The 144,179-nt window shown below is 47.5% G+C and overlaps 1 protein-coding gene and 1 pseudogene across 4 annotated transcripts; one reads left to right on the forward strand and one right to left on the reverse strand.

Moving 5' to 3' along the window:
• Positions 1-57,737: 57,737 nt before the first annotated feature.
• Positions 57,738-120,926, reverse strand: STARD8 (StAR related lipid transfer domain containing 8). 4 transcript variants are annotated; one of them, XM_066356359.1, is made up of 14 exons: positions 120,893-120,926; positions 70,399-70,470; positions 68,173-68,254; positions 67,278-67,341; positions 64,494-65,893; positions 63,715-63,888; positions 62,646-62,805; positions 62,163-62,361; positions 61,658-61,868; positions 61,249-61,363; positions 60,764-60,988; positions 59,602-59,819; positions 59,322-59,498; positions 57,738-59,166 (listed from the first exon to the last, which is right to left on the reverse strand). In XM_066356359.1, exons 1-14 carry the CDS (start codon positions 120,915-120,917, stop codon positions 59,049-59,051), a joined length of 3,240 nt encoding a protein of 1,079 aa, XP_066212456.1. In that variant the 5' UTR covers positions 120,918-120,926; the 3' UTR covers positions 57,738-59,048. The 4 variants fall into 4 exon arrangements, with proteins under 4 accessions (XP_066212456.1, XP_066212455.1, XP_066212458.1 ...); XM_066356358.1 differs by lacking the exon at positions 120,893-120,926 and adding an exon at positions 98,981-99,128; XM_066356361.1 differs by lacking the exon at positions 120,893-120,926 and adding an exon at positions 91,596-91,769.
• Positions 120,927-126,152: 5,226 nt separating this feature from the next.
• LOC136386365 (ribosome production factor 1 pseudogene) lies at positions 126,153-131,533 on the forward strand (annotated as a pseudogene).
• Positions 131,534-144,179: the final 12,646 nt, after the last annotated feature.

The following is a 144,179-nucleotide window of genomic DNA, read 5'->3' on the forward strand; positions in this document are numbered from 1 at the left end:
CTAGGGCAGCTTTTGCAGGCCCTGTGAGGGACATAGGAAGCACAAGAGATGAGCAGGGTCCTCTTTGGCTGTGGAAGAGAAGATACCGTGTTGACCCACCCAAGCAACTAAAAGGGACAATATAATAGGCTCAGCAGATTTGGAGGTTGAAACAGGAGGGAAGAGGCCACAATACAGAGATAAAAATGATCTCTTAACTTACTGACCAGTCAAGTAAATAGCATCAACCTACTCCCCTCACACACGCATACACACTCACACACATACGCACATACATGCATGCACAAACACACAGGAATTATGAGTGATGCCCAGATTTGGAGAATGGAGCTTGCATAAGAAATAAATGCTGCCCTGGCCAGTTGGCTCAGTGGTAGAGCATCGGCCTGGCGTGCAGAAGTCCCGGGTTCGATTCCCGGCCAGGGCACACAGGAGAAGCGCCCATCTGCTTCTCCACCCCTCCCCCTCTCCTTCCTCTCTGTCTCTCTCTTCCCTTCCCGCAGCGAGGCTCCATTGGAGCAAAGATGGCCCGGGCGCTGGGGATGGCTCCTTGGTCTCTGCCCCAGGCACTAGAGTGGCTCTGGTCGCAGCAGAGCAACGCCCCGGAGGGGCAGAGCATCGCCCCCTGGTGGGCAGAGCGTTGCCCCTGGTGGGCGTGCCCGGTGGATCCCGGTCGGGCGCATGCGGGAGTCTGTCTGACTGTCTCTCCCCGTTTCCAGCTTCAGAAAAATACAAAAAAAATAATAATAAATAAATGTATCCAACCAGAGGTATTTTGGATCATACAAGAGTTCATTCTTCGTGTTACAATTATGAAAAATAAAGACAACCGAACTTCATATCTATATAGGGTCAGTCTATGGAGAAGGCTAAGTTGGCATCTCTAGTGAGAAAGGTCCAATGAAATCAAGTCAGTCTTGAGTTTAGAAATGTCAAAACCTCAACAAGAAGGTTTAAACTTCAGAATTAAAAGAGCACGTTTCGTTAGTAAAATGTATCAGCTTTGGAGTTAGGCAGGTTCACTACATGCTTGTTGGCAGGGTGGCCTTGGGCAAATAACAGAAACTCTTGAGTTTGTCTCACTTTTCAAATGAGAATAATATTAACACCACTAGGTAAGAATTAAGTAAGATATTAGATATAAAAGTGTCTGGCACACTACAGGCGCCTAGAAAATGCCGGTTTTGTAGCTATCCTTAAGAAAACAAACTTCAGTGGGAAACTGTGGGAACCTTGTTGCAGGTTGTCTCACTTAGGGGTAGTAGCCTATCTTTAGAGAGGAAACATATGTAGGCTTGAACCTAAACTGAATAACCTTTAGGAACCTTCCACCCCTGAGACTCCATGGTCAGCCAGTTAGCAAATATATATGATATGCAAGGCATTCTGGAAAAGACAAAAAGCTATCCCGATCTCTTTAGTCAGGTCTCAGCTCAATTGCCAGCTCCTTAGAGAAACTTCTCCCTCCATACAGACTAAATAGTGCCATTTCCCCCAACTACAGGCTATTGCCCTGTTTTATTTTCTTCAGAACAGTTATCACAGTGTAAAATGACTCTTTTCCTTATATGTTTACTTTCTGGCATGCATGCACACACAAAAAAGTTCAGTGAAATGTGTTGCTTTGATATATAAGAAATGAACATCAAAGAGCTTATGAGACATGTATGGGAGTAGTTAAGGTCTCATGTGTCAAGGTCAGGGCACACTCTCAGCTAGGAGAGAGTTCTAGGAGTTGCTAGGTCTTGAGCGAGGTGTTGAAGGATGAATTGTATTTGAAAAATTGGACATAGCAACAGGATAGGCATTGATGAATGACAGCAGCAACCAAATTCTTGTCGTCTGGACACTACCGTGTTACCAGACCTGGTGGTCTGCTCTGCAATCGCTCAATGAACAAGCCAGAGAAGGCCTTGGCTCTGGAAGGTGCATGCAACTCAACGAGAGGAGTCAGGGCACTTTCAGACATGAATCGATACTATAGAGAGTATAATGCAGAGTAATGTGATGGGAAGAGATGGAGATAGAGGGTATGGGGTTCCTTTAGTGGCGGGCATCAGGGGGCCTTTGAAAAGGCCAAGTCTGAGCTGAGGTCAGAATGATAAAAGAGGCCAGGCACCTGGATTCCAGTCTGCTCTTTTCCACACAAGTTAATTTCATCTACATTCAGCCCTGGCTAACTCTTCTCTTTTTCTGTCATCCTCTGATCTTTCTTTGCTTTTTCTGGTCACTTTTTCTCATTTCATTGTAAATCAGTCTAGCTTTTCAAGGCCTCTTTTAGTTTTTCTTTAGTCATCACCAACTCAATTAACCAAAAGCCCCAAATTAACCAGAAAATCCAAGAGCTTCTTCGAAAGGGGAAGGGAATGGGGACAGACAGGGATTTTTCATGTCTCATTTTCTCCCTGTCACGCTGGTGAAATTGGAATAAAAGAGTAACCTTACAAGAATGCTGTGGAGAGTAGTCTACTACATAGTAGGCACTCAGAATATGTTCATTCTCCTCTCACTCATCTCCCTTAATATATTAAAACATGTGCTCTTTTGGACCAATGTCACCCCATTAAATTTAACTTCTTAATTTAAAAAATGAAGTGTCCAGTGGTAGAGCATCAGCCTGGCGTGCAGAGGTCCCGGGTTCGATTCCTGGCCAGGGCACACAGGAGAAGCGCCCATCTGCTTCTCCACCCCTCCCCCTCTCTTCCTCTCTGTCTCTCTCTTTCCCTCCCGCAGCCGAGGTTCCACTGGAGCAAAGATGGCCTGGGCGCTGGGGATGGCTCCTCGGCCTCTGCCCCAGGCGTTACAGTGGCTCTGGTCGCCACAGAGCAACGCCCTGGAGGGGCAGAGCATCGCCCCCTGGTGGACAGAGCGTCGCCCCCTGGTGGGCGTGCCTGGTGGATCCTAGTCGGGCACATGCGGGAGTCTGTCTGACTATCTCTCCCCGTTTCCGGCTTCAGAAAAATACAGAAAAAAAAAATGAAGCGTCTGTTTTTAATAATACGTATTCATGGAATATATGGAAGGCACTGTTTAGTAGGAGAAAATCATCATGATCACCTTCACACTATACCATAACTTACAGTTAACAACCACTTGTCAAACTTTTGGTGCATTTCTCTGCAAGATTTTTTTCTAGATTTCTTTTTTTTTTTTTTTTTTTTTTTTTGCTTAAACAGCTTTATTGAGATATAATTTAACTACCAAATAGTTCACCATCACCACTTTAAGGTGTCAATATAATGTTTTTTTGTTTGTTTGTTTGTTTTTTGTATTTTTCCGAAGCTGGAAACGGGGAGAGACAGTCAGACAGACTCCCGCATGCGCCAGACCGGGATCCACCCGGCACGCCCACCAGGGAGCAACGCTCTGCCCACCAGGGGGCGATGCTCTGCCCCTCCCGGGCGTCGCCCTGTCGCGACCAGAGCCACTCAAGCACCTGGGGCAGAGGCCAAGGAGCCATCCCCAGCGCCCGGAGCCATCCCCAGCGCCCAGGCCATCTTTGCTCCAATGGAGCCTTGGCTGCGGGAGAGGAAGAGAGAGACAGAGAGGAAGGAGGGGGGGGGGGAGGGGTGGAGAAGCAGATGGGCGCTTCTCCTGTGTGCCCTGGCCGGAAATCAAACCCGGGACCCCTTGCACACCAGGCCGATGCTCTACCACTGAAACAACCGGCCAGGGCCTGTCAATATAATGTTTTTAAAACATAATCCCAAAGATGTGTGAGTACCATAACTATCTAATTTTAGAACCTGTTATCACCCCAAAAAGAAACTTTGTACCAAGTAGTACTCACTCCCATTTGCCCTCACCTTACCTCCAGCCCTAAGTAACCATTGGTCTCCTTTCTGTCTATAGGTTTGCCTATTCTGAAGATTTCATAAAAAATTAAATCATATAATATTTGTCCTTTTGTGTTTGACTTCATTTAGCATGTTTTCAAGATTCATCCATGTTGTAGCATGTATCAGTATTTAATTCCTTCTTATGGCCAAATAATATCTCATTGTATGGATACACCACATTTTGTGTATCCATTCTTCAGTTGATGTATGCTGAGTTATTTCCATTTTTGACATTTTGCATAACTACCAGACTATCAACATTTCTTTCTTCATAGTTATGTTGATGTTATAATATAATCACCTGTGCTCGCTTCCTGAGAATTTATTTGTTTTTCCCTAGTCTCTTACTAAAATTTACTTTTCAAACATCCTTTAAAATGCATTTGATTCAATAAAGCATGAGCTAAGCCTTGGGAATGCAAACATGAATAAAAGCTGGTCACTTCTATCAAGCCCACAATTCAGAAGGGGAAGCAAACACATCAAGGTAGACCCCATGTGATCTGTGATATAACAGAGAGAGGTACAAACTGCTGATAGAGCACAGAGAAAAGAGGCCAACTCTTTCTGTGCAGTGGTAGGGAAGGCTTTTTGAGAGAGGTACATTCACAGAGTGTGGAAAAGATGAGTTTGGGTTCAACAGGGAAAGAAGAGGAGGAAGAGGAGAAGGCCAAGCAGAGGCAAAAAAATGTACAAAAACATGGAAGCATGACAAAAAATGGCACCCAAGATGTCACAGTAAATTGGTGTGGTCAGAGTCTCAGGTACTTTAAGGGAAAGGGCAGTTACAACACTGTAATGAAGGTTGGGGCTGGATTTTAAAGGGCTTTGAATGTCATGTAAAGAATTAATTATTTAACCTGTATCACTGTGATCTTTGAAGGATTTAAGGTCAAGAGTGTACATGGTTAGCATTAGAGAGATTAAAAAGTATTTTTCATTCATCTATATGTCTATACTTATGCAAGTACCATACTGTTTTTATTACTATAGCTCTGTATTAACTTTTGAAATCTTCCACCTTTGAGTATGACATTAGCTGTAGGACTTTTATCAATATTCTTTTATTATGTTGAGGAAGCTCCTTTCTAGTTTTAGTTTGTTGAGATGTTTCTTAATTATTAAAAGAGATTGCATTTTGTGAAATTATTTTTCAGCATCAATTGATATGATCATGTGGGTTTTCTATTCTATTAATATGATGTATAACATTGATTAATTTTTATATGTTGAAAGATCCTTGCATTCCTGTGATAAATCACCTTTAATTTTGGTTTATAATTATTTTAACATGCAGCTGAATTTGGTTTTCTTGAATTTTGTTGAGAATTTTTTTTAATCTATACTTAGAAGTGATATTGATCTGCAGTTTTCTTTTAATGTGATTTATTTGTGTATCTATGGTTAATATTAAGATAATACTGGCCTCATATAATGAGTGAGGAAGTGTTCTCTCACCTTCTTTGGGAAGATTTTAAGAATTGGTGTTAATTTATTTTTAGCCCTTGCTGGTTTGCTCAGTGGATAGAGAGTCAGGCTGGCCTATAGAAATCCCGGGTTTGATTCCCAGTCAAGGCACATAAGAGAAGCAACCATCTGCTTCTCTCCCCTTTCATCTCCCTCTTCTCTCCTTTTCCCCAGTGGCTTAATTTGTTTAAATGTCGACCCCAGGTGCTGAAATTAGCTCAGTTGGTCTGAGCATGTCAGATTTAGATGCTAAAAATAGCTCAGTTGATTGGAGCATCAGCACCAGATAGGGATTGTTGGGTGGATTCCAATTGGGGTGCATGCAGGACTCTGTCTTACTATCTTCTCTCCTCAAAAAAAAAAACCCTCATTTTTAGATGTTTAAAAGAATTAATCAATAAAACCTTGTTATTCTTGTGAGGTTCTTTTTTTTTTTTTTTCCTTAAGTGAGAAGCAGGGAGGCAAACAGACTCCCACATGAGCCCCAATTGGAATCCACTTGGCAAGTATCACTATTGGATGATGCTCTGCCCATCTGGGGCCATTGCTCTGTTGTTTAACAACCAAGCTATTTTAGCACCTGAGGTGAGGCCATGGAGCTATCCTCAGTTCCTGGGGCCAAGTTGCTTCAATCAAATCATGGCTATAGGAAGAGAAGAGAGAGATAGAGAGAGAAGTGAGAGGGGGAGGGGTGGAGAAGCAGATGGTTGCTTCCCCTGTGTGCCCTGACCAGGAATCGAATCTGAGACATTTACGCACCATGACGACACTCTACCACTAAACCAACAAGCCAGGGCAGGGAGGTCCTTGGTTATTGATTTAATCTTTTTTTTAATTTTTATTAATTTTAATGGGGTGACATCAATAAATCAGGGTACATATGTTCAAAGAAAACATGTCCAGGTTATCTTGTCATTCAATTATGTTGCATACCCATCACCCAAAGTCAGATTGTCCTCTGTCACCTTCTATCTGGTTTTATTTGTGCCCCTTCCCCTCTCCCTCCCTTTCCTCCCCCCCCCACCCCCGTAACCACCACACTCTTGTCCATGTCTCTTAGTCTTGTTTTTATGTCCCACCTATGTATGGAAACATGCAGTTCTTAGTTTTTTCTGATTTACTTATTTCACTCCATATAATGTTATCAAGATATAACCATTTTGTTGTAAATGATCAGATGTCATCATTTCTTATGGCTGAGTAGTATTCCATAGTGTATATGTGCCACATCTTCTTTACCCATCATCTATTGAAGGGCTTTTTGGTTGTTTCCATGTCTTGGTCACTGTGAACAATGCTGCAATGAACATGGGGCTACATGCATCTTTACGTATCAATGTTTCTGAGTTTTGGGGGTATATACCCAGTAGAGGGATTGCTGGGTCATATAGTAGTTCTATTTTCAGTTTCTTGAGGAACTGCCATATTTTCTTCCATAATGGTTTTACTACTTTACATTCCCACCAACAGTGAATGAGGGTTCCTTTTTTTCCACAGCTTCTCCAACACTTGCTATTACCTGTCTTATTGATAATAGCTAATCTAACAGGTAAGAGGTGGTATCTTATTGTAGTTTTGATTTGCATTTCTCTAATAACTAATGAAGATGAGCATCTTTTCATATATCTGTTGGTCATTTGTATTTCTTCCTGGGAGAAGTGTCTGTTCAGGTCCTCTTCCCATTTTTTTATTGGATTGTTTGTTTGTTTGTTGTTGAGTTTTATGAGTTCTTTGTATATTTTGGATATTAGGCCCTTATCTGAGCTGTTGTTTGAAAATATCATTTCCCATTTAGTTGTCTGTCTGTTTATTTTGTTTTCAGTTTCTCTGGCTGAGCAAAAACTTCTTAGTCTGATGTAGTCCCATTCATTTATCTTTGCCTTCACTTCCCTTGCCTTTGGAGTCAAATTCATAAAATGCTCTTTAAAACCAGGATCCATGAGTTTAGAACCTATGTTTTCTTCTATGTACTTCATTGTTTCAGGTCTTATATTAGGTCTTTGATTCATTTTGAATTAATTTTAGTACAAGGGGACAAACTGTAGTCGAGTTTCATTCTTTTGCATGTGGCTTTCCAGTTTTCCCAGTACCATTTGTTGAAGAAGCTTTTTTTTCTACATTGTGTGTTGTTGGCCCCTTTATCAAAAATTATTTGACCATATATATGTGGTTTTATTTCTGGATTTCTATTCTGTTCCATTGGACTGAGTGTCTATTTTTCTGCCAATATCATGCTGTTTTGATTGTCGTGGCTCTATAATATAATTTGAAGTCAGGTATTGTAATGCCCCCAGCTTCATTCTTTTTCCTTAGGTTTGATTTGGCTATTTGGGGTTTTTTATAGTTCTATAAATATCTGATGATTTTTTGTTCCATTTCTTTAAAAAAAAAGTCATTGGGCCTGACCTGTGGTGGCGCAGTGGATAAAGCGTCGACCTGGAAATGCTGAGGTCGCCGGATCGAAATCCTGGGCTTGCCTGGTCAAGGCACATATGGGAGTTGATGCTTCCAGCTCCTCCCTCGTCTCTCTCTCTCTAGCTCTCTCTCTCCCTCTCTCTCTCCTCTCTGAAATGAATAAAATAAAATTTTTTTTTTAAAAGTCATTGGAATTTTGATGGGAAATGCATTAAATTTGTATATTGCTTTGGGTAATATGGCCATTTTGATTATATTTATTCTTCCTATCCAAGAACAAGGAATATTTTTTCATTTCATTGTATCTTTTTCAATTTCCTTTAACAATGCATTGTAGTTTTCATTATATAGGTCCTTTACATTCTTTGTTATGTTTATTCCTAGGTATTTTATTTTTTTGTTGTTGCAATCGGGAAGGGGATTATTTTTTTGAGTTTGTTTTCTAATATTTTGTTGTTGGCATATAGAAAGGCTATGGAATTTTGTATATTAATTTTGTATCCTGCGACTTTACTGTATTGGTTTATTGTTTCTAGTAATCTTTTTGTGAGGTCTTTGGGGGTTTTGATGTATAGAATCATATCATCTGCAAAAAGGAAACCGTTACTTCTTCTTTTCTGATATGGATGCCTTTTATTTCTTTACTTTGTCTGATTGCTCGGGCTAGAACTTCTAGCACCACATTAAATAAGAGTGAGAGAGGGGACAACCCTGTCTTGTTCCTGATTTAAGGGGGAAAGTCCTCAGTTTTATGCCATTTAATATGATGTTAGCTGATGGTTTATCACAGGGGTCCCCAAACTATGGCCCGCGGGCCGCATGAGGCCCCCTGAGGCCATTATTCCGGCCCCCCACCGCACTTCCAGAAGGGACACCTCTTTCATTGGTGGTCAGTGAGAGGAGCAAATTGACCATCTCATTAGCCAAAAGCAGGCCCATAGTTCCCATTGAAATACTGGTCAGTTTGTTGATTTAAATTTACTTGTTCTTTATTTTAAATATTGTATTTGTTCCCGTTTTGTTTTTGTACTTTAAAATAAGATATATGCAGTGTGCAAAAGGATTTGTTCATAGTCTTTTTTTATAGTCCGGCCCTCCAACGGTCTGAGGGACAGTGAACTGGCCCCCTGTGTAAAAAGTTTGGGGACTCCTGGTTTATCATATATGGCCTTTATCATGTTGAGATATTTTTCTTCTATATCCATTTTGTTGACTGTCTTAAACATAAAGTTGTGTTGTATTTTATCGAATGCCTTTTCTGCATCTATTGATAAGATCATGTGGTTTTTGTTCTTTCTTTTGTTGATATGGTGTATTACATTAACCGTTTTACATATGTTGAACCATCCTTGAGACTCTGGGATGAATCCACTTGATCATGATGTATTATTTTTTAATATGTTGTTGTATTCGATTTGCTAGTATTTTGTTTAGTATTTGAGCATCTGTATTCATTAGATATTGGTCTGTAGTGTTGTTGGTGTTTTCTGTGTGCCGTCCTTGCCAGGTTTTGGTATGAGGGTTAGGTTGGCCTCATAAAATGTGTTTGGAAGTATTGCTACTTCTTCAATTTTTTGGAAGACTTTGAGTAGAATAGGAACCAAGTCTTCTTTGAATGTTTGATAGAATTCACTAGTATAACCGTCTGGGCCTGGACTTTTATTTTTGGGGAGGTTTTTAATAGTTTTTTTCTATTTCCTCCCTGCTAATTGGTCTGTTTAGGCTTTTAGCTTCTTCATGACTCAGTCTAGGAAGATTGTATTGTTCTAGGAATTTATCCATTTCTTCTAGATTGTTGAATTTGGTGGCATATAGTTTTTCATAGTATTCTACAATAATTCTTTGTATATCTATGATGTCTGTGGTGATTTCTCCTTTCATTTTGGCTTTTGTTTATAGGAGTCCTTTCTCTTTTTTCCTTGGTGAGTCTTGCCAAGGGTTTGTCAATTTTCTTGATCTTTTCAAAAAGCCAGCTCCTTGTTCTATTAATTTTTTTATAGTTTTTCTGTTCTCTATTTCATTTATTTCTGCTCTGATTTTTATTATCTCCTTTCTCGGCTGGTTTTGGGTTGTCTTTGTTCTTCTTTTTCTAGTTCCTTAAGGTGTGAAGTTAAGTGGTTCACTTGGGCTCTCTCTTGTTTGTTCATATATGCCTGAAGTGATATGAACTTCCCTGTTATCACTGCTTTTGCTACATCCCATAGATTCTGATATGTCGTATTGTCATTTTCATTAGTCTGTATATATCTTTTGATCTCTGCACTTATTTCTTGTTTGACCCATTCATTTTTTAAAAGTCTGTTGTTTAGTTTCCACATTTTTGTGGGATTTTTTTCCTCCTTTTTGCAGTTGAATTCTAGTTTCAAGGCTTTATGATCAGAAAATATGGTTGGTACAACTTCGATTTTTCTGAATTTGCTGATGTTGTTTTTGTGGCCCAACATATGGTCAATTCTTGAGAATGATCCATGTACACTGGAGAAAAATGTATACTCAGTCACTTTGGGATGAAATGTCCTGTAGATGTCTATCATATCCAGGTGCTCTAGTGTTTTTTTTTAAGGCCACTATATCTTTGTTGATTCTCTGTTTGGATGACCGATCTAGAGCCGTCAGCGGTGTATTGAGGTCTCCAAGTATGATTGTATTTTTGTCAGTTTTTGTTTTAAGGTCAATAAGTAGCTGTCTTATATATTTTGATACTCTTTGGTTTGGTACATATATATTAAGAATTGTTATGTCTTCTTGATTCAGTGTCCCCTTAGCCATTATGGAATGGCCATTTTTGTCTCTGAGTACTTTTGCTGTCTTGTAGTCAGCATTATCAGATATGAGTAATGCTACACCTGCTTTTTTTTTGGATGTTATTTGCTTGGAGTATTGTTTTCCAGCCTTTCACTTTGAATTTGTTTTTATCCTTGTTACTTAGATGAGTTTCCTGTAGGCAGCATACAGTTAGATTTTCTTTTTTAATCCATTCTGCTACTCTGTGCCTTTTTATTGGTGAGTTTAATTCGTTTACATTTAGTGTAATTATTGACACTTGTGAGTTCTCTATTGCCATTTTATATATTGCTTTCTGTTAGTTTTGTGTCTTGTTTGATCCTTCTCTTTTGTTTTTCTATCTTTTGTTTTTATTTGGTTGTATTCCATACATCTTTCCTCTGTTGCTATCTTTTTTATCTCATGTGCTTCTGTGGTGGTTTTTTCAATGGTGGTTACCTTTAAGTAATGAAAAGGGTTCCTACCCTGTTCATTGTAGTGCACTATTTTGTGAGTACTTTTGTACTCCATCGTCATTTGCTACTGTTAATCTCCATCCTCTCCCCCCCTTCCTTTTTGTTGTTATCACAGTTTAAATTTGGTTTTATTGTGTTCTTCTTGGAGCTTTTACTTGTGGCTTTGTTTTTTGTTTTGTTTTGTTTTGTTTTGTTTTGTTTTTGTTTTTTTTTTTTGTTCTTTGTATCTGATTGGAGAATCCCATTTAGTATTTCCTGGAGTGGGGGTTTTCTGATGATAGATTTCCTCATCTTTTCTGTATCTGTGAATGTTTTTATTTTTCCTTTATATTTGAAGGATAGCCTTGATGGGTATATTATTCTTGGCTGGAAGTTACTCTCTTTCAGAACTTTAAATATTGGGGTCACTCTCTTCTAGCTTATAGAGTTTCTGCTGAGAAATCTGATGATAATCTAATAGGCCTTCCTTAAATGTTGTATTCTTTGTTTCTCTGGCTGCCTTGAGAATTTTTTCTTTGTCGTTGGTTTGTGCCAATTTCATTATGATGTGCCTTGGAGTAGGTTTGTTAGGGTTAAGAAAACATGGTGTTCTGTTTGCTTCTTGAATTTGAGGCTTTAGTTCTTTCCACAGGCTTGGGATTTTCTCATCTATTATTTGTTTGAATATGTTCTCCATTCCATTTTCTCTCTCTTCTCCTTCTGATATATCTATTATTCTTATGTTAGTCTTTTTGATGGAGTCAGACAATTCCTGTAGGGAATTCTCATTCTTTTAAATTTTTGAGTCTCTCTCTTCTTCTCTCTGTTGTGCCTCAAGTTGCTTGTCTTCTATGTCACTAATCCTACCTTCAATCTGGCCTGTTCTATTAGCTAAGCTATTTATCTCGTTTTTCAGTTCATGAATTGAGTTTTTCACCTCCGTTTGATTTGTCTTTATAGTTTCAGTTTCCTTGGTAATATATTCTTTGTGTTCCTTGAGTTTTTTTTGAGCTCCCTAAATTGCCTTTCTGTGTTTTCTTGTATATCTCTGAGTATTTTTAGGATATCTATTTTAAATTCTCTGTCATTTAGCTCCAAGCCTTCCAATATATTAAATTTTTTCTCCATAGATTTTTTTCTCACCTATCTGTGCTACATCTCTGTCTTTTGTATCCATGATATTCTATTTCCTTTTCCTTAATGGCATCTGAGGGTGGTTTTGTTAATAGCACTAATGTGAATTAATAAAGAATAAAAAGTTAAAAAAAGGAAAAAAATTATTATTTCTTTTTTTTCCTCTTTTCCCCTCCTCCTTGAGAAAATACCGTGATAAACTGTGAATTATATTGTGCTAAATGGAACAAAAACTACCTATAATGGAGGGCCTGAGTTGGGGAGAAGTGATAAAGGGGCAAAAAGGAGATAGGGACCCACAAAATGAAAAAAAGGAAAAAATTCGAATCAAGAATAAAATGATTTGCTTGTAAGTGATGGTTGACTGAGAGATATAATCAGAGGGATAAGAGGGAAACAGGAAAAAGGAAAAAAAATACTATTGTATTATGTGGAACAAAAACTAGATAGAATGGAGGACTAGGGTTGGGGGGAATGTAATGAGTTAAAAAGCAAAGTAAAAAGCACCCAAAATGCCACACAAAAAAATTTGAGTCCCAAATAAAATAATTTGTTCATGAATGAGGGTTGAATGAGAGAAAAAGTAAAGGAGAAAAGAAGAAACTAATAGAAAGGGAGAAAAAAGAAAAGAAGAAAAGAGAGAGAGAGAGAGTTAAGGGTTTTGGAGTGTAACCTTCATAGAAAGAAAGGAAGAAGAAAAGAAAAAAATGGAAAATGTAACACTTATGGGTAATGTAGTTCAAGAAGAGAAAAGAATAAGATAGGCACAGAATAAAAGGATCAAGGTGGGAGAAAAAAATAATAAAGACAAGAAGATGAAAGAAACAAAAGAAAGTGGAAAAAGTTATAAACTCTGGATTTTTCTTGATTTTGAGAGGTTAACTTCTTCCTTTTTCTTTCCTCTCCCTCTTCCTGGTCGGTGGCTCTGTACCCCAGGCTCTGCCCCTGTGGTGTGCTTAGGAATTAAAAACAGGATAGATGAAGCTGAGGATAGAATCAGTGAGTTGGAGGAAAAGTTAAATAAAGGCATGGAAGCAGAGCAGAAAAAAGAAAGAAGACTCAAAAAGACTGAGGAAACTCTTACAGAGCTCTGTGACAACATGAAGAGAAATAACATCCACATCATAGGGGTTTCTGAAGAAGAGAAATAACAAGGGATAAAGACTTTGTTCAATCATATCATAGCTAAAAACTTCCCTAAATTAATGCAGGAAAAACTCTCACAAGTTCAAGAAGCACAGAGAACTCCAATAAAGAGAAACCCCAAAAAAGTACACCAAGACAATCATAATTAAAATACCAAAGCTAAGTGATAAAGAGAAAATATTAAAAGCTGCTAGAGAAAAAAAGGCTATCACCTACAAAGGAGCCCCCATAAGGATGTCATCCAACTTCTCAACAGAAACACTTGAGGCCAGAAGGGAGTGGCAAGAAATATTCAAAGTAATGCAGAACAAGAACCTACAACCAAGACTATATACTTTATCCAGCAAGGCTATCATTTAAAATTGAAGGAGAAATAAAAAGCTTCCCAGACAAAAAAAAACCCTCAAGGAATTCATTACAACCAAACAGATGCTGCAGGAAATGTTAAGGGGCCTGTTGTAAACATATAAAAGTGGGAAAAGAATATAGCAAAAGAGGAATACAGCTTTAAAGAATAAAATGCAATAAACAACTATATATCAATAATAACCTTAAATGTAAATGGATTAAATGATCCAATCAAAAGACATAGGGTAGTTGCATGGATAAGAAAACAGAACCCGTACATATGCTGTCTACAAGAGACACATCTTAAAACATCATATGCACATAGACTAAAAGTAAAAGGATAGAAAAAAATATTACATGCAAAAAAAGCTGGGGTAGCAATACTTATATCACACAAAATGGACTTTAAAACATAGACTATAGTAAGAGATAAGGAAGGAAGGCCACTACACATAATGATAAAGGGAGCAATCCAACAGGAAGATATAACCATTATAAATATCTACGCACCTAATATAGGAGCACCCAAATATATAAAGCAAACTTTGATGGATATAAAGGGCAAGATCAACAGCAATACTATAATAGTAGGGGATTTCAATACCCCACTAACATCACTAGATAGATCCTCAAGAAAGAAAATTAACAAAGAAACAGCAGACTTAAAGGACAAACTAGAACAAACTGAATTTAATATATATCTTCAGAACTTTTCACCCGAAAGCAGCAGAATATACATTCTTTTCAAATGCTCGTGGTACATTATCTAGGATAGACCACATGTTATGTCACAAAAGTGGTCTCAACAAATTTAAGAAGATTGAAATTATATCAAGCATTTTGTCTGATCGCAATGGCATGAAACTTAAAATCAACCACAACAGAAAAACTCAAAATTTTTCAAACATATGGAAACTAAATAGCAGGTTGTTAAATAATGAATAAATTAAGAATGAGATCAGCCCTGGCCAGTTGGCTCAGCAGTAGAGCGTCGGCCTGGCGTGCGGGGGACCCGGGTTTGGTTCCCGGCCAGGGCACATAGGAGAAGCGCCCATTTGCTTCTCCACCCCCACCCACTCCTTCCTCTCTGTCTCTCTCTTCCCCTCCCGCAGCCAAGGCTCCATTGGAGCAAAGATGGCCCAGGCGCTGGGGATGGCTCCTTGGCCTCTGCCCCAGGCACTAGAGTGGCTCTGGTCACGGCAGAGCAACTCCCCGGAGGGGCAGAGCATCGCCCCCTGGTGGGTAGAGCTTCGCCCCTGGTGGGCGTGCCGGGTGGATCCCGGTCGGGCGCATGCGGGAGTCTGTCTGACTGTCTCTCCCCGTTTCCTGCTTCAGAAAAATACAAACAAACAAACAAAACAAAAAAAAAGAATGAGATCAAAGAAGAAATTTAAAAAAAATCCTAGAAATGAATGATAATGAGCATACAACAACTCAAAATTTATGGGACACAGCAAAAGCAGTCCTGAGAGGGAGGTTTATAGCACTCAGGCATACTTTAGGAAGCTAGAAAAAGCTCAAATAAACAACTTAACCCTGCATCTAAAAGAACTAGAAAGAGAACAGCAAGTAAAGCCCAGATGTAATAGAAGGAAGGAAATAATAAAGATTAGAGAGGAAATAAATGACATAGAGGCTATAGAAATAATACAGAGGATCAATGAAACCAGGAGCTGGTTCTTTGAAAAGGTAAACAAGATTGATGAACCTTTAAGAAGACTCACCAAGAAAAAAAGAGAGAGGAATCAAATAAATAAAATTAGAAGTGAGAGTGTAGAAATAACAACTGACAAAACAGAAATACAAAATATTGTAAGAAAATACTATGAAGAATTGTATGCCAAAAAACTAGACAACTTAGATAAAATAGACAAATTCCTTAAAACATATAATATTTTAAAAATCAATCTGGAAGAATCAGAAAACCTAAACATACTGATTACAACAAGGAGATTGAAACAGTTATCAAAAAACTCCCAACAAAGAAAAGTCCTGGGCTTGATGGCTTCACAAGTGAATTCTACCAAATATTCAAAGAAGAACTAACTCCTATCCTTCTCAAGCTATTGCAAAGAATTCAAGAGGAAGGAAGACTTTCAAGCTCCTTTTATGAGGCGAGCATAATTCTGATTCCAAAACCAGGCAAAGAGAACACACAGAAAGAAAATTATAGGCCAATATCCCTGATGAATTTAGATGCTAAAATCCTCAGCAAAATATTAGCAAACCAGATCCAGCAATATATGAAAAAAATCATACACCATGATCAAGTGGGAATTATTCTGAGGAGGCAAGGCTGGTACAATATTCGCAAATCAATCAATGTTATTCATCACATAAACAAAAGGAAGGAGAAAAACCACATGATAGTTTCAATAGATGCAGAAAAAGCATTTGATAAAATCCAGCATCCATTCATGATCAAAACTCTCAGCAAAGTGGGAATACAGGGAACATACCTCAACATGATAAAAGCCATCTATGACAAACCCACAGCCAACATCATACTCAATAGGCAAAAATTAAAAGCAATCCCCTTATGATCAGGAACAAGGCAGGGGTGCTCCCTTTCACCACTCTTATTCAACATAGTCCTGGAAGTCCTTGCTACAGCAATCAGACAAGAAGAAGAAATAAAAGGCATACAAATTGGCAAAGAAGTAAAACTATCCTTATTTGCAGATGATACGATATTGTATATAGAAAACCCTAAAGTCTCAGTAAAAAAAACTACTGGACCTGCTAAATGAATTCAGCAACGTGGCAGGATATAAAATTAATACTCAGAAATCAGAGGCATTTTTTAAATTTTTTATTTTATTTATTCATTTTTAGAGAGGAGAGAGAGAGGGAGAGAGACAGAGAAGGAGAGAGAGGAGAGAGAGACAGGGAGAGAGAAGGGGGGAGGAGCTGGAAGCATCAACTCCCCTATGTGCCTTGACCAGGCAAGCCCAGGGTTTCGAACCGACGACCTCAGCATATTCAGGTCAACGCTTTATCCACTGCGCCACCACAGGTCAGGCCAGAGGCATTTTTATACACCAACAATGAACTGTCAGAAACAGAAATTAAGGAAACAACCCCCTTCACCATTGCAACCAAAAATATAAAGTACGTAGGAGTAAATTTAACCAAGGAGATTAAAGGCTTGTACTTGGAAAATTATAAAACATTGAAAAAAGAAATCAACGAAGATACAAACAAGTGGAAGCATATACAGTGCTCATGGTTAGGAAGAATAAACACCATTAAAATGTCTATATTACTCAAAACAATTTATAAAGTCAATGCAATACCAATTAAAATAACAATGACATACTTCAAAGAGATAGAATACATATTCCAAAAATTTATATGGAACCAGAAAAGAACATGAATAGCCTCAGCAATCTTGAAAAGGAAGAATAAAGTGGGAGGTATCACACTTCTCGATATCAAGTTATACTACAAGGCCATTGTACTCAAAACAGCCTGGTACTGGCATAAGAACAGGCATATAGATTAATGGAACAAAACAGAGAACCCAGAAATAAACCCACAGCTTTATGGACAACTGATATTTGACAAAGGATGTAAGAGCATACAGTGGAGTAAAGACAGCCTCTTGACTAAATGGTGTTGGGAAAATTGGATATCTTTCTGCAAAAAAATGAAACTAGACCACCAACTTACACCATTCACAAAAATAAACTCAAAATGTATAAAAGACTTAAATGTAAGCTGTGAAACCATAAGCATTTTAGAAGAAAAGGGAACCCTCCTGCACTGCTGGTGGGAATGCATACTGGTGCATTCACTGTGGAAAACAGTATGAAGATAACTCAAAAAATTAAAAATCAAACTGCCTTTTGACCCAGCCATCCCACTTTTAGGAATATTACCCAAGAATACCATAGCACAGTTTGAAAAGGAGAAATGCACCCCCATGTTTATGGTAGCATTGTTCACAGTAGCAAAGATCTGAAAGTAGTCCAAGTGTCCATCAGTGGACAAGTGGATTAAAAAGCTTTGGTACATATATACTATGGAATACTACTCAGCCATAAGAAATGATGACATTGCATCATTTACAATAACATGGATGGACCTTGATAACATTGTACTGAGTAAAAGAAGTAAATCAGAAAAAACTAAGAACTATATGACTTCATACATAGATGGGACATAAAAACGAGACTAAGAGACATGGACAAGAATGTGATAGTTATCGAGGGGGAGGAGAAGGGGTGGGAGGGAAGTGAGGGGCACAAAGAAAACCAGATAGAAGGTGACAGAAGACAATTTGACTTTGGGTGAGGGGTATGCAACATAATCATTTATGCAATATAAATGTCAAAATAATCTGGAGATGTTTTCTCTGAACATATGTACCCTGATAAAAAAAAAAAAGACCACATACTGTATGATCCCAATTAGATGAAGTATCCATATAATAGGCAAACCCACAGAACAGAAAGTTGATTAGTTGGAGGAGTTGGAGAGAGGGGAAAAGGGAAAATGACTGCTAATATAGGTGTGGGGTTTCATTTTGAGGTGGTGAAATGTTCGGAAGTTGACTGGTAATGACTGCACATATACCTGTACTGAAAACCATTGAGTTGCATACATTAAGTGGATGAATTGCATGTTGTGCGAATTGTATCTCAATAAAGCTGTTCCAAAAAAAAAAAAAAAAAGTTCCACTTAGACCATTAAAAAAAATAGAAGAAGAAGCTGTGATCCACCCAGGCCCTAACGAAGGTTTCATGTACAGAGAAAGTGGAAAGAAGTATGGCACTTGAAGAGACAGAACCTTCAGAGGATCTGGCCTCCTGGAGGCTGGGACTGGATCCTCCGCTACTCTAGAGGCCTTAGCAGCAGGAGTTCAAATGTTCACTCTTAGCCTCTCTTTTCATTCTTCAGATTCAACTTCCAGTGTCAGCTGCTTGATTTTCTCTAGTTCCCAAATCAGAATCTTTTTGGCACAGAAATTCCCGGCAGACCACCTTTAAGGTACCACCAAGTGGACTGTCCTTTGACCAGATAGCCAACTTGACACAACTGGCCATGCCCACCTTTACCCAACTCACAGGATTCAATTACTTTCTCTTCTCTTCCTTGCTCCCACAGCACTCTGAGCCTTTCTCTGTTATAGCCCTGAGCCTATTGGATTCTGGCCAGGAAGTGTGCATTTCTCCTCCAGAAACCTGACCTAATTCTTTTCTGCTTCCCTCAAGGTTTCTGGCACAGCCAGGCACAATAGGCACTAAGTAAAAAATGCATTCAACAATAGTGAAAATACGATTTATCAAGTGTTTACAATGTGACAGGCCCTGAGTCCTTTTCCTGCATTAGCTCATTTAATGCTCACATCCACCCTATAGGGTAAGTTCTATTATTATCCCCATAATGCTAATGTGGAAACTGTGGCTTTAGAGAAGATAAATAACTTTCCCGAGATCACACAGCAGAGCTAGGAATTAAACACAAGCAGCCTGGCTCTCGAGAATTTGCAAGTCACATGAAACCAGAGGACTAGCAGACACAGGATAACTTTGAATCAGAGAGTTTTTCTACAGGCTGCAAAGATGAACTGAAATGGACAAGGTGAAATGTTATAGCCCCAAATGAGATGTGTAACTAACCTCATCCCTCACTCCCAAACCAACTGCAAAAGTCCAGGAATGGGGAAGATGGAGCTTACTTGGCAGCAGCAAATTTGAAAACCCCTTTGAACTTTCCCCTTTTCTCTTATCCCTTTTAGTTTACCATTTGCTAAGAGTGGTTACAGTTGTTTCCAGGATATTTTTCCCAATGATGCTTTCCTCTTCTCACGAACTCTGCCCTGGTCTAAGACATCACCATCCCTTCCTTAGAGCACAGCAAAACCTTCTAGATGACCTTGCCTCCACCCACTTCTTTATCCATACCTAGGGTGATTCTAAAACCCTATTTGGCAACTTCTTCCTCCCTGTTTGCATACTACAGTGTCCGGTGTGATGAAGGCTTCTTAAATGTCCAAGGTCTACCTAAGAGAGCAGATTTCGATCTCTTCCTTGAGCATGGTAAGCAAGTGAGGAGAAATGCTTTCGCCCCCCCACCCCAGTTCCCACATCTTACATGACCTTGGGCACATCTCTGTTTTCAGCTGATGAGGCAGTATCCTTTCCCTCCTTGCCCTGGGTCGCCAGGTGCTCAGTCACCAATTAGGTGAAAGCACCCAGAGGTTCTTCCAAAGGCAGACACGTGGGAATGGTTAGTGGAGCTTGTTTTTTTCTACCTTTCAGAAAAGACTGTACTGGGGTGGCATTCACCGAGGGCTATTATCTTCCTCCTTAAGATTTTTTTTTTTTTTTGTGACAGAGAAAGGGAGAGACAGAGAGAAGGACAGATAGGGATAGACAGACAGGAAGAGAGAGAGATGAGAAGCATCAATTCTCTGCTGCAGCAGCTTAGTTGTTCGTTGATTGCTTTCTCATATGTGCCTTGACCAGGGAGGAAGGGGCTACAGCAGAGCAAGTGACCTCTTGCTCAAGCCAGTGACCTTGGGCTCAAGCTGGTGAGTTTTGCTCAAATCAGATGAGCCTGAGCCCAAGCTGGTGACCTCAGGGTTTCAAACCTGGGTCCTCTGCATCCTAGTCCGATGCTCTATCTACTGCACCACCACCTGGTCAGGCCCTCCTTAAGCTTTAAACATTATCATCTTTAAGTATCCTCTAAAGGAGGTGGGACAAGGGCTTCATATTCCAAATGGGGAAACTAAGGCTCAGTGAGGGAACATGAGCCGCCCAGAGTCAGTGAGGCTGCACATGGAGTCCCAACTTTAACACGTGCACACAGTCCCTGGAGCACGTTGTGGCTACATTAGTGTCAGTGTCCCACTCACACTCATTCCTGCCACCCTGACAGATGCAGGGACCTGAAATAGCATGTACAGTCTGCACTGGGCAATCAGATTTGTCAGTCACACCAGCAAACATTGCCAGTCACAGCTGAAAGGAAGGAAGGTGCGATCTGACTCACTAGACTCCATGAAGCAGCTCTGGACTGAGGGGCGATGCCCTGTTATTATGTGTACATGTCCTGAGGGCAGTACTGGAGTGGGAAATGGCAAGAGATGGGACTGCAGGTGCAATGAATGTACAGGCTCTGGACAATCTCTATGGTGCCAGTTAGGTCACGAGGTTCTTCAATGTAGGCTCTTCACTTGCAGGCCTGGTGGGCAGCTCACTAGTCCTGGGCCCTTGCCCCTTCCTCTACAATGCTCTCGCAGAAAAGACTTTTCACCTCCTGCTGGCCTTTGACCTCCTTACTTATAATTGAAGCATATGACCCTCTAGCTAGCAACTTCTTAGCTTCCTTCCCACCTTGATTTTTCTCCATACATTCATAATCGCCTAATATTCTATAGATTTTACTTATTTCATTTATTGTCTGGCTCCCTTCATTAGTATGTGAGCTCCATGAGGGAAGGGATATTGGTATGTATTTGTCTCAGTGCTGTGCCCCTCAGTGTCTAGAACAGTGCCTGACACATCATGGGTGTTCAATAAATATATATTTATGGAACAAATGTGGTCTCGCAGCCCAAATCATCTTTTGCAGTGTGCACTGGGCAGTGCAGTTACAGAGAGCTGCCTCAACCCCTGGAAGAGCTCAAGCTGGTGTCTTTTCTTCAGGTCTTAATGTCCTGATGCGCAGCCCACTCCACCGACCCCTGCAGCCCAGACAGGCTTTCCCTGATCTCAGCCCACCTAGTTCTTCCTAGCAGAAACTTCACGTGCCTGCCAACACTCTGCTGCACTACCTCAAACTCTTTCTCAGTCCTGCCCGACTTCCTTGACACCCGCATCTCCTGCCTCTTTCCTGGATAGTAATTCACCCCAATAAACATTGGCTTACTGTGCACAAGATACTAGGCTGTTTCCAGGGCATTTATTCAACACATAATTGTTAAGCACCCACAAGATGTTATACAGGAACAACAACAAAAAAAAATCTCTGTCCTCAAGGAGCTCTCACAAAGTGAAGGAGCCTGAAATGTAACCAGATAAACACAAGTGAGTGTGTTCAGTTCTGTGACAAAGCCCAGAGGATGCAGGAGCCAATAAGAGGAACCCTCAACCCAGACTGGCTCCTAGGAGAGATTGTATAGGATGAGACTTGAAGGATGAGAAGGAGTTCTCCAAGTGATTAAGTAAGAAGAAGGATGATTCCCACAGAGGAAGCAGCATGTGCTATAGTTTGGAGATGGGCAGTAGTCATTTGTAAAACAGGACTATTGTCATTGCCACAAGGAGCCAGAGAAGAGGCTGCGGAGGAAGGCATGCACCAGAGCCCACAGGACCTTGGGCCATGGAGAGGGGGTTGGGATTTATCTGAAGGACAGGGGGGAGCCACTGAAGCGCATGTCAGGGTATGTAGCATGGGCTGGAGGGACAAGAGTGAGCTCAGGGAAACAGGGACAGTGTGAATATGGAGGAGGGAACAAACTCAAACTTGAGAGGGTGGGAGGAGAGAAAAACCACTGGACTGGACTTGAGGACTGGTTCGCTAAGAGACCTGGTTCAGGGGAGGGAAACACTGCCATGGAGTGGGACCAGGTTGACTTTGAGGTGCTGGTGGGACATCAAAGGGGAGACTCAGGAGTGCCAACATTTCCCTCAAGTAGCTCAGTCCTTTCCATCTTTAGGTTTGGCCTTCTCTTACCACTTTCACCCTTTACCCTTTCATTGCTCCCAGATCTCTTTGTTCATGCCTCTCTTTCTTCTTTTTTTTTTAAAGATTTTATTTATTCATTATAGAGAGGGAGGAGAGAAAAAGAGAGAGAGAGAGAGAGAGAGAGAGAGAAGGGGGGAGGAGCAGGAAGCATCAACTCCCTTATGTGCCTTGACCAGGCAAGCCCAGGGTTTTGAACAGGCAACCTCAGCGTTTCCAGGTTGACGCTTTATCCACTGCGCCACCACAGGTCAGGCCCTCTACTTCTTTTTGAGGCCATCAGCTTGCATGCCTACATCCTTCCCATGTGCATGCCTCCCTCCTGCCCACTGTTATTTTCTGTTCCATCCCAACTAAATATTTCTAAGTACATTTGAGTAAAAGTACATATTTCTAATTAATACATTATTCTCTTTTTTGTTAATTTCTTCCCCAGAGTGAATTTTAAATTTCAGATGTGCACAGCAACTGTTGACATAGTATCTGATTAGAGGCTTTGGAGCTATTAAATGGAAAGGCCTTTAGAATGTGAGGCCAAGAGAAGTGGAGTGAGTGGTCAAGTACATACAGTAAATTCTTCAGAGCACAAAAAGGGCTGCTTGAGATATTAAGCAAACAGAGAGGGTGGCCACTTGCTGTGAAAATACAAAAGAGGACCTCTGAAACCTCTTCCAAACTCCTTCAACAGAGTTGCTGATCAGTTGACTGGTTTTCCTGCTTTAAGATAAGGGTTGGCTAAGCTGATCTTTGCCCCTCTATGCATTCTCATTGAGGTGAGTATCACCCAGCAAGGCATAGGTAAGCTATTGGGACCAGCCCATGGAAGGAGAATGGAGACAAGTATCTTCTATTCCAACAGTATCCCATTTGAGCAGAGATGTGGGTGCCTTATCGCTCAGTCCAGAGATCATTTGGGGAAATACCCTTGTTCAAACAGTGGCTGCTGATAGCTGGGAGCCCCGTGGAGAGCAATAAATGTTAATTACCCACAGAGACCAGGGTCCTTCCTTTCCAGATCATCCCTAGGGGAAAGAAGACATCACAATTGAACTTGGGAATCCTGTGGAACATCTAACCCACTTGTGGCCTCTCTGAGAAATAGAATCTCTTCCAGGGTTAGTCCAATTGACATAGAATTACCCATAATTATCACTCAGGGGCAGGATACTTGGACTCAAACCTTTCCTCTACTACTTAGTAGCTATGTGATCTAAGGCACATTGCTTAACATCTCTGAGCCCCAGTTGCTAATTCTGTAAAACAGTGGTGATTAGTATCCACCTCATGGTGTTGTGCGATGCTTGAAGAAGAGTGTGAACATGTACAAACTCTACAAACTGTAAGTCACTGAATTCTAATATCTTCTCCATCCTGTGGCCCTAGCTTATAATAGTCCTTTATCTGGAGCACCCATGCCTTCATTCTTTTTTCTCCCTGTAATGTCTAGTTTCTTTTTTTTTTTTTTTAATTATTGAATGTATTGGAGTGACATTGGTTCACAAAAACCTACAGGTTTCAAGTGCACAACTCAACAAACCATTATCTGTCCACTGCATCATGCACCTATCACTCCAAGCAAAGTCTCTTTCGGTCCCATTTCTCCCTCTTTGCCCACCTGCACTTACCCCTATTCCCATTCCTTCTGACTATCACCACACTGTTGTCTGTGTTTATCGCTTTATATATTTACATGTATAATGTTTTTTAGTTTAATCCCTTCACCTTCTTTCATCCAGCTCTTGAACCCCCTCCCCTCTGACATCCCTTCATTCTTCATTTAGATAACTCATTCTCGTCCATTACATCTCATTTATGGGCCTTTTTTCTCATAAAAGATTTCCTTGACACTTCCGTCTATCCCACAAATGTGAATTGGGCTCCTGTTGTTATCTACTCACAAACCTTCTCTGTCTCTGTCTCTGTCTCTCTGTCTCTCTCTCTCTCTCTCTCTCCTTCTCTCTCTTTTCAGAGCATTTATCACACTTTATAATCCAAGATCAATTGGAGAATGATTTCTTTTATGTCTGTCTCTCCCAGTAGACTTTAGTTTCATGAGGTCAGAGGTAATGATTTGTCAATGTTGTATCCCTGATACCTAGCACAATGCCTAACACATAGTAGGCTCAATAAATGTTTGTTAAATAAATACATTTTACTTATTTAAATAAATGGACAGCCTGACCAGGCAGTGGCGCAGTGGATAGAGCATCAGACTGGGATGCAGAGGACCCAGGTTCGAGACCCGAGGTTGCCAGCTTGAGCGCGGGCTCATCTGGCTTGAGCAAAAAGCTCACCAGCTTGGACCCAAGGTTGCTGGCTTGAGCAAGGGGTTACTCATCTGCTGAAGGCCTGCGCTCAAGGCACATATGAGAAAGCAATCAATGAACAATTAAGATGTCACAACAAAAAAACGATGATTGATGCTTCTCATCTCTCTCTGTTCCTGTCTGTCCCTATCTATCTATCTCTCTGACTCTCTCTCTCTCTGTCCCTGTAAAAAAATAAAAAATAAAAATAAATAAAAATAAAGAAAATAAAATGTGTCTTCTAAAAAGAATAAATGGACAAAGTTATGCATGAGTGAATATCTAACTCTAAAATCTTTGCTCTTCCCATTTACACATGCTTCCTTTGGCACTTAACATGGCACCTGGCACATAGGAAAATTCAAAAAAAAAATTATCCTTCTTCTTTTTCCTTCCTTCCCTCACTAGCCCAGTCCCCGGGAAACTCCTGCAGAGATTATATACATCTTCCAGCAAGAACGTCACATACTAAGACTCTAGATGAGTTAGCAGGAGCAAAGAGTACAGCTGGGCTCTGCCGTGCCCAAGGTGGGCCACGCTAGGAGCAGATAACTGCCGCTTGATTCCCAGCATCTCCTACCTCCTCTGGCCCAACTGTAAGTGTGTGCAGATGCCAAGCCTTCAGTGTCCAAGTCCCACCCCTCACCAGCAGCCCACGCTACACTGGGGGTGGGGGCTCAAGTTCATGGAGCCGGTAAGAAGAATGACAAGATATTAAGGACTCTCTCTGAGGCCACTAGCCCCTGGGAAACCTTGCTGCATGGCTGGGGAACTGCACTCCACTATCTCCCTGTGAAAAATCACTGTTGAGTCATCTTCGGAAAACAACTGGGTAGAGTCTACAAATTCTAGCTCTCAAAGCAAGAAAGGTTATGGAAGTCTATCCAGTTCCTCTCTGGGACCACTGCAACTGACACCTGCCACCCTAAACCTCTCTGCAGCACCGCCGGCAAATGGCCTCAAAACCTCTGCTTACACAGTCCCACCCATAAGGGGCTCACTGCTCCCGAAGAAAGAAAAGCCTGAACCTGAACACTCTTAGGTATCATTTGGGTGTTCCCCTCCACTTGACTGTGCTGTCAAAGCTCAGATCCCATCTCAGGGGACTGGTGTCATCCAGAGGAATGGTTTGCCCCTCAATCAGGAAACACGGAGGCCGTGGAGGGCTAGAACCTTTGGTCAGGCTTCCAAAAGTTCTAGGGACCCTGCTTAGCACCCTAGTATGCAGTCTCTGAAATCTCAGATGTTATATGTAGAAAAAGCCAGAGGAGCTACACTGGACATGCCAGCCACAGACACTGGGCTCAGAAATTAGAAAAAGGCAAGTTGGCGAGAGCTGTCAAACCCTGAAACAGCTGCCCAGAAGACTGCCTGGAGGAGGTGGCCAAGTGCATGGAGTCCACACAGAACCAGGAGGCAGGGAACCTGGGTTCTAGTACTAGTTTAGCCACTGACTCTTGCCTTTACAAAGTATATTCTGGTATTTGAGCCTCAATTTCCCCATTTATAACTGTGAAATCACTAGATCCGCCTCAAATGGGTTTATAAAGAGGAGAGCATAAAATGGATGAGGAACCATTTTCAAAATTATAAGTCAGCAGGTAAACCTCAAGTACAGAGGCGGATTTAATGGCAGGCACACTGGGTGCACACCCCGGGCCCCAACTTCTGAAAGTCCCCTCAAAACCTCAACTTGACACTTTTCTCTAATGTTAGGGGCCCAATATTTTCTTCTGTGCCCAAGGCCTCGATCCACCTTAATCCTCCTCTGCTCAAGTATAGTGAGAAACAGTAATAATGCTGACAAGAGTCCCCAGGGTCTCCTGGACAAGGGATATATTTGTTGATTAGAGGAATAGATGGCTTTGTGTAGATGCACATTTCCATATGTGCCCAGACCTGAAGCTTGCAGTGGCTTCAGTGCTGCGTCCAGAGCCTTTTGATCCCAACAGAGTGCTAGTGCTTGCGTAGGTCGGGATTCCTGGGGGGGAGGCCCCTGCTGGCTGTGGCTGAGGGCGAGCCCAGGCACACACACTCGGCTCCCTCAGGCTTGCTAAAGACTCAGATCCTGTGGGAAAAGCCGAGCTCCAGGCAGGCCTCACAGCCAGTTCCGTCTTGCTTTAGCAGCTCTTCTTCCAGCTTGCCTTTGAGGCTGTCTGGGAAACACATTACTCACTATGATTTAAGGCCCTGCCTGGGTTTGGGGGCGAAGGGTCAGATGTGCAAGTGAATGAGAGATCGTGTTATAACCCAAAGAGCACTTGACTGGAAGGCAGAAATTCCCTTCTGTTCCTGGGCTGCCTGTGGCTTGGGGCAGTTTCTTGCCGTCTTCAGGCTCCTCCCTCCAATACTGGAGGCAGTGGGGGGACACATCTAAAGGCTGAGTAGCCTCAGAATGTCTGCAGGCTTTGTGATGGTCTTTCTACCTGGCACAGAACATTTCTGAGAAAGAAGAACTGTTGCTAAGGGGAACCGGGCGTTTTTAACCAACCTCCTGGTAAACCGCAGGAAGTCTGTCTGAGATACACACATTAGAAACCGCCACTGGGGAGCAGCACCTCTGCACAACATACCCTCCCTTTCAGGGGACTGAGGGACACGGAGCTGCCTGCAGACCTGAGTCTCAGGCAGTAGGAGCCAACTGGCCGCATCTGAGGGGGAAGGCAGGGTTCAACTTCTTGCTCTGGGCTCCACTTACACAGGAATTGGGGTTATGTTCATTTCAGAGATGGGGAGACTGAGACAGGTGAAGAAACTTGCCTGCAACCTTTCAGCTACAAGGCAAGGAGACCAGGATATGGACCTAAGTTGTGTGATTCCAGAGCTGTGTGCTTGCTCCTGTACCTCTCACCGCCATGCTCTGGGCATGCTGTATTGAACAGGCTCAAGGATCTCAACAGATGAGTATTTTATCGAGCTTCTCCTCTGTGCCAGGTGCTGCTCTGAACGCTGAATGAGACTGACCCCTGCCCTAATGGGCTTCAAGTCCAGATGTGGAGGCCAGTATACTCCCACTATGCTAAGTCGTCCCAGCACTTCAAAGAAAAGTGAAGCAGGGTCACGTGCTGGGAGGGATGGGCATACTGTTTTTTGTTTGTTTGTTTTTAAAGAAAGGAGAGAGAGAGAGAAAGAGGGGTAGGGAGAAGCAGGAAGTATCAACTCATAGTAGTTGCTTTTTAAACTTTATTTTTTTATTATATTTATTGATTTTTAGAGAGAGAGAGGAGTGAGTGAGAGAGAGAGAGAGAGAGAGAGAGAGAGAGAGAGAGAGAGAGGTGGGAGGAGCAGGAAGCATCAACTCCCATATGTTCCTTGACCAGGCAAGCCCAGGGTTTCGAACTGGCGACCTCAATGTTCCAGGTCGACGCTTTATCCCACTGCGCCACCACAGGTCAGGCTGGGCATACTGTTTTTAACAGGGTGGTCCCAGATGGCTTGATGAAGAGCTGGTATTTGATGCCTTTTCTTTGAGATGTAATTTACACTGAGGACATACCTTGGAGATATTGTGAGCTCCGTTCCAAACCTTTGCAATAAAGCAAATATTGCAATAAAGCGAGTCACACGAATTTTTTAGTTTTCCAGTGCAATATAAGGTGACGAAACAATTCTCCTATTTTCTTCTAGCAGTGTTATGTTTCACCTTTCATATTTATTTCTATTATCTAGCTCCAAAAGTATGTTTGTGTGGTACGAGATAGGAATGAAGAGACATCCCACCCCCACCCTGCCAGATGCACAGCAAATTGTTCTAGCACCACTTATTGAAAAGATCGCCCCTTCCTCCATTGAATCGCATCAAGGGCCTTTGGGTGCGAGCACATTTCTGGGTTGAGCTGATTCCCCCGCATGAATGAAGTAAGGGAGCCAACCCCAGTGCTAAGAGGGGCAGACTATTCTAGGGTCTGGACTATGGTGAGGACTTGCTTCCAGCTAAAATTAAACGAGTCAGCAAAAACTCAGTAATTTTGATATATTTTAGCATACTAGTTTAAAAATCAGAATGACTGCAAGAAATCTTCAGTAAACAATGCAGCCGCATTGTACACCGAGGTAGGCTGGGTGTGGTGCGGCTGATTTTCCTTTTGTCTCGGGCCGCTGCTGCACACAGGCTGCCGGTGGAGCCTGCAGTGAGGGAGGTGCAACCAGAGAAAGCTGCCCAGAGGAGGTGCCACCTGACCTGGCCATGAAGGAAAACAAGGAGCTCTCCAGGCACAGTGGCCCAGGAGTGTGTTGTGGGCAGAGCACAATGGGAGCTGAAAGAGTGTGGAATGGGAGAGAAATTAAGAGGTAATGGGGTGTAGCTTGGGTCCATCCACAGTAGGGAGAGAGGGCGAGAGAGAAGAGGGGTTGGAAGAGGGGTTGGAGAGACATGTTGAGAGCAGACAGCGAAGGGCCTGCAGTTCCAGCCTGTGGCGGATGGAAGGATGGGCTTTGTCTTGAAGGTGAAGAGAAACCATGAGTGCATTTTATTAAGCGGCACTCGATGCAGAGCTTAAGGGGCTGTGCACTGCAGCAGGCTCCTCCCACTCTGGCTGTAGGGTGGCTGGAAGGGGATTATGATCAGAGTGTAGGCTCCATGAGAGGGTGAGGGTGCCAGGGACAGGGGCCCAGAGCTAAGGACCACTAGACTCCCACACTGACCTTTCAATCCTTTGGGAACGCTATATGAGTCACTGGCCACTCCAAACCCCAGACTTTCATAGGCAGGCATGGAGGCTGCCCTCCCCTGCACCTGGCCGGAGACAGCTCAGTGCTCTCTCCACTTCAGCACACCAATTTTCCCAGAGCCTTTTATGTGTTTCTTTCTTTTCTTTTTTTTTTTTTTTTTTTTTTTTTTTGTTAGACTTCATTGAAACATGGGCTTTTAGTTATTTTTTAAAGTATAGAAACCACAAATGCATCCCATTGTTTTCACATTACAGATAAGATGAAACTGAGGCTCAGAGAGAGACGGGACGCATCTGGGTCACACACACTCAGTGACAAAATGGGAGCTGGGGCAAGGCTAACTGAAGCCTAGAGCTCAGGCTTCCCAAAGCCATCTGAGGATCCTCTTCACCATAGCAGGATTCCCTCACCCCAAACCTCTATTCCTCCCTTTCCAATCTATTTAGAGCAATGGTTCTCAACCTTTCTAATGCCGTGACCCCGCAATACAGTTCCTCATGTTGCGGTGACCCCAAACCAAAAAATAATTTTGGTGGCTACTTCATAACTGTAATTTTGCTACAGTTATGATTCAGAATGTAAATACCTGATGTGCATTATGTATTTTCCGATGGCTTTAGGGGATCCCACCGGGGTCGCGACCCACAGGTTGAGAACCGCTGATTTAGAGCATCTGGGATTGGAGAAATAAGGGAAGGATAAGAAAGACAACTGGAGAAGGAAGGGAAAGAAAGAAGAAAGGAGAGAGGGGGAGAAAAGAGGAAGAGGAGGGAATAAAGGAAAAGCTCACTGCACTGTGTTCTGAAAGAAGGGGAATTTGGAGAGAGGGCATTAGAAAACCAGGGTTTCCTGGAAGAATAACATTTCTCTGGGGGGATCTTGACTGGACTAGAGAGTGAAGCAGGGTGAGAATGAGAAAAAAAATCAAACTTAGTCTAAAAGGAATCCAGGCTTCAGTCTGTAATGGTTCAGGGCACTTGAGGATGCCATGCTTGTGGTGCATCAGAGTTGGGAGCCTTGGGCATCTATGGAAAGATAAATCTATGTGTGAATAAATTGGACTTCATCAAAATTGAAATCTTTTGTGCAGCAAAGAACATTACTGAGTAAGTGAAATGACAACTTACAGAAAGGGAGAAACTTTTCTGCAAACCATATATCTGAAAAGGGTTTAGTATTCAGGATAGAACTCTTAAAACTAAATGACAAAAAGTCAAACAACCCAGTTCAAAAATGGGAAAAGAACTCAAAGATGTACAAATGGCCAAACAAGCACATGAAAAGACATTCAACATAATTGATTATTAAGGAGATGTAAATCAAAACCACAATGAAATAAAACTTCACACCCACTAGGATGGCTATAATTTTTTAAACAGGAAGACAAGTATTGATGAGGATGTAGAGAAATAAAAACCCTTGTAAGTTGTTGGTGGGAATACAAAATGGTGTGGCCTCTGTGGCAAAGACTGTGGTGCTTCCTTTAAAACTTAAACAGAGTTCACGTGACTCAGCAATCCCACTCTTAGGAATATACCCTGAAGAATTAAAACAGGTTATAAATTTTCAACTAAATACTTGTTCACAAGTGTTCATAGCAGCACCATTCATAATACAGTAGTTAAAAAATAGGAACAATCCAAATGCCTATCAACGGATGAATGGATAAACAAATTGTGTTTTATCCATACAATGAAATACTATTCAGTCATAAAAAGGAAATTAAGTACTGATATATGCCTTGAAAACATGCTAAGTGAAAGGAAAGAGACACAAAGTCACATATTGTATTCTTGTATATAAAATATTCAGAATCGGCAAATCCATAGACACAGAAAACAGATCAGTGGTTTCCAGGGGCTGGAGGGAGAGGTGAGTGAGGAGTGACTGCTTACTAGGTATGGGGTGTCCTTCTGGGATGATGAAAATATCTTGAACTAGAGAGAGGTAAGAGTTGCTCAACATTGTGAATACACTAAATGCCATTGAATTCTACACTCTAAAATGGTTCGTTGTATGTTATGTGAATTTAACTTCAATAAAAAAAAGTCATAGGTGAGATCACAGCTGCTGCTTATGAACAGTAGAAATGCCACCTGAACCATCAGCTCCTCAGACATCGTATCATGTGGCCTTCTGAAGCATGAGCAACTCATTTCCTATAGACTCAAAGCTTAGCTTGGCAGCCAAGTACAATTGCAAGATACAATAGTGTCCCTTAGTTAATCTATCTGGTTATATCTAATTCAAAGTATGAAAGCTAAGGCATCCCATGCCTTTCTCCTTATTGGAACCCTGATTTGGTGCAACTATCCACCCTCCTCTGCATGGTCATGTGCTTCAAGAGATGAATCTTGGTTGGTCTCAACCAGGTTTCAACCCTTGGCCTGTAACTGGCTTAACACAGTCATGGGACATAGTTCAGGCTAATGAGATGATTGGGAAAGCCTACAGGGGGTCCTTTTGGGAAAAATTTACTTGCTTTATAACAGCTATGTAAGAAGAGATGATCTCTCCCATCTTCTACAGGGTGTCATTGCATTGGAAAGGATATAGAGAGCAATGGTAGCCATCTTGCAACCACACTCAGGATGAAGCCACCATATGAATCAGAGAGGAGCCAAGGAAACGACAGGGAGGTAAGTCCTGAAGTCATCTTGGTACACACCCTCATCACCTGTAAGAAATTGAATAATGGCCACCCACAGCTATCAATCTTAATCCGTAGAAAAAGGAACTTCACAGATGTAATTCAGTTAAGGATTTCAAGACAAGGTGACTACTTGGCTCATCCAGGCGGGCTCCAAATGCAGTGCCATGCAGCCTTTAAGAGGAAGGCACAGGGTGTTTTGAGAGATGCACAGAGGAGAGGGCAATGCAAAGACAGAGACAGAGATTAGAATGATGTGGCTATGAGCCAAGAAATGGCAACAACCATTTAGAAGCCAACAGGAAGTAAGAGAGTAGCATGGAACAATTCACTCCCAAGAGTCAGAAGACAGTGTGGCACTGCCAACACTCTGATTGCAGACTTCTGGCCTCCAGAGAATAAACCTCTGTTGGTTTAAGTAACCCAGTTTATGGCAATTTATTATGGTAGACTAAGAAAAATACACTCTCCTCATGCGCTCTTTGCTTCCCTTGGGCAGATTCTCTGCTGACCTATTCCAGCCTCAGTGGAGGTGGCCCCCATCTGCCTTGTTTCCTGGGCCAAATTCCCTTTGGTCGTTTCCCTCAGCCCCTTGGTTGCAATGGTGAACTGGACTATGCCAGCCAGGGATGAGGAGGAGAATTGTGCTGAATCCTACCTGTTTATGCCCTCAACCCTACTTGGCCACCCACCCCAGGAGCCCCGAGTGAGCCCACTACTTCACGCATGCAAACATGCTTAGCTTCTGGTCTTCCACAGCCTCCCATTAACTTCCTAGCACTTGACCCATGGATCATTTCCTTATTCCCTCCCAGAAGCCTGCTCCTCTATTCTCTCCTGCTCTCTACCCCAAAAGCTGCTTCCCCAGAGATACACCTGATCAAAACCCAAGAACTGTCTCTTTTTACCCATCAGAAAGGACTAGACAAAAGAAAGGGTTCAGGGGCCAGAATGGGATTAGTGGGGGTGGTCTGCTTTTATCATCCAAATTCACCACCTCCTTTCTCTGGATTTCTGGCTCCATATCAAGTCACATGGCAACTTTGGAGTCAGGCAGATCTGGGCTTTAAATCCCACTGCCCTCAATTAGCGGCTGTGTAATCTCAGGCTGGCTCCCTAATCCCTCAATGCTTCAGTTTCTTCATCCAAAAATGGGGATAATGATACTGTAAATGATATTTTATCTGGAGTGGTTTTGATTCTTCTCTGCATTAACAATATTTTCAAGAGGTGGGAATCTTTACCCCAAAACAGAATAGTGAATTTTTTAAGACATGAAACATGTATTTTCTTTTTGTTTAATTTTTATTTATTTATTCATTTCAGAGAGGAGAGAGTGAGAGTGAGAGAGAGAAAGGAGGAGGAGCAAGAAGCATCAACTCCCATATGTGCCTTGACCAGGCAAGCCTAGGGTTTTGAACTTGTGACCTCAGCATTCCAGGTCAACGCTTTATCCACTGCGCCACCACAGGTCAGGCAAAACATGCATTTTCATATGTATAATATTAACTCACTATGAAAACACAAAGAACTTGTCACTGTCACTACTAACTGTGCATTACCAGTGAGAATGTCACTGTGGTATCACCAGGCTTGGATGCCATCCATACCCTTCTCTCCATATTATATGAATTGGGCTACTGTAAACTCAACTGACATTATACTCCATCATGTCATGATGAGCTACAATGCTCAATAAATCATCACTGAATTGCTACGATGGTGTTGTTTCTTATGAAAAAAAATTGATGTTCATTAAAAATATCTTCTTATAACAAGTCTTTGTTATCGAGATGCCTTGTGTGATTAGGTCCCAAATAGGTGACCTCCGACTGAGCTCCCTTCCTCTTTGAATGGTCTTAAGGGATACTAGTGTCTGAGTTCCTATCCATAAAGTCCCCAATCAAGTGCCAGTTCCACTGAGCCTCTTGGCAAGTGTGGACCCTTATACTGAGGAAGAAGGGAGCACTGTGGGGACTATCTATCCCCCACTCCAGCTCTCTTCTTTCTTGTCTCCTCTCCATTGAATAACAGTGGATAGCTCCACTTCCAGAACTAGATTCATGAAGTTAAGCAAGTACAAAGGCAAGTTAAAGAGGACCAGCCATGCAGCAAGTACATCTCAACAGAAAGGGAGCTGGGGGCTCACCTTCACCCTCTCCCCAGGTGTGATGGTGAATTCTATGTGTCAACTTGACCGGGCCATAGTGCACCCAGATATTTGGTCAAACATTATTTTAGGTCATGTGAGCATGTTTTGGGGTGAGATTAACATTCAAATTGGTATACTGAATAGAACAGATCACCCTCCCGAGTGTGAGCGGGCCTCATTCAATCAGTTGAAGGCCTGAATAGAACAAAAAAGTTGCCCCTCCTAGAATAAAAAGGGAAGTCCTGCTTGACTTCTTTGAGCTGGGAAATTGGCCATTTCCAGCCTTCAGACTTGAACTGAAATATTGGCTCTTCTTTAGTCCCAAGATTGCTAGCTTTTTTACTAGAATTTACATGATCAGCTCTTCTAGTTTTGGGCCTTTAGACTCAAACCAGAAGCGCAAATTGGCTCCGCTGAGTCTTCAGCTTGTCGATGCCAGATCTTGGCACTTTTAGCCTCTATAATTGTGTGAGCCAATCCTCTATCTATCTATTTATGTGTCTGTATATCTATGTGTCTGTCTGTTTGTCTGTAAATCTATTTATCCATCTATATATCTCTCTAAATGGTTTTTTTTTTCACTGAAGAATCATGTCTAATACACGAAGTCACCCATTTTCTCTAAGACATAGAGTTCCTTTTACCTTGATTGTCCCAGGATTTAGAATCAGATGACCTAAGTTCAGATCCTGATTTGGCCACTTGTTTTCTATGGTCACTTGGGTAAGTTACTCAGTGCTCATTGTTGACCTCAGTAGGTTGGTCTGTAAAGATGGGAATAATAGTACCTGCCCTGCCATTTTGCTGGGCTGTTCATGCAGCCAGCCATGAGACAGTGGTAGATGCATAATAAACAAAAGTTTCCACCCTCCTCTACCTTTTCTTTATTATTATTATTATTATTATTATTACTACTACTACTACTATTTTAAAATTAGTGAGAGGAGAGGAAGCAAAAACAGACTCTTGCATGTGCCCTGACCAGGATCTACCCAGCAAGCCCACCAGGTGGCGATGTTGTGCCCATCTGGGATGTTGCTCCACTGCACCCGGAGCCATTTCCATCTTTTCATTAAAAGAGAAAAAACTTTTTTTTTTTCTGGCAGAGCAAAAAAAACCTTGAAAAAAGGAGGCACCTGGAGTGCCGGCATCTGGCTCTGCCTCTAGTACTACCTCACTGGGTGGTCTTGGGCCACTGGAGGAATTCAGGAGTGGGGGGGCTCTGGGATGTCGGAGAAACCCGTTACCTGATAATAAAAATCTGCTGATTTTCTGTGGTGACACAACCATCTGGGCATAGCTTGTTCAATGGCTCCAGCAGAATGGTCCTCGAGATGTTCTGTGTTAAAATGTCCTGGTTATGGTCATGCATGGCGACGCAAGACATGTGTCCTTGCAGTGGCACAGAAAACCAAGCCCAGGCACAAAGACACACACATGCCTGCACAGACACACAGGCATGCCTAACACATGTCCTTTTCCCTTCTCATTTACTGGTTGTGTGATCCTGGGTCACTGGGTGTCGAGGTGACCCAGCCTCTGCTGGCACCGGGCTGTGTGGCGGTCACACCCGTCACAGGGCAAGGGCAGAGACACATGGCACTTGTAGCCCTTTGAAACATGGGCACTGGATGAGCGGCTTGTCCGGGAGCCGGTGGGGCTGGCTGGGGCAGCGCTGGAGACCCGGACCTGGGTCCCGCCGTTTCCCACCCTCTGCAGCCCTGATCCCGAGGCTGAGTCCCACGTGTGATCAGACCTGCTACAGGGGTGACAGGACATATGTGGGTGCTGCTCTGAGTGCCCCTTGCAAGGCCCTGAGAATGTCCTTATCTTCAGGCATTTGTCCCTTCAGAGTCAGTGTGGCCTGTGGTGGGAGGAAAGAGGATGTGGAAGGCTCTTGTGTAAAGACTTTTGAGCTCTGACAGGAGAAGGCCCCTCCTCACATAGCCACCCCAGCCCCAGCCCGAATGAGGAGAGAATACAAACCCTCACCCTAAGCCCTGCCAAGTCAATCTGGAAGTCCTGACCTGGGGAGCTGTCTGAAGCAACACCACATCTCAGCTTAGAGAACACTGCATTTCTGTTTCCTTCTTCATTTCAGCCCCTCCTCTGGCCAGACCTCGGCCCTCCCCTCACTCAGGCGGGCTTCCTTTTCCCCTTTACAGGGCTGCAGAGGGTGGGAAACGGCGGGGCCCAGGTCCGGGTGTCCAGCGCTGCCCCAGCCAGCCCCACCAGCTCCCAGACAAACCGCTCATCCAGCGTCCATGTTTCAAAGGGCTACAAGTGCCATGTGTCTCTGCCTTTGCCCCGTGACGGGTGTGACCGCCACACAGCCCGGTGCCAGCAGAGGCTGGGTCACCTCGACACCCAGTGACCCAGGATCACACAACCAGTAAATGAGAAGGGAAAAGGACATGTGTTAGGCATGCCTGTGTGTCTGTGCAGGCATGTGTGTGTCTTTGTGCCTGGGCTTGGTTTTCTGTGCCACTGCAAGGACACATGTCTTGCGTCGCCATGCATGACCATAATCAGGACATTTTAACACAGAACATCTCGAGGACCATTCTGCTGGAGCCATTGAACAAGCTATGCCCAGATGGTTGTGTCACCACAGAAAATCAGCAGATTTTTATTATCAAGTAACAGGCTCCTCTGACATCCCGGAGCCCCCTCACTCCTGAATTCCTCTGCCAGCCCCTGTTAAAGCCGGAGAACCCACAGAGCGAGGTGAAGTGGTGAGACAAGGATGTCCTTTTCAAACAGCGCTTGATAATATCTTTTTTTTTTTTAAGCTGAAAGTTTAATGGTTTAATTTTAGGCCTTGTAAAAATAGCTTTGAGTCAAATTCATCCCTTTAAAGCAATCAGAACAAAGTGTTCCTGCTGTCTAAGTGGATGCATCAAAGCTGCGAGATCAAAACGTCATGTAGCTGTGTGTGTCCGTGTGTGTTTGTGCACAGCTCTGAGCGAGCACATGAGGGTCCCCAGCTCCGTGCTCCCTTCAATGTACATTTGGCTCAGCTCAGGCACCTTGTTTGGTGTACACAGTGTGTGTCCATGTAGGAAAGGTGCCTGTCGGCGTGCCCCACAGAAATAGCCTTTCAGTGTTTTTCCACCCGTGACCTTGACTCCACGCTTAGCCTGGAAGAAGAAGTGAGGTAAGCCCATGGAGAGAAGAGCAGCTATTCGCATCTCCCTTCTCACTCTGCTTTATCGCTGCATCAGTCCAGCTGGCCTTCTCAACACAGGCCCTCTAGTGTGAAGTCATTCCGTGTTTCATACAATGGAAGGGAGCCTGGGGACAGGCCCACCCAAGCCGCAGATCCCACTAGGGAGAAACGGCTTTGAGGACTGTGGGCCTTGTGGGACCATAGTTTTTCAAGGTTTTGGGGTGAAGAGAAACCAGAAACCCAGCTTTAGGGAGTGCCACCACCCTGGTAACCTGGGTAGTCTGGAGGAACCGGGCTGGGAGGGTGGAAGAGGTCTGGGTGCGGAGAGTGTAGACAGACCTAGGGTTGGAATGGGCAAGCTTCAGAGTGCACGGACTGGGCCCAGTTCAAAGATGAAACAGACTCTCATGCCACCCGCCCTCCCTGCTGTGCCTTTTCTGTGAGTGGGACTCAGTTCTCTCGCCTGGACAGTCACAGCCGGATCCTTCCTGTTCTCTGTGCAGCTCTCTTTTCTTCAGTCCACACCTGCACAACGTCAGGAGTGAGCGTTCCAAAAGAGAAGCCCATTGCACCACTCCCAGCCTAAAACCCGCCCCTGGTTCCCTAATGTCTATGGCAGCATTTCCTAAACTGTGTGACAGTGACAGAAGAGGTTCCAAGAGCAAATATTAAGAGACTGCCTCCCTCAACCAAACAAACAAGTGTCCTTATTGCAGAACAGATCAGCATCTGTACCACACAGATGTGTACCTACCCACCCCATCTTTCTCGTAGGAAACACTGATCAGCAAAACCCAGTTTGGGCCCTGGCCAGTTGGCTCAGTGGTAGAGCATCGGCCTGGCGTGCAAGAGTCCCAGGTTCGATTCCCGGCCAGGGCACACATGAGAAGCGCCCATCTGCTTCTCCACTCCTCCCCCTCTCCTTCCTCTCTGTCTCTCTCTTCCCCTCCTGCAGCCAAGGCTCCACTGGAGCAAAGTTGGCCCAGGCGCTGAGGATGGCTCTGTGGCCTCTGCCTCAGGCGCTAGAATGGCTCTGGTTGCAACAGAGCAACGCCTCAGATGGGCAGAACATCACCCCCTAGTGAGCATGCCGGGTGGATCCCGGTCAGGCTCATACAGGAGTCTGTCTGCCTCCCCGTTTCCAGCTTCAGAAAAATAATTAATTAATTAATTAATTAATTTTAAAAAAAACCAGTTTGGGAAGCAATGGCTCAACATGCCATGTGACTCCCTTGGATCTGGTGCCTGCATGCACCTCTAGCCCTCTTCTCTTTATTCATGCTGTTCCCTTAACTGGAATGCCTTTCTTGGTCCTCTCCATTGCCTACCTAATTCCTACTTACCTTTCAAGATTTTCAGATGGTGCCTCTTCCAGGAAGCATATCCTGTCTTCCCCTACCCAGTGCCCATCTCCCACTCTCACACTATATATTGAAACATTTTCTATATATACTGCCCATCTTGGATTTTGAGCTCCCTGTAGGCAGGTTCCAGATCTTACTCAACTCTGAGCCCAGACCTCAGCTCAGAGCTTGCCAGTTCTCAGTGAATGGTGGATAGAGAGATGGGACAGAAAGAATAGCAGAGAAAAAAGGAGTGAATCTACAAAAAGAGGGATATAGCCTGACCAGGTTGTGGCACAGTGGATAGAGCGTCAGCCTGGGACTCTAAGGACCCAGGTTCAAAACCCAAAGGTTAAAAAAAAAGAGAGAGAGAAAAAAAAAACCCAAAGGTTGCTGGTTTGAGTAAAGGCTCATCCAGCTTAAGTGTGGGATCGCCAGCTTGAGTGTGGCGTCATAGACATTACCCCATGGCCGTTGGCTTGAAGACCAAAGTTGTTGACTTGAGCAAAGGGTCACTGGCTAGGCTGGAGCCCCTTCCGCCCCCCGCCCTGTCAAGGCCCATATGAGAAAGCAATCAATGAACAACTAAGGTGCCCCAACTATGAGCTGATGCTTTTCTTCTCTTTCCCTTCTTGTCTGTCTGTCTCTGTCTGTCCTTCTCTTTCTCTCTGTCTGTCTCTCTCACTTAAAAAGAAAAAAGGCCAGATAGAATGAGGAAATATGGATGGAGACTTTTGTGAAGAAACCCCAGAATGCCCCAGGTTCTATGTGTCAAACTGTTGAAACTGAACAGTTATACATTATATATATAATATACTCTATGCAGGTTTAGTAGGAATGACCAATCCCTCCTGGCTTATTGTTCGCCACTGAGGCTGCAGCCCATTCACAACAGCAAGGCTAGCACATTGGGCCAGGCCAGCCTACTAATTCAGCAGTGCTCACTATGGGACCAAGAACTTGGTCTCTGCTCATGGCCTAAAGACCAGGACTGTAAGTGGTGTCTCCAGCAAGTGTACATGCTGACAAGACCATCTCCACTCTCTCCTGCTCCACTGGCAACCTGGGTGCTGATGCGCTGGCTGGCCCGCCTCGAGAAGCTGTTTCTGTAAGGAGGCAATAGAACACTTAAGGCAAAAGGAATCTTTAAGTAAAATAAATATTCCACAAGAGGACTCACCAGAGAAAATGGCCTGTGCCTGCTGTAGCTAACTAGGAACTTACCGCATACTTCTCTCTTAGAGTCACTCTTCAGGGCTTGCTTTTCCACTCAAGCTCGCTCTCCTGGGCCCGTTGGCAGTCACTGCCCGGCAAGCCTCTTGCCCAGACCTTCCCTTGCCCCAGACTCTGCGCTGTCCTTTGTGGCCCTGGTGGTATCCCTCCCTGGCTCTTTCAAGACCTTTCCCTGGAGTGGCTGTGAGTGGCTTTTTTTCTTCTCGGGATGGGAGGAAGATAAAAGGAAGACAAGAAAGGGTTCTAGTGATGAGAAAGGCAGTCTCCTGAGGTCTTCCATGCTTTATACCTTCTTCCCCAAACCCCCCAGGGCCAATGGCCTGTAGCATTGTGCTGGGCTTAAGGCCTTTTGAAGGACTCTGTCTCTCTGTTCTTGGCTTGATGTGTACTCCTTTGTTCTGCTTAGGTATGCATGTCGATGACCCTCAGGAACACCCACAGCTTTCTGCATTTCAGACCCTGGGCGGGGGTAGAATCCCTCCCATTGCAGGACAAGTGGGGTGCCTGCAGTCACATGGGGCACTGACTGACGAACAGCTCTGCTATCCATGAGAATCAACACACCAGAAGGACTGGCACTTGTGCAGTCTTCTCTGCTCTTGCAGGAAGTGAGCTCTGTGGCCCTCGAGCCTGGTATGTGTGTTGTCTGTTCTCAGTGACCTCACATCAAGCACTGGTCTCTTCCCTGATTTGCACCATCTGCCTTTCCACCTGGGCCACACAGCTGACCACCCTGTGAACACCGAACCAGTGAGCCAAATCACACAGCAGCTGCTGAGCCACTCCTTGTGTTTGGACAAACAAGGACAACACCTGGCTGAGGGTCTGGGGCAGGCCCACCCTCAGAAGGAGACTTCACCTCAAGTGTTCACAAACTTCTTGGCCCCATGCAGGGGTGACTCTGTTAAGCTCTCTGGATGCTGTCCATGATGAGAGCACCTAGCAGGGGGAGGAAAGGCAGACTGGAGACCTGCCTGTGGCTGCAGACCCCCTACCTGGGAAGCCCACCTGCTGTCCTCCCTTGTTGAAGTCCATAACCCCACAGGCTGCCGGAGGGCAGTAACCTCACCCAGCCTCTCCTGGGCACCTTGCGGGGCTGTGTTTCTTGTACTTTCTGTAAGGATGTGATCCTGTCCTCCCTTCTCACCACATTTGCTCAGCCAAGGAACAAAGGATCTGGTATTGTGTGTGTGTGTGCGCGCGTGTGTGTGGGGGGGGGAGAGAGAAGGAATAGGAAGATCCACATGAGCATGTGTGTGCGGTTCATGTGTCTGTAAGCATGTGGTTTTATGCACAGGCTTCCCTGCACCCAGGAGAGGGACAGGGGCTTCTTCCCAGAGAACAGGGAGCCCAGAAGGTCCCAAGTCCATCCCCTGGGATTGGTGGGGTGCTGTGGAGGGCAGCTCCTTAGACCATATGTCTACTTCCACTTGGTGGGCTTCAAAGAAGAATTGGGTTAAGAGGTCTTGTTCAAGGTCACATAATTCAGAAGCAATAGAGCTGAGACAAAGCTCCACAGCACCTGATTCTCAGGGCAGTGTGTCTCCTACCACACCAACCAGAAGGAAGACTCTTCACCTCGCCAGCATGTAGCACTCATGAGGCACACAGGAACCGAAGGACAGAACAATACTTTTTTGGGTGTAACCATCATGGCTGTATGTGGTGACTCGTAGGCATTGTGTCTTCCTGGGGTGTCCTGCAGAGTATCAAGCCCCTGGAGGACACTCGGTCCTGTCTATTTACTTGCCCCCTTCCAGGTGCTGCTGAAGGATTCTCTCAGCTACTTGCACACCTCATCTATCAGGACCAGATGCCTAAGCTAATCTGGCTCTGAGGGCCCCTCCTTCAGAGCTCTTGGATCAGAGCTGTGGGGTGCACACTGGTTTCCCGTTAGTCCTTCTTTCCTTCTTTCTTCATCTTCTCACCCTTGAGCTCCTGGCTTCATGGATTTTGGCCCCATCATCCTTGACCAGTGATCCTCAATTGAAGTGGGATGGATTTGGGTTTAAACCAGCATTTATCAATCTTAGCACTATTGACAATTAAGGTAGGGAGATTCTTGAGAGACTTGAAGATGGCAGCGGAGTAGGCAGATGCACAGACTCCCAGCTCACACCACTGAACTGGATTACAAACTAATTTAGGAACAATCAGTGTGAAAAACCAACTCTGGACAATAAGACCAGCTCTCAAAAACCAAGGAGCAAAAAAGAAGCCACAACAAATCTGGTAGGGAGTACCTGAATCTTCCCTGCTTACAGGAACAGAGGGGTGGTGAAGCTCAGAGCCCAAAAGGGCTATCCCTTCTGGTGACCAGGAAATGAGGTGTGTTGAAAGGACTGGCTTGTCTTCCAAAAAGAAAGGGGAGAGAGAGAGAGACAGATGGTGAGGGGCAGAGGAATGCAGAAGACGACCTGAGAAGCTGACTCATCCAGTGCTGTAGGTGGCCTTAGCTGGGGGAGGGGCTGATCCTTCCACAAAACAAAAAACTAAATTGCTTCCAGGTCACAGATCTCCAGACGTCTCTCCAGCTCCAATCAGTGCAACAAGACACAGCTGAAAATAAGAAGTGGGGAGGAGAAGCAGTAACTTAGGTCTCCATGGAGAGCTGAGATACACCTTCCCCTACTGAAGCTGAGAAAACACCGTGCTTCCAGAGAGAGTAACTACAATAGCAGAAGAGACCTTCAGAGTCTCAGGTTATACCCACTGCATTCCTGGATACAGTTTCAAATAAGCCCCCTGCTGAGATCAGTAAACAAGACTATCAACTATTAAGAAAACAAACAAATCAAGACTTCAAAGCAGCCCAAATCCGAAAGTGGAATACAAATAATAGCTGAGGCCAACCCAAAAAGACCTAGAAATAACACAATTGAAAACTGGAGGCAGACAACACCAAGCCTAGACTCAACCAGCTCTACAAACAAAACATCCAAACACACAGACATTATGAGAAGACAGAGAAGTGTAATCCAAATGAAACCACAAGAGAAATCTGCAGGAAATGAACTAAGTGATATGGAAATAACCAAACTTCAGGATACGGAGTTCAAAATAATGATTGTAAGGATGCTTAGGGATCTTAGAACAAAAATGGATAGTCATTACGAAACCTAAATAAAGAAATAGCAAGTATAAAAAAGAATATTGAAATATTAAAAAAGAAACAGTCGGAGATGACAAATACAATATCAGAAATGAAGACCACAATGGAAGGAATTAAAAACAGGATGGGTGAAGCTGAGGATTGAATCAGTGAGTTGAAGGACAAGTTGAATGAAGGCATGAAAGCAGAGAAGAAAAAAGACTCAAAAAGTCTGAAGAAACTCTTACAGAGCTCTGTGACAACAAGAAGAGAAATAACATCCGCATTATAGGGGTTCCTGAAGAAGAAGAGAAAGAACAAGGGATAGAGACTTTGTTCAATCGTATCATAGCTGAAAAATTCCCTAAATTAATGCAGAAGAAACTCTCACAAAATCAAGAAGCATAGAAAACTCCATTAAAGAGAAACCCAAAGAAACCTACACCAAGACACATCATAATTAAAATACCAAAGCTAAGTAATAAAGAGAAAATATTAAAACCTACTAGAGAAAAAAAGGCTATTACCTACAAAGGAGTCCCCATAAGGATGACATCCAACTTCTCAACAGAAACACTTGAGGCCAGAAGGGGATGGCAAGAAATATTAGAAGTAATACAGAACAAGAACCTATAACCAAGACTACTTTATCCAGCAAGGCTATCATTTAAAATTGAAGGAGAAATAAAAAGTTTCCCAGACCAAAAAAAAAAAAAAAAAAAAAACTCAAGGAATTCATTACAACCAAACCAATGCTGCAGGAAATGTAAAGGGGCCTGTTGTAAACAGATCAAAGTGGGAAAAGAATATAGCAAAAGAGAAATACAGCTTTAAAGAATAAAATGGCAATAAGCAACTACATATCAATAATAACCTTGGCCCTGGCCAGTTGGCTCAGTGGTAGAGCGTCGGCCTGGCATGCAGAAGTCCTGGGTTCGATTCCCGGCCAGGGCACACAGGAGAAGCGCACATCTGCTTCTCCACCCCTCCCCCTCTCCTTCCTCTCTGTCTCTCTCTTCCCCTCCCGCAGCTGAGGCTCCATTGGAGCAAAGATGGCCCGGGCACTGGGGATGGCTCCTTGGCCTCTGCCCCAGGTGCTGGAGTGGCTCTGGTCGCAACAGAGTGATGCCCCAGAGGGGCAGAGCATCACCCCCTGGTGGGCGTGCCGGATGGATCCCGGTCGGGCACATGCGGGAGTCTGTCTGACTGTCTCTCCCCGTTTCCAGCTTCAGAAAAAATAAATAAATAAAAATAAAAAAATAAAAAATAATAATAATAACCTTAAATGTAAATGGATTAAATGATCCAATCAAAAGACATAGGGTAGCTGCGTGGATAAGAAAACAGGACCCGTACATATGCTGTCTAAAAGAGACACACCTTAAAACAAAAGATGCACATAGACTGAAGGTAAAAGGATGGAGAAAACCATTTCATGCAAATGCGAATGAAAAAAAAAAGCTGGGGTAGCAATACTTATATCACACAAAATGGACTTTAAAACAAAGAATATAGTAAGAGATAAAGAAGGCCACTACATATGTTAAAAGGAGCAATCCAACAGGAAGATATAACTATTATAAATATCTACGCAGCTAATATAGGAGCACCTAAATATATAAAGCAGACTTTGATGAATATAAAGGGCGAGATTAACAGCAATACTATAATAGTAGGGAATTTCAATACCCCACTAACATCACTAGATAGATCCTCAAGAAAGAAAATTAACAAAGAAACAGAAGACTTAAAGGACACACTAGATCAACTCGATTTAATAGATATCTTCAGAACCTTTCACTCTACAGCAGCAGAATATACATTCTTTTCAAGTGCTCATGGTACCTTCTCTAAAATTGACCACATGTTATGTCACAAAAGTGGTCTCAACAATTTAAGAAGATTGAAATCATATCACTTTCTCTGATCACAATGGCATGAAACTAGAAATCAACTACAACAGAAAAACTCAAAAATTCTCAAACACATGGAAACTAAATAGCAGGTTGTTAAATAACAAATGGATTAAGAATGAGATCAAAGAAGAAATAAAAAAATTTCTAGACGAATGATATTGAGCATACAACAACTTAAAATTTATGGGACACAGCAAAAGCAGTCTGAGAGGGAAGTTCATAGCACTATAGGCACACTTTAAGAAGCTAGAAAAAGCTCAAATAAACAACTTAACTCTGCATCTAAAAGAACTAAAAAAAGAACAGCAAGTAAAGTCCAAATGTGTAGAAGGAAAAAAATAATAAAGTTCAGAGCAGAAATAAATGACATAGAGGCTAAAGAACAATACAGAGGATCAATGAAACTAGGAGCTGGTTCTTTGAGAAGATAAACAAGATCGATGAACCTTTAACTAGACTCACCAAGAAAAATGAGAGAGAACTCAAATAAATAAAATTAGAAATGAGAGTGGAGAAATAACAACTGACACAACAGAAATACAAAATATAATAAGAAAATACTATGAAGAACTGTATGCCAAAAAAACTAGACAACCTAGATGAAATGGAGAAATTCCTTGAAACATACAATCTTCCAAAAAATCAATCTGGAAGAGTCAGAAAACCTAAACAGACTGATTACACCAAATGAGATTGAAACAGTTATTTAAAAAACTCCCAAGCTCCTTTTATGAGGCGAGCATAATTCTGATTCCAAAACCAGGCAAAGACAACACAAAGAAAGAAAATTATAGGCCAATATCCCTGATGAATATAGATGCTAAAATTCTCAACAAAATATTAGCAAACTGGATCCAACAATATATGGAAAAAATCATACACCATGATCAAGTGGGATTTATTCTGGGGAGGCAAGGCTGGTACAATATTTTCAAATCAATCAATGTGATTCATCACATAAACAAAAGGAAGGAGAAAAACCACATGATAATTTCAATAGATGCAGAAAAAGCATTTGATAAAATCCAGCACCCATTCATGACCAAAACTCTCAGTAAAGTGGGAATACAGGGAACATACCTCAACATGATAAAAGCCATCTATGACAAACCCACAGCCAACATCATACTCAATAGGCAAAAATTAAAAGCAATCCCCTTAAGATCAGGAACAAGGCAGGGGTGCCCCCTTTCACCACTCTTATTCAACATAGTCCTGGAAGTCCTAGCCACAGCAATCAAACAACAAAAAAAAATAAAAGGCATTCAAGTTGGAAAAGAAGAAGTAAAACTATCATTATTTGCAGATGATATGATATTGTATATAGAAAACCCTAAAGTCTCAGTCAAAAAACTACTAGAGGCCCTGGCCGGTTGGCTCAGCGGTAGAGCATCGGCCTAGCGTGCGGAGGACCCGGGTTCGATTCCCGGCCAGGGCACACAGGAGAAGCGCCCATTTGCTTCTCCACCCCTCCGCCGCGCCTTCCTCTCTGTCTCTCTCTTCCCCTCCTGCAGCCAAGGCTCCATTGGAGCAAAGATGGCCCGGGCGCTGGGGATGGCTCTGTGGCCTCTGCCTCAGGCGCTAGAGTGGCTCTGGTCGCAAAATGGCGACGCCTAGGATGGGCAGAGCATCGCCCCCTGGTGGGCAGAGCGTCGCCCCTTGGTGGGCGTGCCGGGTGGATCCCGGTCGGGCGCTTGCGGGAGCCTGTCTGACTGTCTCTCCCTGTTTCCAGCTTCAGAAAAAAATGCAAAAACAAACAAACAAACAAACAAAAAAAACTACTAGACCTGATAAATGAATTCAGCAACATGGCAGGATATAAAATTAATACTCAGAAATCAGAGGCATTTTTATACACCAACAATGAATAGTCAGAAAGAGAAATTAAGGAAACAATCCCCTTCACTATTGCAACCAAAAAAATAAAGTACCTAGGAGTAAATTTAACCAAGGAGACTCAAGACTTGTACTTGGAAAATTATAGAACATTGATAAAAGAAATCAAGTAAGATACAAACAAGTGGAAGCATATACCGTGCTCATGGTTAGGAATAATAAACATCATTAAAATGTCGATATTATCCAAAGCAATTTATAAAGTCAATGCAATACCAATTAAAATACCAATGACATACTTTAAAGATACAGATCACATATTCCAAAAATTTATATGGAACCAAAAAAGAACACGAATAGCCACAGCAATCTTAAAAAAGAAGAATAAAGTGGGAGGTATCACACTTCCTGATATCAATTTATACTACAAGGCCATTGTACTCAAAACAGCCTGGTACTGGCATAAGAACAGGCATATAGATCAATGGAACAGAACAGATAACCCAGAAATCAACCCACAGCTCTATGGACAACTGATATTTGAAAAAAGAGGTAAGGCATAAAATGGAATAAAGACAGCCTCTTTAATAAATGGTGTTGGGGGTCCTGGCCCATTGGCTCAGTGGTAGAGCATCAGCCTGGCGTGCAGGAATCCTGGGTTCGATTCCCGGCCAGGGCACACAGGAGAAGCACCCATCTGCTTCTCCATTCCTCCCCCTCTCCTTCCTCTCTGTCTCTCTCTTCCCCTCCCGCAACCAAGGCTTCATTGGAGCAAAGTTGGCCCGGGCACTGAGGATGGCTCTGTGGCCTCTGCCTCAGGCACTAGAATGGCTCTGGTTGCAAAAGAGCAATGCCCCAGATGGGCAGAGCATCGTCCCCGGGTCGGCGTGACGGGTGGATCCTGGTCAGGCGCACGCAGGAGTCTGTCTGATTGACTCTCCATTTCCAATTTCAGAAAAATACAAAATAAAAATAAAAATAAATAAATAAATAAATGGTTTTGGGAAAATTGGACAGCTACCTGCAAAAAAAATGAAACTAGACCACCAACTTACACCATTCACAGAAATAAACTCAAAATGGATAAAAGACTTAAATGCAAGCTGTGAAACCATAAACATTTTAGAAGAAAACATAGGCAGTAAGCTCTCCGACATCTCTCGCAGCAATATATTTGCTGATTTATCTCCACGGGCAAGTGAAATAAAAGACAGGATAAACAAATGGGACTATATCAAGCTATAGAAGCTTTTGCACAGCTAAAGACAATAAGAACAGAATAAAAAGACAAACTACACAATGGGAGAACATATGTGACAATACATCTGATAAGGGGTTAATAACCAAAATTTATAAAGAACTTGTAAATCTTAACACCAGGAAGACAAACAATCCAACCAAAAAATGGGCAAAAGAAATGAATAGACACTTCTCTAAAGAGGACATACAGATGGCCAATAGGCATATGAAAAAATGTTCAACATCACTAATCATTAGAGAAATGCAAATTAAAACCACAATGAGATACCACCTCACACCAGTCAGAATGGTGCTCATCAACAAAACAACGCAGACTAAGTGCTGGTAAGGATGTGGAGAAAAGGGAACCCTCCTGCACTGCTGGTGGGAATGCAGACTGGTGCAGCCACTGTGGAAAACAGTATGGAGATTCCTCAAAAAATTAAAAATCAGCCCTGGCCGGTTGGCTCAGTGGTAGAGCGTCGGCCTGGCATGCAGGAGTCCCGGGTTCAATTCCCGGCCAAGACACACAGGAGAAGCACCCATCTGCTTCTCCACCCCTCCCCCTCTCCTTCCTCTCTGTCTCTCTCTTCTCCTCCAGCAGCCGAGGCTCCATTGGAGCAGAGTTTGCCCAAGCTCTGAGAATGGCTCTGTGGCCTCTGCCTCAGGCGCTAGAATGGCTCTGATTGCGGCAGAGAGACGCCCCAGATGGGCAGAGCATCATCCCCTGGTGGGCATGCCGGGTAGATCCTGGTTGGGCACATGCGGGAGTCTGACTGCCTCCCTGTTTCCAACTTAAGCAAAATACAAAAAATTTAAAAAAAAAAATAAAAAATCGAACTGCCTTTTGACCCAGCTATCCCACTTTTAGGAATATACCCTAAGAATACCATAGAACTGTTCCAAAAGGAGAAATGCACCTCCATGTTTATGGCAGCATTGTTCACAATAGCGAAGATCTGGAAACAGCCCAAGTGTCCGTCAGAGGACGAGTGGATTAAAAAGCTTTGGTACATATATACTATGGAATACTACTCAGCCATAAGAAATGATGACATTGGGTCATTTACAATAACATGGAGGGAACTTGATAACATTATACGGAGTGAAACAAGTAAATCAGAAGAAACTAAGAACTATATGAATCCATACATAGATGGGACATAAAAATGAAACTCAGAGACATGGACAAGAATGTGATGGTAATGGGGTGGGTGGTGGGTGGTGGGGGGTGGGGGGGAGGGGGCAAGGAAGAAGAGAGAGGGGGTGGGGGAAGGGAGGGTCACAAAGAAAACCAGATAGAAGGTGACGGAAGACAATTTGACTTTGGGTGAGGGGTATGCAACATAATGAGATGTCAAAATAATCTGGAGATGTTTTCTCTGAACATATGTACTCTGATTTATCAATGTCACTCCATTAAAATTAATTTTAAAAACTTTTTAAAAAGGTAGGGAGATTCTCTGTCGTGAAACCTGCCCTGTGTTCTGAGCAGCAGGACCTTTAAGCTGGTCTCAAGAGGAGGAACTTAGCCCTACTTTTGCCAGACAATTGAGGTTCTTGCATGTCCTTCCCAAGTTTTTGTTCGATCTCCAGGCCTCCTGGGAGTCATTTTAGACAGTCCCTGGCTCCAAGCAAGATGCTTCCCAATAAGTGGGTGCTTTAGTGATCAACAGGCTGAGGAAGTGCTTTCTAATGACCAACCCCCAATCTTTCCAGCTGCTCCTTAGACTGTGTTCCTCTCTATACTCCATGGACATGGAAACCACTTCTCAAGATTCTATGCGTAAAGAAAAGGCTTAGTCATTCATTGCTCCTTCTCTCACTAGGCTCCATTTTCAGGTCCCTTTGCTTTGCTGAGCTTATCCCACTGGGTCTGATGACCAAACCCAACCTTTCTTGAGTCTTTTGAGTCTGACAGACCAAGCTGCAAATCCAGGCTCACTCCTTTGTTAGCTCTGTGACCTCAGGTAGATTCCCTTCACCTCCCTGGGTTTCAGTTGTTGTCATCTGTAAAATGAGACTATTGACCACAGCATTGTTGTGGAAAGGGAACAATCTAATGCATATAAAGCTCCCAGTGTGTACGCAGTGTGTGGCACATAGTTGGCTCGAACAAATGTTAGCTGCTATGATGCTGATCTCCACCTCAGGGTCTTTTGGAAGCAAACCAGCTGCATTTTTTCGAAGGCAGCACAGAGACAGACTGGTTCCCCAGGCGTGTAAGACCAGAAGAAAGGGGGTTCATGCCTCACTCACCCCCTCACTTCTGGACGCCACCTCACCGAGTAGTCTCCCATCCTAACAACACTGAGTCACACACAGGTCCAATTGGTTCAAAGTTAGCTCCACCACAAACTAGCTTAGTGTAACATTGCCCGAATACCTCTCTTCACTACTCTGAGCTTCAGTTTCTGTACCTCTGAAGTGGAGATAAAAATTCTGCCTTCAAGGTTTTCTGTGTATCTAGTGAGAAAGCAGATGGGCAAGCTGCGTCAACCACGTTGGAGAGGGATGGGCTTTCATCTCTGTGCTTCTTCCCCCTTTCCCTGGGCTCTGGGCACTGCCTCCAGCTTAGTACTCTACCTCCACCCCCACCCCGTCCCACTCTCCCTCCTGTCCTCTGCTTCCCTTTCACTTCAAGTTAGCACAGGCCAGGACATTGCCATTTCCTCTGCCTACACAAGCAGTACTTGTTTATACTGGCACTTTTCTGTGGCCTGGACAACATGTTCTACTCCACAGACAAGCTGGAGACATTGATTCAGCTGTCCCTCCCCCAACCGGTGAACTGGTTTGGAAGCACACTAGCTCTTTCCTCCACCTTCAGAGGGGAGGAGCCAGGGAGCACAGGGTCTCTGCCTCCCAGGCAGAAGCCCTGGGCCATAAATTGCTCTCATTTGACATCAAGGCTCTTATGTGAGGCCATAGGGAACAGTTAGAGGCTCTGACAGGAACCTGTTTGCCTCTCTGGACTGAGAAGCACATCTTGGGTAGAGCTGGGAAATGAGGAATGTCTACACTCCAACAAGGGAGGCAGGAAATGCCACTGTGGTCGCATGTCCTTGATGGATCCAAAGTGTAGGGACAGGCGTCCAGCTGCCTGGGCCTCAGTCAGTGCCTGCCCCGCCCCAGCAGCAATGTTTTCATTGTCTTACAAGCTCTGTGCTGTCCTCAGCCAGGGCCAGCTTATTGTTAAGCATAATAAACCCAGCACCTCGGGTCCACAAAATTGTTTTAAATTATTTTAACATCAGAAGAAAAAAATAAGTATAATAACAATGAATATATATATATCATGACTAGTCCAGCCTGGATAACATTCATCTTCATACAAATACAGTTACAAAATATATATTTTAATATTGTTTATGAAGGAAGGGCCCATAAAAGCAAGAGTAGCTAGGGCCCATGGAAGTCCAGATGTGGCTCTTGTCCGTGATCAATCCCAGGCCCTCTCCATCTGCCTGCTGTAGAGGCTGCCATAGCCCAATGCTGACCATAGCCAGTATCCTGAGAGCAGGGCAGGGTAGGCCAACTTCCAGTAGGCCACTGGGGTGCGCTGGAAACAGGATGGCAGCCTCACGCCACTGCACATGCTTGCAGCCCTGCCTCTCTCCCTTCCCTCCTGGTCTTACTTCTCTTCCGCCAGCTTTCCTCAGAAGCATTCCTCTTTTGTTCAACAACTCTCACACCTACCACTTCCAGTCCTATCCCTACTGTGACCACACACACACACACACACACACACACACACACACACACACACATCGAAGCCACCAGCCAGAGATAGCAGTGTCCTCTCCTTTCACACAGGGCTGTCGTGGAAAGAAGATGGGCTTGAGAGTCTGGCAGGCAATCCTAGTTTGGCTGCTTACTTGCTGTGCATCTCAGGGCAAGTCTCATTGCCTCCTGGACTCTCAGATCTCCATCCAGGAAGAAGGGGATGCTAGCACATCATAGGACACTTTGAAGGTTGAAATGACATCCTGTGTGGAAAAATGCATGGCATGGTGCCTGGTCTACAGTAGGAATTCAGTACCCATGAGTTCCCTCCTAGGCAGCAGAAGAGTTTGGTACTGTCCTCTCTCACCCTTTGCCAGATTCCCTTGAGCTCCAGTGTCCTTTCCCATCCCACAGCCCCCACCACTCGTACCCTCCCATCTCCCTGCTTTCACACACAAATATTTAACTGCATTCAGCACACGCTCTCTGAGTGCCCTGGGCACTGGCTCTTCTAGACCAGACCTTGTGCTGGACGTGGGTCTACAGAGGGGACACTCTTAGGCCCTGTGCCTGATGTCACAACCTAGGCAAAGAGAGACTGGTTTATACATTTGAGGGTAGTTTTGTGTAACAAAAGTACACTTGAAAAGTGCTTCAAGAGCTCAGGGGTGGGTTGCAAGGGTGTAAACAGCTAGAGAGGATGAAGAGAGGCAAACCAAGTAAAGGGGGCCTTAGAGAGCAACAGCTTGGAGTGAACGAAGCAACTCAGTACAGGTACACTTCACAGGCACTGCAGGTTTGGTCCCAAGCCACTGTCATAAAGCAGGATTGTAATAAAGTTAGTAACATGAAATTATTGGTTTCCCATTGCATATAAAAGTTAATGTTTACACTGCACTGTAGTTTATTAAGTGTGCAATAGCATTATGTCTGAAAGAGAACAATGTATATACCTTAATTAAAAGTAGTACTTTATTGCAAAAAAATACTCTAACCATCAGGTGAGCATCAGTTGTAATGTTTTTGCCAATGAGGATAGTCTTGCCTCGATGTTGATGAAAAGCCATTATCTGTAATGTGCGATAAAATGTGGCACATTTGCAGTGATAAAATGCTCCCTTTGAGCCACTATTGTGTTGAGCACTCTGCTATGTACATGGGCTCCTCTCAACACCCTAGCAAGGTAGGCATTCCTGTACCCACTTTACATATGAGAAAACTGAGGCTTGAAAAGCACAGTGGTTTGCTCAAGGTCTCAATGCTAAGAAGTAGCAGAGCCAGGGCTTGAACATGTTTGTGTGTCTCCAGGTGCCTTTCACTGAACCTTTCTGGACACTATGAAGATGTCAGAGAAACCCCATGAGGTAATGACTACAGGTCTTCCCAAGCTAACGGGCAGACTGGTAATGTAACTAGTACCCAAGAGGAGGCATAAGCAAGGTTGAGGGCAGATGTAAATGACAATAGTGACTCAGAGGAGAGAGAGAGCCAACCTTGCTGGAAACGTCGGGGATGACTTCATGGTGGAGACATATCAGAGGTAAGTGTTGCCAGACTAGTAAGATTTGAAGGTGATAACATTTTGTGATAATTAACTTACAATGTTAAGAAATCCACACATCTCTCCAAGCCTCATTTTACACATAGAGAAACTGGGACCCCAAAAGTTTAAATAATTTGCCCATAGCTAAGAGCAGCCAGAGTTGAGACTTGAATATGGGTTTTCTACATCCAAGACAGTCTTCCATCCACTCCTGGAAAAGGTAACTAAAGGAGAATTCCTGGGCCACTGCTTGAGGTGGGAAGAGGAGAGGAGAAATTCTGTGGACAGGACAAGGCTGTATTGTGGGGTCCTAAATGACACAGTTTGGTAGTCAACTGGGGGACAGGGGAGGAGGAATTGACAGTTTTTGAGCCAGAAAAACATAGAATGATACTTAACTTTAGAAAGATTCACCTGGTACTGGGTATAGGTGGAAATGGGCAGAAGGAGAGAAAAAAGATGAAGTACTCTGTCTAATATCCAAGTAGAAGGGAATGTAATATGAACTGGGTGCTCTACCTAGCATGGGCTGGATATAGGAGACGCTGTGGAGGTAGTGTAGATGGACCATGGTTAATTTCCCTTTAGGTTCATGTGACCTGACCCTGTGACCCCATCTCCTCCCACTATCTCATTGTTTCTTGCACCCCAGCCACACTGACCAGCTAGCTACTCATCTCAGACAATGCCAACTATGTCCCCAGATCGAAGCCATTGTACTTTCTATTTCCTCTGCCCAGAATGCTTCATCCTGGATCTTTGTGTAGCTGATTCCTTCTCCTCCCTCAGGTCTTGGCTCAAATGGTCCCTTACCTACTCAAAGAGGCCCTCTCTGACCAGCCTATTGAAGTAACTTCCCAGTCGCTACCACCTCACTCTGCCTTATTGCCTTCATCACCCTTATTATAGCTTCAGTTAGCTTGTGTGTGTGTCTGCTGTCTACCTCCCTCCACTCACCCATCTAGAAGAATGTGTGCTAAAGGCAAGTGGGAACTTTGTCAGTCTTGCTCACTGTTGTACTCTCTGCACCTCAACAGTCTGGCATGTAGCAGACATTCTACAACTACGTGTTGAATGGCAGAATGGATGAGTAGATGGATGGGTGGAAAGGTGGATAGTGAGCATTGGTTGTGAGAGGAGGTAAGAAGGACGAAAGAGTTATACCTGATTTGGGGATCTGAACTGGGCATCCAGGAAGGTAACAGTGTCACCAACAGAGACAGAGCAGGCGGCAGGAAACAGATTGTGTGTGGAAAGATGATGAGTTTGAATTGGACCTCCAGGTCAAACAATGGATGTCAGCAGAGTCCCTAAAGGGCAAGGTGAGTCAAGGAGGAGAAAGTTAAGGAAGAACTTGGAGGAATGCTTAAGGATAAGGTGGGACAGAGAGAAGAGAGAAGTGGGAGGGGCAAGGAAAAAGTCCAAGAGTTATGGTCAAAGAAGTGGGAAGAGATTTCCCTGCCTAGAGGAAGGAGGGCTGGAGAAGAAAGATATGGCCAGGGGGCCATCCTCAATGAGGAAGTGGAGTGAAAGCCAATTAGTAGTTGGGATGCAGAGAGATCACTGGGACATTTGGAGTCTGGTGAGGAGGTAGTTGTGTTTAGAATAGTGGGAACTGCCTGACCAGGCGCTGGTGCAGTGGAGAGAGCGTCGGACTGGGATGTGGAGGACCCAGGCTCGAGACCCCGAGGTCGTCAGCTTGAGTGCGGGCTCATCTGGTTTGAGCAAAGCTCACCAGCTTGGACCCAAGGTCGCTGGCTCGAGCAAGGAGTTACTCAGTCTGCTGTAGCCCCACAGCCAAGGCACATATGAGAAAGCAATCAATGAACAACTAAGGTGTCGCAACGAAAAACTGATGATTGATGCTTCTCAATCTTTCTCCATTCCTGTCTGTCTGTCCCTATCTATCCTTCTCTCTGACTCTCTCTCTGTCTCTGGCCGGTTTGCTCAGTGGTAGAGCGTCGGCCTGGCGTGCACAAGTCCCGGGTTCGATTCCCGGCCAGGGCACACAAGAGAAACGCCCATCTGCTTCTCCACCCCTCCCCCTCTCCTTCTTCTCTGTCTCTCTCTTCCCCTCCTGCAGCGAGGCTCCATTGGAGCAAAGATGGCCTGGGCACTGAGGATGGCTCCTCGGCCTCTGCCCCAGGCGCTAGAGTGGCTCTGGTCGCAACAGAGCGACGCCCCAGAGGGGCAGAGCATCGCCCCCTGGTGGGCAGAGCTTCGCCCCTGGTGGGCGTGCCGGGTGGATCCTGGTCGGGCGCATGCGGGAGTCTGACTGTCTCTCCCCGTTTCCAGCTTCAGAAAAAGAAAAAAAAATAGGATAGTGGGGGCTGAGGCTGTGGGGGCCTGGGATCCAAAAGAGTAGATAGGGCTTGATGCCAAGCAGAAAATAGTACGCATACCTGCACGCATACACAGTCACCCAAGCACAAGCTCTTCCCACAGAGCCGAACTGGCAAGAAGGAGGCAGAGCAGAGGAAACTATCACTAACCTACGTCCATTATCTGCTAGGCATCATGCAGTCTCATTCACATTGGCTCATTTAACACTGATGACAACCTTGCAAGATATATTATCTTCTGTGAGGAAAAGGAATCATAAAGATGAAATGTGTCACTAGATGTCACACAACCAGGCAATGACATAGGCAATCCGAACCCAGGTCTGTCTACCATTGACCCTTAGCCACGCTAACAACAGGGCCCTGGAGACTAGAAACTAATAGATCAAAACTTGTGAATAGCCTGCCCTGTGGTGGCGCAGTGGATAAAGCATCGACCTGGAAATGCTGAGGTCTCTGGTTTGAAACCCTGGGCTTGCCTGGTCAAGGCACATGTGGGAGTTGATGCTTCCAGCTCCTCCCCACCTTCTCTGTCTCTCTCTCCTCTCTCTCTCCCTCTCTGCCTCTCTCTCTGCCTTTCTTTCTCCTCTCTAAAGTGAATTAAAAAAAAATAAACTTGTGGATAGATGGTCCAATTCCCACATAGGCTTCACCCACTACCTGGTATCTTTGAGGTACTGGGTCAGTGGAAGCGCAAGAGGAGAAAGTGTAGGCAACAGGGTTGGGGATTTGAGGGTGAGAGTTCTCCGGCACCAGGAAAAGGAAAAGGAAAAGGTCAACTCAAGGTGGGTGGAGGTATGAGACTAAGAGCTAGAAATGACCACGGGTAATGTTTGCCATCTGTGTGGGAATAGGGGCCTGGGTCAGTTCATCATCATGACACCCATTCCCATGTCTGTTGAGCATGGTAGCACACTCATGGACTGCACGGCGGACTGGACAGAGCTAGGCAGGCATGGGAACCTCTGCTTTATATAGGGAACAAAACTAAAGTCCAGAGAAGCTGCCCTGCTTGGCACTACCTCTCCCAGAACGCCAGAAATAAATGAGCCACACTGGGCAGCTGGTCCAGGGCATCAGATCCAGAGATGAAAGGTTGGGGGAATCCTTCCAAGAGCTTCCCTCATAACTCTTTATGTGTCTCCTAGCAACCATCACGTGGGTGGTCGTTTTCATACTGCCCATTGACAGCATGTACAGCCTGACCCTCTGTACCATCAGCCAGCCTCTGTCCATGCCCAGGTGGGGCAGTGCCTGTGCCAGAAGGCCCCCTGGCTGCCTGCCTTGAAAACCACTGACTGGTGTCCATTAATGCCAGGGATGCTTGAGCCATCTCCTATCCCAGACACAAATGGTGGAGGGAGCCTCCCCGGCTTTCCCAGAGGCAAGGGATTGACAGGCCTCTGCTCACCTTGCTGTTCTCCAGGGCCAGCCCAGACCCCCAGGCAGCAGCAGTGAGGAAAGGCCAAAGGTACGTAGGGGTGGCTAAATCCAGAAGGGAATAGAAGTGACAGTGAAGTGGCTGGCACTTGACAGGCACCCTGAGCTGTTCACGCTGGGTGGGGGGTATAGACAGGGACGGGCCACCTGAATTTACTGAGGGTAACCCACTACAAGGTTTCCCCTGGCCCACTTGCCTTGCGAGGCGCTGGGGTGGGGGTGGGGTCCAGGCTACTCAGCAGCACTCAAGGGGTGTGCTAAGATTTGACTGAAAAGCCTGTACTCTCTAGCTGGCCCTTGTAGGCTGGATATTTTCCAGCTACAGTATCAAGGGAGAGGCAAGTCCCTTCCTCCAAGGAAGTCAAAGGGGAACTCTCTAGTCTTCTGGGCTTTTCTGGCCACTGCAACCAGGCCAGGAGCTGTCACAAGGCACTCAGAGCTCCCATAACCTTGCTTATTAATTCTTCCTTCAGCCTCCTGGGGCCAGGTCTCCACTCTCGGTCCTTCAGCTTGAGCTATGTGTGGCAGGGCAAGGAAGACAACACAGCCGGTGACATATGTCCCTACAGCTACTGGCATGACTCCTGAGGTCATGCTCACAGGTTGCTCAGATGGCCAAACCTGGCCAAGACAGGGCAGCTTCTGCCTAAATTGGCTTCTTGAAATCCCACCTCCCAAAGAGGAGAGTGGAGGCCTTCTCCACATTCCCTCTGAGTCCTAGGCCAGTAAAGCTCACGACCTCTGACCCAACCCTGAGCTCAGTCCCTACCCCATTGTTTCAGTGAAGACAGCCACACAGCCAGGGTGCATCTCCAATAATGCTTTATTGTTTCTCTGAGGGGGTCACGTGGCTCCTGCTCTCCCTCTCCCCCATCTCCCTGTAAGTGCCCCACCCCCCACCATATCACCCAGATTATAGTACGCTCATGATAGAACATATCTGTGTGTATATAGATGTGTGTATGCATATGTATATCTATATATACACAAATATATATACATATTCTGACTGTACAGTATTTATAGGTACAAGTAAAGTGGGCTTAAAAATTACAACATTGGCTAGGAACCATCCCACCTCAATTTATTCATCCAAAAGAAAAATAAATCACAAGTTGGTGTTTGAATGGAACTTGAATTTCCACATGAACCAAGCTGGCTGATGAGTGGGGTAGGTCAGGTTTGGATCACTCCCCAGCTGGCTGGGGTGACACTAGGCCCTGCCATCTGGCTGGCTGGCCACCTGAGCTGGGAGCCAGGTCTGTTTGAAGATGGGGCTGTTATGTCAGCCTGATACTGCAGGCACAGAGAGCCAGAGCGACACCATGTGCTTCTGCTCGGCCTGGGCGGTGAGATCAAGCCCTCTGGACATAGCAGCGCATGGCCAAAGGCTACACAGGACCCCTGGAGTGGCAGATCAAGTATGGGACCCGAGCCAGGGGTAACTGGTTCATTGGTCTCTTGAAACTTGAGAAAGGAAGGTCTCTCCCTCACTCTCCGGTCCCAAGCTATCCCAAATCGTCAGATTGCCTACTAGGACCCAGCAGGACCCACTCTTTAAATCAGCCTCATAAAAATCAGCATCATATTTACACAAATAAAACACATATGGTGGTTGGGGTTGCTCTGTGCCCTGCCCCTGTGTCCATCCACTCCCGTCCAGTTTCTCTGGAAAGGCCCATGGTGGGCACAGAGGCAAGACCAGAACCTCCCATCCAACCTCAAAGGGACCCTAGTACCAAACAGGATGGCAGGGCTCCCAGATGGGCAGAGAGCTGGGGGCACACTCCGCCCTCTCCCTCCATCACCCCGCAGTAGAGCTGGGAGAGCCTCGGTGTGACTGCTGGATCCATAGGCCTGAAAGGCAGCAGCGGCCTTCTAGTTCCAAAAATGGCTCTTGTCTCCCAGGAAGGCAGACACAGGTTGGGGAGAGAAGGTGGAGAGAAGATGGGAGACTGAAACTCTTCCCCTGCACGTGCAAGGGAACTCAGGGACGAGGACAGGCAGCTGGGGCATGGGGACCAGCTCTGGCCCTGGAAGCACCATCCAGGGGCTTGCTGTCATTCCCCCCTTAATCCTTCGGTACCAAAGGGACTGGGCGGTGTCCCCACAGAACCGGGCCAAGGTTCACAACTTTGTCTCAGGGCCGGCTGCCTGCAAGGTGGGGAAGGAGTCCCGGATCTTTGCCACTTCCATGGCACACAAGTGTCCGAAGATTTTGTTGTACCAGTCAGGAGATCGGCCCCTGGGGAGGTAGAAGCAGGCAGGCGTGAGCCATGGGTTTTTTTCAGGAGTCCCTTCCAGGAGAAGAAAGGACTTGCCCCCAGCCCCCAGCCCCCAGCCCCCAGGGATCACTGGCATGGGGCAGAGGCGGGAGGCCAGGACACGGGGGCCAGGTACCTCAGGTCCGCGCGGCAGATGTGCGTGAGCCGGGAGCGGCCAAGGCCACAGGGCTCCATGAGGTACTGAGACGTGAGCATCAGTGCCCGCACCCCAGACTCCGGCACGGGCTGTTCAGGATCCAGAGACTGGGAGACGAGCAAGCAGCCACCGCGAGGCAGGTCAGAACGCCACATCCTGTGCGGAAGGGACACACACATCCAGGTTCCTGAAGCTGGTTCACACCCCCCTGCCCCTGCCCGTCCCCGAAGCACGAAAGGTGGCTGCTGGAGTCCCTCACCGAAGCACCACAAAGTCGCGGCAGGGATGGGGTGCCATGCTATCAGTGACGTAGTGATAGAGCTCCACACCCGGAGTCAGGGCCTCCAGCACCTGAGCGCGCAGCAGGTCTTCGTCCCAGAGGGCCCGCTCCCGTAGGACGCGCTGCAGCACCACGGCTGGGGGCGCCGCCACCTCTGTGGATGCCTTCCACACACGCAGGGGGTGGCTGTCTGGTGCCTGTGGGCCATGGCAGTGGGGACAGGAGGCAGCCATCAGTGCTGGAGAAGTCCCACTCACATCCAGCCACGGCCTGCCCTCACTCTGGCCCCTGAAGGAGGAAGGCTGCAGGGCAACTGTGCTGAACCTTGTCATACTCAGACAGGCCATCCCTGCATTCCCTGTCCTCTCTCCTTTCTGGATGTCTGCTTCTTCACCTGCTCAGGAGCAGAGAGAAGACAGACACACATTCTCTGAGGCCTACTAGAACCTGCCATGAATTTCTGTGCCTGGAATTTCTGAAAAAGGACAGGGAGAGAAGATGGTGATGGTCCTCAAGGAGCTCACCGCCGGGCGTATGAGGTAGAAGGCATGCCAAGCAACAAAGGCTGCCAGTCACTGAGCCCTCTGTGTATGCCAGGGCCAGGCGGCTTCCTGTCCTGACCCTACAAGGGAGGCTTCATTGTGGCCAGTTTATACATGGCAGAGCTCAACTGTGCAGTCTTCCTCAGAATCAGAATCTGAGGAAGAACGTGGCTTGTGCCAAGAGAGGGACAGAGAGAAGTCACCTCTAGCCTGGGGCATGGCAGGAGGCTGAAGGCGGGAGGGAGGCAGCAAGCTGGGGCTTACAGTGGCTTGGGAAATGTAATGCTGGGGCACTTCAGTTCAGGAGCATGACATCAGGGGCAGAAGCACCACGTGACTGTGGTGCAAGGACAGATGGAAGCTGAAGCTCTAAAGGTGGCAACACAGCTGGAATGGGGGGGGCAGTGGTTCTCGCCAATGATCCCCAAGAGAGCCCCCTAGGTCTCAGGTGGTTCTTGCTTTGCTGGCTGACATTCCCCAAGCATCAGGCCAAGGCCCAGAAGGACTGGTGGTCAGCTTCTCCCTTCGGATTCTTGGCCCCTTGCCTGCACCGAGCCTCGTCCCAACACCATGGTGACCCTGGGAAGAGCGGTCCTCACCTTCTTGCAAGCCAGCTCTGTGTGCTGGGGCCCTGGCACGCTCTCCCAGCCCTTGAAGCGCTCAGCAGCATCCCGCAGCAGCTCCTGGGCGCTTTCTTCCATGTAGAGGCTCAGACTCACACCCGCAGCTCGGGCCTGGCGCAGCTCAGCCAGGGCGGGGCCCGGGGGGCTGAGCTCAGCGGCGCTGTAGGAGCCACACAGCTGCAGCACCATGTCCTGGGGCACCTGGCAGGGCACACACACACTGGGCTGGGGCCGTGGGGAACAAGCAGCAGAGGGCCAGGGACCCTCAGTCCCAGAGCCCACAGTCCGTTGAGTTCATGTTCCCAGAGTGGGGAGGCCCGGCGACTGCAGGGAAGAGCTGTAAGTAGGAGGCTGAGGGGCATGGGTGAAGCCGGGCTTCATCCCTGACCTGAGGTGCAAAGGTTGGGCCTGATGGGTCCTCCAGGTCTGGGATGTAGGCATCATAGCCTGCAGTCACTCACCTGGAAAAGTTTCTTACAGTCACTGATCATATGTGACAGGCCCTGGGTTGCTGCCATGTTGTCACTGAGGTCCCTAGGACCTGGCCGGCCAATCAGGCTGCGTTTGCTCTTGATCCTGGAGGAAAGGGCCGAGAGGAGAGGATGGAACAAGGGCAGGAGACAATATAGCTGACAGGCTGGTTTCCAATTCCCAGGGAGCCAGCTTGCCAGTCCTGAACCCCAAACCTGCTGTCTTTTAGAAGGCCCCGCGCTTCACAGCATCCAACCAGTCCGCGGCCCCTGAGTCAGGCTGACCCCTTGTGGTGGTGCCTTGGAACTGCAATGCTAGCTTGCAAGACCCTGAAGTTCTACCCGGTTGGGGGTGCCAAACCCTCCCTGCCTGGCCCAGCCACAGGCTACCCTGTTTCACCTGGGTGAGGGGTTATCCTTCTTGGAGACATTGAGGTGGAAGATGGAGGGTGCCAGGCACACTGCCAGGTTGCCAGCTGTCATCTGGTTTTCCTCAGCTGAGGCAATGTCACTCAGGAAATAGAGCAGGGTCTGCAGCACCTCCCGGTTCTCATCGGGGAGCAGCAAAGTGGCGGCTTGTGCTGCTGCCAACCACTGGTCCTTGGGGAGGACTGTTGGGAAGGAATGGAGCAAGGGCTTTCTTATTCCCTGGAGCCAACTGCTTCCAGCAGCACAGAAGACACAGTGCTCCCAAGAGAACCCAGTGAGAGACAAGGGCGAAGGTGGGCTTGGAGGAGTCTCTGGGTGCTAGACGTGCAGTGTAACCTTAGGCAGGTCCCTGCTTTTCCTCAGGGCCTCAGTCTGTCCTCCCATAGACTGGGTTTGAGTTGGGGGAACAGAACATGTTTGCTCTCTGGGTGGTTGAGAATGGGGTGGGTTACTGGGAATAGGTCAAGGCGACTCACGCTGGTAGATGTGCAGAAAAGTGGTGGTGTGTTTGCTGGTGAAGATAGGCTCGGGCAGGTCTCGGAAGTACTGCTTCAGGAGGTCCGCCACATCGTAAGCTGACTGGCCCTCGTAGCAGACATTATCAGGAGAGGACTCGTTCATCTGGCGCAGGGTCTGGATCCTGGACTTCACCCCAGACTTGCGGAAGATGCCCACCTAGCCCATGCAGGTCAGGGAGGGAGGGAGACATGGAGAGGGAGACTGAGGCCAGGCCTGCACCAGGAGTCACAAGTAAAGGCCACCACAGAGACATCCAAACCCAGCAGGCCTCCTGCTGCTCAGGGTTAGAAAAAAATGGCAAAACCAGAGGAAAGGGTTTTTATAGCCTTGGTCCAAGGGAAAAGATGACTGTAATGGAAATGAGTAAGAAAGGCTGGACTGAGGCTAAGACAGGCTCTCGGAAGCCGGGGTCTCTAGCACCTGGGCTCCCCAGGGCTCACCTGGTCCAAGCACTGGCTGCGCAGGTAGCGCATGGCTTGCTGAATGCTCTGTGGCAGGGGCTGGCCCGTGCGCTGCACGTGGATGAGGGGCGGCACTCCAAACACTTGCTGGCCCCGGTAGTCTGGGGTCTTGTTCCTTTTCATGAACTTGGGCACTGACCTGTTTGGAGGAGTGACAAGAGATCAGGACAGGGGGCTGGACAGACTGGGACACGGCTTGGAGACTGTCTGCAGTCAGGGAGGTGTTCAGGCAGGGGTAAGAGGCGTAGGGAAGAAACACACCACATCTCGCAAGTAAACAGTCACTGTGTAAGTTCTGTAAGCCCAGCCCTGGGGAGTCACAGAGGGACACAGGGAGCTCTCGGTGTGGTTAAGGAGATAAGCGTGTCAACAGGCAGTGACAACACATGCCGTCAGTGGTGGGCCAACAACTCAGGGGAAGACCCATGAGGGGAGCTGTATCTAGTAGGGCGGGGAAGGCTTCAGAGGACGTAGAAATTCAGCAGGTTCTTGAAAAATGAGTAGGCATTGTCCCAGAGGAGGAGAAAGGGGGTAGACATTCCAGGACAAGAGAACAGCATGGACAAAGACAAAGAGGCAGGTAGAGAGCATGGCACCTTCGGGGAAGGACTGGCCCGACAGTGCTGCTGCTTGCCGGTAGGGGGAGCTGAAGAGCCCGGCAGAGGGGGCAGGCCAGAACATGAAGGGACCGGGATGGCAAGGAAACCCTGGCAAGGCGGAGCCACACAGGGTGCTTATCAGGAGAGTGACCACCAAAGCTTCGTTTTAGGACAAGCTCGCTGGTGGCAGGATGGATGCTGGTGTAGTAGGGGTTCAGCTTGAGGCCCTCATGCTCCCCACCCCATCCCTCCTCGCACACAGCACACATACTCCCCGTGCATCCTGTGTGCGCCCCCCACGGACATGCGCAAGCCCCCAAGCTGCACTGATCACTCAGGCCGCAGCCCTTCCAGGCTTCTGGCACATGCTAGCACCCCACTGGCCTGTGGGCGCCGCTTGTCTACACCTGCTTTCGGGGCTGACCCAGGAGCAGCCGCGGAGCACTCACCAGCCCCAGCCCTGTTTGTGGGGCACGGTGTACTTCTCCATGAAGGCCGTGAGCCGCAGCAGGGATCCTTTGTGCAGCAGGTGGATCTGGCTGGCAAACTGCCGGTTGATCTCCAGGGACTCTGAGTTTAGGCTGGGCCGGTGGGAGTTCTGGAAGCTGTGCCAGCGGAGTTTCCTGGTGAGGGTCAGGGTGGAGAAGCCAGAGGAGCAGGGTTGGGTCAACCTTAGAACGAGCTGGAGGCTTCTGGCCCCTTCTTACTCCCCAAAGAAAGAAAATGCAGGGAGATGGGACTGCTGTCAGCATTGCTGCTATGCCCAGGGTGGAAACAGCTTAGTCTCAGCTTCTGGGGCTACCCCGTGGTCCAGATGCTGTCAGGAAGGTGACACAGAGCTCAGGCTCATCTAATGCCAACAAGTAGCGCCAGTCCCTACCCTTCCAGGACTGCAGTAGAGGGGCTGCTCTAGAAACTAGAACAGCAAAGCTGGGGGTGGACACGTGGGAAAACCCAGGCCAAGGAGAAACCAGGATTTGCTCAGAGCCACACAGCAAAGGCGGTCCAGAACCTGACGTTCAGGACTGCCAAGTCCTGTGTTCCTGCTGTTGCCCTCCTGCGACTGGGCGCTGTAAGGCAATCAATCAGATCCCAAGAACTAAAAAACTGACTTTGGAGGTGAGGGAGGTGAAGATGTAGGGAGGGGACAGAGGGGAAGGAAGGTATTGGGGAGGGAAGAGACAGAGACAACAGAGCCCCTGCCCCTATCCGTCCCCTGAACTCCCACCTGCAGGGTCTGGTAAGTGAAGCTCCAACGCCTGAATCCCGTCGTTCACGGGGTGCTGGTGCCTGGAGTCCAGCCAGGGACCCTGCAGCCTCGGCCTCGTTCATGGAGTTCCCACTACTGTCCATCTCGCTGGAGGAGGCCACAGTGTCAGAAATGGAGTGTGCTTCTTCCACAGACAGGCTGGAGGCAGAGGTGGGCTCCCCACCCGAAATCACCTCCTGCTCATTATCCTGGGCTGGGTCCAGTGGCCTGGCCTCGGATTGGGCCTGTCCCTGGAGCTCAGCCGAGGCTGGAGCCAGGACGACTGTCTTGACATCAGCCTGACCCGGGCCTGAGGACTCACTGTGGGCTGGAGTCCCTACCTGGGCCAGACCCTCAGGCTGACCTTCTACCTCAACGGTGGCTGTTTCTACTGATGATGTGGCCTCTTCCTCTTCTTCCTCATCTTCTTCCTCTTCCTTATCTCCAGGCCCCAGGTCTGGGTACATGGTCTGAGACCAAAGCTCCACCCGTTGCTGTAGCCCCCACACATGCTGAAGGATGTCATCTAGGTGGGCATAGCTGCCCCTGCCTTCCTCATCTTCGGCCTCAGCCCCAGACAGGACAGGCTCAGGTGGGTACAGCTCAGGCATATTGTCGTAGGTGCTAGCATGACTGCCTGTGGACCCACACGAGCCCCGGCGGCCTTCACAGCCCCAGCGCCACCCTGGCTGCCAGCCGGCCAGATGGCGTCTGTCCTCAGGACACAGGCTCTCAATGGACAGGGAGCGGGGGAAGGTGCCTGGTTTGTGGTCCCCAGGCACGTGTACCAGGTAGTCACCTCTGTGCACTCGCTGGGGATGCCGGAGCGTGGCCACTGACCAGGCCTCCCAGGCCCTCTGAGTCTTGGCGCCACCACCACTGGCTGAAGTGGCTGCCTGGGTCTTGGCCCTGTGAAATCCCACAGAGAGGAAGCCACGATGGCTGCAGAAAGAGGAGGCTTTGGTGGCCTTCTCTGAGGTGGTTGCGCTGCGCTTGGGCTCAGCTTGCCGGCTGCCACCCTTTTCCTTCCGCCTCAGAGACTCAAGGTGCTTGAGGAAGCTACGGGAACGATGCTTCTTGGCTTTGTCCTGGGGACCTTCTGGGCCCTGAGCGGGGCTGAGGGTCTGGTTACTTGGGCTGGGGGCACGGCCTAGCAAGGACAGGTCCGCTGGCTCGGGCGGTAGGCTCACGGTGATGGCCGGCAGGGAGGTGGCACTAAGCTTGGTGAGGACACTCTCACAGCTGGATGTCTCCGGCAGCCCAGGGCTCGGTGGGGCCAGCAGGTCAGAGGAGCCCGTACGGGACCAGCGCGTGCTTTCTCGCTGCACGGCCCAGGGGTTGCTGATGGTGCACTGCTCTTCCTCTTCTGAGTCTTCATTCTGGGAAAGCAGCACAGGGTCGGGTCAGAGGAGTCCACCCAGGAGCCCCTGCTTGTGCTCCACTTTCCGCCTCCAAATGCTCAGAGGACTTGCAGGCAAAGAGCCCTGCTTTCTGGCTGAGGACACGCCCTGGAGGGGGGCTGGCTCTGGGAGTCCCAGAGAACGAAGCCAGGAGTCATAGACGGAGCCCAGATGGACGGTAAAGGGCATCTGAGGTATCTAATCCTTCCTCCATTTACACGGTGAAAGCCAGACCCACAAGTGAGAATCCATTTGCCCAAGGTCACACACTGTCATTCAGGAAGCCAGTGACAGAGCCAGCCTAGAATCCAGGCATCCTGACCTCCTGTCCTCTGCAACCTCTCAAGTCTGGGCTAGTGTCTTAGATCAGAATCACAGAATGCCAGAGCTGACAGGAGATTTTAGATTTTCTCCTTTTCTAATTTTCAAGGTGGGGAAACTAAGGCCTCGAGTGAGGAAGAGGCTTGCGCAAGATCACTGAGCAACTGAGCAGAGAGTGGGGACCAGGACCCACTGGTTTCCTACTTCTCCTGCCAGGGGTCCGGCAACTTCGCTGCTCCGCCTGACTGCAGGCCTGCAGGAGAGAAAGCCCCCGAGGGAACCCACAAAGCCTGGCCCCAGGGCAGGATGGGGTCACAGGTCAATATTCCAGGGCTCCAAGCAGACCAACAGTCCTCATGGTTTCTGCAGTCTCAGACTGGCAGAGCCAGAAAGGCCACTGGAAGCTATCGGTGCCCCCTGCCCCATTCACTGTAGACATGTGGAAAATGAGGCTCAGAGGGACAGGACTCAGTGTGGCTGGAGTGAAGGGACCCTGACTGCCAAGACCATATAGGCCATGATATTTCCCATCACATTGTTCTTTTTCTACCCCATAGTCGAGGAATTTTTGCCATAACAGAACAGGGAGTGGAGGCAGATGTATTTCCTGGAGGAAGGGCCATCTCTAGGTTAAGTTATTAGAAACCCCAGGAAATAGAGGTGAGCTGAGGGGGGTGGGTGAGGCCAAGGGCCAGGGTACTTGTTCTCAGACTCCAGCCTCTAGAGCAGCGGTTCTCACCCTGTGGGTCGCGACCCCGGCGAGGGTCGAATGACCAAAGCACAGGGGTCGCCTAAAGCCATCGGAAAATGCATATTTATTATACAATACATTTTTAAATAAAATATGTATTTCCGATGGCTTTAGGCAACCCCTGTGTTTTGGTTGTTTGACCCCCGCCAGGGTCGCGACCCACAGGTTGAGAACCGCTGCTCTAGACCAAGCTCACCAAAACCCAGAGGTCTCAAAGAGCCCCCTACACCTCACTCCCACATTAGAGCAAGGCGCCACAAGGTCAGAGACCCTACTATTGCCATGACTCACCTTCTTGCATTGAAAATGAACCTCTAGCTTCATCGAGGCACAATTGTTCAAGGTCATCAGCTTCCTGCAAGGAAACGATGCAATGTTCACCTAACGGCCCCCAAGCCTCAAAGCCTGCAGGGCATAACCTACCAAGATACCCCCAAGATGCCATCCACTAATTCACATGACCAGTCAACAAACTTCCCCCGAGCCCAGTATCCATGAAGGTTTCAGTGCCAGACAAGATACTGGGAAGATTACAGTCATCTGGCAGCTTAGAGATGTGAAACGAACCACTTCAGAGATGGGAAAGGTTCAAGAACAGAGTATACAGAAAGCACAATGGGCACACAGATGGTGGGACGAGGAACTTCCATGAACAGAAAGGTTGGAATCAGATAAGGCTTCCTAGAAGACAAAAATGGCATTTGGAAGGAGAGAGACAGAGGGACTCCTATCCCAGGCTTCCCAGCTGAGACATCTTGAGCAGAGGAGCGCCCGCCCAGAAGCAGCCCACAGTGGCTGTTGGGCGGTTGGGCCCTCAAGAGGGAGGAACACAGAGACAGAAGGCAAAAAAGCCAGTTATGATGCTGTAATGGATCCAAGAAGTCATGGTTGACCTCAAACAATGGCCAAGCTGGTGTGAGTAGAGAGGGGACAAGTCAGAGGACTGTCTGTGGGATTTAACCAAAGGGAGAAAAGAATCAAGGCCAGATCTTGGCTTTCCAGGTAGAATGCTCAGGTGGTGAGGGTGTCATAGACCCAGGTGACAGAGTGAGCAGGTGACTGCAGGAGATGAGCTTTGTTACTCTGTGGGGCTCCTGCTTGTATTGGGGGATCACAGGTTTCTTTTTTCCACAAGGAAGCCCCAAACTGGGCCCCGCCTCCCAGGTCTGGCCCTCAGCCCCCCTACCTGCACAGGGCCCCCAAAGAGTCCTCGTCCAGAAAACCGTGGTCCTTCTTCACAGAGCCAATATCCAGGGGAAATGAACCTTCTGCATAGCAGAGAGAAGCCACGATGAGTTGAGGGTGGTTGGTCAGAAACCCTACCAGCAGCAGCCCTTGAGCTGGAAAGGGGAGGCCAGGGACACAGGGAGGCGGGCCAGCACGGGCAGGGCAGGAGGAGGAAGCCTGGAAGACCCAAGGCCCTGGGAGCTCATCTGGCCATCAGCAGAGAGGCCGAGGAGAGGCCAGGAGGACAGAAGCGTACGACAGGACCCATCAGCCAATGAGGTAAGTCCGTAGGGGACGGCAGGCCTGAGATCCTGGCTGGCTGCTAAGAGTCAACATGGGCCACCTCAGTTCTCTTTGAATCCTGGGTTGCTGAAACTCAAACGGAGAACTTCCTCCCTGGCCCAAGGTGAACTGGGGCAAAGACAGAAGAGACACTTCCCACTGCTACACAGAGCAGGGGACCCACCCCCTGGGGTTTGGACAGGGGAGGCGAGAGAGGAAGGAGAAGGGAGGAGGTGAGAGCGGCCAGCCGGGAAATTCCACACCTCTTTGCCTTATTGGTAAAACCAACCCATTTAGTCATTTCCTAATATTCAATGAGCATCTATCTACTTTGTGCCAACACTAGGGATAGAGCAACAAATGAGACAGAAACGGTCCCTGTCTTCATGGGCTTTCCACTCTCCTGGAGGCAAAAGACAATAAACAATATGTGGAACAAACAAGGGAATGCAGTAGTGAATGGTACGAGAGACATCAGCAAAGCGATGGGATAGAGAGAGGCTGGGTGCGGCTACGCCAGGAGAGGTGGTCAGCCTCTGGGGCCGTGGCCTTCTGGGGCCGTGGACTCCGAGCCAAGTCCTGAAGAACAAGCAGTGGCCAGTGGCAGGGAGTTTCTGGCAGGACTCATATTAAGGCTCTGAGGAGGAAAAGGGCCCAGAGTGAGCAAGTGACAAAAAGGAGCGTGGAGTGTGGTGAGCAAAGGGGAGAGGAGTAGAGAAGGGGCAGCTGGCCAACACCATATTGTCAGCGAGGAGAAAGCACCTGAGCTGACTTCATTCTAAGTGTGCTGGGAGTGACAGTCACTGCATGGGAGTGATGGAGGGAGGTGTACACGCGCAGGGCCTCTGGCTATTGTGCATTCAGAGTGGAGCAAGAAGCGCAGGAAGGCAAGTGGCACACTAGGCCAGGTGAGCACTGACAGAATGTCACAGTGATGGGGCAGTGCAAGTGGTAGGAAGTTGATCAATTCAAGAACTATTCTGGAGGTAGAAGGGGCTTGCTGAGTCAGCTCAGCGATGGGGGGCAAAGGAAAAGAGAAATTGGGGGTGATTCCCGGAGCTGGGGGTTGTGCAGATGGCGATGCCAGGGTAGCTTTGAGTTTACCTGTGAAACCTGAGGCAGCTGGCGGACACCTGGGCAGAGATAGTGATCGGCAGTTGAACAGACAAAGCTAGAGCTTGAGACTAAGGTCTGGACAGAGAGACTTGGGAGTCACTGGGGTAGATAGAGTGAGTACTTGGACAAGAATCTCCTAGGAAAGAAATGTTAAGAAAAGAGGCACTGGAGTTTTGCCCTGAGACACCCAACACTTAGCGACCATTTAGAGGAAGCAGCAGTCAGAGAGACAGTCAGGAGATGAAGGTTCTGAGACACTGAAGTAAGTGGCCAACTGCACTGAATGCTTTTGAGAGATTAAATAAGACTGAGAAGTGACCACTGAATCTGACCACATGAGGGTCACTGGTGAGCTTGACAAAGACGGTCGTTGGCGAGGTGGGGGAAGAAGAGGGGAAGTAGAAACAGCAAGTATGAACAATGCTACAGAAAAATGGAAATACAAACGGAAAGCAAGGAACAAGAGCACAGGGAAGATGTGAGCACTGGACTGCTGGGGCGCGCCCTCCACACTGCGTCTGCGCAACTGGCATACTCGGAATGGTACAGAGCCGGGGCCCTGGTCAGGACAAGGGATTTCACACATGGGCAACACCGGAGCTTGTGAGGACTGCTGAGAGCCCTCTAGCAGCGACCACGACGTAGGATAGAGGGGTTGTGACTGTAGGGGCAGGGCCAGGGTGCATAGTTTTCTGTGTAGTCAGAGAAAGGACCTGATTCGCCCCACTTTACAGATGAAAAATGGAGGAATAAGGAAAGTTGGAGGGTGGGGGAGAAGGAGCCTTACCTTCGAAAAGCTGAGCATACTGCGGGAATCCTGTTGCTCGGAGCCACTCACATGCTTTTTTGGCCTCAGTTTCTAAAACAGAACAGGGTGAGGGGATGAGGCGGAGAAGCAGGGTTCATGGGTGATGGTGCCTCTAGGTGTGGGCCCATCTGCTTCAGTCACAGCCAGTTAGGATTTGTCCCCTACTCTGCCCCTCTATGTCCCATGCCCTCTATGTCCTGGGACCCCTTCCTTAGCCTTATTCCTTACCTGTCCCAATCTCCTCTCACTCTCCTGCCCCTGCCCCAGAACAGAAACAGAACCTGCTGTCAGCTACACCTCCCAGGACCGTCTGGGGTCAAGCATTACTGCTGGGGGGGGGGGCGTGCAGGGCACAGCTGTCTTCACCCCTCGTCCTCAGGGAGCCACCCCCCTCCCCAGCCTGGGCAGACTGTCCTAGTCCAGCTAGGAAGACGAATGTTCACTAATTATTATTCGCTTTCCCCTCATCATACCTAACAATCATTCTCCAGCATTCTGATAATCAAATGTCACTACACACACTCAATAAGCTGTGAAGAAGGTTTGACCACCCTTGTTTCACAGATATCCAAACTGGCTCAGAAAGGAAGGGCCTTCTACAGTCTCCCGGTTGATGGGGCAGCAGCACTGGGGCTGGAGTCCAAGTCCAGTCTGACCACATTCAGGGTTCCCGCTTCAGACAGGGTGGCTGCCACTGTGTTCCTCCTCCCCTGCCACTCGTCAAGTTCCAGACTTTCCTCCCCCAGGAGCCTCCCAGGGCTGCCCCAGCTCTCCCTGAGGCCAGCCTATTTGCACCATAACCCGCGCTGGTTATCATGCTGACACAGTGCTGGCCTGTGGGCATCCGGCTGGGTCAGACTCCCGCCCCTGCTCGGGGAGTTCTGGGCACTGAGCAGTGGGCGCTGCCAGCCCCAGTGCTGACAGACCTGCTGCTGGACTGAAGCAGCGGAGCCCTAAGCCCTGGGGCTGATCAGGTAGCTATCTGCTCCCTCCCCAGATGGTGTCAGGGAGCAGTGTGGCTGGGACATGTGACCTGGTGTTGAGGGTAGGGTGGGCTGCTGTCTCCGTAGAGTTACTCTGGCCACAGAGTCCGGTCCCCATTCCTCCATTTTCTTAGCACCTGGGACCAGATGACTCCAAGGAGACAGCAAGTGCTCTCTCTCCACCGTGCCCTCACACTAGGAATCCAGAATGAGAACCTGGCCGCCAGGACTGACAACTCAAAGGACAAAACAGTATTTCAGATACTGGGTAGCTGGAGAAGGAAGGAGTGTGGGAAGGTGGGAATCGGTCAGAAAGAAACTAACAGGATCCTCAAGGGTCACACACTAATGAGGGGGACAAAAGCAGGCTCTGAAGACCCTGGAGGCCCTAGGGGCTTTCGGGAAATGAGTGTGGGGCAGGGCTGCACACCTGTATGTTTCCGTGCGTGCAGGTGCCTGGTAGGGGCCACCTGGCATCTGTCTCTGTGCAGAGCTATAGTCAAGTTTGCTCACATCCACAATCGCCATGGATTGTTGTGGGCTTGTGCATTTGCACACACACCCCCACAGGCCCCTAGGTCTGTGTGTGCACCTGCATCTGTGTGTATGTGCATGTCTCTTGTTACTGCAACTCTCTAATCTATGATAAAGATCTAGGAATCACCAGGACCTCCTAGAGGTCTCGGAAAGTATTTATTCCCACAAGGCTCAGCTAGCACTATCTCAGCCCCTCTGGCAGGGGCAATGCATGCTGGGAAAAGAGCCAAATCTCTAGGCAAGTGGTGGGTGGGGGGAGGATATGGTCAAAGCAGCCCGAAGGGACTTCACGCCCACCCAAGGAGCATTTGAGGGGCATGGTTTTGCTGCTAGGACAGCTGAGCTGGCTGCTACCACCCGCTGCCCATCTCTTACTCCTGCCACATACCCAGATGAAGGGCCTTCCTGTCCTCAGAGCCTGTCCCAGCAGCCAGCTCTGCTTTCCTGTCATTAAGACAAAGGGGAGGTGCAAAAAGAGGGACTAGATCAGAGTTTCCAGAAAGGGAGGCACAAAAGGAAACAGTGACACCTGAAGGGCCACCTCAATCACAGGAACCAATCTCCAGGAACACACCCCTGAAATCCACAATAGGCCCCCTGTCACTCACAGTTTGAGGCAGAACAAAGAGGAAGGGAAGGGAGGAGAGGCACCTGCCTGTCCATTACTCACATGCTCCTCCCTAAGCCCGCAGGGTGGGGGGCACAGTAACAAAGTCTGGCGTTTCTCACCATCTGCCTGAGCCATGCAGTGGCCCCAGCCAGGGTTGGCGGGAAGGGGACCAGCTCACTCACATGAGCAGCAAGCTTTTTCATTCATACTTAGGGTCCTGTGGTCCCTGCTATTCAGTGTGGTTCCTGGATCGGCCGCATCAGCATCACCGTGGAGCATGTTAGACACTTGGAGCCCAAGACCCACTGAACCCAATCTCCCAATCTCCACTGAACTAGATAGATCCTCAGGTGATCTGCAGCACATTCAAGTTGGAGAAGCGCTGACCTAGATCACTTAGCTCAGGGATTCTCACCCTTGGGTGCACATTAGAATCATCTAGGAAGTTTTTTTGTTTTGTTTTTTTGTATTTTTCCGAAGCTGGAAACGGGGAGACAGTCAGACAGACTCCCGCATGCGCCCGACCGGGATCCACCCGGCACGCCCACCAGGGGGCGATGCTCTGCCCCTCCGGGGCGTCTCTCTGTTGCGACCAGAGCCACTCTAGCGCCTGGGGCAGAGGCCAAGGAGCCATCCCCAGCGCCCGGGCTATCTTTGCTCCAATGGAGCCTCAGCTGCGGGAGGGGAAGAGAGAGACAGAGAGGAAGGAGAGGGGGAGGGGTGGAGAAGCAGATGGGCACTTCTCCTGTGTGCCCTGGCCGGGAATCGAACCCGGGACTTCTGCATGCCAGGCCGACACTCTACCACTGAGCCAACCGGCCAGGGCTATCTAGGAAGTTTTAAAAACACCAATTCCCCAAAGCCCCATTCCCAGAGGCTGATTTTATTAGTCTATGGTAGAACTTTGAAATCAGTATTTTTAAAAAGCTACCATATGGGGTATACTGAGGCCCAAGGGACTTTTCCAACTCACAGAATTAAGTTTCATAACTGAGGCTACAACCAAAATCTTAAAATGCCATGCCTAGGCTCTGGCCAGTTGGCTCAGTGGTAGAGCATAGAGCATTGGCCTGGCATGTGGATGTCCTGGGTTTGATTTCCGGCCAGGGCACACAGGAGAAGTACCCATCTGCTTCTCCACCGCTCCCCCTCTCATCTCTCTCTCTCTTTCTCTCTTCTCCTCCTGCAGCCATGGCTCCATTGGAGCAAGCTGGCCCCAAGTGCTGAGGATGGCTCCATGGCCTCCACCTCAGGCACTAAAAAATGGTTCGGGTTGAAATGGAGTAAGAGCCCTAGATGGGCAGAACATTGCCCCCTTGTGGGCTTGCCAGGTGGATCCTGGTAGGGGCGCACACAGGAGTCTGTCTCAGCTTCTCCTCTTCTCACTGAATAGGAAAAGAAAGAAAAGTAAAGGCCATGCCCAGCACTCTTCTCCATGGCAGTATGCACACCTGCCCTCGGAGGCCAGGTAAACCAGGGATTAGACTCAAAGGAGCCAACTCACACCCTCACACTGGTTTTCTACCCCTTCTGGTCTAAAGTGACAAGCAGAGTTTAAATCCTGGAGCTGTCAATCACTAGCTCTCTGACATTGGACAAGTAGTTTAACCTCTCTAAGACTCAGTTTTGTCCTCTATAAGGAGGACAATAAAATGATGGACAGAAGAAAAGAAAAGAAGAGAAAAACAACATAGTGCACCAAACACTCCAAAGATGAGTTCTGTCCCCACCGTGACTAAAGCCTCCCAAGGAAAAAGAGGAAGGGGAGGAAGAGGCCCAGCTAGCATCCCCTTCTGGGTCTCGAAAGTGGCGATGTTCATGTCACTGTCAGCATTAAAGCCAAATGGCTCAGGGAAGTAAGGTTGAGGCAGAAGTTTCAGAGGCCACAAGAACTCAAGAGACAAAGGCCCAAGGAGCCCCAAGCAGGGCTCCAGCCTGAAACCCCAGCAGCCTCCTGGCAGGAATCTGGAGAATGTAATAGGTTATCGCCCAACAGGATGTCAGGGACATTGGCTCCTGACAAAATACCACACCACAGAGATCTGGGAGGCCCTGGGGCCCCTCTCAGATGAGCAGTCAGGGACATATGTCTCAGTGATTAAGGGCTGAGCTAAGATGATTTGCCTTCATCCCTCCCACCCGTCCCGGCCTGCCCAGGCTGGGACCAGGAATGACCACCCGCCCCCAGGAGTCAGTTCACCTGGAGCTGGGGCCCAGGCGGCCCAGACTGACAACTACCTCACGTGCCTGGCGGGGAGAGTGACACCGGGCAGGCTGAGGCGAGTGATGTCGGAATGTCTGTCTATGGCCCCTGGTCCTGCCAGTGTCCAGATGTGCAGATTCCAGCAGTTTCAGCCTCTCTGTTATGCAAGCTGTGCTCTGGCCATGCTAGGGTGATGTGCCAGAGCAGATCAGGGACAGCACTGCACTGGTGCAAGCTGGATTCCATCAAGATTTCAATTCTCTCCCTTGGGGGGGGGGGTGTGAATGGAGCCAAAAGATTTGGGAGAGAGACATACTAGAGCTCTGGAGCCGGACAGGCCCCAGGGCTACACTCACAAGCATCCTGGAGGGAGCATCAAAGAAGGACCTGGCAAGCAGAAGCAGATAGTCTCCGAGGCGGGTGATGGTATCTGCCCCTGCACTTACAATGGCCCCATCCTAGGCATCCTCTTGGCGTGGAGCATTCCTTCTGTGCAGGGGAGGATGCAATGAGGAGGAGAGCAGGGCTTGTTCTTAGGCTTTGCTAGATTGACGAGGGCAGAGTTTCTGCCCCCATGAGAAAGGCAGCAACATTCCCCACAGAAGAAATGCAATAATGCCCAAACATGATAACTGAGGTGGGGGAAAGCTTTTTCCAATGAAGCCGCTCACATACCCGCTGCCTAAGTTGTCTCAGGCAAGGCAACTTTCTTCATTCACTAAGCTTTGGTTACCAAATCTACAGTGAGAACTAATAACTTCCTGGTTAGTCTGGATACGGTCGGGTTCCATCTGGTTCTGAGAATATCTAGATGAAAGTTATCATTACAGTCCTCTGTTAGGACTACATGGACTTGCTCTTCACACAGCCTTTGGGGCTCAGTTCTGGTTGTGTCCTATTTGTAAAGACGTAAGAGAGAAATCTAGGAGGAAAAGAGAAAGAGCGGCAGGCAACTAAGCTTTGGGAAGGCAGGCCGCACCGAGCCAATGTCACCAACCCCACCCTCTTCACGCCACTACTGGGAAACTCGAGTCCTAGGCCTTGTGGTCACTCAGCGGGCTGTGACTGAGCTATCCAGGCCCTGATTCAGCCTGCTCCCTCCCAACCCAAAGTCCGGCTCAGGCCTAAGGACTGGGCAAGACACAGGTCCAGGACAAGCAATGGGTGTATGTCACGGGGCCCAGATCAAAGTGTCTGTTACAGAGGGAGCACTAACCTCTCAACTCAGGCTGAACGTTATAATCTGGGAGCTTTTTAAAATACCAGTGCCTGAGACCCAGTCATGATGAATTAAATAAGAATCTCTGGGGACAGGATTAATTTTTGTTTGTTTTTTAAAGCTGTCCAGGTGAGTCCAAAGTGCAGTGAAGACAGAGAACCATTACCCTAGCAGATGTGACCAGCTAAAAAGCCAGAGGCCAGGCTCAGGCCATTTGAATCACTGGCCCATAGAGCAATGTGCAGTAAGGTGCATGCATGTGGTAGAACAGAGGTGGACACAGTGGTGGAATTCAGCTGGTTGGCACCGGTTCGGCAGAACTGATATCTAATTTTTTGCTGAGTTTGGCAAACCGGTTGTTAAAATGGCACTTGTCATCAGGGTTCTCTCTAAGATGGGCACCTGGGCAGCTGCCCAATGTGGAAATCACAAATTTACTTTCCTTACTCTTTTTTAATGTTCATCTGCACAATAGCATATTCTAAGCGCCCGTAGTAATGTTCATTCTGTCCATAGGTGAAAAAAAATTTAACGGAACTATGCTTGTAATATTTATTTATTCATTTCATAAAACTCATTAGACCCTTGACAAAATAGTACATTTTAATTCTCTTGTATTTGTTACTTCAGTAAACAAACATATAATGTGAAGAGAAAAACTGCCAGGGGGTGACAAGCTGTCATTGGAAATACCTTAAGTAACAGTTTTATTGTTTTTGTCAGGTATTATTTAATAATTTTTCATTCATATTTTAAACTCTTATAACATAATCTAGTTTTGTGTACCTCTCTTACTGTACTTAAGTATTAAATGCATGAAATAAAATAAACTGCCTTTTGGTATATCTTTTCTATACTTAAAACGGTCATTAGGGCAGAGAACCAGTTGTTAAAAATTATTTGAATCCCGCCACTGGGCGGGCAGGTCTGTGGATGTTTGTAAAGGTAACCTATTCAAATAGCTGACCTGCTCCGCAAGGCAGCTTCCAACTGATGGGCCGGTTTCCTTTACCATACTTAGCTCCTTATCTGGACAGGCATCTCCTCCATGGCCCTCACCACAGGATGGCTGTCTCCAGAACAAGATCTGTTATCAGCATGGCCTCTCCCACTTTCCGTGACCACAGGAGGAAAGCCGGCATTCTCCAGTACTGGAGAAAGGCCTGCATGCTGCCACCTGTGTCAAAACCCAAGTTCCCAAAGTGAGCTCGTGAGGCCCAACTGGTACCCAAGACAGGCAGAGGGTCCGCCTACCACTCCAGGCCCTGCTGTTGCAACTGGAAGTGCTAGGTCCTGACAAGTGGCTTCTCAGGTCATTTCTCTGGTTGATACAGGGCCTGTTCCCTCTGCCCCCCACCACCACTCCTAGAGAAAGACCTGCTGACAGACACTGGCCTTTGGGCAGAGGGCTCACATCTCACTTGGTCCCAAGTGCCTGTGACTAGCCCCTTCCACCTTCCCATAAAGATACACTAAGGGGCCTAGACCACAAGAAGTGTGCCAACCCATCCTCTAGCCTGGGGTCCCTCACAGGCAGTGCTTCATTTGAATTTGCACAAAGGAGCACTCTAGGATGGCAGTGACCCTGGCAGCAATACTGCAACAGGTGACTACCTGGCTATGCCACCTCTCTCTCTGTGGGACCAAGGGGGAGGAGCCTTCACAGGGACCCGTACTAAAAGCTGTCGTAGATTCCAAGACTGCCAAGACTTCCCCTCCTGACCCTGGAGCAGACATTCAGGGGGTCTGCAGTACCCTGGCCATGGGAGGCCGGGTACTCTCTCGTCTCTCTCTGCTCCTGCTGCTCTCAGCTGGAGTCACAGCTCTAACTAGATTCTTACAGGGGAGGGAGGGGGAGGGAGGAAGGGAGACAAGACCAAAATAGCTCTCATCCCACATTCCAAACATCACAGGAGGGGCACCGCAGCAAGGCCGCCACATTTCAAGCAGCCTAGCTTGGCAGTGCTATATACTGGTCAGCGTCCGGCTTGTTAGTTGAGGCAGAACTTGAGGCTACCATCAGACCTGTGCAGATGCCAGCCTCAGTCTCAGCCGGAGGTACAGCTAGACGCCAGCTCCTGTGCCCTCGCAAGCAACACTTTGAAGTCTTCTTGTCACAGCTGAGGCAACAAGGCAAAAAACCCAAGAGGGTACAGTACTGTGGGACTGGGGGGCCACAAAATGCAGTCGCTGAATGTCTTTGCTAGCCAGAGACAGGTTCGCATGAGAGGCTCTCCACTCTAACACCCCTCTAGCTTCAACACTCCCTGTCCAAGGCCACAGGGCAACAGAAATTCTTCAACTAGGGATAATGACCCCAGGGGGCCTTTAGCAAAATCTGGAGACATTTTTGATCATCACGACTGGGGAGGGATGCAACTAACAACTACTGACTAGAGGCCAGGGATGCTGCTGGTCATTCTGCAAGGCACAGAACGGCCCCTCGACCAAAACAAGTCTGATTCCAGCCCTGGCCGGTTGGCCCAGCGGTAGAGCGTCGGCCTGGCGTGCGGGGGACCCGGGTTCGATTCCCGGCCAGGGCACACAGGAGAAGCGCCCATTTGCTTCTCCACCCCCCTCTCCTTCCTCTCTGTCTCTCTCTTCCGCTCCCGCAGCCAAGGCTCCATTGGAGCAAAGATGGCCCGGGCGCTGGGGATGGCTCCTTGGCCTCTGCCCCAGGCGCTAGAATGGCTCTGGTCGCGGCAGAGCGACGCCCCGGAGGGGCAGAGCATCGCCCCCTGGTGGGCAGAGCGTGCCCCTGGTGGGCGTGCTGGGTGGATCCCGGTCGGGCGCATGCGGGAATCTGTCTGACTGTCTCTCCCTGTTTCCGGCTTCAGAAAAATACAAAACAAAACAAAACAAAACAAAACAAAAAAAACAAGTCTGATTCCAGACTGAACTGCGAGACCTTACTGGGGGGTCTCAGGCACCTCCAGGTAGCTCCCCCCCTCCTTGGAGATGTCCTGGGGAGTGAGACAAAGAGTGGACACAATATTCAATGGAGGTCCCTTGCTTTTAGACTTCGTAAACACCTTGCCGCATCAACCAGGGAGAGATGGCAGTTATGCTTTGGAGTTTTTATAACTATGGAAGTTACACAGAGAAACACTGACTGCGCCTCGCACCGCCGCTGCCCCCACGAAGCTGTGCCCTGAGCTCCAGTGCACAGCTGTAAGTGAGGGTCATAAGGGCCCAGTGACTAAAACAGACTTCTGGCCTCCTGGGGCTGCTTGGAAATCTGGGCCCAGAGTCGGCCAGGCTCTGTGGTCACCTAGGCTAGCCCTAGATATAGCAGGGCCAAAGCAGGCGGCTGACATTCCTGAGCGGACCAGGGCTTCCCTGTGACAGCTAAGGTCAAAGCTGCCACCTGTTCTGCATCAGTCTCTCCGTTAGTTTTCTTGCCCCCAGGGGATCCTGCCCCCAACATAGTCCCAGGTGCTCTGACAAGGTCATAGTGACAAGAAAAAACAAGCGTTTTAATAAGCCACGTGCTACTTCATCATCTCCAGTCCTCAACCTGGAGTCAAAAGACGCCACCCTAACCAGTCTAGGGCAGGTGTTAGACCAGTGGTGACTGTTCTCCACTGTAGTATGGAAGACTATTGGATTGAACTCAGGAGAACTACGTTCTGGCCTTAGTCCCACTAGGAACTTCGTGTGTAACCTTGGGCAAGCTACTACCTCTGTCTGATCCTTAGTTTTACCATCTAATAATGGTCGTTCACCAAAATCTGGACCTGGAGCAGAGAGGTAGGGGTAATTGTGATGGCTGGTTCAGTAGGGGGAGCTGTCCTCCCCTGCACATTCTCTTCTGGAAACCTCAAGTGAGCGTCCTCGGTAGGAACCAAGACCAAACCCATCTTCCCTTCCCAAGCCAGATCTTCTGATTTCCTGCCTCCAAAAGCAGAAACATCTAGGCTTAAATCCCCAGTTAGCCTGGTCTACTCTCCCTCTGCTCATGTATGTATTTAGTCACTGCGTTCTGTCAACTTTTCCATCTAATGGTTATGATTTCCCACACCCAGCTGTGCTCTAGTTTCTCATGCCTGAATCACTGAAGTTCTCCAAGTCCCCAGCCTTCAGCTTCTCATTTCAACAGGTCATCCTGCCAGCTTCTTCTTCCAAGAGCCCAGCTCTGATCTGGTCACTCTCCTACTCTGCAAACTAACAGGCCAGGCTTCCCACTGCCTGCAGCCCGGGGCAGACAAACCAGACTGCTTTCTGCCTGATACTGGAGGTACCCCTATTGTTCATATAAATGAAGGTCAAACATCCCCTTCCATAAAGCTTTCCTTCCCTGACCTCTCAACCAACCTCCTACCACCTAATGACTCAGCTAAATTAAGTGGCCCCCCCAACACATTTCCACTACCTTCTCAAAAGCACAAGAGTCTGTGTCTCCGCCTCAACCACAGCACAACTCCATTGAGTCTTATTGGTCTCAGAATGCTCACTGCAGTGTGGTAATGGTTACTGAATGTTCTGGCAACACCTAGACAGGAAGTCCTGCTTCCGAACTGAACAGTGTGTGTGGGCCTCGGACCCCACCCCTTCTTTTATGCCCACAGCAGGTTGCAGAGCTGAGCACACAGGGCAGTAACCACAGGGCCAGGCACAGAGGCCCAGAGCAATGACAAGGGAAAATAATCTATCCCTAAGGGTGGAGGCACTCTGGCCTCAAGGGGCATCTAGCTTTCCCATCCTGAGCTCCTGTAAGGACAGCCCCGCTCACCCGAGAGAAGGGACAAGGGACAGGCGCAATCTCCCGCTTCCCTTTCTTGGCCTGCAGTCTTGGCGCTCACCCGCTTTGACCCTGCGCCATCACCTCTGCATCCCACCCTCTTGCCTACTTCCCTTTCCTTTTTCTGAGGCCAAATATAAACTCCCGGACAGGAAATGCCTTGAAAGAGCCTGTCCCCACCCTGAGATCCAGAGAAAACCGTCTCTGGCACAAAGGAAATGGGCTTCAGAGAGGGAGCCTCCTCAGCGCAGGCCTGTTCTCCTTCTGGAAGCAATGAGCACAACCCCTCCCCTGAGCCTTTGGGCAGCCAAAGGGAGGTATATGCCAGAGCACCCATTCTTCACCATAACAGTCTTCTGGCCCGGGGACCCTGAGAACAAGGGCCGTGGGGGAGGGGTGACAACATTCAAGCTCAGACCATGGTCGGGAAGCAAAAGAGAAACAACTCAAAATAGTGGCCAAAAGGCTGTGTAAGACCTAAGAACCCAGGTTTGTGGTTCAGTGGGAAGAATAACAGGCTAGCAGTCTGAAGACCCGGCTTTTAGTCCTGGCTCTGCTACCTCTTAACTGTGGTCATGCTCATTATTGATAACGATGTTAATGATGCTTAATGCAATTATATATAATTAATAATTGACACCAATATTTACTGAGTACTTATATGTGCCAGATTGCATTAGGCAAGACTTAATGTCTCCAGTTTCAGTGTCCTTATCTGTAAAGCTGTGATATGATCACAGTACCGACTACATGAGGTTTTTGCAAGTGTGAAATGAGATAGTAACTGCCAAAAGATCATTGTTCTGTCCCAGGCAATTCTTTAGCTGTGAGATAAGCACTCTGAAAATCTATTTAACAAATAACAAAACTGAAGCCCAGAGATAGCAAGTAACTTGCCCAAGGTCAACAGCTAACAAGTGGTGAACAGAGATGCAAATCCAGGCAGTCTGGTTCTGGAGTCAGAGTCAGATGTATCAAGTTAGAATCCTCCTCATTAAATATGAAAAAGTTGCCTAGGCCGTAGACACAAAAAACATACGCCAAGGTTTTTACAGTATGAATCCCTAACCTGAAATGAATTCCCATTGGTAGAGAAAGCACTTGATCATCCTACATCTTATTTGGTCCTCACAATGGCCCTGTCCAAAGCAGGTCTAGGGCACAAGTGAGGAAACTGAGGCTATGAAATGTCAAGTGGCTTTCATTGGCCTACAGATGGGGCCTGGAGCCCACCTAAATGTTCAGAGCCCTCCTCTTAATCAGTTACCATGTCAGCCTCCCTAGGCTCTTCCCCCAAATCTACTCCCCCTTGGCTGTGAATTTATTCAACTAATATTACCTGAGCACCTACCTGGTGCCAGGCCCTATGTTGGCATCAAGGTCTGAAAACTGAAAAAAAAAAAAGCCAAACTCCCCTGGAGTACGTGTCCAGAGCTGCTACCAGGCCCATCCTTGTCAGGGAGGCAGAGGGTAAGATGGCCCATCGTTTTGGGCACTCTGGAGCTTGTTTGGATGCAAGGTGACAGGGAATGAGCCCGGAAGCAATGGAGCTGGTAGGTGGCACAGCTGGAGCAGAGGGAGCTGGCAGCACCCAAGGGCCCTGAGATGGGAGCACGGCAGGGAGAGCTCCAGCATCTGGAAAAAAGCCAATCGTACCACGTCCCCGATTCCAGCCTGGGCCACGCCAGCTGGAGGGATCACAGAGTTAATCCAGCTAGCCTCCTACCTCTCCCTAACCACCCATGCCTTCTAAATAATGCAACCCAGTTGTCAAGACAGCTCATTAAAATGCCTCTTCTTCCCTGATGCCACCCAGCACCCTGCTCTCCAACCCCCCACCCCCACCCCCCACCACTGTGCTGGAAGGTGCTAATCAAACGAACCTGCTGCTGCTACCAGAACCACCCCCATCTCCCTCCTCCAACCCTCCCCCACCTCCATGCAGCTCTGCTTTAGAGGATCAACATCCAGTCTTTCGAGTTTTCCTTCCTGTCCATCTGTCCATCTGGCGAGGGGGCAGGCAAGGATGTGGGGACTGTCTGCTCAGGAGTGCCTGATTGCTGCTGGGTGTGTGAACAGCCCAGGGCAGAAGGGAGACACCAGCCTCAGCTCCTGCCTCCGGGCTGCACATCTAGGAAAGGAAAAGGAGAGGCATGGCACAGCCGCTAAAGGTGTGGGCAGGGGGGTCAGTCTGCCTGTGCAACCTTGGGTAAGCTCTTCATTGAAGCTCTCCTTGCCTCAGTTTGTGCATGCGTAAAATGGGGATAATGACAGCATTACCTGCCTTACAGCACTGTCATGGCAGCTAAGCAACTTCAAATGTGTCAGAAATCTAGAGGAGCCCCTGGCTGGGTAGCTCAGTTGGTTAGAGAGCTTCCCCAATACACCAACGTTGTGGGTTCTATCCCTGGTCAGGGCACATACAAGAATCAACCAATGAATGCATAAATAAGTAGAACAACAAGTCACTCTCTCTCTCTCCCTCTCTCTAAAATCAATTTTAGAAAGAATTTAGCCTGATCTGTGGTAGTGCAGTGTATCAAGTGTGGACCTGGACTGCTGAGGTCGCTGGTTCAAAACTCCAGGCTTGCCTGGTCAGGGCACATAACAACAAGCAAGTACTAGGAGTTGATGCTTCCTGCCCCCCTTTCCCCCCCCCTCTTTATATATACATATATTCTCTCTTTAAAATCAATAAATAGCCTGACCTCTGGTGGTGCAGTGGATAAAACATCAACCTGGAAATGCTGAGGTTGCCGGTTCGAAACCCTGGGCTTGCCTGGTCAAGGCACATATGGGAGTTGATGCTTCCAGCTCCTCCCCCTTCTCTCTCTCTGTCTCTCTCTCCTCTCTCTCCCTCTCTGTCTCTCTCCTCTCTAAAAATGAATAAATAAAAAAAGAAAATTAAAAAAAATCAATAAATAAAATCTTAAAAAAATATAAAATGAAAAAGGAATCTAGAAGAGTTCACTACTGTTATTGTTGTTCCCAATGATACTACAGCCTGTTGCAATGTCACAAATGCCAGTAAAGGCGGCCAGGGGAAGGAGCCTTGTAGGTAAGCATGGCCAAGGAGAGCTCTCGTAGAGGAGGTGGAATCCGAAGTGACAGAGGAATCCAGACCTAATGCCTAGGAGGTGGCAGGTTTGAGCACTACACATCCCCAGTTTGGTGGAACACAGCAAAGTGATGAGGTGACAGAAAGTGCCACTAAACACCAACAATAAGAATCCTGTTGCCTGACCTGTGGTGGCGCAGTGGATAAAGTGTTGACCTGGAAATGCTGAGGTCGCCGGTTCGAAACCCTGGGCTTGCCTGGTCAAGGCACATATGGGAGTTGATGCTTCCAGCTCCTCCCCCCTTCTCTCTCTCTGTCTCTCTCTCCTCTCTCTCCCTTTCTGTCTGTCTCTCTCCTCTCTAAAAAAAAATGAATAATATAAAATAAAATAAAAAAAAAAGAATCCTGTTTATACTATTGGCCCTAATGCTAAACAACCCCATAAGGTAGGTACCTTATCTCCATTTTATAGCTCACAAAATGGAGGTTCACAGGCCTTAAGTAATATGTCCAACATCACACGCTGTTGCATATACCAGGGCACCCACTCTGTGCCATGACACTCACCTGCCCCAGGGACCCTGTGTACAACTCAGGATGTATTCTGCTGTGCTGCACTCTGGTCTCTTTCCCACATGCCCCTCTTTGTTTTTTCCATTCAGAAGGCCCTCCTCAGGTGGGGGCCACTCAGGCTAGATGTCTGGGGCAAGGGCTTCCCCCCTCCCTGTCCCTTCCCCTCCCCCTTCCCCAGCCTGGAGCAGAGAAGCTGGCTGTGGGCCCCTGTCTCACACCTCAGCCAGCCCAGCCTTTGGCCAGCCCAGATAAAGAACAGGAAACACCTCCCCTCGAGATCGCTCCCTCAACCATGGGAACAGAGCTGCAGCCCGGGCAGAGGTTCCTCTATGGTGGGGAAGCTACAGCCAGCCCCAGCTGTCTTGGCTGACGGGTGTGGTTTGGGGAAAGCAGGGAGGGCTGAGTGTCAGGAGACCTGGGTTCCAAATCCTCCCTCCCTGGAGACAGGGCCCTTCCTCCTTCCTGGGCCTCAGCTGGAGATTACTGAGGATCCAACTGGGGAGATCACACTGTCTAGCTTACTGGGCTGCTCTGAGAACAGAATGGGATCATGGAAGTGAAAGTGCCTTGGAAACTTTGAAAACATGGAAGGACTCATCGTTGTCATCATCACTGAATGCTAGAAAAGGAATGGCTGGCTGGTGTTTCTCCCTGTCTGATTCACCCTTCCAGCCTCTGCTGTGGGGCATGGCTCATACTCATTTCCAGTATGCTCCTTATAATGTCCTCTGCCCCCCACCCATGCCAGCTCAAGAGACCAAAGCAAGCGGCGGGAAAGGAATACACACTGGCAGCCCCCACAGGGTACTGCAGTCAGCTCATCAAGGTAAGAGTCTCCTCTCAGCAGGAATGGCTTCTGCTATGGGGGCACAAGAAGTTAGCCCTCCGCTCCGAGCGCTCCCCAGTCAGGGTGGCTGCCTAGACCTGGTGATAAATCAGAGAGAGCTGCAGGAGGTGCCGGTCCAGGATTGTGCAGTTCAGAAAAGGATCACAGAGAACTCTTCTGGAAACAATCAGGTGAGAAATAAACAGAGGAGACTGAGATGCTTCTAGAGTTCTATTTCCCACCCCAAGGGCCATGAACAGGAGCATGTGCAGAGGACGGCAATTAGGCTGGGAAGGGGACTGGTCCCAGGTCCTTGGAGAAGCTGAGGCTGTGTGGCCTGGAGAAGGTGCAAGAGGACTCGAGTTCTGTCCTCAGACCTCTAAAAGTCAGAGAGAGCAGAGAGGGTCTAGGTGGTCCCAGGGAACAGAGCCAGAGCCGAGGGGTACAAATCACAGGCAGACAGAGTTCAGCTCAACATAAAAGAAAACCTTTGGACATTCCATGCATGAAAGCAACTGCCTTGAAACACTGCACTCCTAGGTACTGAAGATGAGCGAACAGGAACTGCACAGGCAGCTGGCGGGAAGATCCAGCTTCAGCAGAGTTGGACTGGGTGTCCTCTAAAGGCCCTTCTCTGCAAGCTGCATCTGCTTTCTACCCCTGGGGCATCACGGAAGAAAGCACAAAGGTGACCAGAGCTGACTAGGCCCTCAGCTGGTTCCCACAGAGACCTGGGATCCCAGCAGCACCTTGGGCTGGTACTACCCACGGGGAACAGGTCACTCATTAACTTGTGGCTGAATGGGTGGCCGGCTGGGACAGACACAAACATGGGAAGGGACTAGAAATCAAACTGAGCAAAAGCCCACGCTGAAAGAAAGCCCTGCTGGGGCAGTGCAGGACTAAGCGAGCCCAATTGAACAGCCAGTTGGGGTATTTAGTGACTGCGCCTGGGAGAATTTGAAGACAGCTTATCTTTGCCCTGTGGATAGGAAGAGGAACTTGACTGGGAACACATACTTTCATAGCTGGAAGGGATCCTGAGAGACCACTGAATCTGTGCCACCTGCAGTCCCATTTTAAAGCTGTGGAAACTGAGGCCCAGAGAAAGCAAAAGTCTTCTCTGAAGTCACTCACGGAGAGGCAGCTATGGAGAGGCACAATTAGATGCCAGGTTTCCTGACTATACTGAGGCCCTCAGGGTTTATAAAATGTTTCCTTCCCTTCTCGCTGAAACTGCAGAACATTGTTTGTGGTCTAGAACTTTCTAAATTGGACCTGAGTCCTAGCCTGACACTTTCCAACTCCCACTGCTTGTCAAGATACAGTCCCTCTGAGGAAGGCCTCGTCTTCCAGCCTGGCAGCAGCAGTGTAGCACACAGCTGACATCTCAGCCTGGTGCACAGGGACCCAAAGCTATGTTAGACACAGACACACACATGGCTCCATCCCACCCCAAGTCATGGCAGATCCCTTGGGTGGGAGTTTCTTGCTTTCTTAGACTTTTGAGATCAGGTAGTCACCTGCTCCTAGAAACACCTTTAATCCCCTCTGTGACTCTGATGTCTAAAACACTGTTAATCTGCTGCCCATCTGAACCCTTACCACCTCGGTTCCCTCACCGCCTAGGATCAATGTGTCCTTGAAGCAATGTGAGTAACTGCTTCTTTCTGCCCAAGTGAACACAGAGAGGCAGAAATTAATTGGCCCCAGAAGTTCTTGTGATTGAATGTTTGTTAATGATCCCTTGGGGGACGGTGAGGGTTCAGGATGGGGCCCCTTTAAGGCCTGAGGAGGACAAGAAATTGGTTAATAGCCATCCTCAAGAGGTGACTTTTCAAGGTGGTTATTACATGGCTCAATCATTAACTGAGCAGTGGCAGGACCACAGGCTTGTTGGAAAGGAGCCATGCCTTTTCCAAGGACAGCCCAAGAGCAGGAGGCTGCAGCCAGGGAGAGCACTTGTGGGGTCTTTTTGTCTCTCTCACAGCCTGCTCTGGGGCAGTGGGAAGGGAGGCCTGGGCGAGGGAAATTCTCCCTCAGCCCCACACTAGGGTGGAGGAGGGCTGGCCCGGATGTGGAAGAAGTCAGCACACCCTTGCTGGGGTGGGAGGGAAAAGCGAGACAGTGAGGGTTTTTATCATGAATGAGAGAGGAAGCTCCAAGCTGGGCCATGGTGATTAGATGACAAGTTGGAAAAGGCGCTCATCCTGAATGCATCCTGTTTTGCTCCAGTCTGGCATCGGGGCCCAGGGACAGGGACAGGGCAGGGGCTGGGAGGAGGGCAGCCTCCCAGGAATTCTGGACTTCAAGCTCCTGTATAGACCTAGAACTGGCAGACGGGGTGGTGGTTAGAACTCCCATTTACCAGTAGAGAACCAGGACACAGAATTTCCACAAGGAGCCTCCACAAGTCAGCCTCACAGCTGGAGCCCCACAGACAGGTGGCCTTGCTGCAAAATGAGGGCTAGAGCACCATAATCCCTCCAGCTCGGACCTTTCCCGAGCCTCTCTCTTCGTGATTCAGCTCAAATGTCACTGCCTCTGTCATTTACCTTCCCCTTAATCAAAAGCACTTGCTCCCTGGTCAGCCCTCCTGGGGCAAAATGTCCTCCTAAACAACTGGAAATATGAACACTGCCACGATATGTGGTGATTAAGGGATGTTTCGTTGTGATAGTAGTACCGTGGCTATATTTTTGGGTCCATATCTTTTAGAGCTGTATATTGAATTTACTTATCAACTTATAAATAAATTGATAAGGTGTCTGGGATTTGCTTCAAAATAACAAGAAAGATGGAAGTGTCCTAGGGCAGGATTGGCCATGGGCTAATGGCTGTTGAGGTTGGGTAATGAGAACATGGGGCCTTATTACGCTAGCAACCATCTCTACTTATATATATTTGAAATTCTTCATAATATTTTTTAAAAGCCCACACCAAGGTAAAGACTTGCCATGTCATATATTATTTATGCCACTAATTTCCAAACTAGATGGTAGATTCCCTGAAGGTGGGGTTACATTGTGTCTTCCACAAGACCAAGCACCAAGCCTAGATTTAATTATTCCCACAGCATTTGGCCATGGATCACCTCATTTAATCCACAGAAGTGGAAAAAGTATGTGTGGAGGGGTGGACCAAGAGTTGAGAGGTCACACACAATGGCAGAGCACGGACCCCCTATTTTTTGCAGAACACCAACCTGAACCCCCAAGGAAGTTAACATCCAGTTCTACAGTCCCTGCCAGCCCAAGAAACAGGTACAGCAATGGTCAGTGTGCAAGTTCCCAAGGTGGAGGGCTGGGCAAGGAGACACACAGCATACACAAACAGCACTTCAGACTGTTACTCTCAATCCACTGATTCAAGTTCACCAAGACCAACCCCACCCCCTCCGTGGACCAAACCTCCCCCTTAGCATGCACTTGTAAGCCACAAATTAATAGAGCCTTAATAAACATTTGACTCAACTGTGTGCCCAGCCCTACATTCAATTACTCTTTTTAGGTTGCCAGGTGGAGGAGCTCACATTTTTCCTAAGACCCTTGCATCTTTGAGATACCCAATCTCTACTTTACCTGATAATAGCCTCCCAAAGACCCAAGGCTATGACACTCATTTTCCCAAACTGAGAGCCCGAGGAAAAAGTTCTCCCTATTCTATTCAAGCCAGAGACTCCTCACCCCATCTTTCCCAAGAAGGTGGGAAAGATGCCTCTTTTAGCCTAACATCCATTGAATCTGAACATTTCATGTCTGCAACCGGAAGCTCCAGGAGTTTCCCAGCAGGAAAGCACCCCTGGCTGCATCAGCATCCTGATCAGAGAGACTCTCTCCTTGGGACTTTCTTGCTTTCCTGTCACTATGGCTATCCCTATACCTAGCTCCAGGGGTCCTCTGCTCTGTCTCCAATCAGTAGCTCTAAGAATAAAAATTTTAAACTCAAGAAGGGAGAGCCTGACCAGGTGGTGGCACAGTGGATAGAGCATCGGACTGGGACGCAGAGGACCGAGGTTCAAAACCCCAAGGTCGCCAGCTTGAGTGCAGGCTCACCAGCTTGAGCGCGGGATCGCTGGTCTGAGCGTGGAATCATAGACATGGTCGCTGGCTTGAGCCCAAGGTTACTGGTTTGAAGCCCAAGGTGGCTGGCTTGATCCCAAAGTTGCTGGCTTCAGCAAGGGGTCACATGCTCTGTTGTAGCCCCCCTCCCCCCCCCATCAAGGCACATATGAGAAAGCAATGAATGAACAACTAAGGAGCCTCAACAAAGAATTGATGCTTCTCATCTCTCTCCCTTCCTGTCTGTCTGTCCCTCTCTCTGTCTCTCTGTCTTTGTCACACACAAAAAAAAAAAAAAAAAAAAAAGAAGGGAGAGAGGGTCCATGTTTGGGCCTCTGTGTGCCACTTTCTTTGCTCAAACTCAAAAGATGTTGTGCTTTATATGGAAGCATATAAACATATACAACAGCCCTCAACGTACACACAGGGTATACAGCCCTTCTGCGCAGCTTCAACCCCTCTTCTTGCTATAAACAGCTCCAAACATCATCTCATCTCGCAACAGCCTTTTCTCTCCATATCAGGGAGGGGAGCCACAAACACACAGAGGGTAGGGTTAGTATAATTCACCAAGAGTCAGTTGCAGAGAGAAAGCAAGCAATTAGGGGAGACCAAATGAACTCTGTCCATGTGATATTTTCTAGCCCTAACTACAGAGGCCCAGGGAGCAGAAATCCCAAATCCCAAATTCAGAATACAGTTGGACAGAGGCCAAATTCCAGAAACAAGGACCAGTCCAGAACAGTCTCCCACCCCCAACGTCCCCATTATACTCTTCGTGCTTGCTCCATCAACCACTCAGAAACCACCAGCAGCCCCCCTCTTTTCTGCCCCCTTAGGCTGCCTACCTTCTCATCCCAGACAAGACTGTCTACCTCTAGTCTAGGAAAATGAAAGTGAGGGGAAATTTCAGAAACTGGTCACCCTGATACACCAAGATTGTGAGTTCAATCCGCAGTCAGGGCATATATAAGAATCAACCAATTAATGCATACAGAAGTGGAACAACTCAATGGTTCTCTCTCTCTTTCATCTTTCTCTCTCTCTCTAAAAGAAAGAAAGAAAGAAAGAAAGAAAGAAAGAAAGAAAGAAAGAAAGAAAGAAAGAAAGAAAGAAAGAAAGAAAGAAAGAAAGAAAGAAAGAAAGAGATGGTGGGTGGGGACAACAACCTGTTGGGGATGGGAACAGGTCCCACATTAGCAGTCAGGGTTTGAAAATAGCCCTCTGTGTGATTCATCACCCTCTTCTCTGGTGGGGAGAAGTGGGTACTCCGAGGGAAGGAGAACCCTCTGCACATGGGTTTCTGCATTGGCTCCACCCTTTCCCAACATCAGTCTGACTGCTCACCCCCCCCCCCCCACCACCACCACCACTACCACTAGTTTTCTAGCTGGCTTAGCTGCATAATCATCACAAAGTTTTTCACCTGCATCTTAGACAACCTTTTACCTTCCAGTCTAGGTGCCTGGACCTATGCACCAAGTCACCATATGTCAGAGCAAAAGAAACTGGGCTTTTAGATATGGAAATCTAGCCAGCTCACAACCTGAATTGCAGTTGAAAACACCGTGGCACACAACACAATCAACAGTTCAAATGTTATAGAAATGTTTACTTGAAACCTATGGACTTTTATTGATCAATGTCACCCCATTAAATTTAATTTTCTAAATAAAATTAAATTAAAAAAGAAAAAAAACACCGTGGCACACAGAAGTTGCATGACTCTCCTAAGGTCACATGAATTAGTGGTTGAACCCCGGTTTCCTGAGTCATAATTCAGTGCTCAACTTTAAGGAGTCTTGGGAGAAGAGAAATGGAGAGAACCCAGCCTATCTAATTTGGAAGTCCCAAAAACTTCTACTGAAAGGCTCAGGGGTTCTCTAATCCAGAACCATTTTGGACTTTATGAGGAAACGGAACCCTGAAAGATGCGCCTTATCCTAAGGCTTTCCCTTGATCCTCGCAGCTACCCTAATACCAGGAAAAGTCTGGGGCGTTTCTCAGAAGGGAAAGCCCACACCGCCCGACCGGGGGCTTCCTGGAAATGCCCTCCAAGCGGAGGTAGGAGCCGAGGGTAGGAGAAGCAGCTTGACCCAGGCGCAGAGCCAGGAGCCTCGCTGCCCCAGCCTCCCTCTGAAAGCCCAGAGCAAGGGCTCCAGACCCTAGCCAGGCCTGGGGATAACGGGCCGGCAGCCACCTCCCACCACCCCAGTCGTGGGGCTTCCCTGGGAGAAGCGCGACCGGCAGGCTCGAGGGTACCCCAATTTCAGCGACTCCGACCCAAATTCCGGGGGCAAAGGTGGCTTGGCTGGCTTCTCCTGCGTGGGTCTATATGTGCCCATGCAGTCGCCCCAATTCCTACCTGGAGGCCGCGTCCACCGCCTTAGGATCCAAGACTCAGACACAGCTGCCAGCGGGCAAGAAGGGAGTGCAGGCGGACCGCACCGTCCTGGGCACGCGCAGAGCCTGGGGTCGGGCGGGGGTAACAGTGCCAGCCAGAGAGGCAGCTGCCGCGGCTGCTTAGCTGTTGTCAACCCGTGGCCACTCCTAGCGCAGACAGGGAGGGAGCCGCGGCAAGTAGGGCTGTAGGGACGCCCCGCCCACCTACGGTACCCTCGACCAATGAAGGTGCAGTCCGGCCCACCAGCCTCTCCAGAAAGTCCTCCAAATTGCGGTGGGCGGGGCTCGCCTTCTGGATCCTCCAATCTCCTCCCCGGAGCCTATTCCTCAAGTCACGCTGCTCCGGGGTGAGTGAGAGGCGGATAAAGCGCTAGCCAAGAGCCAGCGACCGAGAGTGAAGGAGGGAGTGGGTCAGGGACACAGTCTTTTATTGAGGTCTGCATGTGTCTGGCACCGTGTAGGGAATTTAAGTCCATATGCCATGTGCACGGAAAGGTTCAGTGGCTTCCTGAGGGTAATTTACCCGGAGTTCAGAAGACACAACTTCCGTGAGATCTCAGATTAGTAGAGGCAACCAAGAGAAAACCGGGACATTCGAAGTTAGAGCAGGAAGTTGCCATTCCCCCCTTGCCAGGCTCCATCATTCTGCAACTCTCCCACCACGCCCAGCTCCCTACCCCAAGTCCAAACTCTACCTCCCCAGAGAAATGCATGGAAAACGGGGGCATCTACATTTATCACGGTGAGAGAGAGCTCCCAAGAGTTGTGACAGCCCATTTAAATTCACTAAGAAACAGTGTGATTTTATTTCTCTCTTGCTTTTCCTCACAAGGGTCCAGCACAAGTTCACAACCTTGATTTCATTGTTTAATTGGGGATTCCTAGTAGCCAGTGACTGGAATACCCAAGAGCCCGTTCATCCAACCACCATCCTCCATATTTACAAGTACAGAAACTGAGAAGAGATGACTCACTCAAGTTCCCCCAGCAAATCCACAGCAGGCACAATACCTGCACACAGGTTATTTTCTACCTAACAGGTGGGAGGAATGGAGATGAGGTTCCTAGAAAGCAGACTGCATTTGTCTAATTTGTTTGCTGGAGCACCCAACACAGATGAGAGCAAAACCGAGTGATTCTTAGGTCAGCAACTTTCTTAAGGTCACCAGAGGCACTAGCAGAGACAGAGCTTGCCCCAGGTGCCCCCATCATGTCTGGCCTTGAGCCCACTAGGCCAAACTGGAATTCTCCTACCTTCCTTCTGTGCTAGCCCTGATGAGAATCAGAGAAATGATGAGGCAACACTACCTCCAGTGTGTACCCCTCCTTTCCGCTCAGTGGCAAGATGCATGTGGCACTTTGTTCCAGATGAGTCATGCCCTTGTGGGTCTTGAACATGGATGAGGCTTGTACACCATAACTCACTTCGAGATACAAAATCCTACTCAGAGTCAGGGGCCCTTATGGTGGGTGGGAGGTAGATGACATCCTTCCTGAGATGAGGCTGTTAGCTCTGTAAGCATCCTTAAGGCTCTGAGTTGGAGCCAAACTTGTCATGCTCCTGGAAAATGCTAGAAGGATATGAAAATGTGGGTCCTGCAATTATCCTATAGCTTCCCTAAGGACAGGAAACCATGTCAGGGCTGATTATTTCCACCTCTCCTTTCCTCTCAGGGCCTCAAGCACAATGCCTACAGCAGTTTCTCAGTAATGTTTGCTAATGTGTGAATGAATGTCAAAAGATATGCAAATAACAACCATAAAGAAATTATAACCATATGAATAATGAGCAAACCCAACTTGTCTTTCAGTAGATACTTTTAACAAAGTCAGATATGAGGGACACTGAAACACCCAGTTCTTTTTTTATTTTTTTAAGGTAGTCAAACCGGAAAACTACAGAAAGTTCCAAGATATCAAAAGGTACAAAAAGAGCAATTGCTACAAATAACTAGAATAAGAGCTCCCCAGTGTCTGGCACAGAATAGGTACTCAACAGGTAAAAATACCTGCTGATTGACCTGAGTGAACACAATAGTAAGGGAAGCTACAATCCTAGTATTTGTCATGCACATCGGGACATTCTGAAATAGCCCAAGTGATGTCTGGGTCTTATTTCATTTTCTTCCTTTGTTCCATCTGCTTCAGAAAGGCAAGAGTTACTACACTCCTTCAGAAAGACAAAGATAGTTCATCTCTTTCAATCCCACCACCATCTCTTGCTCCCCAAGCCACCCTCTTCCCCTTACACACATCTAAGCCAGAGTCTTGCATGTAACAGATATTCAGTGACAATGCCTGGAATGGATGAAAAAATGGTTCCTTTTTTACAAGCTCCATTCTGGGCTGCACCTTGAGTGGCTCTGGAACCTTCAGATCTCTGGCATCACTTCATCCACAACTCCCCACTCCTGCCTGTTTCCTATGGTACTGCTGCTGCTGTCTTGGATGCCGGCTCAGCCACCTGCTCAGCCACCAGGCAGGAAAACATAGAGCCCATGAGGGCTGGCTAAGAGCAGGTGCAAAAGCCTTGGGGTGTGTGCATGCATGTTTCTATGCCCCAGGCATGGGGCTTACTTCAGTCTCCATTCTGCCATGATCACAGCCCTGTGGCATTATGCAAAAGGCAGGACAGTGGATTCTGGAGCCAGACAGCCTAGGTATAAAACCCAACTCTGCTACTAACTAGCTGTATGACCTTAAGCAAATTACTTTCCATCTTTCTGTGCCATGGTTTCCTCATCTGTCAAGAGTGGATGATAATTGCAGCCTTGACCTTTTACAACTGGTGAGCAGATCCACCGGACTAAATTACATTTAGGATGGTGGCTGACACACAGAAAGTGCTTCAAGTGTTAGACATGGTGACAACCTTGGATCAGGAAGGAGGAGAGCTGGATGTTAGTCTCAGCTCTACCACTTTCTGGTCATTGTGTGCTCCAATTATCAGTCTGTTCACCTGCCAAATGAGAGTACAGCACAATGCCTAGTAGACAGAGTTCAAACAAGAATGTGAGGGCATACTGTAAAGCAGGGGTCCCCAAACTACGGCCCGCGGGCCGCATGCAGCCCCCTGAGGCCATTATCCGGCCCCCGCCGCATTTCCAGAAGGGGCACCTCTTTCATAGGTGGTCAGTGAGAGGAGCATAGTTCCCATTGAAATACTGGCCAGTTTGTTGATTTAAATTTACTTGTTTTTTATTTTAAATATTGTATTTGTTCTCGTTTTGTTTTTTTTACTTTAAAATAAGATATGTGCAGTGTGCATAGGGATTTGTTCATAGTTTTTTTTATAGTCTGGCCCTCCAATGGTCTGAGGGACAGTGAACTGGCCCCCTGTGTAAAAAGTTTGGGGACCCCTGCTGTAAAGGGTGGTGACAGGTGGCAGGGGGCGCTGGATGCGTTGCAGAGCTAAGCTTTTCTCCAGGGCTCTGAGCCTTTTTCTTCTAGGCAGTGGCAGAGAAAACTCCACAGGCTATTATTACCCTGAGCCTCAGTCCAAGGCACCTGGGCCTCAATAAGTGCTTATCTGAGAATTTATAACAGTTCCTACACCCCTCCCTGCTTAGGAATAGGGGTTTCTCAGGCTATTGGAGGCAGACCCATAGCCCCACTCTGTAATGGCTGAGGGTAACATCAGGAAAGAACCAAACAGACCCTTCCACTACTCTTTTCCATGAAGCCAAAGGAGGAGCAGCAAATAATTACAGGAAACTCAGCAGGGAAGAGAAAAAGGGAGAAGCAGCCTGAGGGGAAAATGAATTATACTTGGACAGGCCCATCCTGTGACCACCAGTGCCCTCAGGCGTGCACACACATTTCTGCATGCCTCATCGAAAGCCCACCAGTCAAGCCTGGGAGGGTAAAGGCCTGCTTCTTGGGGCCCCCACCTGGCCTCATGAAAGGGTGTTCTTGATTAGGCTCCCATATGTGGAATAGTTAGTTACAGTTCATAAAAAAAAATCCTGAGCAGTGCTGGCAATGGCAGGGGGGTTGCACTGTGAGGGGCGGCCAGCACAGGGCCAGACATGGGCTGGCAGAGAGGTGGCAATGGGAGGAGTTTGCCAAGGTGAGGGGCACACAGGCACCTCACTGAGTGAGTACTGCTATGTGGGGGTGGGGGACAGAAGCATAGGTCCTGAGAAGAGCACAGAGACCCCTTCTCAGCCTACAGCCCAAGGACCACCATGACTGTTCTCAGCCATGCACCAGAAGCCCTGGAAGGCCAAGCCTGGTGCTGGGCTGGGAGCCCTGACTTAGCCATGTAGGGAGCCGGAGCACTGGCCGATCAAGGCATGGGCCAGGGGAGTTTCAGGAGTCATCCCCTCTCCCTGGGCTCCCCCTTCATAAGCTAGGACACAGAGGTACTCGTTCCATCCCCCCTGCTTCCAAAAGTCATCGAGAGGGAAGTGTTAGGACAATTGGAGGCAGAGAACCCAGACTCACTCAGTCCCTGTCTCCACCTCTTCCACAGACACCCAAAAGCCTGTCCCCTTTCCTCCAACAGACACCAAAGTGTCAGCATGGTAAAGGGCTAGCCCCCAGCATCCCTGTAACAGATCCACCAGGCCACAACAGCAATGAGTCCCATTTCACAGCCAGGACAGGCCCCATGCCTGGGTTTACTGGCTTGTTGCAACAGGACAAGAAGTTCTCTTCTGTAGGCAGATGGACCACCCCCTCTCCAGTTCCTTCAGGGAGGCTGCTTTGGCCCAAACAAAGGTGAGGTCACCCTGGGCAGAGTATTCGGGGATTGTGGCACAGACACCCAGAGCAGGATGTCCACCCCCTCCACACCCCACCTCATTCTTGTCCTTCAGAGGAAGGTCACAGGGCGGTGAGGAAGATGAGAAAGGCAAACCCACTAATAACACAAGGCCCCCTCGCAGCTTCCCCTGCACACATACGAGCAGTTGAGGTCAGAGGAACCCTCCCTCCAGGCCTGTACCCAACAGTCCCCGCCGCCTGATTCGGTTTCAGCCCTCAAGCTCGCTCCTCCCTGTCTAGGCTCAGCTTTTTCGTCTGAAAAAAATTGGACCCTGGTTTCCAGGATCCCTTCTTTCCAGCACATTTTCTGCTTCTGTGAGCTTCTGTGTGTTCTCCTGAGGGTGCAGTTCCCAGAAAAGCGACATCCATGGGGCTTCTGCAGGGGAAGGGGAAGGGGGACATGAGGGTCCCTTATAGATGGGGAGTAGCTGGGGGCCAGGCTACTTTCTTTCGAGCAGAGGAAAGTGAGAAAAAAAAAAAAGGAGAGCGCTCAGGTGAAAGGCAAGGAAAGGGAGTGGGCTTGAACCAACGCAGCCTAGAAGGCCAGAGTCCTGACCTCTGCCTCGAGCACTGTCCCCAGCACACCTGCGACAGTGACACCCAGAGTCCCTGAATAGAGTGCAGGGTCAGGCCCCTTGCCTGAGACCCTTCCACATGTTCCTCTGGGGAAGGAGCCCCCAAGACAAAACCTGGGAGAGTAAGGAGGAGATGGAAGAGGAGGGAAGATGGAGCTCTTCCTTCCCACCCACAGGTGCCCCCATCGACTGACCTCACGTGCAACTAAATCCGGTGTCCATGAGAAGGGCTGCCGGAGCGGCGGGGGCAGCTCTCTGGGCTCTGCCAGAGCCGGGCTCAGCTCAGCCCTGTGATTATGGGTCTCTAGGACTGGGAGATGTCAACTCCAGCAGACACAGCTTGTCTTATGGACACCCTCCCACCCTGCCTCCTTCCCCTGAAGACAGCCCTCCGAGGCCCCAGAATGACATCACAGAGGACCTTGGTTCTGTGGTGAGGTTTGAGGGCCACTCAACCAAGGGTCTGGCTTGTCTTGGTCTTGGAGTCCCTGTCCTCTTTCAGTGGGTCCTTCTGCAAGTACAGCTCTCCATTCCCACTCTACCAATACCCCTTCTGTCCCCCCTCTGGCCCGCCTGCCCTCCCTCCCTCTCCCTCTCACTCACTCACGCACTAAATAAAAGTTCTGATCTGACTCGCAGCCAAAGTCTGGACTTCCCTATGCATATGTATCAACCTGTCAGTCTACATGAGCACCCAGGCAGCACAGGGGCTGGGGCACAGAACAGGGCAGATAGGCCCAACAGCTGGGTGCCTCTGTCTTCCTGGAGCTACCATGCCAGCAGGGGAGGTAAATAGCAGCCCCAGATGGAGAATGCCCAACCCGGGGCGGTGGGCAGCCAGGTTAGGTCCCAGAAAACAGGGACAGAAGTAAGGCAGCAGTGCTCCCAGGTTAGACACCTCATTTCTCTGGACCAACAGACCTTCTTCCCAGGAAACATCAGTCAAGTAGCTCCTGGGCCCCACCCCACCAAGGTTCCTGGGTCAGGGACAGGACACTGCCACTCTGGCTTCTATCCTGTTTCACCCCGGAGATGCTGTGAGACCTTGCTGAAAGTGTCGCCCTCTCTGAGCCGCAGTGTGCACACGTGCAGTCAGAGGCTCTGACCTGAGCACCTCTGTGGGCTCTGTCCTTCAGCGCATTCGTGCTACAAACCCACGTCGAGAAACCCCATTTTGCCATTTCCTCCCTGCCATTTGAGCAAGAGCAAAGGAGAATTTTGGGGGGAAAAGAAGCAGGCAGAGCCTGGAAATTTTTTTAAGTAAAGATATGTATATTTTAAGACAAAGTGTCAGGCACTCTGGGAGACCTGCTGTAGTGAAAACAAGCCTTGGGATGGAGCTCTGAGTCAATTCGAGCTGACCGAAAATGTGCTGCCCGGGAGCCTGGGCTGCACCGTGCGACTGGGGGACAACTAGGGGATGGAGTTAGGCAGTAAGGGGCCCTTGGAGGGACAGGGGATGCAGGGAGCAACCAAATAGCTAGTGAGATCCAAGAATATGGAGACAAAAAGAGAGCTAGGACAGTCAGACAGATGATGGAACGAAGAGGTGAAAATACCGGCTGAGGGTCAGACAAACAGTGGGACAGGAAGACAGACCAGAGAAAAGAAGTATGACAACAGAGTCAGAGACAAAGGAAGTGCAGTAGGAATAAGAACTTGGGAACATACTGTTATTAAACACCTACTGTGTGTTAGTTACTAAAACGGTGTTCTTTTTGAGTGGATGCGGGCAGAGGGAGATAGTGGGGTGGAACGAAGCCAGGAGGACGGTCGGGATGAAAGGACGGGACACCTTGGTATGCTGGGGTGGAAGGTCTGAAGAGGGACTGCCAGCCGGGGTGGGGTTTAGACAAACAGACGCAGGGCTAACAGATGAGGACGGGACTGGAACCAAAGACAGAGGGGCTGGGAGCTTGGCAGAGCCGCGGGGACCGCAGCTCCGAAGCTCTCGGCCAAGTGCAGCCCCGTCCTGACCTCCCGCCAGGGTCCTCACGCAGTTCACCTGGTTTCCAGCGCAGCGGATCGCCCCGGGTTCCCTTCACACCCCACGGCGTCCTCGGCGTCCACGTCTGCGGCTTTAGAAGCCGCCCGGCCGGCCCCCAGCCCCGCGCCTCAGCCATGCGTCGGAGGCGGCTCGGAAGCCTGCCGGCAGCGAGGAGAACCTCCAGCGCCTCGGGTAGTTGCACCTAGATTGAGCCCACAGCCCAGTAAGGGCCGAAGAGGGCGGGGCTGAGGGAGCCCGGGCCTGGTTCCCCCGCCCCTCAGAGCAATGAGAGAGTTCCACGCCCCTATCGTGAGCAGGAACCTGCCCCACTTCTCCATCCCACACTGGCCTCAAGTCATCTAGCTCCTGCACCCCGGCTCCCCAACGCCACGGGGCCTCTTCTTCAGGGATGGAGTCACCCTCCGACCCTTCCCACCCTGGCCCCCTATTTGAGAGGTGTTTCACCCCCAATCGCACTCCTTCCGAGAGTGGGGCATCTTCTAAGTGCCTGGTCAGCTCCTCGCTGCCTGTCTACCAAATTCTACCAAACCCGTGACATGGCAGAAGATCTTGTGCAGCAGTCAGATGGACAGGGAACACGGCTCTGGAGTGCCCACCAGCTGGGCAGTCGGTCACTTCCCACCCACCCAGGCTTATGTCTGACCGGAGCACAGGAACCTTGGATCCCAACACCGAGACCTTGAAGCCCTTCTAGTACCAAGAATATCCTGGGCTTTAAGAACAGGAGCATGCTTTATAGACTCTCTCATGTTACAGATGCAAAACTGAGGCCCAAGAATGCAGATGACTCGGCAGTTATCTAAGCAGGGCAATTATCTCTACATTGCAGGACTGTTGTGAAGATACAAAGGGGCTAAGTGTAGTGCCTAAGTTCAATCTCCGTATGTTAAAAATTTGCTTTTATTCTCAAAGAGATCCGCATTGGAGATATACCAAAACAAAACAAACAAACAACAACAAAAGCCCGGACCCAGGATCCTAAATTACATAACTTAAATTCCCTTACTCCTAGCTTCCACCCCAAGCAAGCAAACTTGCATTACCTGATCCGCCTTTGTTTACAATGGAGGGAAGACAGAAAGTTGCGAGCTCTCAGACCTGGTCATTTCCACTCTACTTCTGATGGTGGACAGTAAGGAGGGCAAGACTCTAACAGTGGCTCTGCACTAACTGCACCATAACCTGGACCATTTTTTATCTCTCGGCCTCAGTTTCCTCATCTGTAACAAGATAACAATCCTGTGACACAATGGGAATTATGATAAGGGGATACATGTACACAGGTGAAGGTTGCAGCCGCTCCCTCCGGCTTCTCCATACCTGTGCCACGAGACTGGGGCTAAACAAGCCCATGTGTGTGGGGGGCAAGGGACAGGCTAGGAAAAGGAAGAAGAGTCTGTGAATTGAGACGTGCTTATTTGCAAGGGATTTGTACCCACTTTTTCTAGACTCAGTGTCAGAGCTGCAAGGGGATAAGAGATTAACATCTTTTTTTTTTTTTTTTTTTTTTTTTTTGTATTTTTCTGAAGCTGGAAACGGGGAGAGACAGTCAAACAGACTCCCGCATGCACCTGACCGGGATCCACCCGGCACGCCCACCAGGGGGCGACGCTCTGCCCACCAGGGGGCAATGCTCTGCCCCTTTGGGGCGTCCCTCTGTTGCGACCAGAGCCACTCTAGCGCCTGGGGCAGAGGCCAAAGAGCCATCCCCAGCGCCCGGGCCATCTTTGCTCCAATGGAGCCTCACTGCGGGAGGGGAAGAGAGAGACGGAGAGGAAGGAGAGGGGGAGGGAGAGGGGAGGGGTGGAGAAGCAGATGGGCGCTTCTCCTGTGTGCCCTGGCTGGGAATCGAACCCGGGACTTCTGCACGCCAGGCCGACGCTCTACCACTGAGCCAATCGGCCAGGGCCTAGAGATTAACATCTTAATCACCATATGCCAGTCATCTTTTCCCCCAATGCAGTGCTGGCACACAGTAGATGTCCACAAAACGTTATTTATTTATTTATTTATTTTTAATGGAATTGCTTTAGGTGACATTGGTGCACAAAACCATACGGGTTTTGAGTGTACATCTCAAATAAACCTCATCTGCACACTGTATTGTCACTGTGAATATTCTTCACATGGGGCAGGGGACTTGCCCAAGGTCACACAGTAAGTCCATTTCAGAATCAAGACAGATCTCCTGCCTAGTCCACCTTCTACTAGGCCATGCTGTTTCGTGGAATTCCTTTTGGCTTGCCTCCATTTGGTCATAAAGCAGAGGAAGCCCCCTCCTCTCTCCCAGTGCTCGGGCCTGTCATGAGCCCCCACTCGGGGCGGGCTCACCAGGACAAACTGCACTGGGGGCTCCCCTCTGTGCCCAGTGTGGTGCTGCTGAGTCTTTGACTTCTGAGTTTCCATGAGGCCCTGCCCCAGGGACAAGTTCCCCTCTGGGGAGAAGAGGCCTCAGTCAGCTTCCTCAGAGCACAGGAGTTTCCCTTCTGCTCATTGGGAGGGTGGAGCACAGGACTCAGGCCCTCCACACAGCGGCCTAGAAGGAAGGGCAGCAGCAGCACTTCCTACCCCGCTAAGGCATCTCCCTGCTGGGCCCGTCCCTTCCCTATTTCCTGAATTCTGCTGCTCTGGCACCAGCCAGACAGTGATGTGAAAGGGCTCCCAAGTTTAACTTAAATCACAGAACCTGAGAACTGGAAAGGACCCCGAAAGTCACTTATTCCCACCCCCTCCCCACTGCAGGAATGCCTTCTGTTAGCAAATCTGACCTAACCTCTTACAGTTTCAATTTCCTTTTTTATAAAACGACAGGAGACACCCACCTGACAATATTGTTGTGGGAGGAAATGTGAGGAGGGGGTTAATAAAAGCTAATGTGTACTGAGTGCTAACTCTGTGTCTGGTATGGCTATTACCACGATCCTGTAAAGAGATATATCATCACCACCACCACCATCATCATCACCCCCATTTTATAGATGGAGAATCTGAGGGACGACAAACTTAATGGAACTTGCTACGTGCACACAGCTAATAGTGGTGATGCCAGAATTTGAGCTCATTTTTCATCCTTATAACGGCAGTCATCATCCTTACCCCAGAAAACGATCTATTATAAAAGTTCCATAAATTCACATGTGTCTGTGGGCCTGGAGCTTTGGAGTTCAAGTACCCCTAAGGGCCAAGGGGGAAAAACATGAAGAAATCTGGGGAGGGGGGGCTGAAAATGGACCTTGAAACTTTGGTTCCAAGCGAGGAATATCTTTGAAGTCCCTGCTTTTATCTTAAACATCTGTTTAAATTTCCCAGTGTCTTTAAGGAGAGTTGGCACCCAGGAGGATGAAACACATTGGTCCTGTGCATGCAGATGCTACAGGCCACCGCCTTTTACCCAAAGGCCTTTAGTCACTGAGAAAAGCTAATGTTTTTGAAGCACTTGCTATGTGAGCCAGCATTCTAAGTACTTTTCACATGTGATTTAATCATCATGACAACTATAATAATGTCAAATATTATCACTCTCATTTTTAGTGGGAAAACAGCAGCACAGAAAAGTTAAGTGATTTGCCCATGGTCACACAGTTTGAAAGTGACCACTGGGGTTTACATCCAGACAGCTTGTCAGCCCTGGCTAGTAACCACTATACACACCACCTCTCGGGCTACAACAGAGCCTCTCTCACCCACCCATCTCCAGCACTTTTCACAAGGATGATTGGGTTGATTTTTGGCAGAAGCAAGCTTTATTCCAATCAGATTAGCAGCTCCTTGAGGGCAGAGAGGTAATGTTTCTCCCCACAACTCACCATTCCTCAGACTGATGCTATGCCAGGGGCTGGGCTGTGCATAGGGCTGGTCATTCATATGTGGCAAGAGACTGCTTCCTGGCTATGACGGTCTCTTGGATCTAGTACCTATATGGCTGGTGGAAACAGCACTACAGGAATCCTCTGCCACCCTCCATGGCCAAGATCCAGCTCCAGAAATGGCTGTGCATCCACCTAGGGGGACAAGTCCACACTTCTAAGATTGACATTCAAAATACTGCATCAGGGTACCCAGCCAAATCAGCTGGCACTCCTAGAACTTTATTGACTTAATTTCATTACCTTCCAGATGTGTTCCTACGCTCTTTTCTCTCACAGATGTGCTCGTGCTTGTTTCCCTTGACTTATTTCACTAACAGTTCTCAGCTGCTTTCAGCGTGCCTCACACTGTTCTAAGCTCTTTGCACAGTTTAACTTACAGACTCCTTAAAGAAGTCCTGTAGATACTGTTATCCCATTTTACAGATGAGGAAGCTGAGGAACAGAGAGGTTATTTGCCCTATGCCTTGCACCTGGCAAAGTTCTACCATCTTTTCAGGCACTCTTATGAATAGCATGAGCCATTCCCTTTCTGGGGGCTCCCACAGCTCAGTTACTCCAGCAGTCATTCTATATTGCGTTCAGTTATCTATGTCTTCCTCCCCAGTAAGAGTCTGAATTCTCTGAGGGCAGGAACTGTATTTTATTATTTATGGCATATTCATTGCTCAGGAAAGAGTTTGACATGGAGTTAGCACTTAAGGAATATTTCTTAAAAGACTGAATGGAGAGTGAGTGTGTGAGCGAGCAAGTGAGTGGCCCAGATGCAGCCTTGACCAGACCAATGGTGACCGAGAGATTTGGGGTTTTCTTCCCTCAATGTCATTGGGATAGAGGAATGTAAATAAGACTTAAGGACCAAGCATGAAATGCAACCACAGGTGGAGAGAAGAAGAGAGAGAACCCCCCCACACACACACACACAACACACTGCCCTGCCCTTCATGGGGTGGCACCAAACTGGCACTGTGACCCAAAGCCCTGTGGGCTCATGGGGCACCTAGTAAGCCACAGAACCTAGTGGCTCCAGGGTCTGGTCCAGAGAACTGAGCTCACTGGCTTCTCTGTTGCCCCCTCAATGGCCCCATGACTGCCTCCGCAATTCAGAGGTTTATCTGAGAAAGAGAAAAGGGCTTAAATGTCACCCTGGGGAGTTGGGGTTTGCTTCTTTTGGCCTCAAACATTATGCTTCAATGAAGTTGCTCAGTCCTTCCCTTGCTGGCCAAACACACTTTGTGAAAAAGTAGAGGAGAATTTGGGCACATCTCTGGTCTCAAGTTCTATTTCCACCATTCAGTAAAAAGAAAGAAAGAAAGAAAGGAAGGAAGGAAGGAAGGAAGGAAGGAAGGAAGGAAGGAAGTGAGGGATGGAGGGAGAGAGGAAGGAAGGGAGTGAGGGATGGAGGGAGAGAGGAAGGAAGGGAGGGAGGGAGGGAGGGAGAGAGGAAGGAAGGAAGGAGGGAAGGAAGGAAAGAAGGAAGGAAGAAAAGCTGTGTAAACTTTCTCAAGTTACTAATCCTCAGTTTCTTCACCTAGAAAATAAAATAACTTTTTTTGGCCCTGCAAACCTCAAGAGAATAGACCGGAGAGCACCTTGTGAATGGAAATGTCCAGCAGCAGAGTGCACATCAGTGGGAGCACTCCAGCTGTGTTCTGCAGCTATCCAACTGAAGGCAGAAATGTCAAGGGCCAGAGCCTCAGCCTTTCCTATCTCCATCTGGCTGTGTGTGCCTGTGGCCCAATCGTCAGCCTTTTCTGGGCCCTGGTAAAATGGGAAGGATAATTCCCAGGCCCTTCTGCCAAATCTTAAAAGAGTTGCTGCATGGACAGTAATACGTGCAGATTTTATCAGCTCAAGAGAAGGGGCCCCTAAAAACTGCTACTCTCAAAGCAGCCCTGGCTTGGAACACAAGCTTTAACACTTACTAGATGGCATACACCACTTTTCTGGACCTCAGTCTTTGCATTTATTAAATGGAGACAATAACACCGATCTTCCTAAACTGTGATGTAGATCAAATATAAAAGCTTTGATAAGATGAGCTTGTCAGTTGCAAAATTGCTCTACTTAGTCCTTCACCCTGCCTTATCACTCTCCTCCTGTCCTTGTATCATGTAGGCTGCTGAGCTCTAATGCCCATAATTCTGCCCTTATCAGCGGAGTAGTGACAGCACCTATGCACAGTTGCCCCTCACCCTCAACTCGCTGGCCTCAGTATATACACCTTCATCCCAGTGAGAACTGGCAGAAGCCCCTCCCCACCTTTCCATCACCTGGCAGAGTGTAGCAGCAACCCAAGGTTATACCCACCCTGCAGTCTGGCTCTGGGGTCCAGGGCTCTGCCCATTTGAACAGTGGGCCTGGCCACGAACAAAACCTGTTTTTACGTTAGAGGAGCAGTTTGCAGTGTGAGAGTCAATAATATGCCTCCTCTATCCCCACCACCTGTGACCAGCCTGAAGGGCCAGCAAGCTATGGCATTGGGCAGGATTTGTTTGCATTTATCACTTGGTACGTTCCCCTGGGATTCCAGGCCATTTATGAGAGAGCCCCTAAGTGGCCCAAACCTTTTCGGCAGTCTAGCCTGGAGCTGATTGATTCACAGTGAGCACTGGCTCCACCCCTCAGGGTGCAGTTGAAGATCCTGAGGCCCATCCAGGGAGAGGCAAGCAACTCAGGGTCCTGTACCAGGGCTTTGCCCTCCAGTGTTGGTGCCGACCTTGTCCTGCCCTGCAGAATCAGTTTCCAGAACTCTCTCGTGGACTCTGAGTATTTCAAGCAACAGGTTAGAAGAAGGGGTTCCAGAGAAGTCCCAAAGTTCTTTGGGAAAAACTTCTCCTGTAATTTCTCTTCCTTGTGGTGTCCTCTGATAACCCATGCCAAAGTCTAGAAACAAAAGCTGGCAATGTTGCCTGACCTGTGGTGGCACAGTGGATAAAGTATTGACCTGGAACACTGAGGTCACTGGCTTGAGGCCCTGGGCTTGCCCAGTCAAGGCACAATACAAGAAGCAACTATGAGTTACTTCTCACTTCTCCCTTCTTTCCCTCCTCTCTCTAAAAATCAATAAATAAAATCTTTTTTATAAACAACTTTTTTTTTTTTTTTTTTTTTTACAGAAACAGAGAGAGTCAGAGACAGACAGACAGGAACGGAGAGAGATGAGAAGCATCAATCATCAGTTTTTTTGTTGCAACACCTTAGTTGTTCATTGATTGCTTTCTCATATGTGCCTTGACTGTGGGCCTTCAGCAGACCAAGTAACCCCTTGCTCGAGCCAGCGACCTTGGGTCCAAACTGGTGAGCTTTTTTGTTCAAACCAGATGAGCCCGGCTCAAGCTGGCGACCTCGGGGTCTCAAACCTGGGTCTTCCACATCCCAGTCTGACGCTTTATCCACTGCGCCACCGCCTGGTCAGGCATAAAACCTTTTTTTTTTTTTTTTTTTTGTATTTTTCTGAAGCTGGAAACGGGGAGAGACAGTCAGACAGACTCCCGCATGCGCCTGACCGGGATCCACCCGGCACGCCCTCCACGGGCAAGGCTCTGCCCACCAGGGGGCGATGCTCTGCCCTCCGGGGCGTCGCTCTGCTGCGACCAGAGCCACTCTAGCGCCTGGGGCAGAGGCCAAGGAGCCATCCCCAGCGCCCGGGCCATCTTTGCTCCAATGGAGCCTTGGCTGCGGGAGGAGAAGAGAGAGACAGAGAGGAAGGAGGGGGGGGTGGAGAAGCAAATGGGCGCTTCTCCTATGTGCCCTGGCCGGGAATCGAACCCGGGTCCCCCGCACGCCAGGCCGACGCTCTACCACTGAGCCAATCGGCCAGGGCCATAAAATCTTTTTTAAAAAAAGGTTTGTGATATGCAGGTTCTTGGATCAACAGTGGCATGCTTTCAACAGATAGGGGTACCTACACGGAGCTGTGAAAGGGGCAGAGGCCCAGGCCGGCCCCCTGCACTTTCCCAACAACAGTGGGGGGACAGGCTGCCCCCAGGAGCTCTGGAGGAGAAAGAGCCCTGTGAAAATGCTCACACTTGGGTCAATCAGAAAGCAGTATTTAACCCCAGGTGAACTGCATCCTCCAGGGACAGGGTACTATATTCCTTTGTGAGAAAAGAACCCCAAACCTCGTGCAGTGAGAGGCTCCATGAGGATAGGCCTTGTCTTGAAGTCTGGGTGGTTCCTGCAAGATGAGAGGGTCCAAAGTGGCTGCTCAGACTCATGGCCCAGGTGCAGGGCCTCTGGGTCAGCCTCCTCTTCCCTCCTGTTTACCTGCTTTCCTAGCTCTTCTTTTCCAAAGCCTGGATGTTCTGTGATCTACTTGAACCAAAGAAGAGTTCTCTTTGACTACTTACTGTCCCCCACACCCAGTGGTACCGCTGTACCCCTCTCTGCCTTTGACTTGCTGTGTAACCTTGGGTGTGTTACTTGCCCATTCAGGGTCAATGATGTTGTCATCTGAGCATAAAAAGGTTGGATGCACTAGATAGGGCTTGTGAACTGTGGCTCCCAACCGCAGGGGAGCAGCCTCAAGGCCTACCTTGGGGATGTTGGGAGAGCAGAGAACAAGGCAAAGCTGAGCTTGGGGGCTCTAGACTCCCACCCCTATTCACCTTGCTAAAATCAGAGCCATGTTGCTTTTTATCTGTTTTATATATTGGGGTTGCACATCGGATTCAGTTGGGTGTGGCAAGAGAAATTTTAAACTCAATGGACTAGATATGTTCCTTTTGCACCTGGGGCTCAGTTGCCTTCTGATTGGTCATTAGAGCCATAATGCAAGTAAAATGTTTAGGACCGTGCCCAGCACATAGTGATGATGACAATAATAGCTGCCATTTATTGAGCACCCACTATGTGCCAAGCATCATTCAAAGGCTGTACCTGGGTCAACGCATTTGATTCTCCCAAATCTTCTCAAGAAGATAGTAGTATTATCCTGATTTTACATATAAGGAAACTGAGGCACAGAGAAGTTCAGAAACTTGTCCAAAATCACACATCTTCTGAAAGGTACAATTGGGATTTGAATACAGGTAGTTTGATCTAGGGCCTTTATTCTTAATCAGTACAATTATGGGTTCTCAATGCATATTTAGTTATTTTTGTTATTCCTGTGTTCATTGTTATTTTCATTGGAAAACCATGTTGCCCTCATCTGTGAAATGGGCTGAGTTCCCCTTGCACTGTGATTGGCTCCCTGAGAATTGGATTGTGGCTGGAGAGAGGGTGCATTCCTGCATCAGCAACCAGGCCCGGCAGCATAGTACCCTTGTGTGCCAAATCTGCTGAGGCAAAGCCTACAGTCTGGGGCCACTTCTCAAAACAGTGGGCAGTGGAAAAATGCTGAGTTTGCTAAGAAAATAAAGACTGGTTTGTAAGTGCCGAGCCTAGAAGAAACCAAGCAGCAGAGCCGCTAGGAACTTATACAGTGGCTAGATGTCCCACATGGACCACACCTCTGATGTGATGCATTCAGGCTTCACTGACCCGACCACCAGGAGTGTCCTCCACTCACCTTGCTTAGCCTGCCTTCTTCCCTTTTTGTTCCCTTTAGCTCCTTTTCCGGCCCCCTCTATTTTTCTTTTCCTCTCTCCTCCTTCTCCTTGCTCAGCAAGACTCATAATAACTTGCTAAACCACAGCTCTTGTGTTTCTTATATTTCTACTTTCCTGGGAAATTTTGCAGTGGGTCCCAACCCCTTCACGGGATTGACCCTCCCTCACTGACAACCTTCATCTCTTCTTGGGCCCCACCCACCTTCCCAGGCCACTTCCCTCAACTTGAGCACCCTTGGCCCAGAGGCTTGTCTATTCCTGGGCCTTTACTTGGCCATCAGAGCCACTGACTCTCTGGGCAAGTCCCTCCCCTTTCCTGGGTCTCAGTTTCTCTGTTAAAGGTTGAAAGGGAGTGATCAGACTAAATGGTACTGGAGGGGCTTTCCAGCCCTAATTTCACACTGTTTTACATCTGATCCATTGAGAAAATTGAAGCTCCGTGTCCACTTTCTTCTCTCTTTCTCTCTCTCTCTCTACACACACACACACACACACACACACACACACACACACACACTTATGAAAGCATCAACCAGTTGGGGCCAAAATTTGAGGAAACGGGAGCTGAGGGAGGTAGAGGGTGAGAACAGTAATTGCAGAATTTTTAAAGTGGAGCAGCATTTTGAAAGACAAGAAACTCTAGAACAGTGGTCTCTCTGCTGAGTTTGGCTCCAAATGAAGGTTAGGGAACTGCGTGCCTAGAACCAGGGCAGGAGCAAAGCACTGACCCCTTAGGGTGTGGTGCACCCCTTGGGATTCAGCTCACATCCCTGGCATTCACCACACCTGCCTGTTCTGGACAAGTCATCGGGCGCTGGGGGCAATGGTGATCCGGCTTCACCTGAGTCAGGTTTCTGTTCCCAAGGTGCTTATAGCCAAGTCACAGGGACAAGCATGGAGGTAGAGCACATCTTACAGTTCCCACAGCACTTCCTTTTTTTTTTTTTCTTCATTGCCCCTGACAACAACCTTGTGAGGCAGCAGGAGAGGAATCGCTATCCCACTCTACAGAGCTGAGAGTCAAAGTGGAGACAGAATTCTCCCAAGCTGACCTGAGCAGAGTGGAGGGCTGAGGCACAAACCCAGTGAGGACTCCTGAGAGCCCGTGCTCCGTCCAAGGCATCATGCTCTTGCATTTTCAACAGCTTGACAACAGAAGTTTTCTGGGACACCACAAAAAACTATCTTAACAGTGGCTAATTCTGGAAAGTGGGAGTGAGGGATTATGAAACTTTGGCTCTTCATTTTATATCCAGACACATTTTCTTCAGAGGATGTATTTTATTTCTAATCTATATGTGAAAGGAAATAGCTCCAACACAAGGCACAACATGGTCTATGCTATGAGACAGATACACAGTATGCAGGGGACGTGAAGGGGCAGAGGACAGTACTTGAACTGAGCTTCATAGAATGGGGAAGTTCTAAACAGACTGAGATGGGAGCAAGGGAGTCCCCAAATCCCAGAGGTGCAGCCATCAGCTCTCCAACTCAGCAGCTGTTGTTGGCTTCTGAGGCAACGAACCTACCTAGAAGGAATTCTTCCTGAACAATTAGGTACGTATAGTGGGCAGGGTTTCCTGTTTTCTTTCCTCTTCTCATTTTATTTTGTGAGCTACCTGGGCCAGAGCCCGGGGCCTGGGAAACACCTGCATTGTCCTCCTGCCCCTCACTTGGCCTATGATCACGAATTGCTCTGGGGAGGTCCAGCTGGGCCAGTTCAGCCAGACACAGGCATAGGGAGCCATAGGGACAAGCAGACATAAAAACAGAAGGGGGGCCCTGCCAGGCCTCCCTACACTACTTTTCACTGTTTTGCACTAGGGTTCAGGATTAAGTATCAAACAATCAGGTGACTAGTTTGATCACATTTTTTAAAAATCATAATTTTGGAAAATCAAATCAATCTCCTTTTCCATTAAGGGTCACATGACCATCATGTGTAGGACTGTGAAGGGTCTCAGAGACTATTCTATCCAATCTCCTCATTCTAATGATGAGGAAGTTGGGGCCCAGAAGGTCACCTGCCCAAGGTCACAGAATTTGTACTTTTGCCTTCACTGACAAGTGACCCTTGCTGTGAGCTGGGCTTTCAAGGGGTTCTTTGGCAGACATGAGAAGGCAAGCACATCTGGTCTTTGGAAACCTCAGGTGTATGAAACACATCCGATCCTTCCATCACTCCCCCCCCCCACCCCCGAACTGCCCTCTGGCTTGCATACTGCATCCCGGGAGTGGGGTGGGGCTGCAGGGCCATGATTAGACATGGGCCCTGCCCATTCCAGAGGCCCAGGGGCTCATTCTTGAGAACTCAGCTCCTGCCTTCTTAATCTCAAATCAGACTTTCGGACTGGAGAAAACATCTCCCCCTTCCCTCACCCTACTGTCTGAGCTAGTCACGGTGCTCATTTTATAATCATTTAATAAAACTGTACTTTGTGTATTAGCTGGGAGCTTATAGAGCACTCTCCCTCCCACTATCACACTTCGTTTCCACAACCCAAGAGTTGGGCATTTGCATCCTCATTTTAAAATTCAGAAAACCGCCTGACCTGTGGTGGCGCAGTGGATAAGGTGTCGACCTGGAAATGCTGGGGTCGCCGGTTCGAAACCCTGGGCTTGCCTGGTCAGGGCACATATGGGAGTTGATGATTCCAGCTCCTCCCCCCTGTCTCTCTCTGTCTCTCTCTCCCTCTCTCTCTCCTCTCTAAAATGAATAAATAAAATAAAATAAAATAAAAAAATAAAAAAATTAAAATTCAGAAAACCGAGGGTCAGAAAGGTGATCACACAGCTAATAAGTGACAGAACTCAGACCCAGAGCTGTCTGAATTCTCCAGAAACTGCTCTTTCCAACAGTTGAAGGCTATCTTTTTTGCTTGTTTGTTGGCAAGGATGGGTGGGTGGATGGCAAGGGGTGAAAGGACAGACCAAATAGCTCTTGAGTGCCCTCTTTGAGGTTGGCTCTGCATCAGGCCTGAGGGTGCAGAGAGGAGGGAGACACAGCTTATGCCTCAGGGAGCCCCGTATGTAAATGTATGCTTCTGAAAACTTTGCACCACAGAATCTCCAAATGGCTGAACACTACTCACATGGCCCGAAGGAGCTAGAGAAGTCCATGCAACCAGCAACAAGTGAGAAATTCCTTTGAAGTCTCCAATAGTAGCTTACAATTCATGTGAATTTAGCATGCTTTTTCATACCATATATCTATGCTTGTTTTAATATAAAAATGATGCTTTGCCCCCTGATCTTTTAGGGAAAATGGACCATCCCTAGCAGATACTTTTGAAAACATCTTCCAGGAACACATTCTGCTTACCTCTGGCCCAGAGGGGACAAATAGCCCTGTTTGAGAAGCAAGAGACTGTGGTAAGATTTTGCATTGTGAAGGTGCTTTTACTCTGCAAAACTAACAGTTTGGTAAAGAGGCTATGTGTGCGTGCATGCATGTATGTGACATGTGTGTATGTGTGCCTGTAGAAGTTCTAGGGGTAGCCAGAGCTGTTTTCTTCAGAACCATAGTGTTTTGGTACCCAAATGTCCACACTTCTACTCTGCCGACTAGTTGTGAACAAACCATGGACTGCCACCCAGAAACCACAGCTGGAAAGGAAAAATGGGGTTCTGCAGGCTTTTTCTCCTAAAATACCTTTTGCATTGGCCCTTTTAGTAACTGTGGTTGGGAAACAAGATAACATCCACCTCCCAGTGACAGAGAGCTGAGTGGAGAGAAAACCAGGCAAACTTACAGCAGCAGGTCATGTGGGTGATGGAGTAGTTACCCTGAGAGATATTTAGGGACTGGCAAAGCTTTCCCCTGCTTTTGCTGGCTTTCTTGAGACAAAAAGCATACACTTTGTAAAGCCTGAATGTTGTTCTGCCATTTGTTGGTTCTTTACTTAATTTATGTCTGATTCCTTCTTGATTTTAAACGCAAGTTCTGAGTCCCAGCCTACTTTGATGATCCTCAAGGAAACAAGCAAAGGGGCTGGGCCCTTCTCTTGAGCCATAGGTTAAAGGGAGCAGGGCACCTCTGGGGGCCAGATGTGGTGATAACAGCAGTCAGATCAAAGGATGACAGTCACAAATGGCGCATGGTGGGGAAGGGTTGCAGATTCTGAACCCAACCGCCCTTCCCTCCTTCAGAGTCTCCTTTTGGCCTTTTCCTCTTTCCAAACCTTGGAGGTCATTATGTTTTGTTTTTAATAACAAGGCTGTTCCTTTCCCCTGTGGAATGCACTCCCTGAAATATCATGCTCCGGGGCACGTGGACACAGAGCTGGAAACCTCTGTTCTCAGGAGGTCTACTTTTTATGTTTTCATTTTTCTTCTCAAAAAACGCAAGCCAAACCAGCTCTTCCTGTTTCTGGGTTTGGGATGTGGAAGGTCACCCAGCAGGGACTCTCTAGCAAACAGGTCAGAAGGGACCTTTGAAAGCTGCCCCTTGGCTGCCCTGTGTGGAAGAGGGCTGTCTAAATGGAATTAATCCTATGGAAAGGGGAGGATGATGACAGGGAAAGAAGCGGTGGAGAAGGAGCAGTTCTGCCTCTGACACCAGTTTGATCTCCTTTGCCTTTGCCCTTAGCCCGCCCCTGCCCCATCCCTACCAAAGCCTGGGCACCAGCCAGCTGAGATGCTCATCTTCAGCCATTGCTGACTGCCAATTGTGAGTTGGTTCAGGGAAAAGTCATCAGGTCTGTGAGAAATAATTTCATGAGCTGAAGCTGTTCGCTATAAAGAAGGACAATCTGGGGAGGACATTATAAATGAGTGGTGACTTGGGTTCTAGTGTCATTTTCACCACCAACAAGCTGTCTGTGCAGATTGATCACCTACTTTTCTGGGTGTCAGCTTCCCTTGCAGCAAGAGCATTCGACTGTGTGAGCTACCAGATCCCTTCTATCTCAGGCTTTGGAAAATTCTAAATGCCAGCAGTTTAGTTATTAGGAAGAAGGAACATGTGACTTTCATGAGACATTAAGGGGTGAAAGTCAGGCTGTTGAGTGGAAGTTGTGAGGTAAACTTTGGCTCAGAATTAAAAAGAATGTTCAACTGGGTATAGAGTGGAAAGAGATGCTTGACTGTATCTGGAACATTTGATGTGAGCCCCAGGGGGCAGATAGTAGGAATGGTATAAAAAAGAGCTTGTGGTTGAGTAGTATTCTATTGCATATATGTATCACATCTTTTTTTTTTTTTTTTGTATTTTTCTGAAGCTGGAAACGGGGAGAGACAGTCAGACAGACTCCCGCATGCGCCCGACCGGGATCCACCCGGCACGCCCACCAGGGGGCGACGCTCTGTCCACCAGGGGGCGATGCTCTGCCCCTCCGGGGCGTCGCTCTGTTGCGACCAGAGCCACTCTAGAGCCTGGGGCAGAGGCCAAGGAGCCATCCCCAGCGCCCAGGCCATCCTTGCTCCAATGGAGCCTCGCTGCGGGAGGGGAAGAGAGAGACAGAGAGGAAGAAGAGGGGGAGGGGTGGAGAAGCAGATGGGTGCTTCTCCTGTGTGCCCTGGCCGGGAATCGAACCCGGGACTTCTGCACGCCAGACCGACGCTCTACCACTGAACCAACCAGCCAGGGCCTGTATCACATCTTCTTTATCCAATGCTCTCTCAAGGGACACTTCGGTTGTTTCTATGTCTTGGTCACTGAATGACAACATGATGGACCTTGAGAACATTATACTAAATGAATCAGGAAAAGCTAAGAACTATATGATTTCACACATGGGTGGATATAAAACTGAGAGTCACGAACATAGATAAAAGTGAAGTGGTTACTAGAGGAAAGAGGATGTGGGGGAGGGGTGGGAGAAGGAAATAAAGAGGGACAAATATATGGTGATGAAAAATGATTTGACCTTGGGTGATGGGCACACAACACAATCAACAGTTCAAATGCTATAGAGATGCTCACCTAAAACCTATGCAGTCTTATTGATTAATGTCACCCCAGTGAATTTAATTTCTAAATAAAAGAAAAAAGGAGCTTATTAGCCATTGAGCACTAGATTATAGCAGTGGTCTCCAACATCTACTTTTATATAGCCAACTATAGTCTCCAAATGAAATCTTCATGCAATCTCAAAAAGATAAAGAAATGTGGTTGAATATAGCACCCTTCAACTGTGTTCTGCCTTCACTTCCTTCAAAGAATCTTTAGGAACTCCAGAGTTCCTCATTACCAGGTTTGAAAAACACTGATTAACATCGTCCTTAAGTACCTCGAGATGTAGGGCAATCTCCAAGTTTCAAAGGTTTGGTGGAAATGTGTTCTACATGGATTTGCACCATTGGCTTAAACCATTGGACCCTCAAGGCTCTGTCTCAAAACAGTTTGTCATCTGGAACAAAGCAGGGCTCTTTGTCAATTTGCAATAGCTAGTTCACAGATGAAATAATAGGGAAGAAAGGCTGCTGAGAGGAAGAAGCCACTAATCTGATTACCAGAAGCTCTTCTGCTATGCTATCAAAGATAAAAGACAATCCCTGGCAGATTCATTGGCTATATGAGGCACTGTGCTTAATTCTGGGGGTTACAGGAGTTAGTCAGATGTACCCCTTGTACTCTCAGGAGATAGAGTAAAGAGGCAAATTCAGAAGAGTGTGATGTGTTATAATAGAAATATGCACTAGATCAGTGGTAGTCAACCTGGTCCCTACTGCCCACTAGTGGGCGTTCCAGCTTTTTTATGGTGGGCAGTAGCAGAGCAACCAAAGTATAAATAAAAAGATAGATTTAACTATAGTAAGTTGTTTTATAAAGATTTATTCTGACAAACTTAGTGAAAATCCGACATAAAGTACTTGGTAAGTAATTATTATTATATGTTTTAACTTGCTGTAACTCTGCTTTATAAATTTTATAGAGTTAAGTTACTTCCCTACTTTATAAATCACCATTACTGCCTGACCTGTGGTGGCACAGTGGATAAAGCATCGACCTGGAATGCTGAGGTTGCCAGTTCAAAACCCTGGGCTTGCCCGGTCAAGGCACATATGGGAGTTGAAGCTTCCTGCTCCTCCCCCCTTCTCTCACTCTCTCTCTCTCTCTCTCTCCCTCTCTCTCCTCTAAAATGAATAAATAAATAAAAATAATTTTAAAAATGTATAAATCACCATTACTGTGGAACTGGTGGGCGGTTAGAAAATTTTATTACTAACAGAGATACAAAAGTGGGTGGCAGGTATAAAAAGGTTGACTACCTCTGCACTAGATGAAGAAGGAAGCCAGAGGCCAGCTTGACAGGCCAAGTAAAGGAGCTAGCAAAGACACACCCAGTGCAGAGCCCAATATGAGAATTCATTATACATATAGAAAATAGTGAGTTGTCCTAGGGGGTCTCAGAAACATGGGGATGTGGTAGCAGATGAAGCAATAATGATAGGTTATTTAAGTTGTGAAAGACCTTGAATGCCAATGCAAAGAAGTTGGACTTTGGCCAAAGGTAGGGAGCAATCAAAGGTTTTTGAGCATGGTTAAATTTTTTTCCTTTAAAGAGAGAATTCCAGCAGCAGTGTGAGAGGTGGACTGGAAGGGGAGGCATGGTGGCAGGGCTGCTTATGCCAGAGCTGCTAAGGGCTGAGGTGGAGGGCTGTGGTAGTGCTGGTAGAAAAGGGCAGATTTAGAAAACATTACAGAGAAGTTTCATGGGTATAATTTGGTGACTGGACAGAGAAGTCCAGCTGATTCCCATGATTCTTGCTTGAGTGACTGAGTGGATGATGGTGCTATTAACCAAGAAAGAGAGTCCTGGAGGAGAAGGTATCCAGAAGAATAATGAAGAATTATAATCTTTAGTGTTGAGTGTGAAGTGTTTGTGGACTTTCTGGTGGAAGTGTCTAATAGAACTCCCCAGGTCCTTTCCATACCTGTCAGTCCACCTACAATTTCCACTCCTCCCTGGGCCTGGTAGACAGTCCGTGACTGCCAGCCCTTGCTCTGATCTGCTGGCTTAACCCAGGATGAGCCTCAGAACATTCACCTGATCCGAGTCTGTGAGCCTATGCCTGACTTTCTGTTTTACAGTCCTGCACCAGGAACCTGGGCTTCCCAGCCCCTTTTGAGCACAAAGAAAGCTGTTACATTCTTCCAAAGCTCTGGGAATCTCTCCCCTATCCCAAAGAACATCTTGAAATTGCCCTTTGCACTGACCTCATCCCCTCCTCTCCCTCCTTTCAGTCTGACCCTGGCACAAGCGGGGGTGGGGTGGGGGGTTGAGGATGACACAGTCAATACGGGAGACCTTGGGACATTCTAGTTCAACCTTTTTATTTTTTAGACAAGGAAACTGAGGCCCAGGAGGAGGGATAACTAACTCAAGGTCACAGAAGAAGTTAACATCAGATCTGGGACTAAAGCTTAGAATTCTCAACTCATAGTCCAGTGTTTTTGCCTTGGCGGAATTCACTGTAGATCATGGTTGAAAGATTTCCTGTCTCAAATGATAATCAATTCCAGATACCTCCTAACCAAGTAGATCTTTCTATTATTCCAACTTCCATGTAAAATATCTGTCAAGTGATAGATAAGCTATGCCCTGCAAATGTTCTTCATACAATAACAAATGCTAATTAACTAGATCTGTCAAGAATTAGTGACAAGGATTATTTAATTGTTTTCAAAAGAAAGGAAGTTAACTGTACTGTTATTCTGATGATTTTTATAAGCTCAGCATTTCAGTCTACTGGCCTCCTAAGCCTTGGAAGTTATACCCAATAACAACTTAAATGCATTTAAATTAATGTACTTGTTTCTATATTTTTTTCATTTTAAGCTGGTCTTCCTGTCCCCACATATCTGGCAGGAGGGTCTGGGGTAGCTGATAGGTGGAGTGTGGTGCAAGGCCCAGCCTGCAGCCAGGCTGGAGCCAGAGCTGGTTGGATTGGGGAGCCAGGGTTCTTGTTACAGGCCAACTATTACTCCCCAGGTTACCTCATCCACTTCAGCAGGAGATTAGAGAAGAAATCCTTAAGGGCTCCAGGCAACAAAAGGACATTTGTGCACAGGGAGCAAGGGGCCTAGGGGTAAATACGGTGTAAGGAAAATGGTGGTGGTGGGGGTCAGCAGCCTCCTCACTTCTGCCATCTGCTGGTTAAGCAGAAGTGTGGGGTTTAGAAGTCAAGACATCATGGAGCAGCAAGGTACCTTAGAGGTCATTTCAATCAAACCATTCATTTTATAGTTGGGGACACTAAGATCCAGAGAGGGGAAAGAACAGGTCCAAGGTCATACAGATGGCAAAGGGCAGAGCCAAAATGGAAACCTAGAGCTGCTGATACCCAGCCAAGTGTTCTCACTTGAGGACCTGCGAGGAAGTTCAGGATGGTGGACATTGTATGGAAGGTGGAGACTTCAGAACCTATCTCAATCTCAAGAGTAATTCTCGCTGAACAACACAATATGAGGACTTGGAAAAAGTATGAAGTAATGCAGGGAGCCTGAGACCACCTAGTAAGTCTTGGAGTGAGCCCCAAATGCCTGAACCTTCTTCTGCCCCGCTGGTTCGTGTTATCATAGCCAGCTCTGCTTTTCAAAGCTTGATGTTATTATATGCATGGGATGATTTGGAGTGATATGTTGACATTTTGAATTGTGACTGATATATATTGAACTCAGTATGTATTAGGAAAGATATAACTAGTACCTCAAACCCTAATTTCATAGATATTACAGCTTAGAGTAAGATTATGTTTAAAATTGGGCTGACTTAAACAAAAACAATAGGCATATAATGGCATTGGATGAAGTGATGACAAATATTATGAAGTTGGCTCATATATAAGTGAAATTTGGGAAACATTGTGCTAGTGGATTCTTGGGCCACGATAGCAGGACCATCAAGGATCACTCAGGCCATGGTCTTGTGCCTATATAGCCTTTCGTATGTTGAAACCAGCTGGACATTCTTGATGTTCTCTTATGAAGACAGTGCCCAAGGTTTGCTTTATCAATGAGCCCACTTAGGACCAAAGCAGTAGTGTGTCAGAGAAGCCTCTGATTGATTGATCTTAATAAGAGGAAGATTAGATATGCAAAATTCATGCAATTACCAGCTGTGAGTCAATGTCTTGGCTTTTTCTTCTCTAAAAAGTCCTTGGTTGCTCTTCTCCGCACTCCTGTTCTACTGCGGTAGAACTTACAAAAATGGCATATAAGAATATGACAGGCTCAAGGCACAGATGGAACACTGAGGGTCACAGACAGGAATGTTCTTAAGATCATTGAACCGTGAGAGGCATAGTCATACTGAATCCCAGGTCTCTTGATTCCCAACTAATGCTGATTTCACTGCTGCCCCACACACTTCCTGCTCCACGTTTTCTGCTCCATGTTATACCATCCAATCACCTAAGCCCCTCCCCCTGAGTCAGACAGCGATAGCCACCACTGAAGTCTTGCCTGGCACAACTCACTTTCTTTAGACCTTCTGAACTCATCAAAGACCCAAGAATCTGATAACATTGGTGAACTCAAAGAGGATTTTAGGTGGTTAACAGACAAGAGTAAGAAGACCTTATCTTTGAACTTTTTGGATTTTGAAACACATGAAGGCATTGCTTAGTTCAAATTTTTTTTTAAAAAATTGAGTTCTGCTCCCTCCCTGAGCTAAATCTCAGAATTAATCATATTTATTCAGCACTTTGAATGTACTATCTCTTACGATCCATATAAGAAACCCATGCAATAAATTGTTCCGTTTTATAGATGTGGACACTGATCTAGACAGAGGAAGTTTCTTGTTTGGGCTCACACAGTGGATCACTAATGATATTTGGGCTAAAATCCAGGTCCCTGATTCCCAGTCCCTTGATGCTTCCATAGCCACATCCACCAAGTTCATAATCTGTGCCAGATTGTCCTCAGACCGGCCTGAACCAATGTGTTCACATTTGCCCTTAAATAGACATTTCCAAGCTTTAACCTAAAGAATTAGCACAATCAGTCCCAGCTCAGGTCTGTAGGTGACAATCTCTAAAGCCACAGACCACTGAGCCACCTGGTGCCCACACTTCCAGGATTCAGCATTGGCGACTGAGCCTAGCACAGACATTTTAATGAGGCAACTTGGCAGCTGCAAATACATTCATCTTGGGGGGGGGTCACTATTTCAGGGCTGAGGGGTTTCCTTTTAGCCTTTGCAGCTGGTGTCTCTGAAATGGAGAAGTTTGTTTTTCCCCAAGTATGGGCAGTTCAGATCTTGTGCCCCTAGAAGTCTCTGGTGCAAAGTAGGAACTGTGCTTAAGAAGAAGCCCTGGAATGGTGATGGGGGAGGAGGCGCAGGGGTTATGGAGAAGCAGATGTACGTTGTGTGCTGATCAAAGCAATGTTCCTGCTTCAAAATAGGCCCTCTCTCATCTGCTGTCATGGCAATGCAAATAAACACCTCGCCCTGCTGGCTCTTCTTCCTTTTTAGCAGCCACCACCCAAGAACTAAGGGTCTGAAGGTGGAAAAGTCCTTGGGTGGTCACCAAATACCCTCTCTGCCTCCTGGTAAGAATGTGCCCAAGTCAGTTCCAACTACCTGTGGAGGTCCTCAGGACCTCACAAAGGTCCTTAGCATGCCACTTGTTCATTGGTGTCTTTCTGTTCCACATGACCCCCAATCCTCACTGTCACCTAGAAGCCATGCTCACTTAAGTCACAATCTCATTCTGATTAAAAAAAAAAACTGAAACTCAGGTAATGGCTGAGGCTAGGCTGGAGCCGGAAGGGTGGCCTAGATGACCGCAGCAGAGCCTGGACAATGCCAGGAGCTCAGGCTTTGGCAGTAAATGCACTCCTGGCCAGTATCCTTCATTCTCTTCCAACCCAAAGCTGTCATCTTCCCTTAGATGACTGTGTCCTCTTCAACAAAAGGAAGTTGCTGCCAGAATGAAACCCACTTGTCCACTCTCAAGTAGGACACCACAGGCAGAAGGCAGATAGGCAGCCAGGCTGTCAGGCTCAAAGAAACTGGTTAGACAGTATAAGGAGGAATTCTTTTCTCTCATGGTCACATATATCCCTCAAGTCCTAACTAGGCCTCTTGGTAGCCTTCCAGATACAGCAAGTGATGGGAATACCAAAGATACTGACTCTCAAATGTCAAGTCTCTTTCCTTCACCCTCCACTTACCTGTTCCCTTTCCCTCCCAACTTTAATATACTTCCTAGTGGACAAAAGGCCTCTGAGAACAAGGGAAGCATATGGCTGGCTGCCTCTTACTGGTAGCTCCTCAGGGAAATCCTCTCTCGGCTCCCTAACCAAAGAAAACCCTCCATCCAAAGAATGAAGAAGCTCCAGCATACTCCCTCCCAGCCAAAGGCCAGGACTGAGCAGTCCAGGAAGTGCCCACTGGAGGGAGACAGAGAAGACGTCCTCAGATTTTTGCACCTAGGCCAATGGTTGTCCGGCCCAGGAGCCTGATCAGGCAGCCCGTAGGAGTGCTGAGAAGCTCAGTCCCATTGCCTGCCACTGAGAGTCCCCCTCACACACTTACCGACATTCTTCTGCCCCGTCCGCATCGGGAAGCACTGCAAAGGAAACAGAGAAAAAAATCAAAGCAACGCAGACACCCCAGGCAATAATGTCAGAATTGAAAGTAACTTCGCAGCCAGCAAGTTCAATCTACCCATTTTACAGAAAGACACACTGAGACCCACAGAAACGAAAATGAAGTACAAGCGGAGCAAAGTGAAACCTAAATCCAAGTCTCCTGACTTCCCACACCATAATACTTCCTTCCACTCCACTGGCTACTCCTCTGGTTCACTTCACTCTCACCACATAGAGAGCAGCCCCAAGTCAGGGGCTTAGAGACAAGCTGCACAGTTCACTGTACCATTCCAGGATCTGACAATAAGGACTATAGGACTATCAAAGAATCAGTCAGCACATATCATCCTTGGTATACCACCAGCCAGGTTAAGAGCAAGGTGTCCTGGTGGTAAAAAGAAATATTTAGAATTGGCAAGCTCAAGTTTGGGCCACCTCCTCTACTTACTCATTATGTGTCATTGGACATAACCTTTTGAGCCTCAGTGTCGGCATCCACAGTACTAGGATAGTAATAATCCTGACCTCACAGGCTTCGTGAGAAATTAATATACCGGAAAGCACTTTTTTAAAAGATAAAGCATATTATGAATTCATTCACTCATCTTCTCTAAATCTATGTACTCTAGTTGAGCAATGTCAACCAGTTAAATTTAATTGTCTAAATAAAAATAACTTAATTTAAAAGGAAAGGAAATATTTCTAGAACACCAATGACCTTCAAAATACTATTCTAGATACTAAGGATGCAGCGGTCATCTAGACAAGTAAGGTCCCTGTTCTCATTTAACACGGGCAAACAATAAACAGGTAAACCAATAAATAAATAAGGAAATTTCAGACATCATTAAGAACTGAGGAGAAACATTAAAAAACAGGATGAGGTAGACAGTGATAAGGCAAGAGGAATAAGGCGATTGCTTTGCCTTAGGAATCGTGGTCAGAGAGGGTCTTTCAGCGGAGCTGAACTTTGGGCCAAGGCCTGAATGATGAGAAGGAAACTGCAGTGTGACGATCTGGGTGCTGAAGATTCCAGGCAGAGGCCAAATTCTGTAGGGCCTTGAAGGCCAGGGCAAGGATTTTGGCTTTCATTCAAATGACAGTGGGTAGCCATTGGAGAGTGCAGAGTAGGAGTGTGGTTTTCATCTTAAAAAGATCACTCTGGATGCTGTGTGGGAAAGGGATTGTGGAGCTGGAGTGGAAGCAGGGAGATCTCTTAGAAGGCTTTTACAACAGTTTACATAAGTGATGTCGGCGGCTTAGGCCAAAATAGTGGAAGAAATGTTAACTCAGTAGTTAACAAGGAAAGAAAAAAGGATTCCTCTTAGAGATAGAAGCTTCTTGCTTACTCCTCTGCTTTTGTGCAGCCAGTCTCTAAACTTACCGAAGGTTATCAGGAAAAGAGTTTGCCACATGTTTTTCATATCTCATCCTCTGAACAGTGATCACCACACCAGGTACAGACAACAATGATCTCTAATCCTGGGAGATTAGGCTTAGCCTTAGATCACCCTAATATGACTAAAGGTCAGGCCCACCCCTGTAGACCACAAGACAACCTGGTGAATCTTCAACCCACAATTGGTCACAGGAGAGAGGAGGGGTAAGAGGTGACCCTCTGTGTTCATTGACAAGGCCTTTGAGGATGTTACTCTGAAGGAAATAGAAAATTCTGCAATGAGATAGGTATCAAAACATAAGAATGACCAATCAAGAGAGACAAATATTAAATTCCACTAAAAAGCTAGAAATTGGACCTAGTTAAGGTTAAGCAAGTCAATATGATTATCACAAATAGACAAAGGGTAGTAAAAAGAAAAGATGGAGCCTGGCCTGTGGTGGTGCAGTGGGTAAGGCATTGACCTGGAATGCTGAGGTGGGCAGTTCGAGCCCCCGGGCTTGCCTGGTAAAGGCACATATGAGAAGCAACTACTATGAGTTGATGTTTCCTGCTCCTACTCCACTTCTCTCTCCCTCTCTCTAAAATAAATAAATAAAATCTTAAGAAAAGAAAAAAATGGAGTGGGAGAGGAGGAAGCAGGCCCCTGTGTGGTCCTAAATGTGATAATTCTGGGAAATTAGGAGAACTGACAAGTGGAACAGGCTGTTCTGCAGTTCTATTTCTATTCATATTAAATTCCCTCCTCTCTCACCCGATCCCCTAACCTATCATAAATATAATAGAATTAAATATAGTTCAAGAGTTAATTAGGCTTTAAATTGACACAGGAATTTACAGGTTACAAATAAGTGACCTGTTTAACTGTCAGAACCAGTCTGCATGGTACGTTTTATTTATTTTTTTATTTTTTTTATTTTTTGTATTTTTCCAAAGCTGGAAACGGGGAGAGACAGTCAGACAGACTCCCGCATGCGCCCGACAGGGATCCACCCGGCACGCCCACCAGGGGGCGACGCTCTGCCCACCAGGGGGCGATGCTCTGCCCCTCCGGGGGGTCGCTCTGCCACGATCAGAGCCACTCTAGCGCCTGGGGCAGAGGCCAAGGAGCCATCCCCAGCGCCCGGGCCATCTTTGCTCCAATGGAGCCTTGGCTGTGGGAGGGGAAGAGAGAGACAGAGAGGAAGGAGAGGGGGAGGGCTGGAGAAGCAGATGGGTGCTTCTCCTGTGTGCCCTGGTCGGGAATCGAACCCGGGACCCCTTGCACGCCAGGCTGACGCTCTACCACTGAGCCAACCGGCCAGGGCCGGTACGTTTTATTATCCTTAGGTTTCGCACAAGAAAAATGAGGCTCAGAGAAGTGAAATGACTTACCCACGGTCACACAGTTAGTAAATGTCAGAACCAAGTTTACACTTGGAGCCTATCAGGCTGCCAATGTTATGGCCTCCAATCCTTTTCTCTCTGCGGCCCAGGATAACCAGGACTGGGCCCAGACTATGAGTCCTACTCTTCTTTGGACCTTGATCTCGGCACTCTTTTGGTAGTTGAGAGGCTTATAGGGAAAGATAAGGCATGAGCTTTTTCATCAGACATTCTGCTACCAAATGAGGGCTCTTTTTCTTTCTTTCTTTTCCTGGTTGTAGACAGCCATTATGGAAGAAGACCAGGATTTGTGGTGATAGTCTTCCCATGCAGTGAGTGGGTCATCACTCACTATGAGCCCCCTCAGTACCCAGACCCTGCGCTCGGTACTCAGAAATGCAGCTAAACCTGGCACGTTCCCTGCCTTTGAGGAATTTATGGCAATGTTAGGGGTGGTGAGGTGGGTCACATGCACCAATCATCACGTTGCATGTGAGTTCTGCTGGAAAGCATAAAGCCTGTGAAACTGAGCAGGGGCAGTAATTAGTCGCTGAGAGTGCAGGTGCGTTGTCACAGGGTTTTTGGGAAGGAAGCAAGTTTGAAACAGGTCTCGAAGGCTGAATAGTAGTTCCTGAGGCAGACAAGGAGGGGGCAGAAGGAAGAGACCAGCAAAGGGCAAGGCGGTGGGAAGCATGTGATTTGAGGAACTGTGCACAGTCTGGCTGGAGAGCAGAGTGCGGACAGAGAATGAGAAATGAGTCTGGAGCAGCGGGCGGCGGTCAGATAGTGAAATACCTTCTAGGTCACATGCAAAAACTTGAACTTTAAGCAGAGCCCAATGGGGAGGCACTGAAGAGGTCTAAACAGGGGAATAACATAGATTTATAGTTCTGAATGTTACTCTATCTGTTGAGTAAAAAATAGACTGGGAATGGGGGTAGGGGAAGTTCAGAACTAGAGATAAAGAGGCCAGAGCAGATTGGGGAGGTGGTCTTTTGGATAAAAAGACGGGACCTGTATATGAGATGCTTCCACATTAGAACCAAAGTCATTGATAGGATGTGGGAGGCCAAGGGAGGGGCCAAGGGTGAATTCACGTTTCCATCCTGGGCAACCGGGTGGATGGTGGCAGGGCTATTCACTGAGGTCAGGAACAGAGGAAAAGGTGCAGTCGGGGTCAGGGGAAAGGGGTTCCTCTTTTGATGATGAATGTCCCTTAGACCTGTTGGATTTGAGAGGCCTGTGGAGCACCTGTCAGGGCTGTCCAGTGGGCACTGTGGTGGACCTGCAGGTGCAAAGTTGCACACACAGAAGCAGATATGGCCCCTGCCCTTGAGGAGCTTGCAGTCCAACGACAGATAGGATGGTCAGATGGGACAAGATCAGGAGGTTTTGAGAGCTAAAGGGAATCAGGTTGAGAGTGAGAAAGGGAGAGAGTTGAAAGGGATGGGGGAGAAAGCTGGCTGCTGTGTGAGAAGCTGGGAGGTCTGAAAGGGGCAGTTCGGAGACAAGCTGCAACTGCTTCTGACAGGTTTGGTCCAGACTGAGGACTTCTAACCATAAATGGCTGGGATGGAGCTTGCTATCTCCAGCATCCACCCTGCTACACATGCAGGCTCGGTGGCCAGCCTGGTCCTGCTCTCAGAGGGCAAGCCGAGAGAGATCTTTCATTTTTTCTTCGCCTGCTTTCTCTCCTTCCCCTCAGCTCCTGGCCAGCCCTATGCCACAGGGCCCGGTCATGAGAGCACGTTCCTCACATTCCAGCCTCCCCCAGCCCTCTGAGCCAGGCCACACAGAGCCCTATTCACTGCCTGACACCCCTTCCTCCGGAGCCAGCTCTCACTGCCCCCAGGCCAAGGCCCGTGCTGGCCAGCACAGATGATGGCCCCTGCGGGAAGCATGCCCCTGGACCCCTCAGGACTCTCCTGTCTTTTAGGGTCTCTCAGCTGAGAAGGGGTGCAGTGGGTTTGGCCACCTATGTGTGCATGTGTGTGTTCTATGTTCTAGGCTAGGCCTAGACTAGGGGTTGTGTTGGGCTGGGCACAGGGGTACATAAGGCACAGGCTGGGTCCTGAGATGTGCTCACAGTCCCAGGTAGAGACAGCTGGGTACTTGGAAGGCTGTGTATAGGCTGGGGCTCGGCTAAGTGTGCCACCAGTTAGTTCCTACATTAGAGTACCAGTGTCATGGGGCCACTTTTAAACCCCATTCCAGTGGCCTGGGGTCATGCATTCATGTTCAGGGTGTCATGTCTGCCGGGAGTTGGGTGCAGCCAGCCCTGAGGGATGCCATCTCGTCCCTGAAAAGGGCATGAGAGACCTGGTTTAGAGTGGGACTGACCAACACAAACATTGGGCCTGACCATGTGACTTTGACCAATTCTTTGCTGGAATTCAGACTTGTTACCCATAATGATAGGTGCATTCCCTCCATCACGAGGATGAGGGTGAGGAACAATCTTAGACAAGAAAGGGCAATGGATGAAATGATTCTAGAAGTTCTTGGTAGAAGTCTGAGGCTGCTTTTTTGAGGAATCCCCAGAGGGTCTAGTTCCCCTTTGTTTCCTCTCTGTGGGTATGAGCTATCCCTAAATAACCTGGAGTGAGGGGCCTCTCAGAAGGCCCAACGCCCTTGCTTACCCACCAGGATTACCGTGCTCTAACACCCGTTCACACACACCCCAAAACAGTGCCCGACCTGTAACCTCACGAATGCTGATCTGTAAACCATTTTATAGCTCATCCTGTGACAGAAATCCCTGCTGCCTTGAGCTCTTCTTACCTTGATTCTCTCCTGCCAGTCCTGGCAGGACCTTCTTCCCACCTTCCCCCACTCCTCACTGCTCATCGGGCCCACAGGGCTTCTCCAGGTCCAGCTTCTTGTCCCTCCCCAGCCTTCTCCAGCCAACTGCCCCCCCCCATCTCCACAGCAGGCAAGAGCAGGGCCAAGAAAGAGAGCAGCTAGCAGCTGTAACCCCCAGGGGTTCTCTGGATCATCTCAGGAATATCACATCCCAAGACTTGACTTTCCCACTGGCCAACAGGGACCCTCCTTCCTGCCCAGAGCTTGTAAGTCCTTCCAAGAGAGGGGCCTTATACAGGGTGACCGCAAGAAGGGACTGCAGGGGAGAGACACAGTGGTTCTAGGGTGAAATGGGGCCTCTTTTTCAGGACTCTGAACTAGTTTGACCAGGTATGAGGCAAGGAGCGGTGGGGGGAGCGACCTAAACAACCCACTTTCTGAGCCTCAGGGGCCTAACATCAGTGTTTCTTACTGTCTTTTCACTTCCATAATATGTTCCCAATTGTAACTTCTCCAAATTTCTCTTATGTTATAGATAAAGAAACCGAGGGCACAAGCCATAGGCCCAGGGTCATGTAGAACAACCAATCGATTTTCCTCAAACTTAACCCAGATTTGTTGGGCACCTACATATGGCGAGTCCTTTCACATATGCCATTGTTGCAATCGGTTATGAAGTAGGAAATCTCCCCATGTTCTTGATGAAAAAACTGAGGCTCAGAGAGGGAAGGAAGAGACCAAAGCTGGACTAGCAGACTGCTGTCCTATTTTCAGCAGCTCTGCATTATATCATTTTATCACATTCTTCTTGCAAGCTCCCAGGGTGACCCAGCCCAGGGCAAGGAAGAGCCAGGAAGAGTCAGCTTACGCCCACTTCCAGGGCCCCAAGCCCCATTCTCCAAGTGCGGGACTTCCTTTCCTCTGCCCCTTGGCAGCCCCAGCCTGCAAACTACCCGTGCAGCTGATCTCTAAGCTCCCCAGTGAGAGCCGACAGCCACAGCAGCTCAGAGGTGGTCCAGAGGGGTAGAGTCAAGGTGCTCCACTCCCGTACCCTGCTGTAAAAACTCTGACCCTACATCCCAGCCCAGGTTGCGTGAGCTGCTACTTCCTGATATTGTTACTAGTGACTTAAAAATGCAGACCAGGCCCCGCCTCCCAGAACTTCCCAAACCTCCAGCTATTCTCAGGACCCAGGGGCCGTTGGGAGGATGGCCTCCAGTTCAGGCTCATTTCTCTGACCTAGGCTTCTCTCTTCTCCCTAGGGACCTTGAGTGGAAATCACTGACATTTTGGGAGCAGTTTTTTGTTTTTCACTTGGCCTGGAAGTACAGAGAAGTATACATGAAATATAATGAGAGTGCCAGATAGCAAAGAGAATCATCAACAAAATGAAAAGACAACTCACTGAACGGGAGAACATATTTACCAATGATACATCTAATAATGGGTTAATATCCAAAATGTATAAAGAACTTAACACACACAAAATAACCAAAAACAATCCAATAAAAAAATGGTCAAAGGACCTGAAAAGACACTTTTCCAAAGAGGACATACAGATGGCCAACAGACATATGAAAATACGTGCAATGTCACTAATCACCAGAGAGATACAAATTAAAATCACAAAAGGAAATGGCAATCATGTGACATGATGAAGGAATTAACTAATGCTATGTTGGTGGTCATCATTTCAGAGATATATAAATGTATCAAATTAACACATTGTATAACTTAAAGTTACACAATATTATATTCAATTATATCTCAATAAAGCTGAAAAAATTAAAAGTAAAAAAAAATTAAAATCACAATGAAACATCACCTCACACCTGTCAGAATGGCTATCGTCAATAAATCAATAAACACAAGTTTTGGGGAGGGTTTGGAGAAAAAGAAATCCTTGTGCACTGTTGGTGAGAATGCAGATGGTACAGCCACTGTGGAAAGCAGTATGGAGTTTCCTCAAAAGATTAAGAATAAAACTGCCTTATGACCCAGTGATTCCATTTCTGGGAATATATCTGAAGGAACCTGAAACACTAATTTGAAAGAATATATTCACCCCTATGTTCACTGCAGTGTCGTTTACAATAGCCAAGATTTCAAAGCAGCCCAAGTGCCCATCAGTAGATGAGTGGACAAAAAAGTTTTGGTGCATTTGTGCAATGGAATATTACTTGGTTATAAAAAAAGAAGGAAATCTTACCTTTTGTGACAGCATGGATGGACCTGGAAAACATTATGCTAACTCAAATAAGCCAGTTACTGACAGACAAGTATATTATTTCACTCATATGTGGAATCTAATGAAGAACATAAACTAACAAACAAAATAGAAACAGACTCATAGATACAGCTGTCAGAAGGCAGGGGGTTTTCAGGGCTAGGTGAAAAAAGGTGAAAGGATTAAACAAAGAAAAAAAACTCATAGACACAGACAACAGTATGGTGATCACCAGAGGGAAAGGGGGTGGAGGAGGTAGAGTAAGGTACAGGGGGATAAATGGTGATGGAAGGAGACTGGATTTGGGGTGGTGAATGTACAATAAAATATACAGATGATGTCCTATAGAATTGTACACCTAAAACCTATATAATTTTATTAACCAACGGCACCCTGATAAATTTAATAAAAAGGTAAAAAAATGAGAGTCTTAGAGCTGGAAAGACTCTTGGAAAGAAACCAATCTAACGTCCTCATTTTATAGGTGGAGAAACTGAGGCACAAATTACATAAACACAGTGGATAGAATATAGACTTTAGATTTAGATTATCTCAGTTTATCACTTAGGAGTTATGTGACTTTGGATAAGTTTCCAAACCTTTCTGTGCTTCAGTAAAATGAGGATGATGAGAATAATAGCACTTGCCTCGCGAAGTTATTGTGATGATGAAATGAGTTAATATACGTGAAGGGCTTGGAATAGTGTCTACCACACAGTGTGTGCTCTGTGAATGTTAGCTGATATTAGTTCTAACTTTCTCTAGTGCTTTTTTTGGGGGGGGGAATAAAACAAACCTGGCAATGCCAATCTGAAGTCTTTCTCACCAGGCCGTATTGTCAGGTGTGTCTTTCAACCCTTCCTCCCAGCAGCCCCCACTCAGATTGTTTTGGCACCAAAAAAGCGGAAGGCATTGCATCCTGGTCAGTCTGGTTCCATGCTCAGGGCTCTTCCTTACACACCAAGCTGCCTTCTGTCCTGAACCAGGAAACTTTTCTCAGAAACCTTCCTAGATCGCCCAGAAACGAGCTCACAACTCTCTTTAAGTCCATCTGTGCCAGGGGCTTCTTTTTTCCCTCAGCCCCTGGACCTGTGTTTCTCAGATACATAGCATATGTCGCTCTAGGTGATTTATAATTAGCCACACAGGGACAATCCACAGTGTAGATTTTTCACCCATCTTGGGAGCCACTACCCACCACTCAACTGACACATTATTTGACTGGGCTGTGGAACTGCAGAAAGGTCCTGGGGGTGAAACGACCTTCTCTGGGGTATAGGGCCCTACCCTGCTTTGCTAAGTGGTTTTGCGATGACCTGGGAGTCTATGTTGTTATTCCTTTCTTTGGAGAGGTAGCTGTATGTACAAGTTTCAGATACACACACACAAACTCAGTCTGGTTAAGGGACTTGTGGTTGTATCCTAAGATGAAACAAGCTATCTGAGGAGGTGGTGAGCTCTACATCATTGGAGGTGTGCAAGAGTGTCTGGCCATCCACTTGATAAAGAGGATGTCTATGTAAAATTTGGGAATGGCATCTAGAAGTATTTCCATGTATTCATATGCTCTTCTGAATTCTCTACAGTCTCCCTCCTATACTTCCCACAGCAACTACACACTGCGTATGGCAACTGCGTCTCACTTGGGAGGAAAAGTAGAGACATCCTGGGGGCTGGAAGTGGAACTGCTAATCACTAGCTGATTCTAGGCAAAGATTGAGAAATTGCAAGCTGGCTTGGGAACAGAGTGTGCCCGGGGTGTGACCAGCACATGTGAGGACTTGTGTTTATATGAGCACACACAGGTGCATGAAGCTGAGCCTGCGGAGGACATGTGAAAGCCCACACCCTTGTAAACAGGTGCCCAGGCAGCCACCTGAAAGTCCTGTGCGCACTGTGTGAGCCCATGAACAGGAGAGGATGACTAAGAATGTCCTTGAGTGAATATAGGAGAGCCCTTGTGCATATGCGCACTCATATGTGTGACTAAGCATGTGAAGACAGTTTTCCGTGCAGACAACAAGGAGCAAACAGCATGGAGAAGACTAGCAGCCACAGAAAGGCCTGAAACACAAAGGCACCCCCGAAGCACCTCAGGAGGCTGCAGTCTTGAGAATGGAGTGACGGAAAGTGGGGTCCAACCCCCAAAGCGTCTGCCTTTCCTCCAGGTGTCAGCATTTCGGAGATTAAGAACAAATAGCATGATGCAATGTTCACACGGTGGAAGCAGCAGCAATGAAAAGAAAAGTTGGCAGCTAAGAAAACAATTTAAAGAGAGGCTCTTGGTGATAGGGCTCCACCAAAGCCTATGCCTAGGACCAGTGACAACCAGTGGGTATGAGGTGAAGCCACAGTAGACCCTAACGATGCAGAGATTGCTTATGACAAAGCTGCAGATGAATTTGCTTCTTACTTCAACAGACAGACTTCTCCCAAGATTCTCACTACAATGTAAGATAGAACTCATAAGGGAATAGCACAACTCTGTGAACAGCTCTCCACAGATAAACCAAACTCATATGTTTATTACAGAAGAGGACTGGCTATGAAAAAAATATATTCCACAGTGCATCCCAAGAGATGTCACAGATTCTATCGTTGTAAAGGAAGATCATAAAACACCAAATGGAATAATTCTGAGTCACTTGCCAAATGAACCAGCTGTTCATTTTTAAATGAGCAGTGTTTGTCTCCATAAAGAAATTAAGAAAAGAGGCAAGGACCCCACAGATCACACAACTGAAATAATTCTGAATAATTTTACAACACGGTTGGGAGAAGGATACAGGTAGAATAAATTCCATTTATAAAATACTGAATAATGATATTGGATTTTGCTGAACAGGCTTATCTTGAACTTATGACAGAAGACTCCTCAGAATGGCATGTATCAATTTCATACAATTTCTTTCCTGTCTAGAGAAATTACCAAGTACCATGAATTACACTCACTGTTTCTGTGGGAAACACAAATAAAAGTCACTTTGGTGACAATTAAAAACAAAAAAGTATGTGAGGACAGTGACTCAGAAAATATGTGGTGTCCCTTGTTGGACCGTGACTGGGTGACTAATCTTTACAAGGCTTCCAGTATATGAGGGACTTTACTGTCGACGATTTGCTTTGCCTCCCATAGAAGCCCTGTGAGCAGGTGAGGCAAGATTATTAGCACATGCATGGATGTGTGCATGAGTCTGTGGCATATGTCTGAATGACCTGCCTGGGATTGCTGCTAAATACTACCAGAGGCAGATTGTGTTTAGATTTTGCCACCGAGTAAGTAGGGAGATTACCATCTATTATGTAGACTGTGTACAAATACGGTTGTGTCCTGACCCACTGTGTGACCTCAGACACTTCTCCTCACCTCTTGGGCCTCAGTTTCCCCATCGGTAGTTTGGAGGAGGAAAAAAGAGAGAGTAACAGATGATTTCTAAGGGCCTTCCCATCTCTGATATTGGGTGACCTCCTACCTATGTCATAAGAAGAAAGAACTGAGGGACAGCAGGGAGTATTGACTCTCTCAAAGTCACCTAGAGGTCATGGCTGAGTTGGAGCTCCAGCCAGACTCACCACCCGCCAGGCCAGTGCCCTCCAGGCACTGATACACCCACCAGATATGAGAGAGTAACAAGATAGAGGACCCACATTCAGAGCACTTGCCATGTGCGTAGCACCATGCTGGGTGCTGGAAGGGGCAGAAGGACACATCGAAGAAACAGTCCTGTGTGTGCACATGTGAAAGTGTGAGGCTGCGGAGGGTGCTCATACGCATGCTTTATTATTCTGAAAGACTGCGGATACCTGCCTGGCCCGCTGGCCTCCAGGGAAGACACATCAGACACGTATGGAACTACCTATACTGGGTTCATTTCGCAGCCAAGCATCTTGTCCCTTGGCTGCCCTTAACCTTCAGTGAAATTTAAAGCAGTCCTGGCCCTGGCTTCCTGCCACCTTCCCATTATCCCTGGCTTCTAAGGTGTCACCCTTCAGCTCCCAAATGTGTCATCTCTGGTCTTAGACTCAGGCAGGGCTAGTATAGAGGGCTGGGGGTGGAGGCTATGGCAAAGAGGCAGACACAACCTGAGACCCTAACCCTGGAGTTTCCAATTATGGAACACTGCTCATTCTGTGCTTTGGTGCCCCAGTGTACAGCTCAGGAGTCTGCTTCTAACAAGTCATGCATGCTGACCACCTACTGCATGCCCATCCCTTTAAAGACAACCCCCCATCCTCATGGCGTCTTTGGGAGGGAAACATGGATTCTGCAGACAAGGAAGCCAAGGCTCAGAAAGGACTTGCTCAAAGGCACATAGTATGTGTGCATGTCTGCTGAGGGCACAGAATGCAAATTGAAGTGTCTCTGCTACCCCACTCCTCCTGCCTCTCCAGCTGCATTGGCATGGGGTGGCAGCAGATCAGTTTCCCCATCAGGACTCCAAGAAGTTGAATGAGATGGTCTGAAACGACCCCTTCAGCTACGGCCGACTCTGCCACAGCTACACTCTCCTTGCTATTAGCTCTGCACACAATTGCTCACAAGGGGGCACGGCTCAGAGAGGGCAGGGGGCTCAGAGCGGCCTGCCTGTCTGACTGATGCCTCAAAGCAATAGCATTGGAAAAGGAGACACAACACCCAAGTGTGTGCAGGGATCTGGAAGGCCGTCTCCTCGCCCTGAGATCTAACCACGTGTTGATTGGTGTCTGCCACAGCCCTGTGTGTACACGTGCATGTACATGTGCCTTTGCACTAGGTGCAGACTTCTGTATGTCTACATAATTTTGGGTATATTCCTGGGTCTATCTGTGCCTGCATGCTGTGCATAAGAAGGCATCTATTTGTGTGCAGGTGTGCCTACCTCTGTATGTGCATGCAGATCACGTGTGTGAGTCTACATGTTTGTGGTTGTGCACTGTGTGTGCATGTGCATTGGCATGTGTTTGTGTGAATGCGTGTGCAAGCTTGAATGATGTGTTTATGCATGTGCATGTGTAGTTGAGAGTATGCACAAACACAGGGGTACATTTTGTGCTTACAGACATGCACATTAGTGAATGTGTGCGTGACTGCTGGTGTCTAGGACCTGGGATAAAAATCCCTGGCTTTCTTGGAGTTTTCTTATCCCAACAATTTCTAAGAGATCGGCATGAGCTGGGAGTGCTGCTGGGAGTCTGAAAAGATTGGGGTAATTAGCATAAAGGAATTTAAATCCATGCCAAACACCCAGAATGGTTGGCCAGGGTAGGGGACATTGATGCCAATCAAGCATCAAATATCTCAGGTGCTTTCACCTCCCCTTCCCCCTATCTTCATCATTAGATCCATCTCTCATCTCCTCCCCTTTATCCTTACACCATCACAGCCACCTTCCTGGACTCCGCATCATCATGTAGGGCGGCCTTTCCACATGGCCCCACCCAAGGCTGCTGGAATGTTTTTCTTAGAACCATCCATTTAATTATACCGCTACTTTACTAAAATTCCCTTGTCCCCTAACACAACAGTCTCCAGACTGGAATGTCATGGATGAGGAAGACAATGTTTAAATAAATAAATAGGGGAACAGTCAGAGAGTCACAAACATTTTTTTTTAGAACAGACAATTGAAAATATCTCTCCCTCTTATTTCATAAAAGATAGATCATTTGAGCCTCACCCCATAAAGACATAATAATCTCCATATAAAGAATGGTCTTTTGAGTTGAATTAATTTAGTTTCCTGAAAACTGCACTATGTTATCCTCACTTTTCTCTTGTTTCACTGCAGATGAATGAAAATCTCATTTGGGACCCCCACTAGGTTAGGACCAATTCCAAACCCAATGGGAGGCAGCCCCTGGTGCCTCCTCTAGCTCCTCTCTCCCTGAACCCTGCATGTGAGGCACATGATGAAACCACCACCACTTGCCTGCCTGCAGACTCTTGCTCATGAACTTCCCTCTGCCGGGCATGACTGGAATGCCCTTCCCCCTTTTTGGGCTGACAAACTCTTCTCTTCCTTTGAGTCTCAGTCTCAGCCCAAGTGTGACCTCCTGTGAAACCTTTCCGATGCCACCCACTGGAAGTGACCTTTTCTTCCAAGGGTCCCAGCCTTACTTCCATCCTCTTATAGTCAAGTTAGTTCTTTGCATGTCTTCCTACTGGGTTGAAATGTAGGAAGCCACACAGTGTCAAGAAGAGTGTGGCCTGACCAGGCAGTGGCACAGTGGATAGAGCGTCAGACTGGGATGTGAAGGACCCAGGTTCGAGACCCTGAGGTTGCCAGCTTGAGCACGGGCTCATCTGGATTGAGCAAAGCTCACCAGCTTGTACCCAAGGTCGCTGGCTCGAGCAGGGGCTTACTCACTCTACTGTAGCCCCACGGTCAAGGCACATATGAGAAAGTAATCAATGAACAACTAAGGTGCCTCAACAAAGAATTGATGCTTCTCATCTCTCTCCCTTCCTGTCTGTCTATCCCTCTCTCTGACTCTCTCTTTATCTCTGTCAAAAAAAAAAGAAGAAGAAGAAGAAGAAGAGTGTAGATTTAGGAGTTCAGACCCTAACTCTACTAGTCATACCTGAGTGACCTTGTGAACATTCCTCTATTGCTCCCAAGGTCCTTTCCTCATCTATAAAAGCAGAAAAATAGTGGGTTGTGGTGAAGATTACTACCACAGCTAATGAATTGAAAGTGCTTATGTCTGGTACAAAATAAATATCAATTCCTTGATTCTTGAGAGCAGAAATCATGCCCAACACAGCCTTGTGGGTCCTGCTGTGTTCTTATATCCTGTATCCAGGATATAGCAGCACTCAACAAATATTTCTTAACTATTTTCATAGTGACTGCCATGTAGTAGGTGCTTGATAAATACTTGTCACTTTTCCTACTTCTTTGAGAACAGAAGTCATGCCGCTTTTTGCTTTGGTGTAACTCCTGTTGTGCCTTGCACAGAGTAGGTGCTTGGTACATATTAGTATCAGTAATCATCATAATAGTTACCATTATTCATATGGGTGCTACATGCCAGTCATCACATTAAGGTACTTCACAAACATCATCGCTTATGTTTGTAAACATTTAATATATAACAATATCAACCACTTCAGCCTATAGAGTTGGGGTGTCTATTGTCTTCATTTGAAAGCTGAGGAAACTGGGGGCTCAGAGAGGTTAAGAATCTTGCCTTCGTGGCAAGGTGGGGAAAGCAACAGAGACAAGTTTCATGAAAAACAGCCAGCCTACTCATTTTCGTGGAAAGCAACAGAAGATCACAGAGTTGATTCAATGACAAAGGTGAGACTTGAACCCAAGTCTCTCTAGTGCTGCGGTTGGCTCTGAAGCCCACCTTCCTTCCAGCCAGCCTGCGGTGGTCCCTAGCCACCTCCTTCCCTCCCCCGCCCCACCAGCAGCAGCAGCGCGGTGGGCTAGCACTGGGCAGTCACTTACCTTCACTTTCCTGAAACAAGACCAGAAAACGTCCAGCAGAGGCATGGTGGGGCACGCAGCGTTGGCAGGGCCCTGCCGGACTCTGCCTCGCTGGCGGCTCGGCTACGGGGGACAGGGGCCCGTGCTGCTCAGGCCCTGCGCTCCATTCAGCCGCGCAGAGAGCGGGAGCAGCTGGAGCCGCGCTGCCTTCACTCCAGGCACCTCCCGGAGGGCCAGCGGAGGGAGGGAAGAAAGGAAGGAGGGAGGGAGAGGGGAGGATAGCTGAGGAGGAGGGACCGGGAGGCGGGTCACACTGATTCAAACTCGGCACCGTTAACCAGTTGGCTGGTACCAGACAGCAATGCCCACTGAAATTCCCTGAATGCTGCAGTTCCCTAGCTCAGAGTGTCCGGCCTGCCTGCTTGGTTCCCCCCGGTCCCGCCACTGCCACCTGCGACTGCCTGCAAGCCTCCCTCCCAATGGTGCACCAGCTCTGCCTGGTGCCTCTGGGCACCGCCAATACCACATAGGGACTGTCAGAAAAAGTATCAAGGCCAAGGGCCTGGGAGGGAGAGCCTCCGTCCAGGCAGGTGTGAGGCAGGCAGGGGACGGGGCCAAGCTGTGGCCTTAGGAAACCTCAGACCCGGAGCTCTGGGCCCTGGGTTATGGGGTCATTCGCTAACCCTGCTCTGAAGTCAGGAACCATGACTCACTCTGGCACCTTCAAGAGTTCCTTCCTTTCTGGGCCTCAGGTATCCCAGCGGTGCAATGAAAGGCAGGGTCACAAGTCTTAAGTCACAGGGCTACTATTCCTGTGTGGGGTTAAGGACAGGGTAAGTCTGGACAAAAATCTCCATTCTGGCAACAATCACAGCTCCTCTCCGAAATCCTGTGCTGCCCTGGGAGCCATAGGAAGTCAGGTCATGTCTCAACGAGAACCTGCGCTCTCTCTCTCTCGAAGGCCCTTTCCTCCCTCGCCCCGACTTCAGGGCAGCACAGGTCTCTCCAGCTCAGATAGCCCAGGTGGGTGTCCTTCTCTGAACATCTTCTAAGGAGATGACATCTTCCCCCCTTTGGTCAGTCCCAGGCTCAGACCCTCCAGATCCAGAAGCTGAGCCTGGTATCTGAACCTGAACAGTCCAGGTGCACTGAAGTTAGTTCCTTCAGTGGAATTAGCATTAAGCAGCTCAAGAAACTTTCTGGGCAGGAAGCCATTAAGAAGCAGTGATTCCTCCTCTCCCAAGCCTCAGCAGGCAGGATGCCATGGCAGGCAGCCAGAAGGCTCCCAGATACCCTATGGCAAAAGGCCAGGCTTGGGTCTCTGGGGACACATGTCATCACAAGGCCCAGAATAACCTACTCCCCCTGGCCTCACTTCCCTTTCAGAGACCTGGGATGGTCAGACAAAGGGCCAAATCCTGAGACTCCAGAAGGTCCTAAGCCTGCTTTGGGCTAGCTAGTGCCTATCTTTGAGGACTTTCCTCATCAGCAGTTTGGTCCAGAGGTTTGTCCCGGAGGGTCTATAAGGATCCCTCCCACTCAGCTTACAACATACTCTGTGGCCCTCAGTTTTCCCATCTGTATCCTGGGGAGGCTGTAATAGCTGCCCATTCCGTTAGGATAATAGTCAAAGGCAAGACAATGGCTCTTCCCTGCGGACCCTCAACTGCACACAGGCTTATAGGGGGAAGCCTCCGCATGTGGCAGAGGAGCGAGGAAGACCCAGAGAGAGATCAGCATTCCCTTCTTTGCGCATATGCCCTCTTCCCCCATAGTCAGATAATCACAGCATTTACCTTGTTGGGAGGCTTAAATTCAATGAGTTAAAGCCTTTAGTACTGTTCCCAGCATAAAGTTTTCTCCATAAATGTTATTTGTTATTATTGAAGATGCTGAGGCTTTGGAATCAGATACTTGAATGTTGGTTTTGTTACCTTCTAGCCGTGTGCCCTTAGGAAAGTCATGTGTCTTCTCAAAGCCTGTTTCTTCATCTGTAAACTGTGGGTTCACTGCTTACCTAAGGGGACTACTGCTAAGAGCCAATAAGCTGCCACATCCACACTTGCCATGCTTGGTGCATAGTCAGTGTTCAACCGGTGTCAGTTCGCCCGTTCCCTCTTCCTGTCCTGTGTGCTCCCAACTCTCCCTATTTCTGCTAAAGCAGGAAGAGCATTAATTTGGCATCAGCTAAACCTGAGCTCAAATCGAAGCCCAGATACTTTTTGAAGAAATACAGCCTAATAGTTCCAACGGTAGCACAGTGGAAAGTACGATTGTCTGGGTTATAGAGAGGTTTGGGTTTTAGTGCCAAATCTGTCATTGATGCAGCAGTAGCAGCTTTTCAGAGCACTCAAATATCATAGCACAGATCAAGAGCATACCAAAGATTATAAAGTAGTGAGCTCCTTGTCACTAGATGTATACAAGGGGAAAGTTGGCTTAACTAATCTCTAAGGTTTCTATGAGCCTTAAGAGTGCAGCCGAGCCTGACCAGGCGGTGGCGCAGTGGATAGAGCATCGGACTGGGATGCTGAGGACCCAGGTTCGAGACCCGAGGTTGCCAGACCCTGAGGTCGCCAGCTTGGACCCAAGGTTGGTGGCTCAAGCAAGGGGTTGAGCTGAAGGCCCGTGGTCAAGGCACATATGAGAAAGCAATCAATGAACAACTAAGAAGTCGCAATGCACAAGGAAAAACTAATGATTTATGCTTCTCATCTCTCTGGTCCTGCCTGTCTGTCCCTGTCTATCCCTCGCTCTGACTCTCTCTCTCTCTCTCTCTCTCTCTCTCTCTGTAAAAAATAAATAAATAAAATTAAAAAAAAAAAAGAGTGCAGCCGAGGTGGTTATAAATGGCACTTGCATCAGAATTCAGGGTTAGTGTGGCAGGACCTCATCAGTCACTTTTCCAGGCTGAACCAGGAACATGACAGGCAAAAAGAAGGGGTGGAAGAATTACTCAACATTAATTTTATTTAAAAAGAAAACTTAGCCTCGCCTGTGGTGGTGCAGTGGATAAAGTGTCGACCTGGAATGCTGAGGTCGCCAGTTCAAAACCCTGGGCTTGCCTGGTCAAGGCACATATGGGAGTTGATGCTTCCTGCTCCTCCCTTGCTCCTCCCTCCCCCTTCTTTCTCTCTCTTTCTCTCTCTCTCTCTCATTCTCTCTCCTCTCTAAAAATTAATAAAAGTAAAAAAAAAGAAAACTTATATATGTACATATTTATTATGTTCTATTTTTCGTTCAACAATGTGCAGTCATTCATTCAATGAATATTTATTTGACAGCTACTATATATCAGGCAATATGTCTGGTTCATTGTTTTGACAAAAGCTGTAAGTGATTTCAGATGAGAATAACACAGCTCACTGCACTAGAAACCACCTGTCTCACTTTCTTTTATTTTAAGCTCTGCCTGTTCATTTTTTCTCATTTTGATGAATGCCATGGACCCAACAAACCCTTGAGTACTGAATTTGTTGGGCAGGGAGGGGAGGGAGATAATAGTGAGGAATCAGAAAAGCAAACCTGAACAGAACTTGGCACTTATATTTCACTTTTTGCTTTCCTTTTCACTGGGGTAACATTGGTTAATAACATCACATAAGTTTCAAGTGTACATTATAATTCAATATCTGTACACACTATAGCACAATCACCACCAAAAGTCTACTTTCTACCTCTCTCCATACAAGTGACTCCCTCTACCCATTTTGCCCTCCCCTACCTCCTTCCCCTCTGGTAACCACCAATCTGTTGTCTGTCATCTTTATATATATATTTTTTTATTTCTAATTATTTATCTATCTTTCAATCAATTCATTCCACTCTAACAGAGGGAGAAAGTTTCTGAGCAGTCCACAGGAGGATAAGGACAGAGTGTAACACACAGTCTAGATTTCCACTTCCTATCATTCCTGCAGAGAATAGAAACATAGAAGTATTCCACTGAGACAAACATTTGTGTAACAATCTCCTAACAGAAGTTTACTCCCCTAGAGAGGAATAATGTATTATATACAGCTCCTTGAGGGCAGAAACTTTCTCCTGCTGGAACGTGCTTTTCTTATGCACGTATATTTCAAAATGAAGCCGCTCATATAAACATCTAACCCTTTCCAATGACAGGACATAGGGTCTTATATCCAGACCTTTCTCTTGTACACATGTATTCAGTCAGTCAGTCACCGAATAGACTTTACTGATTACTGCTCTGTGCTTGGCCCTGAGGATACAGATGATGTATAACAATAGCTAACATTTACTGAGCACTTGATGTATACTTGCTCTGTTCTAATAACTCTCAAAACTTTATGTTATTTAATTTTCACCCCAACTCTCTGAAGAAATGACTCTTATAATTCCCATTTTACAGATGAGGAAATTGAGTCCCAAAGAGTTGGAAAACCAAGGTCACACAGCTGGTAAGTGGAAGAGCTGAAATCAAGCAAAACTCATCTGACTCCAGAGCCCATGTTTTCACACATTGCTCTCCACTCAGATATGGCCCCTACGTGGTGGGGGACTGGCTCATGCTCCACAGGACAGCTGAGCCAAATAGATAAAGAACTCTGACCCCAGCTAGCACACGAGGAAGTGGAAGTAGAGAGACAAAGAAAGTATTATCAGAGGCTAGAATAAGGTCAACTCAAAGGATAAGAAAGCTTGAGAGGAGGCATTCAGGTTGAAGAATGGGCAGGATTTGGGGGAGATAGTGAGATGATTATTTCGGACAGAGGGAGCGGCATAAGTCAGGGCATAAAAGCAGGAATTCAGAAATGACATGTGATAAATTTCATTCAGGTGGTCTGCAGTGTAGGGTGAATGGAGCAAATATAAGCTCAAGACACTCAGTTAAATTTGAAATTCAGATACACAATAAGTTTTTAGTATGAGTATGTCTGGAATTCACATTTAGCTGGCACCCAGCATCTTATGCAGCAGTCCTGGAGGCGCATAAACGAGAGGCCAGAATGAGGAAAGGGAGACTAGAACCAGATCGTGTCAGGTCAGGCCAATGCCATATGACCCTGCAAATAGGCCTCTCTGAGCCTGAGTTCCTTCCATCTCTAATGTGGGGGCACTAGACTAGGCCACTGGTTGTACATCTGTGTTTAAAAATGTAGGTTACCAGTTTCCTCCTGAACAAGAACCTTAAAAGGTAGGGTCTGTTTCTCTGGTGATTCTGATAAATAGCTGGGTTTGGAAACCAATGGGCCAGGTGGCTCTAAGGGCCTTCTAAGCTCCCTTGTCCTTGTGACCAGTCCAAAAGTTGATAATGCTGAAGAGACAGGATATACCTTTATACCTTGAAATCTCTGAGCCCCTCTGTCTCCTGAGTTTCCTCAACAGGGAAACCCAACACAAAGGACTTGGGAATTCCCCTTCCATTCCTCCCCCAGATCAGAAGACTACTATTTTATTTTATTTTTTAAATTTTATTTATTTATTTATTTTAATGGGGTGGCATCAGTAAATCAGGATACATATATTCAAAGATAACATGTCCAGGTTATCTTGTCATTCAATTATGTTGCATACCCATCACCCAAAGTCAGATTGTCCTCTGTCACCTTCTATCTAGTTCTCTTTGTGCCCCTCCCCCTCCCCCCTTCCCTCTCCCTCTCTCCCCTCCCCCCGTAACCACCACACTCTTATCAATGTCTCTTGGTCTCACTTTTATGTCCCATCTACGTATGGAATAATGCAGTTCCTGGTTTTTTCTGATTTACTTATTTCACTCCATATAATGTTATCAAGATCCCACCATTTTGCTGTAAATGATCCGATGTCATCATTTCTTATGGCTGAGTAGTATTCCATAGTGTATATGTGCCACATCTTCTTTATCCAGTCATTGACGGGCTTTTTGGTTGTTTCCGTGTCCTGGCCACTGTGAACAATGCTGCAATGAACATGGGGCTGCATGTAAGACTACTATTTTAAATGCCTACACTACGGGGAGTTCTGGTATGGGAGACAGCTAGCCATTTCTTTGCTGCACAACACCCCTACCTTAGCAGGAATTTCTCCCTGCTCAAGGGAGGGGCCCAGGGTTGGCTGGGTGATAGAATAGAGACAGTTCTGTGTGTCACAGGACAATCAAAGCCATCAGCCAGAGCCTGAGGCGTGCCTGAATGTGATTTCTATGAAAGACACGAGGAGATGCCACTTGGAGAAGTGAAATTCCTGCTGTTGAAAAGTCTGGTCTCCCAGTCACCAGGATCTGAATGGAAAACAGACTTCTCAGCACAGGACCACAGTTCCTCTGCCCATAACCAGGTCAGCTCAGCACCTCACACATCCTATGGCCCTGGCCCCCGCCAACCTGGTGTGCTGAGAATTGGAGGCAGGGCAGTGCACATGAGATCCTCAGGACCTAGCTCTGCTGTGTTTACTAGACAGGCCCAGCAACCCACTGCACCTCTCCTGGGAGGCCTTGGACTCCAATCTTAAGGGCGGGAGGCCCTTAGGGTCACAGCTGACTTGATAGGGCTTCATGGGAAATGGTGCCAGCTATGGGCTGAATCCCATGAGCATCCAATTATTAGCAGGATTGTCAGGCATTGTCAGTCCAGCACATGAGCAATTTTCTGCATGAAGTGGCGACTTCAGATGCTCTGGAAGAAGGGCTGTCTTGGCTGTCACAGCTCAGATGGAGCTGGCAGGGCTACGTGCAGTGGGAACGCTGACCAGCGAAGGAGGAGGGGGAAAGGGAGAATGTGTCAGAGATGGGACAGGGAGACTGAGAAACATAGCAAAAGAAAGAAACAAACTGATTCAAAACAAGGTCTGCGCCAATGACACAGTGGAAACCTTCTCCTAGGGCTCCTGGACAGCCTGTGGAGCTCCTGTGGGAGGAGCTCAGGGTAACCCTGGGTTCGTGGCAGCTGATGCTTGGGAACTCCCTCACCAGGCTTGGTGGTGAGGTCAAGTTCCTTTTCAGGGGATTATGTCCACAGTTTGCTGAAGCAAACCTGGATGCCTTATTATAATCTCATTATTATACTTTCTTACCATTCTGCTATTATTATTTGTTTTATTTTTATCATCATCATTATTAGTATTACTCTTTATTTCTTCTTCTTCCATATACTCTATGCATTTTCCCCTCTTGCCTTAAGGATTGGTGGCAGATGGGGAAATGGAGGCACAGAAGCCCAGCAGTAGGCATAATGAGAGATGACAGGACCTAGAAAGGCACTAGGGGATAGGCTGTACTACACCTGCAGTGAGGCAGGCAGAACAGGCTTTCTGGAGAGCTGAGGTGACAAGCAGAGTGGCAACACCCAGGGGAGCACACACATCTTGGGGCAAGGTATGGCAACTGACAAAGAGTTTGAAGACAAGTGGTGCCTGCAGCAGCAGGGTTCCAGAATGGGAAGTCTTTGAGGGGACCAATAAGGGCAAACAGGACTCAGGTCACTGCAGATGGTAGCAGGGATCAGAGCTGGGGTGGGTGAAGTTGAGATCTGGTGACTGTTATATCAGTAAAATCCCAATGACTTGAATCAGGGAACAGGGCCAGGGCCAGGCTATAGCTCGGGTACGATGCTGGCCAGCAGATGGGCCTGGGGCCTCCCAGTGTCTGGATGGGTGTCAGGCATTGGGGGTGGGCCTGTAGGTAGGGTCAGAAGGTTTCAGTTATGGGGAAAGGAGGCCAGCAGGGCTGGGTCCCAGGTAACTTTGGATAATAGAACCTTCATAGAGCTGAGTCCAGCCCCAAAGAGTCTGCTTCCCTGTGCTTGACCCAGCTCAGCTTGTGCAGCATGACTTGGGCCCTGCATGGTAGCAGGAAGGTTTCCCTAGGGACCCAGGCTCAACACATGCATGCTCAGAGCTGGGAAGCTGTGGCCTTCATGGTGACTTCGGGAACTGGGAAACCCAGAACAAGCCACTGCTGGGCTTCTGTGCCTCCATTTCCCCATCTGCCACCAATCCTTAGGGCAAGAGGGGAAAATGCATAGAGTATATGGAAGAAGAAGAAATAAAGAGTAATACTAATAATGATGAAGATGATAAAAATAAA

Source organism: Saccopteryx leptura, chromosome X, assembly GCF_036850995.1.
Source record: "Saccopteryx leptura isolate mSacLep1 chromosome X, mSacLep1_pri_phased_curated, whole genome shotgun sequence".
Taxonomy (NCBI): Eukaryota; Metazoa; Chordata; class Mammalia; order Chiroptera; family Emballonuridae; genus Saccopteryx; species Saccopteryx leptura.

Bases quoted from the DNA above. Each gene is read 5' to 3' on its own strand.
- STARD8 (XM_066356358.1), bottom strand. From the start codon at position 99,098: ATGGCTGAGGCGCGGGGCTGGGGGCCGGCCGGGCGGCTTCTAAAGCCG. The intron at 63,889-64,493 runs GTGGGAGTTCAG...GACCCTCACCAG, and splicing joins TCACTTACCAGACCCTGCAG to GAAACTCCGCTGGCACAGCT. The intron at 59,167-59,321 runs GTACCTGGCCCC...CTACCTCCCCAG, and splicing joins ATCTGCCGCGCGGACCTGAG to GGGCCGATCTCCTGACTGGT.